This window comes from Lagopus leucura, unplaced genomic scaffold, assembly GCF_019238085.1.
Source record: "Lagopus leucura isolate 7727_CA_CO unplaced genomic scaffold, USGS_WTPT01 Super-Scaffold_100048, whole genome shotgun sequence".
Lineage (NCBI taxonomy): Eukaryota > Metazoa > Chordata > Aves > Galliformes > Phasianidae > Lagopus > Lagopus leucura.
Genome location: NW_024962294.1, coordinates 2,725,177 through 2,863,205, shown reverse-complemented (window position 1 = coordinate 2,863,205; position 138,029 = coordinate 2,725,177). Strand labels below are relative to the sequence as shown.

The 138,029-nt window shown below is 50.4% G+C and overlaps 5 protein-coding genes across 39 annotated transcripts in view; 2 read left to right on the top strand and 3 right to left on the bottom strand.

The window, feature by feature from the left end:
- The window catches only part of LOC122187548 (tRNA selenocysteine 1 associated protein 1), a 15,026-nt gene extending 805 nt beyond the window's left edge, over nt 1-14,221 (bottom strand). The window contains exons 1-10 of one of the 4 annotated variants that reach the window (XM_042885140.1): nt 14,103-14,208; nt 12,658-12,740; nt 12,456-12,553; nt 11,584-11,683; nt 8,865-8,917; nt 7,449-7,580; nt 4,161-4,280; nt 2,626-2,788; nt 2,081-2,114; nt 1-592 (exon numbers count right to left, since the gene is read on the bottom strand). The exon at nt 1-592 is cut by the window's left edge and continues 805 nt beyond it. In XM_042885140.1, coding sequence (XP_042741074.1) covers nt 456-592; nt 2,081-2,114; nt 2,626-2,788; nt 4,161-4,280; nt 7,449-7,580; nt 8,865-8,917; nt 11,584-11,683; nt 12,456-12,541 — 825 coding nt within the window. In that variant the 5' untranslated portion in view covers nt 12,542-12,553; nt 12,658-12,740; nt 14,103-14,208 and the 3' untranslated portion in view covers nt 1-455. Of the gene's footprint in view, nt 593-833; nt 1,018-2,080; nt 2,115-2,625; nt 2,789-4,160; nt 4,281-7,448; nt 7,581-8,864; nt 8,918-11,583; nt 11,684-12,455; nt 12,554-12,657; nt 12,741-13,934; nt 13,995-14,102 lie in introns of those variants that run through there. The other 3 variants (XM_042885141.1, XR_006181343.1, XM_042885138.1) reach the window with 3 other exon arrangements.
- A 12,083-nt stretch (nt 14,222-26,304) lies between these two features.
- LOC122187586 (CCN family member 2-like) lies at nt 26,305-34,358 on the top strand. 2 transcript variants are annotated; one of them, XM_042885230.1, is made up of 5 exons: nt 26,305-26,460; nt 29,334-29,547; nt 31,237-31,488; nt 31,918-32,120; nt 32,485-34,358. In XM_042885230.1, exons 1-5 carry the CDS (start codon nt 26,305-26,307, stop codon nt 32,794-32,796), a joined length of 1,137 nt encoding a protein of 378 aa, XP_042741164.1. In that variant the 3' UTR covers nt 32,797-34,358. The 2 variants fall into 2 exon arrangements, with proteins under 2 accessions (XP_042741164.1, XP_042741165.1); XM_042885231.1 differs by lacking the exon at nt 26,305-26,460 and adding an exon at nt 26,523-28,392.
- A 731-nt stretch (nt 34,359-35,089) lies between these two features.
- On the top strand, nt 35,090-109,071 carry EPB41 (erythrocyte membrane protein band 4.1). 21 transcript variants are annotated; one of them, XM_042885219.1, is made up of 22 exons: nt 56,084-56,101; nt 65,460-65,904; nt 67,950-68,180; nt 70,557-70,661; nt 73,565-73,607; nt 75,042-75,117; nt 75,832-76,050; nt 77,963-78,050; nt 78,179-78,331; nt 78,790-78,887; nt 79,135-79,307; nt 80,133-80,249; nt 81,379-81,510; nt 82,230-82,337; nt 83,779-83,990; nt 86,434-86,496; nt 89,013-89,192; nt 90,889-90,924; nt 103,023-103,151; nt 103,838-103,939; nt 104,429-104,509; nt 106,353-109,071. In XM_042885219.1, the coding sequence occupies exons 2-22, from the start codon at nt 65,467-65,469 to the stop codon at nt 106,383-106,385; spliced, it is 2,817 nt and encodes a 938-aa protein (XP_042741153.1). In that variant the 5' UTR covers nt 56,084-56,101; nt 65,460-65,466; the 3' UTR covers nt 106,386-109,071. The 21 variants fall into 21 exon arrangements, with proteins under 21 accessions (XP_042741162.1, XP_042741149.1, XP_042741157.1 ...); XM_042885217.1 differs by lacking the exon at nt 56,084-56,101 and adding an exon at nt 105,582-105,689; XM_042885218.1 differs by lacking the exons at nt 56,084-56,101; nt 90,889-90,924 and adding an exon at nt 105,582-105,689.
- A 4,273-nt stretch (nt 109,072-113,344) lies between these two features.
- TMEM200B (transmembrane protein 200B) lies at nt 113,345-131,448 on the bottom strand. Of its 6 annotated transcripts, none has more exons than XM_042885195.1 (2): nt 130,829-131,448; nt 113,345-114,885 (listed from the first exon to the last, which is right to left on the bottom strand). In XM_042885195.1, the coding sequence occupies exon 2, from the start codon at nt 114,860-114,862 to the stop codon at nt 113,657-113,659; it is 1,206 nt and encodes a 401-aa protein (XP_042741129.1). In that variant the 5' UTR covers nt 114,863-114,885; nt 130,829-131,448; the 3' UTR covers nt 113,345-113,656. The 6 variants fall into 6 exon arrangements, with proteins under 6 accessions (XP_042741129.1, XP_042741126.1, XP_042741130.1 ...); XM_042885192.1 differs by lacking the exon at nt 130,829-131,448 and adding an exon at nt 128,616-128,691 and having other exon boundaries at nt 113,345-117,559; XM_042885196.1 differs by lacking the exon at nt 130,829-131,448 and adding an exon at nt 120,531-120,615.
- An 811-nt stretch (nt 131,449-132,259) lies between these two features.
- The window catches only part of LOC122187573 (lethal(3)malignant brain tumor-like protein 3), a 43,621-nt gene continuing 37,851 nt past the window's right edge, over nt 132,260-138,029 (bottom strand). For all 6 annotated transcript variants that reach the window (XM_042885188.1, XM_042885186.1, XM_042885189.1 and 3 more), the window contains one exon: nt 132,260-135,775. In XM_042885188.1, the coding sequence (XP_042741122.1) occupies nt 135,647-135,775 (129 nt within the window). In that variant the 3' untranslated portion in view covers nt 132,260-135,646. The remainder of the gene's footprint in view (nt 135,776-138,029) is intronic.

Genomic DNA, 138,029 nt, shown 5'->3' with positions numbered 1-138,029 from the left:
GTGACTCTTTAAAAACCAAACCAAACCAACACGTGGACAAGTGTTGGACCAACTGACTAAAGACAGTTAAATGGGCAGCAAACCAGAAAGGGGGCACGAACCAAAAAGCAATGGGTACTTTTACTTAAAAGACCAACTTCTTTATTGTACGTTGGAGTAGTCCTTCCCCTGTGCCATCCTGATGCAAGTTTATAAATTACAAGTAGTATTAAGAGTTCACTTCAAGACAAAAGGAATAAAACCGCTGCAGTTCTGACTTCCACCACCAACAGAAGTTATCACGGTGCTCCCGCGGCACTCCGGCGTTGCACAGGGAACACCACACTCCTCCTGTACTTCCAGTAACAGACCTGAGTGGAAAGGGGCCACCCCTGACTCCTGCAGGATCCATTTGCAGAGTAACAGAGCACCGGCGGATTCGTCACACAGACGGCACCTCAGCAACGAGGCTATAGCTATAACATGGCTGGGATCTCTGACGAGACAGTGTCCAAAGGCTGCCAATGGCAGTCCATCAAGGCATCATAGAGCTCTTCACTCTGCTCCATAAACTGTTTATTTGCTTCATGGACATCCAAATGAGGTGCTGGATCTAAAGGAGAAAAGGCAAACAAACAGGCTGTGTGTTACATGGGTTGGGAAAGCACCCACAGCCCACAGACACGTCACAATAATGTGCAGCACGTCCCAGATCATCCCCACCACTTCCCCGATGACAACCCGACCACTGCAGCCCTAGCAGATCTTCCAGCAATGGGATAAATCTAACAGCAGACAAGCCCTCCTTTCAGTGCCATTGCCCCAACAGCAGAGCCAACAGAGAGAAGGCATACCTGCACCTCGCAGCCCCGTGTGGCCACTTAAACTGCCAGAGGAGGTGTGCTGGCACCACGGCACGGCGGAGCCGCAGGGGCGCAGGCACACATTCCATTCTGCTCCCTCTGCTTTGGATGGGGATGGCAGCATCTGCTTCTGCAGCCACAGTCACCACAGCTCATCTGCTGGAGCCTCAAACATCTCAAAGCATTGCACAGTTAGTAACGGAAGAAGTGCCAGCGACAGCATTAAGCACGAGTACATCTCCTGTTTTACAGCTGGATGAAGTGTTTGCAAAGCATCCGGGGGCTGCACAGCAACCCGGTGGGATCCACTCTGCTGCTACCAGTGCATGGTGAACAGTTTGCAAAACTTGTGCCAATCGTGGTCCCCAACAGCACAACCACCTCACAGCTATCAGTGCACAGGAAATTTAATCAACAAGAAAAAGATACCCCAGAGATACCCTAATGATAGCACAGGAGTTCCACTTTCTGCATGTTGAAGAAAGGAGAGCCCTTGTGTAATGCTTCAAAAGCCAGCACAGCTTTCTCCTTGACATCACTGCTTACACCCACAGGTTCTGCACAGCACCCATCTGCTTTCTGCTTTCACCACGTGTTCTTTAACTTCTTATTTTTAAGACAGTAAGGAAATACACCATACAGTGCATAATCCACTCAAGACAAAGATTTGGAATCACCAGTATAAAATTAATTTTTTCTTGCATGAACGCTGCTCCTATGTTTATCTATGGCCCCAGTATTGTTTAGTGACCCATTCCACCCAATGCCTGCTATAACAAATACTTTATCAGGACACTCTGATATCATTTCTTTTTAAAATAAGCACCAAGAAGTATGCTGGACTCCACAAAACAACCAGATTCCATGGACAAAACAGAATGCCTACATTGATTTTGTAGCATACCAGAGAACCAAACGAACCCAAAGGACGAAATTCTGTATAGTACAGAAAACAAAGATATGTGATTTCAGGGCAAAGGATATGTGGACATTAAACCACCAATGGTCTCAGTGCTAGTGAAGTCAATTAGTTACAGCCCTGATGAGGGCTGATGACTGGGAGCAGCAAGTGTAAAAGATGCAGCCAGGTGATAGTGAGGAGCAAATGTTATCAGGCTCAGATTTAATCAGAGACAAAGGTGTATTGTACACTGCTTCTAAAGGCCAGCTTGAGAAAGGCTATCTCCAATCAGTACAAAGGAAATGCATGACTTCAATAAAGAATTCAAGAAACATACCTTCCAATGCATCCTCACCAACTTCTTCATATGTCTGTAAGGACAAAGAAACCCTTAGGACAGCAGATAAAAATATTAGAAAAACAAAAACATCAACTGCTGGTTACAACTGTCATACAGTGACTTTTAAATCTGAGTGATTACAACAGCGTTCCTCACACTCAAGCCCTCTGATCCCCTCCTGGCAGGCTCCAGGGTGTGGGTTCCACTCTAAACTTAACACAGAGGCAGCAGTTCTTTAAAGGGCACAGTTTGTGGCTGTCTTGATCTGTTTCAGCCCCTGAAACAAAGCTTATGAAGGATCCTAGAAGCATTCTGCCATGACAACTGTATTTAGAGCCCCGTTGTGCTCACTTGGTCCAAGCAAGAAACCCCTCAAAAGACAAGAGTGCAAGCCAGGTGCTGCTGAGCAGTTCTGCTTCCTCACTAAGGAGCCATGCTGAGACACCAGAGCTTGCTGGCATCAAGCACCCCCACAGCTCTGAAGCTCTCCTGCATTTCTGTGCTGGCAGTCAGAGCAGGGTGAGTTCTCCACGCTGCCCTACCTGCATGGTGCTCTGTGTGTAGCCATACTGGGGGTAGCTGTAGCTGTAGCTGCCTGTGTTCTGGTCGTAGCCCCACTGTGCATAGTAGCTGTGGTACTGCTGGTAATACTGGCTGTAGCTGTAGTTGTACATCTGGCTGTACTCCGCTGGCTTCATGCGGTTACTTAAAAAGAAGGCAGGAATAGGTTACATGTCATGCAGAAAGTTATGAGAAACAGTTTAAGGTATGGTACATCAACAGGCTTTATTCTAACATGCACAATTCAGCCTCTAAAATGCATTCACTCTTGAATGAAGTCACCTTCATCATTTACATACGTATGCAGAAAGAAATAAGTGGTTTATATTCAAACCTCCTTCCCGTATTCATATTCATCTTCATTTACAAACATTGCTTTAATTCTTCATGACTAATTTAGGATCACCTCCTGGCTCTGGAAAGGGAACAGTTTGGGACTACGAGCCTCAGTTTAGAATATCCTGAACCATGATCCATATTTTTGGGTCCTTTTTTCCTTCTGATAAATGAGACAAAGTATTCTGCAGCCTCCAGAGGTAAGATACTGAGTTTTGCTTCTCACTAAGAGTTAAAGACTCAGAGCCTTGCAGAACTGGGGTTTCTTTCAGAAAGAAAGGTCCAAAACCTCTCCCTTCTGCTGCTGCCATAGAAGAGCCTAAGCAACACCTGATTGTCCCCATCCTCACTTCACTGGATGACCTTCAATGCAAATACTTTAAAGAGTTCTTAAGTAAAAAGGACAATGGGTAATTAAAAATTAACCTTAAACAGCGCGCTAACTGAAATCCTCATTCATTGCCATAAAGAGACAGCATTCCCAACAAGCTGGGAATCCCACCTCACCACTGAGATTTGAAATGAGATGACAAATGTTGCTTGAAAATGAGAACACATTATGCACAAAGCTCCACTGAAGATGCAACCAGTGAGAAGCAGGCAGAGGGAAACACCGGTCTGCTCCCCACAGCACAGCCCCTTTTCTCTTCCTCACCCCCCCAAGGTTTCTGAGGTCGCCAACAATCTGCATGTTATTCAAACAGGGAGCAATAACTATTATTCGTATTACCCTAGTGCTACGAGCCCCAAGTCAGAGCAGGATCTCACTGTATCAGGTTCTGAACAAACACAGAAAAAAGAGTTAATCCCTGCCCCAGAAGTTTTATATTTACATTGCAATAAATGAACAAAGTCATTGAGCTTTGCTATCCAGGAGTCAATAAGCAGACTTAGGCTATTTAAACGCAAAGGAACACGTACTTTTCAAATAATCACATTTAAATACTGTGTGTGTTTGTGTATTTAATCAAAAACAGCATAAAATGCTTCGTCTTGGTCTAACAGCATAAATGTTGATGTCTGTGCGTTTGGACAGACATCAGCTTCACCAGATTTGTGTGTATTCCTCTACTTTGTGACGGAAACATCCCGGATGTGCACCCAGAGCTCTGCCTAACACCTAACAGCCCTTGGGATCCCACATGCTGCTGCTCCCCGGTCGGGCTGCTCTCATACTCACACTTTCGGTATAGCCACACTCAAGCGCACCGGTTTGGAGCCCAGCCCCACGGCTCCCTGGCACTCCGTCAGCGCTCTTTTCTGCTCCAGTTCATCGGTGAACTTCACGAAGCCGTAACCTCTGTGGAGATATGGAAGAATTTGGATCAAACAGAAGCAAATAAAGACTCGCTGCTTTTTTTTTCTTTTTTTTTCTTTTTTGGAGTATTGATGGTGAAATCTAAACTGGCTTTGCAAAGCGCAGTAAGTGAAACGCTTCCACTGGGGCTTTTAGTAGAGGTTACACGATTCCCTCTTCCAGTTGCTTTGCTTTCTTTGCTTGAATGCTCAGATCTCAGCTTCAGCAGCACTTGTGAGGGCTGCAGAGAAGTAAGCCAAGCCTTCTGCCAGCAGATCCCAGGGAACTCAAAGTGAGCTGACACAAGACATGTCAAAATGCACGGACAGCAGCAAAGCCTCAAATCTCTACTGGGAGAACACAGGTAATGTGAACAGATGCAACTCAGCACAGGACTGACAAGATAAAGGCATTGCCACTGCGTCTACAGCTGCCCCACATGAAGCACAGCGCTGCTTCTCCATAGGATCAGCTGAGATGTGCTTTTTAATCACGTCCTTTTTCCAACAGGGAAACACCAACTGGACTTTCTGTCACTGCCAACAACCACCCGATCCCATCAGCACTGTCAACAGTGAATGAAAACGAGCTCTTAACACCAGGTTGCTAAAACTTGCTCTGATAGCACAGCTGGAGCATCAGCAGCACTCAGACAGCAAGCCCTCAACTGCAGCACTACAGCACAGCACTCATCAGCCAGACCAGCACCATGAATTCCCTTCCCCCCTCCCTGATCCCGAAAGTCCTTTGCGTGGGCCTGGATGCCGCAGTGAGTCAGAAGCGATGCAACAGCACCCCAGAGGGCAGTGCCAGGATCCCAGCATGGGATGGGCCGCCTCACACAGCACAAAGATCAAAGACTTGGGCTGGGAGGGGAAGAGGAATCCACCTGGGTGACTGAAGGAGGTGCTTGGCTACCCAGGAAAAGAACAAGCCCAGAGCGAGGGTGTAAACGTACAGCATTATTATCTATTCTGTGGGAACAATTAAATGCAAAGTAACACACACAATAGTTTTGAAAGTGTCATCACGAGGCACTCATACCACATCCACACTGGGAGTTATTACAGAGCAGTTGGTGTCCCATAAAATGCAGTATCTTGCACAGCAAGCTATAAATGCAAACCTGAATATTTATTTACGTGTACATCTGTGCATGCACATATGTATGCTCCCCAATAAAGAAGCCCAAGTCAAAGCTCAAGCTTGTCAATATACAAACTGGATAATGAAGCAAGAGCAAAACTCTACATGGGTACAGGTTCTGTTTCAAATCAGTGACCTTAATTCAACTTACCCTCTGTGAAAGCACAGTGGCAAATCAAACCAGTGTAAATCAACACCTGAGTCAGCTATGGTTGTTCACACAACAGTGTGCAAGTTTCTAAGCAGCTACAGAGGCTGCAGCAGCCTTCAGGTGGGAACAGAAGTGAAAGCAGGAATGCTGCCAGCTCTGAATGAGTGGTGGACAAAGTAGAGGGAGGTGTGGGGATAATAGCTGGCTGCAGCAAGGCAGAGGTGATTCTTCCAACATCTCCAGATGCTCAGTTTTTTCATATAAGCGGCTAAACCCGATTTTAATACAGGCAAAAGAAAAAAAGAAAGAACCACATCCACAACAAAACAGCAAAAACCCACCTCCAAACAGAACAAAAACAACAAAAAACCTGAAGGGAAACAAACAAACAAACAAACAAAAAACACCCAAGCACACAAAAAATCCTCCCCAAAAAACATTTTGTTGAAGTCAGAATCTGCCTGGCAGACATTCGGCCCTGTCCCAAAAGTTAAAAGAAGACTCCCAGCCTGCACCCATGGCAGAAAGCAAGGAAGCAGGCACAGCACGACAGCACCAGGCTCCAAACTCTTCTCTTGCTTGGACAGCAGGTGCTGGGAAAAGCCTTGCAGGCTCAGAGCTTCACTGGGCACCTCCACAAACACCAGCATCCATTCCTGTACCACCCTGACACTTGCAGTTGCCTCAGCTTTGAGTAAGTGCCCAGGTCATAAAGAAGCTGGAAGCAACACCCCAGCAGTGCTGGGTGAGGCTGCTGTGCTCTCCCAGCACCCAGCACTCACTGCCCCTTCCCCACATCCCAAGGGAACGCAGGGCACCTTGCCCTGAGGTCTGCACTGAGGAGCTGTGCCCAAAGCCAATGAACATCACCCATCACCTACACTGCAGAGCAGAACAGGAACTGGGGGAGGCCCCAAGGCACAGCTGGTCTCAGGAGAGGTGGCAGTAGCAGCACACTCAACAGCCTGAGTGACTGAGCAGCACTGCAAGAGGTTCAGGTCGGAGATAAGGAAGACTTGGAATGAAAACTTTGTGAGTTAAGCAGCATAACCTCTCCATAGAGAGCCATGCAGCATTGGGACAGGCTGCCCAGACAAGTTACATCATCTCAGCCTGGGAGATTTTCCAGGCTACGCAATTCATCGCTGACCTGAGCTCATGTTGGCAGCAGCTCTGCTCAGAGCAGGAAGTTGGACACAAAACCTCCAGATATTCCTTCAAACCAACAGATCTTAGAGTTGAGAAACCCTTACGTGAGAAAGAGGGAGATCTACAGCCACATTCTACGTCTTGTCACCACATTCTCATAGCTATTGTGTCAGAATATTGTGTTTCATTGAAGCCATGTTCTGTCCTGAAAACAAGGATGCTAGCCAACTGGTCTCTCTCCTAAGAAAATAAGAAAGAATTCATGTTCTCCAATTTAGAAAATGTTTTATTAACATTAAGAACATATTTGACATCTGTTTTTGATGAGACATTTCCAGTAAAGATGAACAAGGTGGCTCCTAACTCCTTGCTAATGAATCATAGCTTTGTTTGCCCTACCCTATTGGAAACAAAAGCCTGCAAAGCTTCCACAGGAATATATATTCAATAGCCCAGGAATATATATTCAACAGCCAACTGCAAAAGCACAGTTCTGTCTGAAACTCCAGTTTTTCCAGGTCATTTTTCAGCTTTTTCACAAGTGCAACACTGCACTGCCAACACACAGAGCACAGCATTGACCCCAACACTGCACACAGCCAGGAACGTTACAATCCTACCAGGTGTGTGTTCTACTAACATCTAAACTATTCTTCTTCCCTTGTTGCACATTTCCTATGCTACAATGTGAAGTTAAAGAAGAGAATGAATAAAAGATGACTTACTTGGATACTCCTGCCTGGTCCAAAACAACTTTTCCACCTCTACATGATGGATAAACTTTAACAAAAAACTCATACAACATGCCATCATCCACGTCAGCAGTCAGGTCTCCCACAAAAAGTGAATATTCTGGACTAAAGAAATCAAAAGAAAACTTCTTAGGCACAAATACACACATGCCCACAAAACGTGTGACGAGCCCAAAAATTTGACCTCAGAGAAAACTGACATTAAAGGACCATTTTTATCAGCCATGCTTTTTTCAGTTAGTTAAGCAGCACAATGAGTCTACGTTATTCTGCTCTGTATTGAAAGATGAGCTCAGTTCTTAGTTCTCAGACATGCTGAACTGGGCACTGTACGTGAATTTCTAATGTCTCAAGAAAGCATCGCTGTCTCATTTATAGGGTTGCTATTTCCTGAATACTGATCTTAAGTTACAATACATGAATTAGATGCTTTGAGGCTAAAAAGTTCAAGTATTTAAGAAGACGCTCCTGACCAACCTGCTGTGCCACACAGAAGGTAAAGCATGAGACTGACAGGTGGTCTGAGTTATCCTCCCTCTGCTAGGCAAGCTGCTGGAGTCAGCAAGGCTGTGTTACCCATCTGCAGTTTGTGACTATTTCCAGAGCAAACAGAACTGCAAGAATGATACAAGACGTAAATCTCATTCTTGGCCCCATCTCTCATGCCCTGATTCTAATCTGAAGTTGTTTTTCTTCTTTTTTTTTTTTTTAATATTAGTAATTACCCAAACTAAAAATACAATTGCTGAGATGTGAGTTAACACAACCCTCCCAGATTGCAGGACTGTGGTTCACACCTACCTGACCACGCCGTGCTGTTGTTTCTCCACCTGTGCAAAGCATTTCTGGGCAGGCGTTCTGACAGCTGCTAAACGGCCCAGCTCCAGAAACTCCACACAGCTGCTGTGCCTCCTGCTGGGCCTTTCGCTGCCCATGCAGAGGGATGGGCTCCTCCTGAAGCCAACTCACAGCCTTGCTCCCTCCCTTTGCTGACTGCTGTGGTACCACAGCCAGTTAAGCCAGGTGCTGTGAAACCACTGCCCGCAACTTCAGGTGCCAAACACAGCCATGGCATACAGCAGTGTTATGATGGGATGCATCCTCAAAGTCCTAACATGCTGCAGCATACCGAATGCTTACAGTGTGCTCCCAGTTTAATGCAATCCATGTTTCTCATTGTGGGATTTAGCTGCCTGGCACTGCCAAGCAAAATGGCACAAGGCTGAGTTGTGTGCATCTCATGAATTCTCTCCTGTCCAATTTGCTAGCTGTACATCTTGTCCAGCAATAATGAACTTGTGGGTTTACGTATTTTGAATACTCTTTGCAAGGCAATTGATAAAGAGACATTAAACAGGCAAAACTAATATTTGAATGTGGGGTGTTTACCTGTTATCGGGCTGTTTTCCATACGTTGCATAATTCAATTTAAATCTCTTTGCCTGAAAAAAGGCAAAAATGAATCCGTACATTCAAATGCTCCCATGTAAATCCATACAATTAGGAAAAATGCAACAAGCTTACTTTAGATATCTATTATTTTTAATACTGGCAGACGTTCAGAGCTGTCAGGCCATTCAGTTCAGGTATCCAGGATATTTTTATTTCACTCCAGTACAGCTACAATAATGAAAAGCAGCAAAGGAGCTGCACCAGGGGGTTTGCTCTGCTTTATTTCAACACTCCACAAAGGCACTGAAAGATGGGCAAACCTCACCCAGTACCAAAACTGTATGTCCTAAAGGAAGACAGGAACGCTGAGGTCCTAACAGCAAGTATTACATGACTTCTCATGTCAAGGTCTCACAGTGAAATGACAGCACACACAGCTGGGTGCTTGATGTTTGTCATTTACCAGGATACTGACAAAGCAAAACCTGCCACACTGAGAGATGGAACCAATCCCTGATTCTGGACGTATGACTGAAAACTTTGCTCTGCATGAAGCTCTCATTTATTTGGGTGGGGAGCAGCTTTTTCTGAAAGATGCCCCTTCTCTTTTTTACACAAGTTTCCCAGGAACTCACATTTGTGCCACTGGAACACCTCACCACATCCTACCGGAGTTCAGCCTTCTGTCCAGCTCACGTGCAGCTCTGACCAGGACCCAAGGAGCCTCAAAATCCCATGGGTCTCAATTCCTCAGGACCCTCACCTGATGCTCAGCACCCAACGACCCACAGCTCACTGCCCAGCGCAGCACTGACTGCTAATTCCTTCCAGAACAGTTCCTTCCAAAACAAGTCTGACAGAGGAAGAAGCAAGGGGCTGCACTCCTTGAACAGAACACTGGTTTCAGAACTCACCCAGACAGTGGGAGAACTAAGCTGGATTCCCTTGCTAGTACGAAGACACAAATGGCTTCAAACCAATCCTTCTGTCTCGCAGCAGACTTCCAAAGCACACATCTCTCTGCACTATGCAGTGGCATAGCATCAAAGAATTCCATTTGGACAAAGAACACAAGCCTACAGTTAGTCCAACACCTAGAGACCAGAACATTTGTTTCACACTGAGGAGAGCCTGGTGTGTTCCCAGGCCTTGTATGATGTATCCTCCTCCCTCAAAAACAGCATAAATAATTAAAGGGAAATAGAGCAAAGACTTAACTCTGGGCTATAATCCTGCTCCTTGCATGCCTGTGTTCACGGGTGTACAGTGGTACTCAGCTGTTTCCATGGACCATTTACAAGCTCAAGTCTCCTAACACAAAATTGAGATCTCACTTTGAAGCACTTCCATCTTTTTGTTGGATCTAGATCTTCACTGCAATACTTTGGGCTTGAAATCACTGAGAAAACTGAGAGTACCTGCACATGTACAGGAGCTGGGGACACGAACTGTCAAAGAGGCACAACAAGAACACCAGGGCTGACAGTTCTTTGACTGATTCACTATGTAAAAATAAACACAGGAGTGAGCCACATTCTGTTTTCTGCAAAGCAGAAACTACATAAATGCAAGAGAGGAGCTGAACCACTGCCTGCTGTGTGCACTGAGTTGGGCTGCCCACGCTGGGTCTCTGTCTGACACCCGTATTCTCTCCATGTATTACATAAGTTGTCCCCCTAAACGACATCCTATTTTGAATTAAACTGTGGATAAAGGCCAGTACTCCCCAAAGCAAACTTCAACTATTACCTTCTTGCAGAAGCTGCTCTCTTTCTCTCTTAGTGACTACAGAAGGCACCTAGGAAGATTGGCTTCTCTTAGTTACAGCCTCTTATTTGCAGAACAGGAGCGTGTTAAACGGGACAAAGACCTCCAAACATCTTATCTATCCCTTTCAATGGGGAACTTCATCCTGTTAGGAAAGCTGACCAACCCAGGGGACTAACTGCACTGAAACAGGCATCAATGCACCTTCATGTATCACACTGTAACAGAGGTGATCTCAGAGTTTCTTTGTCAACCTGCCATCCTCGCTCCTGCAGCCAAACTCTGCGGATACCAGGAGCAGCTGTCAGCCATCCCACTTTCACATACCTCACATTCAAGTCAACACCCTAAAATTAGCTGCTGTGGCAATTCTTCCTCTTCTTCCCATCCACCCAGCTTTGGGGTACCTGCTGTGTGTTGCAGTTATACAGTGGACCAGTTCTTTCCCCACTGTAAATGGGTCTGAGTAACTCTTGTTTGCTAGGGGCTAAGAACCAGGCAGTGTTTAAGGGTCACTTTTGCAAATCAAAGTTACTGAAAATTAAGCTTAAACTTGAAAGCTCACCCTGTGTATACATCACAACACACAAATTGTAACAGATGTACATGGAACTGTAAATGCAGAGAGACAGAAGGACTGTGGTTTGTATATTCAGCCTATTTTTTCCTTGCTCTTCTCTGGTTTCTCATTGCTCCAATTTTGCTCACAGCAGAAAAGCTCAGCAGTAGAAAGCCACACCACAGCACTTCTATACCTGGGCATCACCCAGACCCTCACATAAAAATGAACATTTTCCAATGCTTTTCTTACCAGCATTGTGATCATTAAATCTAAAGAAACCCCCCAGTTTGCTACTTAATTTCTTTGTCACCATTACTCAAAACACAAATTCTTCTCTACTTCTCTCTCACAGCTTTGCTTTTCCACCGACTGATGTGATTTACTCACCGGTGCAGCACCAGGAAGAGGTTTTCCATTGATTTTATGTAAACACTTCTCTGCAGTAGCCAGATCTGCAAATTCTACAAAGCAATAGCCTGCAGGAATTCTGAACACAGACAGAGGACAGGAGAGAAAAAAGATTTCAGACTGAAAACGTTGGAGGAAGAAATATTATATTTTCAGATAACTGGTAGAAAGTTTGCTCCAGTAGCAACACATGGAGGATCTCTTTGTCCAAGTATAAATGTCAGCTACCAAACAGACCCTGGTACAGTAATGCTGGATCTTCACTGATAGCTCCTACTTACCAATAAGTCACGTCAACATAAGAACACAGAAAATACTTTTGCTCACAATTATTCCACTTTCACTGACCATAAATATTCCCACCCAAGTTTGAGAGACTGAAAAAATGAAATGACAACACAAGAACACAAAAATACTTCATCTTGTTTACAGTCACTGATTGCAAATGCACTCCAAAGGTCCCCTTAGGGCTCTTTCTAAGTGAGGCCTCCCACCTCTGCTAGCATCACGTAGCTGTGCTGTTCCAACAATTAACAGACTTGTCACTGAAGCCCCCTGCCCTGAATCTGTATCCCCAGATGGACTGCATGCATGTGCGTGCTGCTCTGAAGGAGTGCTGGAGCACTGCAGGATGGTTCACTGAGAGCAAGGTCAGAGAGTCAGCAACTGTCCTCTCCACTGCTGTCATCAATACGCCCGTATGGTTGGCAGCAATGGTGAAAAGCTGAAAGGGAAAACCGCTCTGATATGGACAGCCCCACCGTGATGCCATGTAAACTGCACACAGTTCAACCCCCCAAAGCACAGCGATGCAGCAGTAGAATTAATTGAGAACAAGTATGAACAGTTACCCTGTCAACCTGTTTCGAATGATTTTTACACTCAGTACAAGCTCTCCCATGGTGGCAAAGGCTCTTGAAACAAAGTTTTCATCCATGTACGGCTCCAGCTACAAAAGCAAAAGCATCAGTTAGATCAGAGCATCCACAAAAAGGAGCATATTTGTGTCAATGTCCCCCTAAGCAGTTAAAACATTATTGAGAAGTATTTTACCCTTGCGCTTCAAAAAGAAGGTTCATTTAAGAGGGTCGATGCCACTCAAAATCAGCAGGCATGCATGAACCAGGCTCAACAGTCTGCAAAGTGGAACCCAAGAGACAGCATGAATTTCAGAGAATGGAGAGCTTCCACAGAAGGACAAAAGCCACTCAGAGACATACAGCAACAAACTGAGCACTCGCTATGCAGGAGCAGGGGGGAAGGTGATGGTAAGCTGCTTCTCTGTAAGCAAACAGAGATCGGGCCAGCAATAACAGCATGTGGGTGCAGCACAGCCCCAGGTGGATGGATGGATGTTGTGCTTCAGCCTCCATCAAGCTGAGGTAGGGGGCTGCTTGATGGAGGCTGAAGCACAAGGAGGAGCAGCCGTGACTGCCTCATATAACCATGGAGTTACACGGGGCAGCACTGGCAGGGAAGACTTCCAGCCCCATCCTGCAGCAAGGCGTGCTGACTGTGCTGCAGTGTGCATGTGAGAAACAGCACTGTGAGTGTTGAGGTGCATGTGGAGTGCTGTGTGCATGAAGGCACTGCAGAGCGGGTGTCAGCGTGGTGTAGTGGCTGAAAAGAATGAAACGGTGCCGCAACTGGGCCTGAATACGTGGTGAAGGTGGTGAGACAGACAGCCCTGCAGTCCCTCTTAAAGCTTGTAGTCATCACCCTACGGTGTTGTCATCGGGAACCAGGTGTCTTCTCCACTTGTGCGTGTGACAGAGCAACCACACACACTGCACTTGTGTGCAAAAGGAGGCAGAGGAGTGCCAAGCAGCAGGAGGCAGCTCTGCACAGGGCAATCCTGTGGTATGTGCGCCCATGAGAGACAGATTCATAAAAGCAACAGGCGACGGCTGCCGGGACAAAAGAAGTAAAGTCCTCGCAGTGGAGAGGCTGCATTTAACCCTCCGTGTGGCTGAGTGTGGAGGCATCGTGAGCGCCAGCCCGAGCGCCTCAGTGCGAGACCGGTTGTGAGCACACAGCTTGCGATCGTGTGAGAGCCCAGGAGCGCCTGGGAGTGGAAGCGTGAGCAGCGAACGCAGGCGGCAGGGGTGTAAACGGCACAGGTGGGACTGCGAGCACAGCCGTACGGGTCTGTGAGTGTGACAGCCCGCGGGGAAGCGCTCAGCTGCGAGCGTGGCAGTCAGCGTGCAACGGTGCGAGCGTGCAAGAGTCACGTGACAGTGCGCGCGTGCAAATGCTCACGTGACGGTCAGTGTGAGAGCGTGAGCGCCGGCGGACCAGCGCGCGTGTCAGCGCGTGTCGGTGTCACTCACAGCACGAGCGTCTCTCGGCTGTTCGGAGCCGCCAGTCACCCCGCAGCGCCCTCAGCCTTCCGGCGCCGGATCCCCCAGCAGCTCCCTCAGCCCCGCCGGTGACCTCAGCCCACACCGCCCCGCTGTCCGTCGCACAACACCCCGCGCGGGTCCCGGCCGGACACTCACGTCCCCCATCCATAGGCTGGCGGCCATACTGCTTTCGCAGAACCGAGGAGGATTCAGCGGGGCCGCGGTTTCGCCTCCCGGCTCGGCTCGGAGCCGACTGACGCCGGGCGCGCGGCCCGCTCCCACCGCCCCGCTGCCCCCGCCGCCTCCTCCGCGGCGCCCGTCGGGCGGAGAGAGCGGCGCCCCCGCCGCCACGGGAGCACGGGGCGGAGACAGCGCCCCCTGCCGGCAGGAGGAGCGAGGGCGGGCTGAGGGATGGGGGGGAGCGGAGCTCTGTGAGGAGGGTTGGGGCTGTTTGGGGGGGGGGGTTGCGGCTGCGGGAGGAGGCGGGGAGCTTTGGGATGAGGGCTTGGGGCTCCAGCGGGAGCGAGAGGATGTGTTGGGGCTCTGTGAGGAGGGTTTGGGTCTCCAGGAGGTGTTTTGGGGCTGTGAGGAAGGTTTACGACTCCATGAGGGCGATTTTGGAGCTCCGGGGGAAAGTTTGAGGCATCTGATCCCACGACATGGGATTGCCTTAAAAATTGTGTGGCTTTTAAAGGAAGCAAAGGATTACTTCATATGACAGCGCACTGGACCTTGCGGTGCAGAAATATGGAAACTCTGAGTATCTCGTAATTTGGTGTAGTGAAGAGGTAACATTGCTTCCACTGTGCTGCCTTTGGGTTCTGACTCGTGGGTTCGGGTGTCGTGTAACCTTCCCTCTTCTCCAGTTTGTTCCGTGGGCTCTTCAATGTCAAGGACGGCAGTTCTTGGAGCAAACAGGGCCCCTTGTTACAGCGGAGCACAGAAATGCACCTGGAGGACGGCGAGCTGCCATCTGCTCAGCATTTCAGTGCCGCCAAACACAGCAGTTCTGTTTGCAGGGCCTTTCTGTGAGCCCTGTACCCCCCGACAGAAACACGGGGCACAGCTGCTAAAGCTGGTTCTGCAGTTACTGCAGCATGCCATAAATCGAGCAGATGATGACAGGGACAACCCCAGCCCTCGGTGCTCTTGCATTTGTGGCTTCTGCATCTCGGCAGATGTTGCTCTGCCGCTTGCAGGCCGTCAGAGGGCAGCAGAAGGCTGCGGGTTGTTGGCTGGAGCTTCTCTATTCTTGCAACTGGGCATCCTTAAGCCTGCTGTGAGCAGCACAGGACAGGAGAGCTCGTCCTCTGAACTCCTCGTGAAGCAACGTGTGAACGTTCACTTAAACCTTGCCCTGGAGCATCGCCATGCTAGAATAACGTGTGAAACCGAGCAGGAATGGAAAGAAATGTTAATCACGCTGTTTTTCCCTGCAGATGAACGTTGACTATCACTGCGTTTTTGCAGGGTGCTGGGAAAATCCTTGATCTTCGTACTGGGTACAGACTGCATTTCTGCCCCCATTCTGCAGTATGGCCAGGATTGAGTAGTCCAGAATATTGCCTCATCAGAAATTAGGAGCGTGTAAGAGTTGTGAGATTAAAAACATGCTTACAGCTACATCTGTTTGCTCCCCTTGGGCATCCTCAGGTCACGTTTCCAAACTCTTTCCTACAATGTTGCAAAATATGGCATAAAATCAAGACAGACAGCAAGACCCACCACTGTTAAACTGTAGGATGAAGTTGTCAAGTGGCACTTTTTGTGCCTAGATGTCACTGGCAACCTGACCTCTTAGGTACTCATCCTCTTTGGAGTCCCTGCTGAGGCTGCCCTTCAGGGTGGTTGTTTTTCCAGCATGGCATTTCATGCACTGCGTAGCACTGAGCTCTGCTTCACTCAACTCAAGAAGCTGTTGCTCATTCTGTCCTTAACTTACAGCTACTCAAAGTGAATCGTTTGTTCTTTGTCACTTGCTGAAGTGAGTCCAGTATCTCTAATAACTCCTTTCCGTTTTTTCCTTCCAGCTGAGTAATAGAGAACTTGCTTTCTTTTTGACTGTCCTGGGATAATCCATGGAGATGGATATTGAGCAATAAAAATGCAGGAGGAAGCCAGGGTCATATGCTTGTGTTGGAGTCGGAGAAGGTAAGAATGTTATATTCTGTCCTATATCCTTGTGACAGAGCAAAAACACTGGAAGGAGAATATTGAAAAACAGTTTGTTCCCCTTAAAAGTTTGTGGATTGTCAAAGAAGGAGCAGCTTGTAACAGAAGGACGTGGGGACTCGTCTGCCTTCTGCGTGGATATCAGCGGCTGAAACATCCTGTCCCCTCTGCTGGCACAGACACACCGTGATATCCTGCTCTGAGAGCTTGATCCTGAAAATTGCTGGGTAAATTCTGATTGCCATTCCCTGTAATCACTGCAGGTATCGTCCTGAGCCCCCAGAGCCCTGGGCAGTGCTGCATTCTGCTTCCCAGCCGGGCACTCCAGCAGTTCAGCTTGTTGAAGGGCCCAATGCCATCGGTCTCACAGCTCCTTCACCTCTCAGGACCTTCAGCTGCGTTTAATGTCCCCTCAGTGCCTCTATAAGTGGTCCCAGCTCTTAAAATTAAAGGGTTTGAGCCTGAGAATCTGGCCTGAGAGACTTTAATTTGGATCTGCTACTTTTAGCTTGAGTTTGAAACTGACTCGCATCGTTTATCAGCCTCTGGTGCTACAATTTACTGTGCTAGAGCTTCCTTTGCTGGGCTCACAGGCTCCAAGTCCATCCTCACCTTTAGGCAACTGCAGCCAATGGGCTGAGATCATGAATGAAGTTGGACAGGGATAGTTAAGGTAATGAAGGAAATTAAAAAAAATACATAAAGCCAAAGCTTGGAATGGCTTCTGAGATTCTGAATGTCCTTTTAGTCATTCAGGAGAAAATATGCAGTGAAATCTGTTCTCCACTCTTGCACAAGATAGCATGTCTTAAGCTTCGTTCAAGCACATTTTTTGTATAAACACAACACAGCTTCAAGTGATAAACAGATCTGGGAGATTTTTTGCCCATCAAATATTTACAAATGATTGTAGGCTTGCATACATCTGCTTTGCAGCCACAGCCACAGCAGCGATTACTGCACGTGCTTGGAGGAGCCACCCTTCACATTAAAACTTCTTCACCATTCTTCACAACTATGGAGAAGCTCCATGAAGCTCCTTCCCACAAAGGCAACGATGCACCTCTGTGGGCAAAGTGTCCGAAATGCATTTTATCCCCATTTGGCTGATTCCTGTATTGCAGTTGGTAACACGAGGTACCATTCCAACAGTATGACTGCGTCAAAACAAGGCACTATCATCTTTGCCAATGCAGACAGGGATAATTAGACCAGTGCTGAAAAGTCATAGGTTTTGGTTGTTGCTTTGGATATAAACCAAGCAATGTGACCATTTTTTGTTCTTGAAAGCATTGTTTCTCAGAAATAAGGCCTCCAGAATTTGAGTTCTTCATTGTGGGAAGCATCCTGAGGCTGGCTGGAGGTGCCGTGTTTAGCCATAGAAACAACAGAATGAAAAATACTGCAGTGTATTTATAGCAAGAAGGATGATTTATGGGGTAACGATGGTTGTAGTGCTTCTAGCTTAGGAACTCTGTATGGAACAGAGTCATTAAATGTTTGGCCTTTAAAAAGAGGGGAAAAAAAAAGAAGCCCACAACAACAACAAAAACCCCAGATGAATAATGGAAAACAAATCCCCTCTCTGGTGAAAAGCCAAACCTGTGTTTTGAAAATCAAATGCTTTTTTTGGGTTAAGCAGTGAAAAAAAACGGACTTGATCTTTGCAGCAGCTTGGATTTATTATTGGAACCAGTTGGCTGTGCCATAGAAGAGAGGAATGTTCTGGTAATTAGAGCAAGAAGCTGGGAGTCAGGAGCAGTAGGGTCTGTTTCTGGCTTAAGCACCAGCATGCTGTGTAGCCCTGGGAAGCATGCTGCCTCGTTTGTACCCTGGCTTTCCCACCTATAAAAGAAATTGTTCAACCTCCCAAATCGTGTGCACTGCTGAGGACCATCCTGCAGCACCCGGCGGTCTGTGCTGCTGCAGAACGGATCCGCACAAGCCTGAGCTTCAAATGCTTTGGAAAAATCCTGCCCTAAACCTTTACAAACCTGATTGCCCGGATTCCTAAATCCACGTGTGGGCCTCTAATTGAACACGGTGTGATTTCCAGAGGTTTGCTGATGAAATAGAACATGATGGGAACGACGTAGCTGTGAAAACAGCGCGATCATGGGACGTTTCCCCCCACCGGGCTCCTGCCATGAGCTTGGCCACTCCTGCAGCCCTCTGAGCCCCAGCAGCAGCGCATGAACCCACAGCCTGCAGGGTTTGTGCCCCATTGCAGCACTCGTGGGGGGCTGCCACGAAGGGGAGGGTGGGAAGTGGTCAGCAGGGCTGCTGTGTGCCATTCTGGGGGTCTCCAGGTGGCGTGAAGCACTGCTTGCTGTGCTGGAGGCAGCTGCTGTAGGGAAGCAGCAGTCAGAATGACTTTGGAGCTCCCCGCAGCTCCCCTAAGGCCCCGGATCTGATGCGGTGCGGCTCTCCCAGAGCTTCAGTTTCTAGACGGCCATCTGTCAGCATCGGGAGCCCTCAGTTTGGATGCTGCCCTGCTCAGTGAGCAGAAGGAACGCCACTGCCTCGGCTGCTGTCCCTCCCCAGGGCAGAGGAAATGTGCACTGACAGGGCAGGAAATTCTCGCCGGCCGCAAGGACCTGGAGCTTCGCCTCCCAGTTTCCTGTGAGCCTTACCCCGGTGTCAGGCCAGATGCTTCCAGATTATTAATAGCGGTAGTTACATTAACAGGTTTGTGTTTTTCTTCTTCTGTCAACGAAATTATTTCTTCATGGAAGACTTTCAGGTTGTTTTTATTCAAAGAGGTCGGGAAGGACCCAATAATTGCAGCACTGCGATCTGTGCAAGCTAACGAGCAGCCAAGCAGGGATTTTGCTTCGTGGAAGGCTCTCGGTCCACACAAACAGGCTCTGAAGTTCCTGTGCAAAACAAATAGCTGCAAACTGGGGCAGGCTCAGCATGGCAGAGGATTTTGTTCCACAGGTATTTCCACGCAGCAGCTGAGCTGCTTCCAGAGTGCAGCCACTTTCTCCATGCTAACGGCTCCAGCCTTTGCATTGCTCCCTTCAAGGGGCCGTGCAAGAAAGTGACCGTTTCCAAAGCACAACCTGTCCTTCTCTGGTGCGCCACATAAGTTGGTGTCGATCAGACCTGATTGGTGTTATTAAGGAGAACAGGCTTCTGCAGAGAGCCCCAGCTTTTTGGAAGCATTATTCGTGGACAAGTGGTCCCCTGTGTTTGTCCCATGCCACAAACTTTCGTCCCATAAAGGAGGAATGGGAACAGGTTCTCTTCCCGGCTGCATTGCTCGTGTAACGCTGCAGATCTCTCAGCTCAAGGAAGTGAATCTTTATTTAGATTAAAACCAGCATTGGTTTACAAGATGTAGAATAGGCTTTGTATGCTGGGTTCCCTGCTGCATTGGTTACCCAGTCACTAGTCAGAAACTGCTGGGTGCTTGGGAGGAGGAGATCGCTCCATTGCAAGCCGTGGTTTGAAATATCTTGGCTCTTGTTGCTGAGGAACGTTATAAATACTGTTCCCAGGACAAACATTCTCCATATCTGAGGGCTAATGAGCCAAACAGCTGCTCTGAGGCTATCCACCTCTGACACCAGTAAACACTAAGCCATGTGAAAAAGATTTTAACGTGCCCAGACACTCCAATATAGAAGTTGTACGTGTGTCTAAAACACAGCGTTCTCACCACTTCCATTTTGCACCTTCAAAAGAAAAAGCTCTTTGCTATCTTTGACACCTGCAACTGTCAGAACAAAACCTGCACAGCCCATGGTGCAAATCCAGCTGCTTTCAGCCCAGTGCACCATGTTTAAGGAAAGGAAGGGAGCACGAAGTGGCACAAGCATCTATCTTAGGAAAGCTTTCTGTAAAGGTCCACCTGCAACATGCTGGAGTATTCACTGATGTCCTCTGGCTGTCTGAACAGCTTCAAGTCCATAACCCCAGTAAACCCATGCATTCTCCTTTTGGGCTTTCCTGACTCTCACCCTTTAAATTCAATGGAATTGCGCCTGATTTACACCCATGTGAGTGGAGCAGAATCACTCCCTTTTCTTCAGCAAAACAAACATTTGTTACTTAGAAAGAAAAACAGCGGAATCTTAAAATGTGATCCAAAGCTGAGCGGAAATTCTCAGTAATGCAGGAATTTGAGTTTGTCCAGTTTGTAAACACAGAACGGGGGGGGGCTGATGATGATGAGCGCCGCGGGGGCCGGGGGGCTGGGGGCTGTAGTTGGGGTTGTTCTGCCATGGGCACAGCATGCAGGGCAGCTGAGAGGGTCCTGGGGGAGTTGTAATGGGAGAGGACTGAGCTCTGGCAATGCAGGTTGTGGTTTATCCACCAGCTAAGCCCTTGGTCAGGCCTAAATCTTGATGCCGATAGCCCCAGATCCTGGAAGAGAGTGAGATCCAGAGCTGAACCAAAGGAAGTTAGGGGTCTAGAGATGCAGACAAACTGTTGGGATCCTTTCTGAAAGCACCCTGGTGGTCTGAGCGCCCAAAGCCTGAGGGTCTCCACTTGTGCAGACCTCGCAGGGCTTCTCTCTGGTCAGCCTTTGCTGAGCTCTCTCCAGATCTCAGGTTCCCACAGCTCCCTCCATGCTCACCAATGCTGGATAGTTTTGTGTGCGTCCCCTCCATAAATTATTTTCAATGCCAATTTCACCTAAGCTGAGCTGCAGAGCTCCCTGAAGCTGTCAGTCAGGTATGGAGAACCCAGTGCAGCTTCCCTCTATCTAGAGACAAGAGATGCACACGCGCATTCACACCACACTACTTGCTCAGCACAGCCCACTGAACTCAACATGAACCCCAGACCCAGCAGTAACCCATGATATTTATGGAGTGAACAACTTCCTGTGAAGGATGTGGAAGAATAATATGGCTCCTGGAGAGCCCTTGCCCTTCCTCGCATTCACTTTTATCTCACGCATGTGATCCTACAATCATTTCACTTAGCTGGGACTGGAAGAGCAGGGTCATATCCTGCCTGCTTTTTCCTCTATAGGAAAGGACAGGAGAAATGCTGTTGCCTTCCTTCCCGAGTTCTGTGGTTCTCTAAGAAAAGGGCAAGCATAAGGTACCTAGGAAGTGTTATTACTACCTTGTACCTGGTCCCTGTAGTCATCTGAAGAGAGAATCTGACAGACAAGAAACACGGGGATGGATGATTGCTGGCTGCTCTGGCCGTAGCTCTGCTGATGCTCTCTGAAACCCAGAGGTTCCTGTTGAGCTCTTACCTGGGGCAGAACAACCCAGGATAGCCCAAAACTGGGAGCCCCTGTCTTCAAAAGCTGTGCAAGGCATGGGTGTCCAGAAGGCCCAGATACGGATGTGTTTCTTTCTTGGGAAATAGAAGGGGCCTGGTTCTGATCTTGTGTTTAGGAGAAAACTGACTTGTGCAGAGCTGGAGAGAGAACAGAGCCATTCTTGTTCGGTAGCTTTGCTCTGCTATGAGCTGAGGGGGATGTTGCTGGAAAGTGCAAAATCCACACTCAGAAAGGAATGCAACCACAACCAAACACAGCTACAACCCTTGCGATGAGGTGGGAATGGCCGTGGCCCAGCCTCACTGAGCAGCCTCAGCTGGGAGACTCCAGCAACAAAACGATCTCGAGGTGCCTTGAGATGCCGCTTTCTGCCTTCCAGCTCTCAGCCAGCTTCCTTGCCAAGCTCACTGTGATGTCCCACATCGCTGCCTCCCTGCTGTGCCACTCACCTTCCTTAGCAGCAACCACAGGGCACGACTTCAGCGGGTGACTCCAGGAGGGAAGACCCCAGACCCCTTCCCACTGCCTCCTTCTCACCCCTGCTGTGCCCCATCACCTGGGAGTCCCAGCACAGACCAAGAACCGTCCCTTCTGTCTGGTAGGTCACTGTGTTGGAGGACTTGGAACAAGCAACAGTTCCTCTGCAGGGAAGGGGTAAGAAGGTCTGCTCTATTTCTCCTTCTCAATGAGCTGCAAAGAGCTTCCGAGCTGTCCAATTAAAACAAGTCTCTGACAAAAATAGGATGAGAGGGAGCTACTTTAAAAACAAAACAATCCTGCACAGCCCTTCCCTTCTCAGGGGCTCCTATGGAAGTGCCAGCTTTAGATCTGCTTTGGGTATTTCTTTCACTGGAAGCCACAGCAGGCAGTGACCTGGCGCTGGCTGGGAGAACATGGCAGTGAGTGAGAGCAGGCTTGCAGGCACCATCACGTCTCCCCTAAAGGCTGATTTTGCTGCAGCCCAAAGAGCAGAAATAAGATTCTGAGTGTGGGAAAGAGCAGAGCAGATGTTGGCACACACAGCACCAGCAGCCAGCCAAGCCCGTGGGAGGCCGTGCAGCAAACATCACTTCAGGCCCTGAGACTCCAAAACAGGGAGGATGGGTTCCTGAGCTCACAGGTCTGAGTCCAGCTCCAGGTCCCTGCAACCTGGACCAGCTCTGTGGTCATGGGAGCCCCTCATCAGGGAGGGCTCTGCTGCTGCTTGCTGCTGTCCCAGCTTCACTCCTCGCGGCTCGGTGTGAAGACCAGCTGCTGATGGAAAGGCACGCAAGCAGTCGCTGCACTGAGCAGGCAGGAAGTTTCAGTGGTGATTCAGGACTTGAGAAGCCTCGCTGATCGCAGCAGTGCTGCTTTAAAGGCTCTTCTCTGTCTCATAACACAGCTGACGTGAAGCATAAAAAGGGTCTTAGGTCTTCATCATGAGCCTGGTTTGTTGGGGTTCCTCCTGACTCAGCCCTGCTTTGGCTCTTCAGATGAGATCCCATTGAAATACACCTAAGGCTTGCAATAATCCCACAAGCTCTTTGCCATAGGTGTTTTTGTAAAGTGAATACCCCAGTGCAAACGTGGGAGCTTGTCTTACTCCTGTTTCTCCACACTGGTGCAGGATAGCAGAACAGCCATAAGCTGGTGCGTTATACTGAGCAGAATTGGAGAAGCTGGAAATAATGGTGTTTGTTTCCTTTGTTCAGGGCAGGACAAGCAGGGCTGGAGGGAGAAACCTCACTGCTCCAGGGGGTCTGCAAAGGGAGAGTGCATTTCACTGCTTTAGCAGGAAGGCAATGGGATGGAGGAGCCTGTGGAGCTGGTTGGTTGTTTCCCTGCATAGCACACCAGGAGCACATGGAGCTCCAACAGTTAATGCCAGAGTTGGGAGCATTTCTGTGGTTTTTGGAGGTGAGGAGTGCCAAGTGACCAAGAGCTGCCCTGGCAGGAGGGCTCCTTTTCCTTACCTCCCTGAGACACAGCCAGGCTCCTCACTTTTCATTCTTGCTATCCCCTTTTTTTGAGGTCGGGGCACCTCAGGCTCAAAGTCGCAATCACTGTAGAATCCCCCCAGATTGTTTTTTATTAACAAAGCCTTTTGACCTAAACAGATTGGCCTATCTCTGCCAGGAAGGCATTACTTTCCAGTCTAATGCACAAGGGAGAACATTGTGAAATGACTGCATAAAGAGGCATTAAAGTAGAGATGATTCGGGGCTATTTGCCTGGTACAGAAATGGAACCATCCACAGCTCGCTCTCTTACCTACCTGTGACTGTCCTCAGGATCAGACTGGAAAAACAAGGGGAGCTCATTCACCTACAGCCTGCTTTCAGTGCCATCTCCGTGCCTCTCTGATCCCAGAATGACGTCGCACTTCTGGGGGTGAAGCGATTTAAACTGTAGAGAAGAAAATCACCAGTTCTGATTATTTCCCTTGGGAGACCAGGATGAGCAGCTTCCAAAATGATGTATGGGAAATCCAAGGAAGATGGGGATGGACAACGTTCCACTGGATGGGAGACGCACCTTTTGGGTGCAAAAGATGAAAGCAGCCTGCTGTGACTGCAGTGCTTCTTGTGAAGCAGAATCGTAGAGGAGAGCAAGATTTCACACAGATTGGGATGAAACAGGGCTGTTCACACACCAGGCAAAGCTGAGATGGAGAGTTTTAGGACTGGCACTCATGGATTCCTTTTGTTAAAGTAATACCTTGGTCCTTGAACCTACATACTGATCCCTAGTGCTGAACAAGCCAGCCTGAACCACAACAAAAAGAGCACCACAGCGACAGACTGAAGTCCTGAATGAAAATGAAAAGTTCCCTGTGAGGATCAGCTCCATAAAGGACCGAGTGCTTCTCAGAGGCGTTCAGCAAAAAGCCTTCTGGATCGAGAAGCTCCCTTACACGAACCTTCCCAACTCCACCTTAAATCCACCCCCACAGATTGAAGCCCTGAAGGTTTCCTTCAGGGTAATGAAGCATGCAGCGAGTTAAGAAGTGGAACAAATCTGAGGAGGTGCCCATTTCACAGGTGGGTGCAGCTTGCTGCTTCCTCCCGGGGCCTTTTCCTCCTGCATCTCCCTGCACACCACGTGCCCCAGCATTCCTGCCCATGGCTCACAGCAGTGGCTCACAGCCGTACCCACGTTTCTCAGGCAGCTCAGACCTCAGGGCTTATTGCATTACCGATTGCACAGCTGTCTGCAGGCTGTTGCAACAGCCCAGGTGCCCCTGGAGGCGTGGAAATCGCTCTCAGCTCTGCATTGCCCACGAGGTCTGCTTATAATTGGAGAGCCATTAAGTGGGATGCTGGGCCCAGGGCACAGACTTCTGCCTCCTGTACCAGCTGAAGAGCTGTCCTCTGCTCACAGTGTGTGTTCCATTCCTTCTGTATCTGGGATCCTTCAAGAGAACAGTGGCAGTGTTTGGGAAGGTTGAGGCTGTGCCACGTTTTTGCTGCTGCCTGCCAGTAGCAGAGCAAACAAGCAGGGCACAGGAGTGTTTATTGCAGGATCTTCTTCCCTAGGTGAGCAAAACCCTCCTGCCTGCCCCTCATCCCTGCAGTGAGTGGATGGAGCTACACGTTAAGCACTGTCTTTTAGAAAGGGCACAAATAAAACGCTGTCATCAGCCCCATTTGGTTTGGGATGCAGCTGTGCTTTATGTCCTTGCTGCGTGAGCAGAGGTGTCTGGTGCTTTATCCCTGCCTCATTTACGAGCTGAAGGAGAATGCCTTGTGAAACGTGAATGGTGAATTTTAGGCAGTGACACAGTTTAAGGTGCCAAGCTTTCCAAAAAGGGAACAAACTTTTGTGTATCCAGCCAGGCTGCCCTCAGTTCTAACTGCTCCAGGGCAAGAGGTCTGTGCCACCTCCATCAAATCTGTGTATGAGGCAGAATCCTCAGCTGTGCCATTACAGGTGGCTGCTGTGAAGATTGTGAGATCCCTCATTTTAGGTAGGAGGAATCTGGAGAGGTTTACACTGTGTTAATGCTTTCCAGCTCCCAGTCCCAAGAAGCTTTCCATGTGCTAATTAATTAAGAGTCGGGTCAGTCTGTCTTCAGCCATGGACAAGCAGCAGCACAGGCTGGTGTTGGGACTGGAGCACGATGCAGGGCTTGGCTGCTAATTGGCATTCCCTGTGCATGGAGGTGAGGAGGGAGGCTTACAGCACACACTGCTGCACAGTCCCTGTCATTTTCTTCATCTCCCATCCAACATCCCAGCACACGCTGTGTGGACCTTACAGCACATCCTGCAGCTGTTCCTTCCTCCTGCTTTATGATGGCCCTAAGTGGCCCAGTATGAAGACCTTTGGGCACTTCTACACCCATTCCTAACCCAGAGGCATGGCTCTGTGTGCTGACGCTGCTCCCTGCAGAGCAGAGCATCGCTGCCCAACTTGCTCCATCCCACCAGCTCACAGTGCCCTCTGCTGCACTCCTTCCCTTCTTCCCAGTAGTAAAAAGTCACTCCCTGAGACAGGAGTGTGTGCTGTCCTGCATCAGTCCTGGGGCGCAGATCAAGTGCAGGCAGGAACTGCTATCCTTTCCAATAACCTTCACCCTGCAGCTTTTCGTTGCTCTGTAAAACAAACAGCTCCTCACTGCAGGAGTGCAGACGTCAGTCTTTGTATCTGTGCTTCTTCAAGTCCTCGGCTCCTGCAGCCAAAAAGGAATGGATGTAAGCAGGGAAAGCCGACCCAGGCTTCATACTTTTGGTGTTAGAGGGAAGAATTAAAAACTAATAATCTTGCTTTGGCTGGGATTTGATTTCCCCACGCGGAACAAAACCAACCTGCAGGCTCGCAGCTGCCAGGGCCACAGGAATCTGTTCGCCTTGCCCGGAATCTGGGCATTCCTCTTGCACCCATCTGGGGCTGCTCTGCACGTTGTCACTCAAGGGCAGGCACGCCCCCTCCGAGAGGCTATTTAAGGAGAAGCTGATGAGCAACTTTCTCCGAAGAGAGACGAGCAATCCCGAAGAAGAAGGCAGTGCGTGGGTCAGCGGGCTGAGTGCCTCCCTTCCCTCACTCGGGATGTCTGGCAGCACAGGGACAGCTGCCCACACTCTGCTTCTTCTGCTCCTTGCCCCTGCCTGGGTATGTATGTATGTACTGCTGATTGCTCTCCGTGTGCTGCAGCTTCTTGCTTCGGTGCATGCGATGCTTTGGGGATGTCTGTCCACCACCGCCTGCCTGGAGCAGTGGGAATGCAGGCAGAGCCCTGTGCACACAGAGCTGCGCTGTGCAGAATGCCTGAGGGTAGCAGAGCTCACTTTGCTGAGCTAAGAGCCAGCCCTGCTTTGGAAGAGGATCAAGAGGTGACATCGCTGGGTTTGCGGCACTGCGAGGACTGGGTCTCACAGCCCACATCATTACCATCATCATCCTCGTGCCCCGAAAATCCACTTGCTCCTGGAGTAGTGACCTGAGGAGGAAGTCGAACCACAGCCCCTGCAGGGCTCTGGGTCTGTTCTGTGTCCAAGAGCACGCACAGAGCAGCTGGTTCTGCTTGGGACGTTTGTGTGCAACACAGCGCTGGTATGAGAGGAAACCCTGCTGCATAATTAATGTGCTTGTTAGCATGCGATCTAATTGCGGTGTCTTTTGGGTCGGTGAAGAAGTTGGGTTGGCTGCTTTGAGTGCCTGTTTGTGTTAATAGGTGCAATAAGCTTCTGATCAGGTTCCATTGCTGCTGGCAGCGCTCACAAGCGTGCTCTGTCCCCCTTCCTGCTGAGCACAGTGCCCTGTGCACCCGGCTGAGATCTGAGGGTTATTTCTGGGCTTTGGAGTGGTTGCTGTTCCTTTCCCTGCCTCAGCATTGGTGCTATCATAGCCATCCTACAAACGATGGCAAACCCTGTCGCTGTGCTGCTCCGTAGTGACCAGGGATGTCATCTTTGTCCTCAAACCTGCTGCCTGGGCAATGGCACTTTGGATGCTCGATGCACACAGCACAGCACCGCAGCTGGCACTGCTGCACCTCGGCCATGCAGGGTGTGCTCAGCTCTGCTGCTCTTTGGGACAAGCTGTGAGGCAGAGCTGCAGCTGTTGGATGGTGCCCCAAGCGCTGCGATGGGAGGAGAGCAGGAATTACCCACAGTAATTGGCTGTTTGCAGTGTGGGAATAGCCGTGTTCTGACTGCTTCATCTTCTGCCAGTCTTGGAGCGTGGAACAGAACCAATTCTGTGCTTACTGAATTAACCCCTGGCTCCCAAAGCAAACAGCCACCCCAGCTCCCAGGCACTCCTTCCCCAGCTCTTTGAGTGCAGGGCTGAGCCCAAGCCTATTGTAAAGGCACTGCCATGCTGGCTCCCTACACTGCAAACTGACCGGGAGCTGCAGAGCTGCTGCAATGCGAGCCCATGTCCCATCCTTACACCTTCAGAGGGTGCAGAGGGAGAGGTTTTGGGTGCATGCAAAGCAGGGAGCACATCTTGCCTCTTTCCCCAGCTCAATGGGAGCTGCCAGCAGAGCTAGGCAGGAGCAGGGAGCATCAGCATGCCAGGTTTGGGCTCTCACTTCCCCAGATCTTCACCTCACTCTGTTATGCTGGTTCTGCTGCTCCTGAAGTTCACAGCAATTCACTCTTAGTGGAAAGAAGAACAAAGCTGTAGTGAATCTGTAGTTGGGATCAGTGATGTTAAAAGGGTGATTTTAAGGACAGACCCTTCAGCAGAGGGGAAGCAAGTGCTGGGCCTATGCAGAACCCCTCTGCAGCTGGGTCCATGGGAGGAAATGCTGCCTTTGTGTTATTAATGGTTGGTAGGGGAGATTTTAATGTGAGTAAGGAGCAGGAGATACAAAAAGCCACGAGTGACTTTGCCTGGCAAAGCAGCAGCCAGGAGACTCAGCACAAATTGGGCCAGGAGGACTGGGTGGGAGAAGGAGCTGGCAGATGGGAAAACCTCTAAAAGATGAGAAGATCACTGCAAACGTGGAAGAGCTGGGGCTTTTGCACATGGATGAGGGAAATGAGTCCGGGGTCTGAGCCTGGCTGTTGTGCTGACAGCAGCTGGATGCATTCTGAGGTGAGTTCTTAAGGAAACAAACAGCACCAACAGTGATTCATGATGGCAAGAAGGAAAACTCAGCTGGCTTTAATTCCCTTGGGTTCTCTGTTGTGCAGAAAGAGGTTGTTTTGGTTTGGTTTGCAGTAGGAGAGATATTTTGGGTGTTTCTTTATATGGCCTGTGGCTGATGCTGTGCTGGAAAAAGCTGTTTGTCATCGTTTCTTTCAGTGCAGCTGAACACAGGCCCTGTGCTAGGAATGCTTTGCCCCTTCTACCATCTCATCCCCCCCATCCACTCATCCATGGTTAAATAACATCTCATGCACGGAAACCAGCAGGACATCGCTGCTGCATTGTCACTGTATTTAATGCTTTACTGCCATTACTGGTAATGAGCAGAGCATCCAAGGAAGCTGTTCACAGGCAGGGCAGTGGGACATAAAGCCATGCTGAGTTCCAGCTGGAGCTCACCAGGTGCCCAGGGTGGCACAGCTCTGTGAAAAGGGGAGGGCAGAGCTGGCCCCTATGGGCAGAACAGGGGCAGCTCCTCAGCCACAGCACTGCTGGCTTTGGCTGCATCCCATGTGTGTGCCCTGCTGCTTTCTTCCCTGGCAGGGGTCTAACGATGCTTTCTTGCAAGCAGTGCTGCGAATCGCTTGCTGCTCGTGATTGCTGTGTTGTTGCCTCCAGAGGGGAGGCTGAGCTGTGTGTGGGGCTCCAGGCTGCTGCCTGTGCTGTCGGTTCTTCGCCTTCTTCCTCTGAGCTCCAGCTGTGTTTATGCAGAAGACAAACCTGGTGCTGGGAGCTGCGTGCGCGGAGCTGTGTGCAGGCGGGGGACGAAGCTCCGTCCCATCTGTTGGCTGTGCAGACGACGGGATGCCCCGAACCAGGCGGATGTTTTCATTCCTCTGGCTGCACTGTGGCACACTCAGTTTCTCTGTGGCTTCTCTGCCCTGCAGGTAGGAGCCCAGGGCTGCACGTACCCGTGTCAGTGTCCTTCCCAGCCCCTGCAGTGTCCTGCTGGCACCAGCCACGTGTTGGACGCCTGCGGCTGCTGCAAGGTGTGCGCCAGGCAGCTGGGTGAGCTGTGCTCCCTGCAGAAACCCTGTGACCACCACAAGGGACTCTACTGTGACTTCTCCAACATCCACAGAGGCAGCGGGATCTGCTTAGGTGAGAGAGCCATGCCTTCTGTCCCTGCGTGCTTTTCTCTTTGTGCCTGCGATGCGGGTGGGAATGCCTGCAGCCCTGCAGGGGAAATATTCACTTCACTGAGAAGCGCTGCTGCACGCAGAGCCTCACCCAACCCTCACTGCCTTGTGCTGGAATTTGGCATTTTGTGCTCCACTGCTTCCCCGCAGGAGGCACGGCGTAATTCTGGCTTTAGCACATGGGTGCAAACAGATGAGCCAATAGTCTGTGTATGCACAGGGCATGAGAGCTGCTGAGCCAGGTAAATGCAAACGCAGACCTGTCCTCTCTCAGTTAGAGCTGGTGCTGCTTTCCAACCTGAATTGAATGGATTGAACACGTAGAAGGTGTTTTCTTCACTCTTTTGAGACACTGTGATAAATTCTCGGCTTAATTTTCCTCCCCTTGGTCGCAGAATCACACAGAATCACAGAACGGCCTGGGTTGGAAGGGACCCCAAGGATGGTGAATCTCCAACCCCCTGCCAACAGGGCCACCAACCTCCGCATTCAATACCAGCCCAGGCTGCCCAGGGCCCCATCCAACCTGGCCTTGAACACCTCCAGGGATGGACGGGGCAATCATCATCTTGAGAACACACAGCAGCCTCCCAGTGCTTTCTGTAGGCACTCATGCTGCTGAGTGATGCTAAATGGGGTCAGTGATACGATAATGTCCAGGGGGTGTAAGATGCATACTGCCCAATTAAGGCTGGAAATGAGATGTTTATAGCAGTAAAATCATTTGGATTGAGGGTAATGAAGTCATTAGGATAGTTTACGTGGGAATGTGGAGAAGTCTCTGTCTCAAAGACTTTATATGAATACTGGACATCTTCCTAAAAGAAAATGCTCTGTAATCACTGTGAGGTGTGGATTTGCAGCACAGATTTTGGAGTGACGGTCCCAGCTCTCTGCTGTGTAGGAAATCAGGCCCATGGTCTGAAGGCCACAGCTCTCCTTCCTGCCTTTAAGTGAGAAGTTGAGATTGTCATGGCGAAAATGGCAGCTGAATGTGGAGCAGAACGTCTCCCAGAATATGAGGGTCTGGGATACGATGTCCTCAGGTGGTGCTTCTGTCCCATCCATTCTGCTGGGAGGTGGGGAATTCCAGAAGTGTTGTGGGTACCCGGATAGGAAGGATGTGATGGGAGCAGGAAGAGCAGAGAGGTGCAAAACTATTTCAGACTGAAATGCTTCAGCCATTTCTCAGTGAAAGCATTCACAAAATGGGCTTTGCCTGTGAAACAGGGGAAAAAAATGGGCTGGTACAAATGTAAGAACGTGTGAGTGCCGTTAACGCTGTTGCTATGGGTTAAATGTTGCTGCCTTTCCTTTTTTGCACCTTTAATTTTGATCGGGAAGGAGTGAAAAGCTCGGAGGAGGCCTGGAGATGAGAGACACAGAGATCAGAGCAAACAAAGAGCTGGAAACGCTGCGGCAGGAAGGAAGATGGTCATCAGAGGGGATGATCACAGCAGAGCCCCGAAGGTCATAAACTCAGCGCATTGTTTTCCTTTTGTAGCCCACCTGGAGACGTGTGGGGAAGCAGCTGCTCTTAGGAGAACGTTGCCTTTTGGTCTCTTAAGAACAGCCAGGAGCAGAGCTCTGTGCAGGACGGGACCTTAGAGCATCGCTGCTGCTCCCACACCTCCTTCTCCTCCTTCCTCAGCTCGCGAGGGTGCAACGTGTGACCTGCTGGGCAAGGTGTATCACAACGGGGAGAGCTTCCAGCCCAGCTGCAAGCTGCAGTGCATCTGCCTGGATGGGGCCATTGGCTGCATCCCGCTGTGCTCAGCCGACCTGCGCCTGCCGTCCCCTGACTGCCCCCACCCACGGAGGGTGAAGATCCACAACAAGTGCTGTGAGGAGTGGGTCTGTGAGGAGGGCGGCCAGGAGGAGCGCTTAGAAACTGTCATGGCAGGTGAGAGATGGGCGGACGGAGCGGTTTGCTGGGGGATGGAGCAGACCCTGACTGCCTGCGGTCGCTTCATTTACAGCTGGTGGCTCTCGCTTGGTGCAGGGGGATGAACTGTGTCCTGCTCAGCATCCTGCGGGGGTGTTGGGTGTTTGCTGGGGCTGGGTGGCCACTGCGGCACCCTCGTGTGAGTTCCTTGCAGGCATCAGGACAGCAGAAGCAAAGCCAGGTCTCAGAGCAGCCTGTAAGAGCTGAAATCGAACCGTCAGAATTACAGAACAGTTTATAGAATTACAAAGATCACAGAAGCGTGGAACCACAGAATGGTTGGGTTGGAAGGGACCTTAAAGACCCCCCAGCTTTGCCTCCCACTGGATCGAGCTGCCCAAGGCCCCATGGGGTACCTGACCTTCGTGTCTCTTCCTCTCGGCTCAGTTTTCAGGGAGGATCCCAAGCCAGAGATGAACAACCTGCAGGAGAACTGCTTGGTGCAGACCACCGAGTGGAGTGCGTGCTCCAAGAGCTGCGGCATGGGCATCTCTGCCCGGGTCACCAACAACAACCCCCAGTGCCACCTGGAAAAGGAGACGCGGCTCTGCATGGTGCGGCCCTGTGACTTCCCCTGGGAGAAAGCCAAGGTAGGGCTCGGCGGAGGGGTGCTTGTATTTAAGGGCTTAGGATTTGCTCTGTGCCTCCAGTCTCTCTCTGTGCCTTCCTGCACAGCGGTGGTTCAGATTGAATATTAGGAAATATTTGTTCTCTGGAAGCGTGGGGGTGCAGTGGCAAGGAACTGCTGGGGTCACCGTCCCTGGAGGTGTTCCAGAACCATGGAGATGTGGCACTGAGGGTTTAGTGGGCATGGTGGGGTGGGTTGGGGTTGGACTTGGTGATCCTAGAGGTCCTTTGCAACCTCAGTGATTCCACGGACGATGCACAGCCCAGGTGAGCTTTGGTCTGACTGTCACATTCTTGTTGACCTGTTTGCTGCTGTTCTCTCCCTAGAAGGGAAAGAAGTGTGTGCGCGCCCCAAAGCCCCGCCAGCGTCTCCTCTTCGAGTTTTCAGGCTGCAGCAGCACCCGTTCCTACAGGCCCAAGTTCTGTGGCAGCTGTGCGGACGGGCGCTGCTGCACCCCATACATCACCAGCACTGCTGAGGTGGAATTCCGCTGCCCCGAGGGGGATTCCTTCCATAGGAAGATGATGTTCATCAAGGCGTGCTCCTGCCACTATGACTGCCCCCGGGACAACGACATCTTCCTGGCCACCTACCATAGGAGGATGATTGGGGACCACGTCAAAACAGACAGGCAGTAGCTCTCTGTGTGCCAGACCCACAGGACAGGGTGAAACGAGGGCTCTGCAATGTTCTCATGGCTGCACTCCGGGGCATCGCCGCCTCTCCCTGCTCTGTGAGGGGCTTCGTTCTTCACCACGGCGCCGTTCGCCTCCTATGGTCCTGGTGGCCTTGTTAATAACAGCGGATGAGGGATCAGCCCCATCTGGCTGACAGCACACATCTGTGCAGAGCTCAGCAGAGGAGCTGGGAGCAAGCTTGAGCAGCCACCTTAATCTGTTCTCCCATAGACTGGCTGGGAGAGTGGACTAAAGCCATTTGGCTCCAGCCTGGCTCCAGAGGGAGCGCAGTGGGCACAGCACCCTGTGCCATTCAGCTGCCACACTGTGCAGCCAGAGAATGGGACAGGGGAAGCTCAGGAGGTCAGAGCCAGCTGGCATTCCCAGCCCATGGCCAGCAGCACGGGGCTCTGATGTGTGCTGCTGCAAAGCGGCTCAGGGAGGAAAGTGCTGAGGCCCCACGCTGAGGTCCCACTGAACCTTTTAATTATGTTTGGTTAATTAGATTCAGCAGGTCAGCAAAAGCTCCCCTCATCCCCATGCCCACCCTTCGCCCTGCCTCATGCTTTCCAACAGCAGCTCTTTGCTCCTGGAGACGCCAGGATGCCCTGTTCTCTGCGCAGCTGAAGGCTGTCTTTTCTTTTTACGGTTAAATTCCTTTTAGCCTCGTTGTGCAGTGAGGATGGCAGCAAAGCCAGAGGCACGAGGAGGCTGTGGGGTGTTATTGCAGGAGCACTGCTCTCCTTCAGAGCCTGAGAGGTTCTTTCAGAGAGGAGAAGACCCAGACAGGTGTAGTTTCCTCCTTCAGACCCAAGGAGCATTTCTGCAGTGGGGCATAGCAAGTCTCCTCACGGTGAAATGACCACGTCCTGCTGTCCCCTCTGCAGTCCCTTCAGAAGCAGCTCTGCAGGAGCTCTGGCTCATGTGCACACAGCGGGGTCAGGAGCTGGAGGAGTAAAGAACTCAAAGCTCCCCAAGGGGAGCAGATCTGCTCTGAAGTTGGGCAATGACAGGGAGCTGGGGTCCCCTGCCTGGGCTGTCCCATGGCACCGAGGATCCAGGACAGCCACTCGTGAGCCCACAAGCCAGCAGGGTTCTCAGCAGCCTCATGCATTTGCTTCTGCTGATTTCAGTAGAAACATGCAGGGAAAGGCCTGACTTCGTGCCTTCCACCCTCCCCACCCTCTCTTTATCCCCACTGCTGCAGCCCAGCAGGATTACGGGCCACGCTACAGTGCTGAGCCCTTCCCTGTCCCCACTCCCATTCCAAAGCAAAGCTGTGGGTCCGGGCCGATCCAAACCCACAGCAGCTGTTCTCCCTTTGCAGCCCTTGATGCATTCCTCCCCCCAGGCTGCAAAACACAGCCCCCATCTCAGCCCCCTCCTGCTCCCATCCTGTGACCCTTCAGCCTGCTGCGTATCATCAGTGCAAACTGAAATAATTGATGCGATGGTTTCTTTTAAAGGCATTTGTACAGGTTTTGTATCCTAACCCCACTCGGGGCGATTCCACCTTGTAGATTCTCCTCTTTGCCCTCCAGCTCAGTTCTGAGCTTTTTTTGTCTTCCGAGCATCAAACTCAGCTGAGGTTGCACTTCACACCAATAAATCTCTATATTTTTTACTGCCTTTGCAGGGCCGGCAGGGAGGGGTTTCCAAGGGCTCCCCGTCCCGCATTGGGGATTGGGGATCCCGTGGGCGCTTTGCAGCCCGGCAGCGCCGAACGCCCGCTTACCGACAAAGGCGGCAGCAGCTGTGCGATAACAGCGCGCAGCACGAGAGGCTCTGCGGCAGCTTAGCGGCTTACGCGGCCCTCACGCAAACAGCCGGGGGCCGTGGGGGGGGTGGGGAGGACCGGCACCGTCCCTCCCGTATCAGCGGCGGCCGCGTGTGCGGTTGCGATAGCCCTGGGTGTGTCCTTATCAGCGCCCGCAGCCCCACCGGCACCGCGGGGTCGTTTGGCAGCGCGGGGTCCGCCGTGCGTGGAGACGGACAGCACAGTGCGTGTATGGGGGTAAGGGGTCCCCGCTCCTTCTATGGCGCGGTGACGTCACGGAGCCAAAAGGCGCGACCCCGAACCCCGCGGGTAGATTTCCCGCCCGCCGCCTCGTGACGTCACGCCCCACCTGCCCGCCCCGCCCACTGCAGCGCCGCCGCCGGCCCCTCCCCCCCCGTAACGCCGTGCCGGTGGGCGTGGCCGGAGCGGAGTGGGCGTGGCCGGTGGCGCGGGGGCGGTGCGCGTGACGTCACAGGGGGCGGGGCCGGCGGCGCAGGTGGAAGCGGCGCGGAGCGACCCGGTGAGAGCGGCGCGTGCGGGTGGTCGCGGCGCGTGCTGCGGGGGGGGCGCGGGCGCTGCGGTCCTGGCTCCCGTTTGTTGCTGTTGCGGGGCTGCTGCGCGCTGCTGCTCGGCGGGTTCTCAGCTGCGGCGCTCGGAGCTGCCGCGCAGTTGGCCCCGTTCTCTGCTCGGGCCGCGGTGTCCGGGCTGCGGGTTGCCCGTTCCGGGCTCGCCGGGGTTCGCTGTTCCCATGCGGTGTATAGTGGGGGCTGCTCCTTGCCGTGTCCCCATCTCTCCCCAGTAGCTGTCCCAGAGGCGTTAGGGCATTGCTCGGCCCGCCGCTCTTCCCCTCCGTCGAAGTCGCTCCCCGTGCCCTCCCAGGCGGTTCCCGAAGGCAGCGGCACAGCCGCCTCCTCCCGTCGCTTCCCGGGCCGCGGTGCCGCTCGGCCCTCAATCCGCGCTGTTCCCGGCCCATCGTTCTCCCCTCGTTGCCGTCCGCTTTCTGCTGATATTGCAAAGGGGACCGAACGTCCCCAGCAGCCCTTCAGTCTCATCCCGTAATTCCCTGTCCGTCCCGGGCTGATCCCATCCGCTCCTCCAAACCGGGGGGTTCTGGTTCCCCGTGTCCCGGTGGGCTCTGAGCCAGAGTTGCAGGGGACGGTCGCTATCTTTAGGTCGGCGTTGCAGTGCAGGGCTGCGCCTTTGGCTCGGCGCGGAAGCTGCCGCCTCGCTGGGGATTGATTTACCCGAGGCTTTTGCTTGGGGAAAATGAACTAAGCGGGCGCTGGGAGGTGGGGGAGCAGCGGGGCCGGATGATGTGAGCAGTCAGAGGGCAGGGGATGTTCAGCAGCGCCTCAAACCTCAATTTCCCTGCAGCGAGGGGCTGCATCGAGGCAAGTGAGGTTTTTACTGGCTGCTCCCCGGAGCCTCCCCAGCCCTGCAGCTCTAATAACGGCACTGATGCATTCCGAGAGCCGGGCTCGGTGCTGCTGCCCTGCATGCCCTCCTTCTGCACGGTAATCGGGTTGGCCGTGGGAGTAACTTGCAACCGTGCCAGAGTTTCAGGTGTCACAGGATTGAGGTTCCCAGCGCTGCTTAATCCCGTAGCCTCTGCCCTACGCGTGCTGTGGGTCTGCAGCCCCTCCGTGCCCAGGTGGGGTTCGGATTGAGGTGTGCAGCCGCTCCCTGAGCCCGCTCAGATGCCTTCCCTGCTCAGCTCCGCAGTCCTTTGCATTTCACACTCAGAGTGGGGCATGATGGGAGCAGAGCGACAGCAAAAAGTTCCTCCGTTGGTTGAGCTGCGTCCTCAGGGCTGTGCTCGAGGTGTTCTCTGTGCTTTGCTTCGCCTCTCCTTTAAGAGCAGCTCCGGGCCTTGAGAGGCTTTGGCATCGCCGAGCTGCAAAGTGCCGCCTCATCTGCAGCGGCGGTGGAGCTGTCTGCAGTGCAGCATCACCTGGCCCCACTGCTGGGGGGTGGGTGAGAGGCAGCCGCCCTCTGGATGGAGTTGGAGCGTTCCTCGCCCGTGTGACAGAGGTTCTGCTCTTTGTTTGCAGCCGTACCCCCTGGTCCTGTTGGAGTGCAGCTCTGTGCTTTGGTGCAGGGCAGCGTTTTGGCTTCTTTCTTTGGGCTGCGGCAGCTGAAGGTTTGGGGTTGGCTCGTGTTTGGTGAGGCTGAGTCAGGCTGGTGCTGCAGCCAGGAGCAGCGCGGGGCCGTGGGGACGGACGGCTGCTCCGTGGCAGTCGGGGTGTTGCACCCGCCGACCATCAGGGCTGTCACCCCGAGCTGGGCTCTGTGGGGGCTGCACGAAGTGGGCTGTGTGCTTCTTTCCACTAGAGGCTGCTGATGAACAGAGGATCGGCGTTCCTTGGCTCTGCCCGAGCAACGGGGTCTGGAGTTCTGAGAGCTGCTCCGCACGCCTGCTCTCCTGCCGACCCGCGGTAACTCTCTGCATTTTGTTAGGTCTCAATTAGGATGCAGAGGGGCTCGGCTGTGTGCGCTGTGTTGGGACACCGATGGCAGCTCCCAGCCCTCTTCCCTGTGGCATTTTCCCAGCTGCTCGTGGCGGGTGCTGAATGTGCCCTGTGCTGTGCGCTGGAGGTGTGTGTGCAGCAAGAACTGCTCGCCCCTCCAGCAGCAAAGCTAGGGGTTGGTTACAGGCTGTAGGGAACAGCTCAGTGCATGGGAGGTGCCATCAGGCAGCAGGTAGGCTCTGCTTGGGGCAGCGGTTTGGTACCTGGTGCTGGGACAGGTTGGAATCCTGGAAAACCTCAAACCTTGGGAAGATGATTAATTGCTGAACAATTACGTGTGAAGTGCGAAGCGCTCTCTGCTGCGTGCTGGGAGCCATGGCGGAAGGTGCCTGGGAAGGAATTTGCACCCAACCTGCAGTGGTGGCTGCCAGCTGGCTCCAGCCCCATGCCACGATGGGCAGGGCAGTGGTTTACATAACACAGGGCTTGCAAAACAAGCTGGAAGGCCTGGAAAATCCTCCTGCTGTTGTCATTACTCCAAGTTGTTGAACTTCCTGGTTGGATCCATGGATCTAATTATTTTATTTGGGGGGGGACAGGGATTGCACTCTGCACGGTGAAAAGAAAAGGGTGTTTTATGGTGTTTAATCCATGCCTGCTCCTGAGATGAAACTGTTTTTGCTGTTCAGAAGAGGTTCTGAGCAGCTGCTCCCTGCTTTATGGGGCTCCTGGTCGATCCAATTAGTGTGGTTTGTCTGCAGCCCCTCCTGCTGCCCTTGGGGAAAAGCCTGGAGAATCAGGCATGTGTGCAGAGCACCAGGAGCAGCACGTGCACCATCTGGGCTCCCACTCCACGTGTGTGCCCAGGAGCACGGAGGGGCAGGTAGAAGAGGCTTTGTGTTGCCTAAGCTTCATGTGAGCCATTCAAAAGGCAGAGCTGTAAAACTGCCTCTCGTTTGTGGCTTTTGGGAGAAGAAGAGGTTTGGAAGGGAGCTTGGATTTGCAGTTGCTGGAGTTTTCTGCCTCCTCCTCAGTGTTTTGGAGGCAGCTGGGAAAACATGCCTGGAGGATGCTGAGCCTTGGGCTTCCTAGAATCACATCATCCAGTTCCAATGCCTGCCATTGGGGCTCACCATTTTAAGATCAAGCCCCAACTCTCCCCCTCTGAAGCATTTTAGGGAGCACGGCCCGTCCTTGCTCTTCCCTTTGCTCATCCTAAAGCCCTTTGCAAACACAAAGTCACTGACATCCTCTGCAGCATTCAATTAAATTAATGAATCCTATTAAAGTGTTCTCTGCTGCTGTTTGTAAATAGGTGACTAAGGAACTTGCATTTCCCTGCAGGTCCTGGGAAAGCCTTGCTGGAGGAGCAAGGAATGAAATCAGCACTTGGTGGTCTGCTGAGCATGTGCTGAGATTTGGCAGCCTGGTAAGCAGCACAACAGGGAGGATGCAGTGATGGTTTTACTGCTTGCCAGGCAGCACCAGCCTTTAAGGGCTTGGATTTCTGTGTCTTCCCTCCAGACATCCTCGTGGATGGGTTCAGCTGCTTGTTGGCATTTCAGAAGTTCAGGGCAGCTTCCTCCCTGCAGGAGGAGTTTGTGTTGAGCAGCTGAGCGCCCGTCCTGAGTCATCCCCATGAATCTGCACAAATTCAGATGCTGACTCTGAAAGCTGTCCCTTAAGAACACCGACTGGAGCCAGGCTGAAGCAGACATGGTTGCTGCATTGCCTGGCTCTGGCAGTTTGCACCTCCCTTCCCCTACAAACTCTGCTCCCTGGCCTTGTGTTGCTTGATATTGGGGCTGTGACTGCAGCTCAGCAAACCGTGGTGGTTGTATCCCAGTGCTGCTCTTCGTGCCACCTGGCAGCACTGGGCTGGATGAAGAAGCTCATTTGCACGGGGCTGTTAATTCTCTGTATGTTTTAATCTCCATGACCATCTGTGTTCTTGCCGGCGCTGGGGAGATGGAAGCTCGTGGGATTTATTCTAGGAGGTGAACACAGAGAGGACTGTTTATTCTGTGTCTGTTGAAAAGTGCCCCGGGTCAAAGCAGGACAGCCTCATTAGCTCTGGGAACGGCTCTCCCTGTGTCTTCAGGCGGGGCTCTGTGTGGCAGCAGCTGTCCTGTAAACAAGCAGGGGGCTTCGTGAATGCTTTCAAGCAAGGCTCTGTGCTGGGCTTGGCTGGTGCTGTGGGCTGGTTTGTGGAGAAGGCATGAGCTAAAGCACCTCTGGCCTTCCGTAGAGCCCAGCCCAGGCTGTCGGCCCTTGGGGTGTGATCAGCGCTCTGCCCTGCTGAGCAGCATGGGTGGAGCTCAGATTTGGGCTTTGGTGAGACCCTGCTCCCCTGGACAGAGGTGCTGCTATGGAGCACCGCACCCAGGACACCAATATTGGGGGGGGGCTGCAGTAGCTTCTCCAATGAGACTTGTGTAGGCTGCTGCTGCTGATGGAGGCTTCTTTGGAAGCAACACCTGAAGTCTTACCCTTCTTGGGTTCTCATGTTTGTGGGCTGGGGCTCTGCAGCTGCTTGCAAGGGCCTTGATTGGGATCAGGGTGGCCGGGGGCTGTGCAGGTCCATGAGAAATGCCCTCCCTGCAGGGCAGAATGGCCTGCGCTCATCCAACCCGGAGGGAGCTGTCTCTGCTCTGTAATTAAGCTCTGTTCTGCTCCTGTTCACCACACTAATGAGTGCTCCGTGGATGTGCTCTTTGCAGCCATGGTGCTCTGGGTCCCGTGTGTGGCTTGGAAGCTGGAGGTGCCTTTCCATGAGAGCTGTCTGCAAAGGGCAACTCCAAACCTCCAGCCATCTTTGTCCCATTGAAGTGAGCTGCGTGGGCTGGGAACCTTTGTCTTTAAAGGCTTTTCTTGGCTGTACTTTAACCGATTGTATCCTTGCATGCTTTGAATTGGTCTGCCAATGTGCACCCTGCCTCTTGCTTTCTTACATGGGGGCGACGCTCCCTGCTGTTCATTTAGGCCCTGGATTGCCCCCAAATGGTCCTTGGATGGAGGTGGTGTCCCAGCCTTCGGCTAAGGCTGCCTTGAAAGGAGAGCTCCTTGTGCCTGATGGCTGAGCTCTGACACCAGCAGATAGGAACCTTGAAATCAATCAGCACTGTACTGAAATTGCCCTGCTCCAGCTCTGAGGGCTCCTGAGCTCAGTGGAAATGACCGCACAGGGATGGTCAGCATGGTGTGGTGGGTGGGATGGACACATCCCAAAGGATGGGAACGAACCTGTGCCCATCCTCTGGTGCAGCTCAGTGTCCCACATGCGCTGCTGTGCGCTTGTGTCAGACCATACCCTGGGCTGAGGACCATTTGGGGGCATTTTGGGGCTCTGCCGTGTGCTCACTAGAGTACACTGCTGGCCTGGCTGTAGCTGAGAGACCCGTTGCTCTCTTGAATCTTTTCATTTAGTTAATGATCCTTTTGTTGAGAGGATTAGGGTTTAGAGGCCTCTGGCAGTGCGTTAATTAAATTAGGTCTATGGGTGTTTTGTTGAGTTTTTAAAGCCCACTAGAGGGCTCAGTTGAAGCCCTTTGGAATTGGGACTGGAGGCGTGCTGTGCCAAGTCCACCCCCCGCCTGATGAAACCTAAAAGAGAAGTTGGAAGTTATGCAAGGCCATAGGAGCAGGGGTTGAGCTCGCTGCTCCTCCAGCCCGGCTGTGCCAGGGGGCACCTGAGCCACGCAGGCAGCCCGCACTGCTGGAGCACGCTGAGCAGGGGGCGGCCGTCTCAGTGCCTTCTGCTTTATCAGCATTAGGTAACCAGCTGATTTATTTTTTTTTCCTTCCCCACTTGGTGTTTACATTTCTAAGAAGTGGCCCAACGTGCCGGGCCGGTTCCACCTGCTGTTCTGAGAAGAGCCAGATGCTGCAGTTCACTTACGCGAACTCTGCGGCGCCGATGGCGTGAAGTGCGAGCGTGAGCGCTTTGTGGCTGCAGGGATATTTGCAGCACGTGTGGGGCTCTTCTTGTGTGTCTGGGGCTGCTTACTGACCGGTGTCTCTTCTCTTTTCTCTCCTATGCACTGCCCTGTGATGGATCCTGGTGCCTGGCCTGCGTGTGCTGCCGTGCTGCCTCATCTCTGGGTAAGTGCTGCTTCAGGGAAAGCTGAAATGAACCCCTCGGGCTTTAATAATGAGCTGGCTTGTTTCTTTCATCTCAAACTCCGGAGTGCTGGTTGTTCAAATAAAGTGGAATTTAGCGTGTGTATTTGTGAATGTTTGAGATACTGAAAGGCATATTGTATAGCAACGTCCAGGCCAGGACTGTGAGCTGGAGTTGTTTGTGTGAGCTCCTGAGCTGACAGCATGTGAAGACTTGGAGGTTGAAATTTTCCCTGGTAGCAGCAAGCAGCTCTCCCTGTTTCTCCCCAAATTCCTCCCAGGAGCCGTTGGTTCTAAATCAGTGCTGTAGTTGTGTGAGAGCCTCCCTGAAGGCTGCAGCTGTGCTGGGTTCCCCGGGGTAGAAATGTAGCTGTGTGCAGCTTTGCAGGGAGCAGCCTGGGGCTCTTCTTGCAGGAAACGCACAGCGAGCTTGGAGAAGTGCACCAGGCACTGATGCTTCCAGCTTATGGCCATGGAGATCCTTCTTTGCGTGGGGGAAAACCCTCTCGGTGCAGTGGGTTCGTGTGGTGCCTCAGCAGAGGTTTCGTGGCAGAGGAAGGCTCTGGGAGCAGATGACTTTATTCTCCACTCAGCATTATTACACAGTGCCTCACGGGAGGGCTGGGGATGAATCAGACCCAAGTAAGAACCTGTTGTTCTTACACAGAACCGAGTGAAGTGCTATCTTTGGAAGCTGCATGACTGTCTCCTGTTCTGAATGAGTGGTTTTTGCTACTGAGTCTCTTAGAGAAGGATAATTAATTAACCAGAGAATCTGCCTTGATCAGAGGTGCCGAGCTGCCATCCAAACCCCAAGCAGTCATTTGAATGCAGGATAAAACCCTTCTGCACAAAAGGTTTAACTGTGAGAAATGCAGGCAGGCAGCGTGCTAGCCAGGGTTTGAAGAAAAATGTAAGCAAAATGCAGTGTATGTGTGTCAGTATTCCTGCTGCTTGGGGTTTTGCCCTGATGGCAGTTGAAACCTGGTGTTAATCTCAGTAAGCAAACAAGGCCAAGCGGTGCCTTGTTCACAGATAAAGGTTCAGTGGATCAGGGATAACCCTGACCTTTACCTCACAGAGAAATCAGGTGGCTCAGGTTGCCTTCCATCCATAAGCCTGGCTTTGCTGCGAGGTGAACACAAAATGCATGGGAGCAGTGGTAAGTCAGTGTCTTCTCCTGGCCTGATAATAGTGTTGGGCAGCAGTGCTGAGAGTACTGCCATCAGCTTCTGGAGGGAGATGTGCTGCAAAGAGCTGGAGGGCAGAAACAGAAAAATGTTGAGTTGCATGAGCAGCAAGAGGAGCCTTTGGCATTTGGGGTCGTGTTCTGGACCTTCAGATACGTTGCTGTCGTTTGAATCCCATCAGGAAATCTTTGGTGAGGTCAGGAGAGGTGTGTGCTGGCAGAAGAATGTTCAGGTTTGTTGTAGAGGTGTGTCCTGCTGCTGGCACTGGTGGTGCTGTGAGCTGGATGCCGTCACCTCAATGTTTACCTGCTCATGAAATCATTTCTCTCTTAATTGACTAAGCTATTTTTCTCCTAGAGAAGGTTGTTGCTGCATGGAGCTGTTGAGCAGCTGTTGTTTTGTAAACTTGGGCCTTCCTGTAATTTGTATTCCAAGTATAACTCAAAGAGGAAGAGCAAATGAGGTCTTTCACTTTTCTGCCTTCCAGTGAGATGTTCTGCTCCAAATCCCTCCTGGCAGTGAGGCAGCAGGGGATGCCTTCTGTTTGTCCCACCCCATCAGAAGAGGTGGTCAGAATGCAGTGCCAAGTTCTAGGGTTGGCTTTGCTAACTGCTTCCACTTCACTGCTTCGAAGGCAATGAAACACTTCTCATTGTAGTGTTTAAAATAGCAGCGCTGCCTTCTGAATTACCATCTAATTAAATGAAAGCAAATAAAAAACAACCCCAACAACAAGAAACCTCAAAGCATGTGAGCCTTCTGTATCCTTTGTTGCATAAGAAAAGCTGTTTTAGTTGACCTAAAAATCAACATTGCAATCCAGCCCTAACAGAGATGCTTTGCTCCAGCTCTGTGGGCAGCGTGCAGCAGTTGCTGCTGTTCTTGGAGAGCCATTCACGCAGTGGCAGCTGCGAGCCCCCTTCAAAGCAGTTATTCCCTTGAGATTTGCTTCCTTCCTACTTGATGGTTGCAGGAACCCTGCTGTGGAGGCAAATAATTAGAAATAAAAGATGGCAGCTTAACGATTATTAGCTCCTTTCTGATGCGGTGTGTGGTGGAAGCGGGACGCAGGGGTGAGATTTGGCTTCCGCAGCTCTTGCTGCATCTCCCACTCGAAAGGTTTGCTGTGTGCACTGTGTTGACTTGCAGCCGTGCCTTTGTGGACCCTCAGAATGTGCCACACAGCTGAGCTGCTTTGTTTGATTCAGTAACAAACCTTTTCTGCAGGGTGATTTTCGGCTGTTAGCTGTGGCGATGGCAGCAGTTGCAGCATTCTTCCTCACCCCTTCCCCTCCTGCTTTTTCATCCGTACCCACAGCTTTCCTCAGGCCTTCTGATTTCCCCTTTCCTCCTGACTCCAGTGTTTGGGTTCTGCCTATAATTCACAGCTGCTTCAGGTTTCCTTCCTAAAACGAGCAGGGAAATACACGACCTTAAAGAAAGCCTCAAAATGCTGTATTTTTAAAGATTCAGGGAAACTGGTGGCGATGTGATGCTACCCTCTGGGATTTTGCCCTATTGATATTAATCTTTTTGAAGCTGGTATCCATGACTGCCATTTTCAGAGGTTAATATACTGCATTTCAACCGAGCTTAGAAGTCTTTCTTTCTTTCTTTCTCTTTCATTTGTGATATGGAAATGTGCACCAATTAATCACTGCGCACCTGCAGAACTGCCTCTCTCAGCAGGCTCTGGCTATGCTGCATTAGGCTGTGGGATCATCTGGAGAGAGGACTCAGGGTGACAAATCTGATCCCGTTAGTAGCTTAAGACAAACCCTGCAAGGTCCAGGGAGGGAGGTGGGGGAGCAGCACTGAGCAGGGTGCTTCAGCTCTTATTTACAGAGAGATGAGGTGGGCTGTGCTCTGCTTACAAGCAGTATTTGCTCCATGGTGAATGTCTTTGGTTGCTCCGGGCAGGTATCCCCCTCTAATGTGCAGGTCCAGCTTCTGTGTGATGTTCTGTTGGTGAGAGCTCTTCTGAGCACCTGGCTGCAGCTTGCTGCTAGGCTGATGTTGCTCTTCCATAAACTCTGATCAAGGAATGGTTGCTTCTCTCTGTCTGCTGAACTCAAACGCTCAGAGCCAAGGGATGCTCTGCCCAGCTTGGGGGAGCAGCAGTGCGGAGTCAAATCTGTGCTTGAACAATCTGTTGTGAAAGCTTCGCCTTACCGTGGGATGAGAAGCTGCAGTGCAAACCACACCTTGCTGGTGTTGTTTAAACTGCCTCTCCTTGCTGCAGTTTGACTTCTCAACCGTGCAAGGAGTAAATCAGCCACTGACATTCTTTGTTTGTGGTCTGGCTCTTCTGTGTCCCTGCCTTAGAGCTGGTCCCTAGGTGGCACTAAGTGTTATTTTTAGGTTTATTTCAACAAAGGCTGCATAGCTGAGCGTGTCCCCTGCTGAAGTGACAGCTGTGTCCCTGGCCAAGCTGGCTGCTCGTGTTTGGTGTACAAGGCTGGCACAGGACTCCTGCTGCCCAAACACCAAGGTTTTTAGCAGCACCTCCTGGAATGATAAGTGATGGATAGGGAGCACGGGCACACTGTGAGCATGCTCCTCTATTTCTGGTCATGTCTTCTTTCCACAAAGGCTGATAGGGAATGAAAAAGTGGTAAATGCTTGAAATGAGGGAGAGCTCACAGCCTGATGGTCAGCGTCTCTTGTCTCTCGTGTGCTGGCTCTTCCCATGACAGCTCCACACCAACTGTCTTTTCCTGAGCACGCACTGGTTGTACTCACAGCACTGCTTGTAATCTGTGCCCTGGGGTTTCTAAGCACTTTCTAGCTCCTTTAAGTGCAGCCACTTGTATGCTTAATACTTCCTACTCAAACTTCACAGGGAAAAGTATTTCCCTCTCAGCGTAGAAACGCTCGCCATATGAAAACTCAATCCTGCAATCTTAAGCTGACCTCCTCTAATCTTTAAATGGGGCATCTTGGCAGAAACATGCTTTGCATGCTGTCTCTAAGCCCTGGAACAAAGCTGACTTTCCAGGGAGCTGTTCCCTGTGCTGGCACACAGCCTGGAGAGAGCCTATGCTCCTCTGCATCTATTTTATTCCTCCTCCTCCTTGGAGCTGGTCTGCTGTGTAGCAAAACACTGTATCAAATGAACATGGGCTTCCTTCAGATCAGTGATGGGGCTTAAAATCACTGGGTTCTGGGACTGGAATTCCTATGTGTAGAGGAAGCAGCCCAGCTTTCCCCTCTGCCCTCCCCATCTCCCCAGAAGGCACCCACATACACCAACCCAGTTCCAAAAATACAGAGTGGCTGGATTCTCATGCCCACAAGAAAGAACATGTGGTTTTAATTCTGCAACGATGGTCTTTAAATGGCACAATTCCTGTGGTTTGAAAAGAATAAAAAGAAAAGAAAAACGCTCCAATAGAGGATCACATAGAAAAGACCAGGAGAAGCAGCTTGGATTGAGCACAGCTTGGCACTTGCTGCCATGCTGCCAAGTGGATTCGCAATAGCAAAGTCGCTAAGGCTGTTTGACTATGGAGTGTGCTGTTTGGCCCTTAAATAACCTGCTCAGCAGTGAGTTGGTTGTTGGTTTTGGAGTGCTGTGGCAGGCTGGAGGAGGTTTATCTCTGCAGCAGTGTTTGGTACGGTGCTGGGTGAGCGTGGACGTCCCAGGCCTCCACCACTGTGCACGTGTGTTGCAGCAAAGTGATGCAGCGTTTGCTCTTTCTTTGCGATTCTGTGAATATTTCTTGATTTTGCAGTTTAGTCTGTTGGAGGAAAATTATTACAGGCTTTTTTTTTTTGGCTGTCTACCACTGAATCAAGATGTGAGCACTGGAGAAACTCAGCATTAGCTTAAGTGCCCCTTCCTCCGAGGTAGATCTTTTATCAGAGCTGTCTTTGCTCTCCGTCACTGTTTGTTTCACAGTAAAACCATGCTTGTGAAGTTGAAGGCAGATTTCCTTTATGCTTCATCCTGGCCCTCTGCTGTCGGCCAGCTCTGCACCGCTGATGGTGACACTGAATCTGGAAGAGGAGCCAAGGGCAGAGGGCCAGCACTGGCACAGCAAAGCCACCTGCTCTCCTCCCACCTTGTTTGCTCTGTGAAATGGCTGCTGCTGCCTTCGAGATGCTCTCCTGCTAGCAAAGTGGCACGGAAGCTGAACATGCCTACTGTGCATGCAATATGTACAGCATACATACCACCAGCTTGCTTAGAACAGTGGTTTATAAATGATCCAGTTGGCCAGCTTCCTTTCTTTGTTTTCCTATGGCTTGGAGCAATCCTGACTATGTTTCTTCATCCTAAATTCTCCTTGCTTTTGGGGAAGGAAGCACCAATGCCAGCACGCCACATCGTTCCTTTGTTTAGACTGGGAATTCCTTACTTAGAGAAGCTCCTTGGGGTATGGAGAGCTATGTGAAGTTTATTATTTGTGCTGATAATGCTCTGAACGCATTGTTCATCAGCAATGGCAAAGTGGGGGCTCTGCGTTAATGCACAAATCCTACCAGCAGGGCATTGGATCACCTTACAAAGGATATTTTTATGAAGAACTTACCTCAGCTGGAGTTAATCTGGTGCCGAGGAGCTCTTAAGATGCTGCAGGCGAACTTAGGGCTGTTTGCTGGTTGTGTGCCCATCGCACAGACACAGTTAGGGTGCTGGGCATCAGTCCTGGTCGGTTTGCACTGAGCAATGCTTGAGGATCAGAGCAGCCCTGCCTCAGAGTTCACACACAAATGCCTCGCGTGGATATAATTCCTTTCCTTAGTCCATATGCAGCGGCTGAATACCAAGAAATCCTGACTTATTAAAGTAATTCCCCATCTCTAAGGGGCTCCTAGAAGCGATTTAAACCAGGGGGGAGTTCTTTAAATATTTGCGATATTGGCACGAGCCAAAATGTTCTTATAGTGAAGAATGTATGAAATTTCCATTGCTTCCTCTGAGATTTCAGAGGTCAGTTTGGGGCTGTGGTGGAAGAAGCCAGCACTTCACAGCACACGTGTTGTCGGTGTTTTTGGTGTAACTCACGTTGCTTTAGGCAACAAAATGATTTTCAGAGCGCCTTTCCCCCCTCACCCCGGCTCTTCTCTCCGTCTCCCTGAGGTAACCCTCTCAGCTCTCTCCTTTAGATGCTGCTCCGCAATCTGGGTCACTGAGGAGGTGGCCGCTTGGGAAATACCGAGGCGAGAACGCCTTTCTGCCCCTTTTCTGCCGTCCCCCGTTGAGACGGAGCCCCTCCCGGCCGTGTGTGTGTGTGTGTGTGTGTGTGTGTGTGTGTGCGTGCAGCCCGGTCCCTGCGGGCCGTAACGCCGCGGGGCTGCGGGGGAACAGGGCGGGCAGCGGCTCGGCGCGCCGCTCTGCTCAGAGCCCTGAGGGGAAAGCGGGAGGGGGGGGGGAAGGGACTCTTCCCCCGCCCTCCCCGACAGCCGCCGTTTCCCTTCCGCCAATAGGAGGGCGGCGCGGCGTCCCGCCCCCTGAGATCTACCAATGGGAACTTACTACAGTGTTGTGGGTGGGGGCGGGACCGGGGGCAGAGCCAGAGTGCGGGCGGGAGGGCGAGAGGAAGGCGGGAGGACGCTGCCGGGAGGCGCGGAGGGGCTCGGAGCGGCGCTGCTCGGATTGCTTGGGTTCGGCTCGGCCCGGCCCCGAGGCAGCAGCGCACCGAGGGCTCTTCGCAGAGCCCCGGTGCGCTGCGCGAGGAGCGGCAGAAGCGGGTGGGTAAGTGCGCGTGCACGCGGGGCCGTGTGCGCGGGTATGGCGCGTCCGGGCGCGCGCCGTTGTTGTGTGGGTTTTTTTTTTTCTTTCTTTTTTTTTTTTTTTTTGGCCGTTTGGGCGCTTCGGTGCATGCGTTGTGTGTGCACGGTTTGCGTGCGTGATGCGTAGCCCGCGTGTACGCGAGGGGTGCGGGCGTGCAAAGGCAGCTGCATGCACGCGCGGTGCGCGCGCGCGGCTGATGCACGCATTGCATGTGCGCGCGTGTCGTGGTGCGCGCGCGCTGTGCGAGCTCTGCTGTGCAAGCTCTGCTGTGCGTGCATGTGTGTGTGCTGGTGCTTGCACCGTGCTTGTGGTCCGTGCACAGTGTGCAGGCTGTGCGTGCATTGCACAGCCTGTGTGTGTGATGGAGCACTGAGTGCTGCGAGGCCGCGGCTCAGCAGGAGGGCGTTTGCTGGAGGGGCTGCCGAGGTGGTTGGCAATGCGATGGAGGTCCCAGCAGTGCACCTGCAGCACAGCGCTGCTGCTGGGTTTTATCCTAGGCGATGCGAGGTTTGTGGTGGGAGCAGTTCGAAGGGCTGGGAGGGAGCTGACGCTGCAGGGAGGTGTGTGATGTGTGCTGTGTGCTGTGTTGCACTCGCTGCCTGCTCCGTGGGTTTGGGGTGGGCTGCATTGAGGGTCCCCCCTAAAGCTTCGTATGCTGAGAGCTGCGCAGCTGGCAGCACGGAGCTCAGTTCTTAAAGGCTGTCCCAGTTCCGGGGCAGATTTTAGTTTCAACTCTTCAGTAATGAACGTCAGATAATCCCTGTGGGACCCCAGGGGAGGAGACCTGCTGGGTGGGAGCTGCAGTCCTGCTGCTCCAGGTTCTGCCCCACGTGGACGTGGAGCTGCTCTTTGTGCCATAACGGCGTTGGCAGCTCGCTGAAGGTTTTCCTGCAGCGTTGTGCTTGTGGCAGTGGGGATGTTCTGCTTTGCAGATGATGCTTTTATGGAACGTTATGTGCAAATGGTGCCAACCTTGAGCACCTCTGGGTGCATCTGTGCTGTGGGTTGGTGTGAATTAAGGCTGTGGGGTCAGTCAGTTTCTGCTGACATGGCAGAGCTGCCCAGTGAAGTCTGTGTTCGGGGGTTCTTGGCAAACATCATCTGCTGCCAAGGTTGAATTTGGGATAAACACAGCACTCCTTACTTTTAAAGCCAGATCAGACTTATCAAGAAGGGAGAAATGTTGAGTATTTTTTGTTTCTTTTTTTTTTTGTTCCTCCTGCATCATTCCAGGTCAGAAGAACAGCAAGAATTGCATTCTGATCTGCTCTCCCAATCACGATGAGCACCAAATCCCTCTTGGCAGTGCAGCAGCATAGATGGGAGCAAAGCTCCTTCCCAGCACCTCCATTGGGGTGGAAGGAGGAGGGAGAGCTCTTCATTGCTCCTCTGTGAGCACCTTGTGCTGCTCCAGCCTAGAAGTGCTTTAAGAGTTACACTCCAGCCTGGCAGTTCTGGATGTGATGTTTGCAATTGACAGCGTTTGATTTGGGGAAAGCAGCAAAACACACCATGTCTGTTCCGATTCTCCATTTGCTGCTTGCTGAGCAAATATTGAAATGGATGCAAAGTGGGGTTGATAGATGCTGTGTTTCTGTGCTGAGCAGCTTCGTTTACAAATTCATTCATTAGCGCTCAAAGCGTGGCGGTGCTGTGCAGCTCGCGGGCATTGAGCCATGGGGTGTCAGCTGCTCTGCTCTGAAGTCAGAGTAGGGATGTGTGGCCTGTGTGTGTGTATGGGGGGGGCTTAGGTGGGAGATGTGTGTGTGCTCTTCGTCTTATAGGGCTCTTCCAGCCTTGGTGATGCTATGATTCTCTGCTCGCTGAATCCTTGTGGGGTTCTGGTAGCAAAGGGCAACGAGGTGGAGCTGTTACAGGCATTGGTTTAATGTGAGGGGTCCTTCATAGGAGTGCTGCAGCAGTGCTATGGGTGTGAATAGCTTCCAGTTCTTCATCACCCTTTGTGCTCTGATACTCACCTCCGAATTTACCGCCTTTTCCCTGGCTGTTCTTCTTCCAGTGCAACTTCTCAGAGCATCCAGAGGTGCCAGCACTGCCCTGCTCTCACCCAGCTCTGTGTTGTCCCACCCTCCCCTATTGCAGCTCCTTGGGAAGCCCCATGCCACGCTTTCTGCATCGAGAGGAGCTCACGGTTGGGGCTCAGCGATGTTTTGCAATGCTTGTTCTGCTCTCCTGGTGCTTGGCTTTCGCTGTAATCCTCTGTAGATTAAGCAGGCAGCTGCACGTAAAGATTTTGCTGTATTCTTCTCATCTGTTGCTCTGTTCTGATCAGTTCTGTGGTTCCTTACGTTGCCAAGAGCTGTAGGATGCGGCATGGCGGGGATTTGTGTCTGTCCATCGGGTGGATTAGGTAGGAATGTCCATGGCTTGCAGTTAATCCAGATTAATATTATTAGTTTCTTTACGCTCAGTCGGTTGTTTACGCCTGTTTGCTGTTTACTTGAAATTTTGCTTTTGTAATTCCTCTGACATTATGTATTAAACCAAAAGATTTTTAATTCTGCACTAAATCCCTTTTTTGTGTGTTTTTAATTTCATTTTTATTTTTCAATGCAGCAGTTCCACAGAGAGGGAAACTGTGTGGGCTTTGGGTGTGAGCAATCGCACTCTTTTGGATTCTGCTGCAGTTCTGATGCACACTCCTGTGCAAACTTGCTGTAGCTGTTGTGTCTGCAGCAAGCACACCTTGCAGCACGTCCCCATTGCCGTCCTGCTGAGCTGCACAGCGTTCTAACTGGTGCTCCCAGGGGGTTTCAGCCCCCCCACAGCCCCTGAGCTCAACGCTTTGCAGAGTTCTCCCTTCCATCTGTCGTTGAGAATGAGTGCTGTGTGATGTCACTGCATCAGCCCAGCTGCCAGCAGGTGCAAACCATGCACTGACCCCCTTCACCATTCCTGCAGCTGCTTCAGGAGAAACCTCTCTGCCTGAAGCCGGGCATGGGCTCAGCACGAGTTACGGTTGCAGCAGAGCGCACCGTGGATGCAGCCTGCAGCCTGGGGCAGGGCTCAGCAGCAGCAGCTTTGATCTAGTTGGCTATTTCTCTGAAAAACACAATTCCTTTGAACACGCGGGTCACCCGTTGTAGGCTGATTATATCCTCCCCTTCCCCGCCCCACGTAATGCGTGTGTGTGAGAGAGATAATTAAAAGCTTTTCGTTAAATAAATGACTAAGCTGCTCACACGGCTGCGTAGCGGAATTGCAGGGTAGAGGCAGAAGATGGTGCAGGGGTGCTCCTCGTGCCTCCATCACCTCCTATGGGTGCAACCCTCAACCTGAGGGTTGGGCATTGCTGGGATGGTAACACAGCTGGGCTGAACCCTGCAGCCTTACTGGGAGTTGTTCTCCTGCAGCCCCCCTGCCTTGCTTGTTGCCTTCCAACTCCCAAACTCATTGAAGGAAGAAGATCTAACATAGCTTGCAAGGGAGCAGCAGGGATTTGTTGCAGTTTGCTTTTGAGCAGCTCTGGAGCAGAGGCGGTGAGCCCCAGAGCTGCTCCAACCCTCAGTCCTCCCTGCTGTTATCTCCAGCTGCCAACTTGAAAGTGTATGAGTGCAGTGAGAACCTGGTGAGAGACACAGGGGATAAACACACCGAGCGCCGTAGCGTAGAACTGGAGTGTGGGCTGCCTGCTGGCAGCTGCAGAAATAGCTTTCAAATCAGAAACGTTTGGGGCTCAGGGAGGTGCCCGGCTGCACACAGAATGAGGGTTCTCAGCTAAAGGTCTGTTGGGTATTTGGTTTCTGTTGGGTGTTTGGTTTTGATGTATCTCCAGTCTGAAGGCTTTGAGGACTTCCACGCTTTCTTGGAGAGGAGGAACAGCTGAGAAGAGGGAAGAGTCCAGGCTCAAATATTGCTCTGCCCTTCATTCCCATGTGCAGCCAGGCCCTGTGCTGCGTTCACATGTGCTGGAAAGGAGCTCTTATAGGTGCTCTGCTTTGCTGAGTTAATGATGAGGATCGGCCGCCTTTGGTCTGCAGGAGTTTCTGACTGATGAGGGAATGGGCACTGGGGAAGGGTCATCTAACAAGGAGGAATAGCAGGAGTGATGGCATGAGCATGGGGAGGGTGTGCTGAGTTCCTCTGCCCACAGCTGCTCCTGATCCCATTTCCAGCATGCGTGTGTCGTTACAGGAGAGCTTTTCTCTGAGGCTGTTGTTATGTGTTTTGTTTCCAGTGTGGCTGCTGCTATTTCCCCCTTGCCCACCTAACTGCTCCCTTCGACAAACGCTTCCTGTGTTTACGTGCAGCTCTATCTGCTCTGTTTGTTCCTGCCTGTGCACTTCCTTTCCCTCGCCCAGGATGTGGCTGAAAAGCGTAGAACAGAATCACTGAGGTTGGGGGAAGACCTTTAGGATCCCCAGCCCATCCCACCGTACCCATAACCACATCCCCACAACCCTGGAGCACCCCAGACACCCAACCTGCCCGTCCCCTGGTGCAACTCGAAGCTATTCTGCTGTTCCATCCATCAGTTGCTGCTGCTCTCCCATATAGCAGCTGTAACACAAACCCCAGCACCTCAAGCAATGATATTTCCCACTGCTGGGGCAACTTTGTTTTCCTGTCTCATTTTGCTCCTGGTGTGAGATGATGTTCCAGGGCACCGATGCAGGGAATGTTCCCCTCCTGCACCCAGGTATGCAGAGCTGCACTCCTGGCTTCACGTTCTGCAGCTGCTGCTGCTCTGTAGCTTATTGAGAAATGATGATGAGCAAGTAGAGATCTTCCCCTTGCAAAGATGTAGTTTATTGAAAAGAGGTCCCACCACGTGATGGATAGAGCAGGAGATGAGCCTGGGATGTGGAATCTGTTAGCATTATATCTGCATGCCTCCAGAGGCAGAGCCACTGCTACGTAGTGATGGTGAGCAATGACTTCAGCCAAGCAAGGAGCCTTGCAATTGAAGTGAAATTTAGTGCTTTGCTGTGATGCCTTTTGTGCAGCCTTATTTCTTTCTCTAATTATATTGTGCTCCCCAGTATGAGAGTCGTCTGATTGCTGCACCAGCCAGCTTTTGTGGTCTGGGTTTGATCTGTGCAGCTCACATTGCAGGAAAGGGAATAGATGTGCAGTGAGCTTAGCTTTTTTTCCCTCCTGTTTTGAGGTGGAGGTGCAGCTCTGTGCCTCTGCAGACCCCAGAAAGCACAGTGGCTCTTGGCATAGAAGCAGATGCAAAAAAGTCTTAACCACGATTTCAGTGTAACAGCCCTGGCTTTGGTCTTTAACGTTGTGAGCAGTGTCGTAAGGAACAGGAGCTGTGCCCCTCTGGTCAGATTTGCTGAAAACCATGGATAGATTTGTACCCATCTTGGAAATGGGTTCACCTTCTGAATCTGGCCGATTTGTGGGCTTTGTGATGGAATTCCTCCTGCGTTGCCCTGATCCAGTGCAGCAGAATCACTCCTTGAGAGCATATTCTGAGACGTGCTGTCACTCATTTAAAGCAGGAAAGCACGAATGTTTTTGTATTCCTTCAGCTGGAAAACACCAGCCCAGCTTTTCTACCAAATTTGGGATTTGGGAAGTGGTGCATAAATGCAGCCAGCTGCTCCTTAGGGCTCAGCACACCCATGAGCTCCAGCTCAGCCACGACCATCTCTGCAGGAGGAAGCATCTGGACAGTGTGTGGCTTTTGTTTGCATTTTTGGGCTGAGCTTGATGCCTCTGTTGCTTTTGCTTTCCCACCCATTACCTGGGTGCAGTCACAGGGTGCTCTTTGGGTGCATGGTTTGCATGCTGCAGCCTGTAGGCATTTGGCAGTGAGTCACAGAGCCCAGGAGGGCACAGGGTTCACGTCCCGTGAACCAGTCAGGGAGAGCCCAGGTCTTTGCACAAGCTTAAAATGAAGGGTTATAACTCCCAAGTGATCTAAATGCATTGGTATTGGTGCTGATAAGCTTGTTCAGCAGCAGGTTCAGAATCAAGGCTTGTAATTTGTTGCTTGTTCAGAAAAGTCTGCCTTCGCCACTCCAAGCAATGAATTGTGTTTCTGAGTGCAAACTGAAAGCCAGTTTGACTTGGAGCAGTGCAGATATTTGGGTTGTAAGTGGCTGGGTTGTCATGCAGGCCGTGAGTCCAAATGGTGCCTGGCACAGCCCTTATGGCTCTGTGTGGCTGCAGTGACCACCTTTGCAATCTGTGTTTATTATGAGCAGGAAGCAGCACGGCTTTTGCCATCTGCATGCCAGGATACCTTCAGTGTTGAATGTTTGCAAACAGGGATGTGTGTGAGATACACCCATGCGATGGCTGGTCTGCTGGCACTGGAGGGTTATGTTTGGGTGGCAGGTTCCTATTTTTCAGCAGGCTGGAAGTTGTTTGTGGTGCTCAGGATGATGTTGTTGTGCTGGAGATGAACTGTGAACAAGCCATTCACTGGGTGAGCACTGATAGGTTTCATCACTGCTCTTTGTATTGAAAACATCATGGAGCAGAAAGGATCTTTCTGCCGTCTCAGTGCTGCACTGAAGCAATGGCAGCTGCACACCCGTGTTCCCCTGTGTCTCTCATGTAGGTGTGCACCTACTGTGCCCAGCTCACACTGCCCTGGGCTCCCTGCTGCAGGTCCCAGCCCTTGTGCCATGCAGCCCTGCAGGGAGATGAACTTCCTTCCCAAAGAGCTCAGGTTTGAGGTGGGTGGGAAGAGCAGAAATGAGTCACAGATGACACAGGCTGGGCAGAGAAGAGCTGTTTACCTTGTCTGTTTTTTCCCCTTTCCTCAAAGATCAAACCTCCTGAGTTTTGTGTTGAAACTGCACCACTCCACCCAAAACAAAATGTGCTGAACGTATATTGAACAAGCAGGTGAGTAGATGGTGGTGATGGAGTGCAGCATTTGCTTTTGGCCTTCAGCTCTTTCGTATGGGTGGCACTGCGGCAGCGTTTCTGCAATAGAAGTCTGCATGTAGAAAGGCAAAAAAAGAGAGCAAAGTTTATAGAATCTTGGCATGCATCTGCCTTGAAAATGTTGCATTTTCTGAAGATCCATCAGAAGAATGCCTGATGTCTGGGTGAGCGTTTAGCCTGAGCAATCCAAGTTGCAGAATACCTCCCATTAGCAGTGCTTGTGGCAGTGGGCACTGTGCTGATGGAGGCTTTGTGCTCAGTCCCAAAACAGCTCCAGCTCCGTGTGGCTCAGGCACTGTGCATCCCTGGCTGGAAAGGAGCTCACTTAGGGCTCTATGTCCCTCCTGTCCCACAGATCTCTGGTTTTGCAGAGGCTCATCTCATCCATGGACTCATTGTAAGGAGCTCCCAACCGTGCTGTGCCGTGATCCGGGGCGCGCTCTGTAATTAATGTAGGCTCTTGAGTGCTGTGTAATTGGGAGCAGTAATTGGATGGGAGCTTAAGAGTAGGAGCACAGTTAAATAAACAGGCTTGGAAGTGCGATGGCAGCAGGTGAGATGCCTGGGAAGGGTGAACCCCATCGGTGCTCACTGTGTGCCACAGCAAGGAGACCAAACAGAGCTGTGCTCAGTGAGGTTTGTAAGCACCTCCCTCCATTAGGGAGAACATAATGAAATATCCTTAAGTGGGAGGTTTAATTGGCTTTGGAGCAGTTTCTGTGGTCACTTCAGCACTGAGCAGTGGTAACCAGCTTGGGTTGCACATGCAGTGCTGAAGTGCAGTCGGTGGGTGCTTCCTAACCAGAGACCACACTGAGGAAAGCTCCGTTTTTCATTCGTGCTTCTTTACTTTTCCCTCTTAAGGCAGCAAAGAAATCCTTCTTACAGCTGCACAGAGCATCCTGCGCCTTGTGTGCATGTTGGTTATTGTCACCTCACTGAACCGCTAACAAGGAACAAGCCACCGTTCACTTTCAGCAGCAGTTTATAAAGAGAACCCGAAGCCATTGCCTATGAGAAAATGCAAAGGAGGAGGCTTAAGGGTGCGTCTGTTGGAGGACAGAGAGGCAGCTTGCACGGGCCATCTGTCTGGTGGAGATGGGTGAGATCACATTCGCTTTTTGCTCCCTTCACCTTTTCGCCCTGGCGTCGTTTGAAGGCTCTTCTCATCGCAGCTCTGTCCCTAACAATGATACCGACAGAGCTTGCAGAAAAGAGGATTTGTGTGGCATTTTGTTCTCTTGTGCTGCGTGAATGTGGATTTCAGCAATATTGTTCTGTGGGCTCCGCTGTCGGCCGTGTGTCTGGTGCAGATGGGGCACGTGGGGCTCTGCCTCCGGTACTGCTGTCAGCTGCACAGGACCAGTAGGTTTCATATCCCCAGTGTGGATGAGAGCGATGTCTGTTCTTCATTTTCTGCTGGGTTTGGTGCTTGATCCATACCTGAGCTGCTCTGGGTCCCTGTAGATCTGTGGCTCTCAGCCGGCAGTGAGGCTTCTGTTGGGCAACAGGCAGTTGCACAACTGGGATTGAAATGTAAAAAAGGGAAAAATAAGCAGAACTTCTCAAACCAAACCTTCAGCGCTGCCTTTGTGTTGTTGGGTGTGTGCACAGGAACGTGCTCACTTTGTGGAGGGGAGGGCTGTTGTGAGACCTGACTTGTAGAATATGTGTCAACAGGATGCCAAATGGACAAGAGGTGAATGCCTTAAGTTGTGCCAGGGCTGGTTCAGGTTGGGTAGCAGGAAAAATTTCTTCTCCATAACAGTGGTAATGCAGTGGCACAGCTGCACAGGGGGTGGTGGAGTCACCGTCCCTGGAGGTGTTCAGAGACCATGGAGATGTGGCGCTGACGGATGTGATTATGGGCATGGTGGGATGGGTTGGGGTTGGACTTGGTGATCTCAAGTCCTTTCCAACCTTACTGATTCAATGAAATGGGCACGCAGGACCAGTAGCCAACCAGAAAGTTTCCACTGACTGTAACCACGATGATTTATTTTGATGGGGAGATACTAAACCTGCTGCAATTCTGTTTGCTTTTGCTTATTTATTTTGTTTGTTTAATATTGCCCCGTTTCAAGAGCTGTGTGCTGTCTACTGCTGTCGTCTCAGCCAGGAGCTTTCCAGTTTCACACCATGGGAGCGGGGAAAACCTCTTTCAACTTCAAAGCTGTGCCCCAGGTTCCCTGGTGCACGCCTGTGGTCTGCCTGCAAATGTCTGCCTTTGCACCGAGGTTCTCTTTAATGCACTCAGGGACACCAGGCTTCTGGTGCAGTGCTTAATGTAAAGTGAAATGGAGAAGCTGGGAAAGTGGGGGAGGGGGGGGGAGAGATGCAGAGGGAATGGGGAAAGCTCAGTGGGGAGACAAAGCAAGGGACTATTAATCGCCTGAGAGAGAAGCAGAGCAGCTGCGCTGGTGCAGGAGGAGAACAGGATGAGTGCAGCTGAATGTGAGGATGGGAGAGGAGTGAGTGCATCTCACAGAGCAGCCTTTGGACTCCTGTGTGGGGGGGGCATTGGGATCAGCAACAGAATTGAGCTTGGCTTGAGACGCAGTCGCTGCAGTGCACTGTTCAGAAATGCAGAGGCCACTGAGGAGTACTGGTGTGGTGCTTAGTGCCTGTGTGTCCTCCTGCTGTGCTGGGTTGTCAAGAGGGGAATTGAACAAGTAAAAAAGCTGCTCGAGAACTGCTCAGATGCAGCAGCAGTGCTGGTATCAGTGCCTGCCCTAGAATCAAAACCCACATTAGGCTCGGTGCTTCCTATACAGCCCCAGCGAGCTCCAAAAGCAGGACAGCAGCAGAAAATGTCAGCAAACAGCCCTGTCATGTGGGTGCAGAATGTGTCTGTAACTCTGCCCCTGCAAATACTGAGCGTGAGCACAGCTTCCTTTTCTGCAGTTCCAAGAAACCAGCATTTACGCACATTTCCTCCATGCAAATGATTGCAACATCTGTGAGCCGGAGGACTGTGCAGGAGGTGAGCAGAGCGGTGCTGTGCAGAGGATGGAGGACGCTTCCAGTGGTCTCCAGCAGTGCAAAGCATCTGCAGTGCCACGCTCTCTTCCTTCACATAGCTTTTTTTTAATCCGTGCTCTCTCTTCCCTCCAAGGTGATATTTAATATCCTGCTTGCTGTTTTGCTGCGGCCAATGAAGCAGTCTGCCTGCTGGAGCCCAGCTGCTGTGTCCCCGTGAGCCATTAGTGCATTAGGGCAGGAGTGGGCACAGTAATTCAAAGCTGGTGAGCACGGGCACCCTGTGGACTCGGCCCTAATGGCTCTGTGGGCAGGCAGAAGGTGTCAGCATCATTATTTTGGTTCAGCAGCAGAAGCCTCGGTAATGGTGTTCGTGCCCTCCTGGAGGATCAAAGGGATTCCTGACAGCTGAGCTGCTGCAGTGAAGTGTGCCTTGTCCAGCTGTAACGGAGCTGCCAAAGTAACGGAGCTGGATGTGAAAATGTCCCTCTATCCCTTGTGTCAGTATTGAGCACACTGCCTGGAAGTGGAGCTTTAGCTCTGCCAACTTAGAGCCGTGCTCTGCTCTGCTGAGCAGACTGACGGTGATTTTTCACTGCTGTGGCCACTGAGTACTTAATACCTGCCAGAAGAACAGGTGATTATTTAATGAAAACTGCATGCAGTTTCTTGGAGCCGTGTTTAAATGTGTCCTGTTAAAGCTGGAAAAGCTGGTTCACATCTTGTGTTGTCAGCAGCACAGAGCAGTGTGGGAAACGACGGCAATTTTGATTCAAAGCCATCGTCAGTGCAAATGGTTGTTTGCAAATGTGTTGCATCAGATGTGTCGATGCATGTAATTAAGGAATGAAAACTGCTGCGTACCCCTAATTAAGAGGATTAAGAGGGAAAGCTGCCTGATTTCACTGCCGGGTGGAAAAACAAACAAACACCATGGTGAAATGACTGCAAGGCCAAGTGTCTGCTCTGGTGGTTCTGCTGCAGCTGTAAACGGTGCCGAAAAGAGAAGCTCTGGGGGGAATGGCAGGGCCGAGCTGTTCTGTAATCTGTGTGTAATTGGCTATTGAGCTCAGAAAAATATCTTTAATGGCTGCTTTGATTTCTGTGAGCGGGGCAGAGGAGCACTGGGATGCTCGAGCTCCAGCTCTTCTCTGCATCACTGAAGAGCTGCGGTGCCTGCTGCCTTGCATTGCATGGAACACTGCAAAATTTGGAAGAGAGAGCACTGGGTGATGGAATCTGCTATGAGATTTATTGGTTCTTGTGGGATGTGGTCTGCAGGTGGAGGGCTGCAAGGGGGGGGTCACGCTGTGCAGGAGGTGTTGAGATGCCAGCAGAACCTCCTGTGCTTTCCAGATTGTGAACTCACCATATGGGGGGTGGGACTTCAGGTCTTGGAGCATCACGAGCCGTACAGGTGGGTGTTGTTGAGGCAGCCCCGAGTTTCTGAGTGTGTGCTGAGGATGTGCAGTGTGTAACACAGCGATGTCGGCACTGTCCTGCTGAAATGGTAGAAGTTTGGGCTCTTTGTGATGCTGTGAGGAGCGTGCAGTGCAGGGTTTGAATGAGAACAGAGATCTCCTGGGCAGCCTGAGTTAGAGGTGGGCAGCCCTGCCTATGGCGAGGGGTTTGGAACTGGGTTGTCTTTAGGGTCGCCCCCAAGCTAAGCTATTCTATGATAAACACAGGCCAAAGAAACCTCATGAATAATGCATGGAAACCCTTCTATTCAGCCACTGGAGATCTCTGCTCATTTCTGTGTAACTGTTGCTTTAGGAGACCAGGATGCTTTTCTATGCTGAGATTTGGGTTCTGGCCCCGTGCAGTGCGTGCCGTGCTCTGCAGGACTGGGTGCTATCTGCAGGCACAGGCGTGGGTGCTGGGTGGGGATGGGTGCTCAGCCCCTCCCTTCCTTGGGCAGATAGGGCTGCAGGGTTAACAGTGCAACAGCTGCTCCCAAGCTGTGCTGGCTGCTTCCACTGCAGGGGATCGGGTGCCTTGCAGACCTGCTGCTGCCTGGGGAGAGCTGCAGAACTCACCCTGTGCTCAGGGCAGGATGGCATTGGTTCTGCTTTGTTGGACTGAAGGAGTCCTGAGAGTCACTCCTGCACAATAGGAAGTGACACTTGTCGTATCCTGACAGTCTGTCTGTTAGCAAGCTGCCGACCTGCTTCTGTCTTGCAGCATTAGGGATAGCATGGAAGCGGACTGATGGTGCTGGCGGCCTCTGCAAGACATCCATCCACTGGCTGCTCAGTTTTTGGTCCATCTCTTCCAAGTTCAAGCGAGTTTCTCTTAACACATCCCAAGCAGGCGGCCTTTCAGGACCCATTGCTGTTGACAGGGCTCGAGCAGCACACACGTGTTTGGTGTTTTCATTTAAATTTCAGTGCTTTGCTGATGAGCAGAGCCTGTGACTTCCTGCATGCTGACGTCCAGCTGCAGCATCTGGGAGGGCTTCTGAGGATATAGGGGAGGGGCTGTGGCTCTGCTCCGTTGTAATGCACTTACTGCTCCATTTAGTCAGGTCATTGTTTAAGCCTGGTCTTCAATTTGACATAAATGATTTGTTTCCAGCAGATGGTAAGCTACTATTTTTTGCCCTCATTTAAATAGGAAAGCTGTACGCTCCCAGAAGATGAAAGAGGGGCACGGTGCTGCTGACATACAGTAGATTATGAGGGCTGGTCTGGTGAGAATTAAATCCGGGCGGTTCCAATGTGCCATCTGCCTTGTGGCTGCTTTCCCTGTGTGCCCAGGCAAATCCCCCCCCATCTCACATTACTGCAGGCATCTCCTTTGTTCAGGACCCAAAGCATCAGCACCAGAAGCTGAGGGATAGGAGATACTCAGTGCTAACCGTGCCTCTAATAAAAGATGTTAGATTTTGCAAAAGCAATTATTTATGGCATGGTTCTTTTTGTCCCTTTGTTGGACCTTTGTTTTCCCTTAGCCTCAGTAGTGGTTCTGTAGAGGTTCTGCTGCTTAAAGTTGTTCCCATTTCTAGGGGTGTTTGTTGAGAGGCATTTGAATTTCTTATTTTGGTTAACCTGCTCAGTCACTGCTGTGCTTTCCTAGTGGTACCAGCAATCATCTGTGGGCTGTGTTACTTCAAACACACGTTCTGCTCATAGCTCTCCTCTTCCATCCCAGAACACACCGTGGTGTGCAGGCAGCGGGCCCTGCAGGGCTGTGTTCACTGTCTGCAGAGATGTGGAGAAAGTGGAGCTGTGTGCTTTCTCCATGCATTGCAAAATGGGAGAGTGCACTTAAACAGAAGTGCTGCTGCTGTTGGATTTCTGTTTTCAGCAGAAGTGTGTCTTGTTGGCATCTCCAAGCTTTGGTGGAGCTGTGGTGCTCAGCGAAGGCTCACATTTTTGGGTGGGAGGGTCAGGCAATGTGTTCTAGCAAAGGGCTGTAGTTATGTGGTGTGTGGCAGCACTGCAGGACGGTTTGTGTTCTCAGAAATGCAGTGCTGCTGGGGCTCTCCTTTTTCTTCTTTAGGTTGTTGGCTGCAGTTGCAATCTCCTCTTACCTGGCCACAGCTTCAAGCTCACGTCTTTCTGCTTGGTTGAAGGCAGTCCACTTCTTTGTGCCTCATGCAAAAAGTGACTCTTAGATTTTTTGGTGGGTGGTGAGAGGAAGAGGAAGAAAGGGGAAAGTTGGTACAAAAGAAAGCCTTATGGGAGGGATGGACCCAAAAGCTGCGTCCATCCTGAGGAATGGCTCTTTTCAACATCTGCAGGAGGAAAGCCCACACTGTGTGGGTTGGAACTGAGGATGGATACCCCCTCTCTGCTCATCAAACACTACCAAGCATCATATAAAAATGTGTATACTAGAAGCAGGATAAGCAATCAGACAACTTACTCCTTGCAAGGCTGGGATTTGTTTTGTTTAAAGGATTTTGGAGAAGAGAAGGAGGGTGAGTGTAGGTTAAAGGAAGCCTGTACTCCCTGCAGTGATGCTTTGGGCCCTTGGGTGGAAGCTGGGCTGTGAGCTGTGAGGGCAGAGGGGTTGGGGCATCTGGGGGGCTGAGGGTCTGATTGCAGGGCTGCTAGGTCCAGAAGACCCGCTGTAACCATGTGCAATGAAGTTTTCTTCTGATTGCTTCCTATTGCTGTAGACTTCCTGTCTGAAGTAGGATGTTCTTAAACGTTGAAATGCTTAAATGCAGATCCACACGTGAACGCTTTGCTGGTGAGGTGTTTACTCAGCAATCTCTAAAGGCAGCATGGGACCATATCTGAATTTTTCTGTGCTTTGTGCATTCCTGTAGCATAAAATGCCCTCCCTCCACTGGACCAGAAACCTCTCTCCAAACCCATCAGTGGCAAGTATGGCAGTTAGTGCAGCTGAGCAGCAGTGCTAAATGCAAAACCAGGAATGAGTCCCTCTGCATCCAGCGTTAGAGAGCTGGAAAACCTGGTAGAACTGCACTGGAGAAACTGTGTAAAACCCACTTCTTGTCTAAATAATGAGCAGCAGAGCAGGAACTGGGCTCTTTGTGTCAGTTCTGCTGTAGATTTCCTGCATGGGAACAAAATGCTGTTGAACAAAGATTGAAGGAATGGGCTCCTGGAGTACTGCGGCCTCTTGGTTGTGTGTCTTGTGAGCTCCATTGCTTTGGGTTGAGAGCTTGAAAGCATTTCTGAGCATAAAACTTGAAAGGCAGACAGGCAGCTGCCAGCCAAGGCAGGGCTCAGCTCTTACAACAAGATGCTCGAGTGCACTCTGTGGGTTAGCAGTGCTGGTGGCTCGCTGCCACGATTCCGTGTTTATTGGGAAGGGCAGGGAAGGGAAGTGCTCCTACGTGCCCATCTCCACATCCCCTGCCCTGGGAGAGGGATTTGGCCGAGGGAAGCTGAGCTCTGACGCCATTCCTGGGGGGCAGAGGAAAGATGTGGAGATGTTTATTGGAGTCAGGCTGGTCCCACCTTCAGACGCTGGGATGAGTGCTGTCTGCAGCGCACAGTGGTGGCTGCTTTGAAATCCAGGCAAGCAAACAGGCTGTTTCCAGAGATGTTAGTGATTAAAAAGAGAAAGCTACATCCACAGGAAGTGTTTGTTTGCAGGCTGTCTTGTTTATCGCCTTGCTGAGGCTTCTCTCCTGCTGTCCCTTACCGTCGCTCCTGATTTCGAGAGCCGTGATTCTGCCTTTTTGTTTTTGAGACAGCAGAGCACTTCAAACGTGTGTTTTGGTAACGGTTCTTACAAATGCATTTATTCAAAATAAACACAGAGGGAAGCAGCAACTAAGCATCCTGTTGGGCAGCAGGTGCTCGGCTGTTTGTTGGGGGCTCAGATAGGGCAGTCCTGCAGCATGGCAGGGAGCTGGCTGAGTGCTGCATCTGTCAGCACCTTTCTGTGCACTGGGACTCCACAGCCTTCTTGAGGAGCCTTTTCTGCCTTAACCTTGCAAAAACAAACTCCTGCAAGACTTCTTTGAACGTTTAACGCTCAGGTCACTCAGCCTTTCCTCACAAAGAAGATGCTCCAGGCTCTTCATCACCTTTGTGGCCCTCCGCTGGACTCCTCATAGGAGATCCCTGTCTTGTTTCAGCTGGGGAGCCCAGAACTGGACACAGTATTCTAAACGTGGCCTCGCCAGGGCAGAGCAGAGGGGAGGGATCGCCTCCCTCAACTTGCTGGCCACACTCTTGAATTTCAATGCATCCCAGGATCCCACTGACCTTCTTGGCCACTGATATCTCGTGGCCAACCTGTTGGCCACCAGCTCACTGCGTGGGCAGCTCTGCATATGGTCTGGTGCTGCAAAACCAGGCTCAAACGAGCCCTGTGGCTCATTCCCAGAGTTGGCTGCTGTGGTTGGGTGAGGGGATGGGATCTGGGGGGTTTCAGAGATCCTTTCCCAAATGCAGCTTAACTCTGGGTTCCACTGCTGCATGATCAGATCCCATGGTTGCATCTCTGCTGCCCGCAGTGCCCAGCAGGCTGCCAGGGGTCCCCTGTGGAAAAGCAGCATTGCTGAACTCAGACATTGTGCATTACTGGGGAAGGAAAGTCAGAGCAGGTCCCTAATGCTGCTTTGTTATAAAGCACAGCTTTAGCAATAACATTAAGCTTTTGCATTAAATGCAAGGTTAGAGAGCTTTGGAAAGCTGGGGAGGCTTTTGTCTTTTAAGCACTCTGTTTATTTTGACAATTAGTTGGAGCTAAATTAAGATTGTTGGCTGCACCGATACGTAGGAAGGTGCCATCTTAACGCGTTCCTTAAGTTTGTGCTCTGTGGCAATGTTTGTGTGCTGAGGTTTGGGCTGGGGGATTGGGAGGCATATTGGATTATATGCTATTTGCTCTGCGTAAGCAGTGGCAATTTATTGCTGCAGATGCATGTGATGCAGTGCACAAAGATTAGTTCTATCCTCTCTAAAGCATGATTATTTTAGGGCCTCTTTATACCTTAAATAGATATTCCCCGCATGTGATTTCCATCTTTTTGTGTCAACAGCCCAGGCTAAAGTTGAAATAAACGTTGCATCAGCTTAATAACACAGCTCTGAAGAAATCTGCTCTCCATTATGGAGATTGTTTGGAAGCATTTTAGTCTTAAATTTTTCAGATGTTTGATGGTGCAACGCAGAGGTCTCATGAATCCCAAAGTGCTCTCAGGCTCTTTGGGTCTGCCTTGTGCTGGGCAGGGTGGTGTTTGTAAGTACAGCTCCGAGCACAGCAGTTGGTCCTATTTTTGCACTCCCCTTTTTAGATCATTTTGAGGTTCTGCAGCCTGTTTCAGGCTCATGTGGATGTGAGGAACACAGGTGGGTATGCAGCTCCTGATCTAACAACGGCTCCTGTTGGCTGGGTGGGCTCTGTGTCAAGCAGCAGATTTTCCCTTCCCATAGCAGCTGGGCAGGGGGATGCTGTGAGTGCTCTGAGCCCCTGTGGGCCGTGTGGGATTTTTGCATGGCTTGGTAGGAGGAAGAACATCTCATCACGTGTGTGTCCTCATCTGCTCCACGTCCAGGCACTGTGCAGGAGGGGAAGGGGACTCATGAAGGAGTGAACCTCGGGACAGCCATGTGGGCTCTGCTTCCCCTTTGCCTTGTTCCCAGATTTTAACCATTCTTGCTTGCCCAGCTGTAGATGTGATGCCAGGGCATTAGCCAACGTTGTCCAAGTGGTGAAGGATGCATGGGCGAGCAGCCATAGAGCTGTTTTCTGTCAAAACAAGCAGAATGAGTTATTTGTTGCCTTAATTTGTAGACTGGAATCAGCAAGGCAGGGCGGTCATGTCCTGTCCCCAGAGGTGTTCAAGGCCAGGTTGGATGGGGCCCTGGGCAGCCTGGGCTGGTATGAAATGTGGAGGTTGGTGGCCCTGTGTGTGGCAGGGGATTGGAGATTCGTTGTCCTTGAGGTCCCTTCCAACCCTGGCCATTCTGTGATTCTGTGTCTGCTTGTGCGTGGAGCCGCTCGGCCCTCCTACCCGCAGTGTTTGACCTCTCACACCTCTCTTACAGCACCACCATGACAACAGAGAAGAGCCCAGCGGCAGACCCCGAAAACTCAGAGCGGCAGCAGGCGAAGGAGGAGGAAGGGGCTGCCAACACACAGAAGCAGGAGGCGTCCCCAGAGCAGGGGTCGGGGCCCAAGCAGAAGGCATCCAACGGCAACACACCCACGGCTGAGGAGCAGGGCCGGAAGGAGCGCCGTGCCTCTGAGGGCCGGGGTCTGTCCCGCCTCTTCTCCTCCTTTCTCAGGAGGCCCAAGTCCCAGGTGTCTGAGGAGGACAGAGACACTGATGTGCCCAAGGAGGGCGGAGGAGACCAGAAGGACTCGGGGGTAGGAGCCAACCCTGACGAGGAGGAGGAGATCCTGGTGAAGGCCCCGATTGCGGCTCCCGAACCGGAGCTGAAGACAGATCCATCTCTTGACCTCCACTCCTTAAGCAGTGCAGAAACGCAGGTAAAGCACTCCGCTCGGCCTGGCAGCGTGTGTGCTTAGGCAGAGTTATAGAACAATTCTTATCCATTGATAGTAAGCTAGAGAAGAAAAACCCCTGGGATGCTGCAAAGTCTCTTTGTCATCTCCATGTATTGCAGAGCTTGCTCCGCTATCAAACCATACTGCCAACCACCTGAGATTGTACTCACTCTTCAAAGCATATCTTAAAACACCCTGCACTGGCTCAGTGCTCTGCTGAGGCGTGGAAATACCCTCAAGAATTTGGGTTTGAATTCATCGTTCTCAGCAGAGCAGTTTCTCATTTGGATGCCCTTGGTGTGTGCAGAATAAAGGCAGGTTAATGGTACAAGGAGGCAACTGCAAGAGAATGTGAACCTGTGGGAGGGTTTCTTGGACTCCAGGAGGTGTAACTGTGGCATTTCAGGTCTTTGTCATCTCTTCAATCTGGGCTGTTGCTGCAGTTGCCAAATACAAGTGTTTTCTATAAAAGCATCATGTAGATAGAGGTTTCTGCACAGCACATGTGCTGATCCCAGCTCCTAGCAGCTAAAGCATGGTAGGAACCGAGGGAGAGATAGCCACAATGAGACATTCACTAAGCAGCAGCTCATTTAGGCTGTCAGTTGGCCTCTCTTACTCCCTGGTGGGATCTTGGGGGGGTATAGCCCTGTGGGCACCAGTCTAGCTGCCTGGAGTTACAGAAAGGCAGGGACCACAGCTCCTGGGACCTCCTAAAGCCCAACCAACCTGTGTGTGTCAATGGAGACAGCAAGTTAATGGTAAAATCTGAACTATGTGCACTGCTGCTGTTGGGTTTTGAGTGGTGTGCAGTGATGTGTGACGTTTGAACTGCAAACTCTGGGTTTTTAGAGACTTTTTGAGAAATGCTGTCTGAGTTGGAATGTTCCCAGCCGTAGGCAGTAGTTGTAAATCCAACTCCTTAAGTTTACAGCGTTGCAAAGAAGGCAGCAGGTAACGTGGTTTTATTTTTCCAAATTCCTGAGCTTGTAAAAAATACAGGATGATCCCTGTTAGAGCTTTGTAATTACCAGGGCTGGGACATGCTGGGCAGCTGGAGGTTTACATTCAGTTTCAGCCCTGAAGTTGCCTTTTTGGGAGGAAATGCATGATTTCTTTCTCTGTTTAACTTCGCTTTGCACGTGAGTGTGCGCAGAGAGCAAACCCACAGCCTTCCTTCAGCAAGCGCCGTTGCAGACGAAGCATTCAGGGCTCTTTTCTTTTTTTTAGTTCTTATTTCAGATTGACGTTGGTGGCTTTTTCAACTGTGACACTCTGCAGATATTTCTGCCGTGAAAGCATTTGTGCGAGGTGCTGCCTGTTTGATAAATGCTGACCGACGGGCATTACGAGCTTTGATTCTCTGCTCCCTATTATCCCAGCCCTGCTGGGACAGAAGTCAGCGGCTTGTGGACGTTATTGAGTTCCTAAATACCACAGCCAGCAGTGCCTGCATGCAGCTGTGCCTAGCTGTGATTTCATGAGAGGCGATGGGCTGAATTAACAGCTCACCACCAGCTCAAACCAGCGTTTGGCTTTCCCTTCCTCTGCCACATTGGGGCACTTCCAGCACTTGTTCGAGCCTGCTGTGGACTCATTTAACCTGCTGAAATGGCTGTTTAAGAAAAAAATCACCACTTCCTTCCTTCTTCTGTTCCCAAACTGTGTTGTTTTCTGCTACTTGAGTGAGTTAAGCTGGCTCCTGAAGTGCTTCAGTGGGCAAAGGGAGAGGTTGTCAGGGCCGAAAGGTGACTTCCCCTTTTGGTGACCTGAAAATTGGCACGATCTAACCTGCCCCAATTTCTCTAATCAACCCCTTTTTGGTTTTTTTTTTTTGCATCATTTATTAAATGAAGAGAATGACTTGAAGCACTGTGCAGATTACCATTGCTCAGTGTGCTTATTGCACTCCTTTGTGGGTTATGCATCTGGGCTGATAACAAACGTTGGGGTGCAGTGCTTGTTTCATGGGCTGGGTTTTTGTTTGCCCCATCTAACTGGCTGTGTGGATGTGCTGGGGTTTTCAGCCTGCGCAGGAGGAGAGGAGGGAAGAGCAGGAATCGGACAGCAAAGACCTCGAGGGCAAGGAAGGAGGTGAAGGGAAGGAGGAGAACGCTGAGGCAGAGCTGAAGCCAGAGGCTGCAGAGCCCAAAGCAGACAAGGATCTGAAAGCTGCCCAGAGATCCATAAGAAGACACAGAAACATGTACTGCAAAGTTGTCTTGCTGGATGACACCATATTTGAGTGTTCTGTGGATGTAAGTACATGCAGAGTTTGTTTCTTCTCTTTTCACTTCTCCAACTACCACCACCACTATTTAATGGGGATCTAATTTGCTGCCAGTGATTTACACAACAGCCTTTACTGCACAGCCATCTTGCTGTAAGCTGCCATAACTTATTCAGTGTGTTGTGAAAATCTCTGCATTTCACCCCAGCAGTTGGTCTTGTTTCTTGTTCTGTGATTTCCAGGCACCTTGTTTTTAAAGGTGGGTGGAAGTTTAGAAGAATGTTACCCCTCTTGCTGCTCATCTTCTCTCTCATTTTCATACCAGACGAGAGTTGGGTTTATTGTGCCGTGTTGGGATTGTCTAAATATCTTCTGCCTCTTTCATCTGAATAAAATGTGTTGTCATGTTAATCTGTGCTTTTCTGTTCACCCACAGTGCCTTTGACTGTCAGGCTGCTGGCCATCTCCCGTAGCTTGGATGTAAAGAAAAACAAGCTGCGTTTAGCTCAGGGTTTGAATATGTTTGCAGTAAACAATTTAAAATTATTATGTTGACTTACAGCACTGCAAAGGGCTTTTATTCTGCTTTATTTTGTGCGTTCTCTCGCTGGGCTGCCTTGCTGTCAGGGCAATAAAAAGCGAGCAGAAATGCCTATTTCAGTATTGAAGTGCTTGCCCAGAATATTAATAATCGGGCACTCACCACACATCCACCAGCTTGTTTTCCTCATCCCACTAGCTAAAAGGTATCTGGGCACAGGGCTTCTTGTGGGAGCGTCACCTCGGGTGATCCTGGGCAAGTAGGTCAGTGCTGGCAGTTTGTGTAACAGCACAGCCGTTGTTGCTGAGCAGGATCAGCACTGAGCCTTGCTGCAGCACTGGGTGTTTGTTGGGGATTTCATGTGTAGCCCCCCAAAAAAGCCAGCTGCTGCCTGCCAGGGTGGTGCTGGCAGCCCCTCTGCTGTGCTGGTCTGGCACAGCCATCCTGCATGTGCACAGCATGGCAGTGGGCTCAGAGCAGCAGAGAGGCAGCGGCTGCTATCGATGAGCAGCTCTTAACTGCACGAGTACCCTTGGCTTCGATGCCAGTATCATCTTATAGAGGGCTGGAGCATCTCTCCTTCGAAGACAGCAGGCTGAGGGAGCTGGGCTTGTTTGGAGAACACTCTGGGGAGACCTCATTGCAGCATTTGGGTACTTAAAGGGAGCTTATAATGAGGGAAGAGACCATTTGCACAGGCAGACAGTGATAGGACAAGGAGAAATGGCTTTTGACTAAAAGAGGGGAGATTTGGCTTAGATGGGAGGATAAATTCTTTATCCACAGGCAGTGGTGCCCTGAGCCTGTGGTGCTCCATCTCTGGAGCTGCTCGGTGCTGGGTTGGATGGGCTCTGCTCAGCCTGAGCTTTTGGGGGGCAGCCAGCCCATGGCAGGGGTTGGGATGGGGGGCTGTAAAGTGCCTTCCAACCCAACCATTCTGCAATTCTAATCTAGAATTTTGAGAATTCAGGTCTTAATTAAGAAGGATTTGCAAAAGTGTAGGCAAAGACCAGCACCAGTGCCTTTATTCAAAGAGAATAAGTGCTTTCAGACGATCCTTCCAGCTGACAGCCATAGAAAGCTTTTAATTCCTACATGTCTTCAAGTGCCAGTTCCTTGAGAAATATCCCAGGCTAACGCATGAAGTGCATTAGCTGTAGAGCTGCAGCGTGTGCTAACAGCCTCACAGGGCTGGAATAAAACACGGCTGTGGGCTTTGATCAATTGCCATGCAAATATGGCTAAAAGGAGAGATGCCAGCACAAGTGATGCATTAGTAAAGCTTATTTGGCGTCACTGGAACTGCACTTCTTTTACCAAACCCTCCAATAGAATTCGCTGCTTTTGGTTACCATAGTTTTGTGCCTTTAGGGATGTTTTTCTTCATGCTTTGGACTAAAAGGGTATCAGTTCCTAGGGCCAGCTCATTCACATCACTTCTGCAGGATTTTGGAAAAAGAAAAGAAGAAGGAGTAGATGGAGATACTCAGAGAGTATTTCTGGAGGCAAGAAGTTGAGTGCTGAGCAGCTTTCAGTGTATAAGGCAAAAATAGGGAAGCTAGGTTTAATCAGCAGATGGGGTTGGGGAAATGGCTGTGGAAATGATGGCCTTTTGTTCTGAGCCCCTGGGTCTTTCATGAAGCTGCTGGGCCTCCAAAGGGGGGCTGTCATGGAGGGCTGCAGCAGCTTCATGTCTCACATTGGCTGTCGTTTAATCAGCACTTGGTTAATCAGCACTGAGAACCTGATTTCAAGCTAGTTGACGGTTTTCACCTTTCTTTGTAGTGTCTACTGCTTGATTCTGTTGCTGTTCTGCAGACAAAAAGCAGCCTATCCTCTGGAATCTCTTCTGTGTCTTTGCAGAAACATGCCAAGGGGCAGGATCTACTTAAGAAAGTCTGTGACCACCTTAATCTCCTGGAAGAAGACTATTTTGGTTTGGCCATATGGGACATGCCAACCTCTAGGGTAAGAAGATGCTCTTTTATGGGTGGATTCAGCTCTGTGCAAAGCTGTCCTCCGTGGAGATGGCGATGCATAAGTTGCTGATGCTCTTCTTAAAACTACTTTTGATCTCCTCACTGAGAAAGGACTAAAAGGGCTTTTTGTATTGCGACTTGAAGGGGAGGTTAGCTCCCTTAGGTGATGTGAGATGGACCTGAATGCTGACACGCTGCAGGGGCACTTCAGTCCTTGAGCCTGTGTTCATGGAAGGCACACAGCTGTCAGCAGGAGAACCACTGCTATGCTTTGGGCACGGAGGAGTCATTGCATGGAGGTTTACTTAAAGTAGGGGCTGTGGTGCTCAGGGAGGCTTTGGGTTTGCTTTCCTGTTCCTCTGACTCGTGACTCCCCTTCCTCTTGTTTCAGTAACAAATCCTGGGCTTTGAATTCATGCTGGATTTATTTTACCCATGGTGTCCTCCTCCTCCAGAGCAGTGCCAGCAAATGTAGCCGTTCTTACTAACGAGTGGTTCAGTGCATTCTTTGAACAATAACACTGAGCTGTGCTGGTAGCTTTATCACCTTTGTGATGGGAACACGGGCAGGGAAGTGGGAGTGAATCAAGGCTTAAAATGTGCAGCGGGTGAGCTTGTAGCAGCTGCTGGCTCCCAGCACAGATTCAGCTTCTGCTACCTACGTGCCAGCCTAAAACACAGCCTTGGTGGTGCCTGAGAGGATTCCTGGCTAAGATTTGAGGCTTGGGATCTTTATGTTTGTTTTTTTAATTGTTTCAGTATATTTCCAGCAGGAAGTCACAAATCCCTAAAAGCTGTTAGGAGTTTCAGCAGCAGAGTGTATGTATGTCCCTTTTCCATGAGTATTGTGCCTTTGAAAAGGGAAAACATGGCTGGGTTACGGAGCACCAGCTGCTGCCTTGGCACTGCTGTCAGCATTTGGTGGGTTTGAATTGAGGCCTTTTCATACCAAAAATTCTTACTCAAATGGTTTTGGTTTAAGGTCTCTGGTTGGTTGGACCAGAGCAGTGCCTTATCTTTTAAACCCCTGGTTACACTTTAACTTGAGCAATTACTCAAACTCTGTTTGATGAAGCTAGCCAAAAGCGTTCCACATTGAAAACAAGGGGCCGCTTTTATGTCCTTCAGACCAGTTTTGTCAGTCCACACTCTGGCTGCTCCCTTGCTTCACCTATAGCTTCCATGTTGGGCCACTTTCCAACGGCCACAGGATATATTTGTTGTTAAAGGACTAAATAATTGAAAGTGTGTATTTTTGATACGCAGGCGAAACAAAGCTCTGTTTGTGCCACAGGCAGCAAGCTGCCCTGCTGGCTTTGGGTGCTGCCTGACCTGAGCTCAGGGGTTTTTTAACCATAGAGACAGAAAACAGATAGCTGTGTCAGATCAGTGTGTCAGGGCTGAGAGTGCAGGAAGGTAAAGTTGCTGTAGTGCAGAGGAAGCTGCTCTCTTGAAGCCTGGTTTGTCCTGATGGGGGACCTGGCACCAGGTGACTGATTCACTGCTAGAACTGATCTCAATGGGAAGTCTGGAGCTGTGCTTCTTCACCTCCTGGCAACTTGCAGAGCAGCAGGGAGATGCAGGCCTCTGATCAAGGGCAGTCAGAAGGCCGTGTGCAGGGTCTCCCATACATAGGCAAGAAACCTTCCTGGTGATGGATATTTTCAGAGTAGGAATTACAGAGGGTACAGGTGGACAGGGCACTGCTTAGCACCAAAGCAGCCCCAATGCCAGTGTATACATAGGGGTGCTCTGCTTAAAACAGCAGGTGTAAAGAGAAAACAAGTGCAGGAGCAGCATGCCTATTTCTCAGATGGATTTCCTATCCCTAGCTTAGGTTAGGGAGGCCAGCATGTAAAAGGGTAAGATTACACATAGGCATTGCTGTCTCCCTGCCACAAAGCTAACAGTCTTTCTAGTCAAGAGAAATTGCTGCAGGGGGTTGCAGTGTGTCGTTCTTGCACCTCAGGAGATCCAGATGTGCAAATCTTCCTCAGTCCTCAGCACTGCAAAGAGCCAGGAGTGCTGGGAGCTGCTCCCACTGTGCTTGGCAAAAGCAGGAGTGTTGTTCTGAGCCTTCTGTTGCACCATCATCCCACAAAACCCCAAATTACTGGGGGGGGGAAGGATATATTTCTAAATTTGTAGCTGAGATAATTACTAGAAACTTGAGTCATACTTTAAAGAGACTGAGTTTATGTCACGTTTTCCAGCTGCTGGATGTTTTCTCTCCCATTTTAGTGATTAGGTCATTAAAGAACACAGCTAATAATAGAAGGTCTTTCCATCTTTGTTCTCAGGAGGGTAAGTATGCAGATAAGGGGCATAACAAGAAGGCAGACACACAGTTTGTCTGTTTCCAAAGGTCTTTGAGGAAAAATGTGTTGCACAAGGGCTCCCCTTGGCAGGGCTTGCCTGAGACCATACCTGCTGGGATGCGGTTGCAGCCTTTTCTAATATGCTGCTTTTAAAAAAGACAGTGAAAATAGGATCTGACAGTGCAGGATGTGCTGTGCTGAGTTCCCTCAGATGCTGCTGCCGTGTTTTCGGGAGCCAGCATAAATTCATTCATTTAAACCCTTTTCTGTAAAGGCTGCCTGCATGGTGTAGGCTGCTCATCAGCTGTGTGTGCTGAGCCTCTGAGGTGATGGGGTCATCTCACAGGAGACAGAACAGCTTCATATTGGAAACTGTTCATTCATATTCGTTGTCGGATTGGAAATTCACATGCTGAGGCTTCAGGCTGGAGTAAAACTTCTGAAACATGCTCTCCATCTTCAGTTTCCATGGTTGCAGCCGTGCCTGGTTTTTGCTGTGCTGTTCATGACTTGCAGTTTGCTGTGGTGTTTCTGTAACGTCTGTTATATTGTGAATGCTTTTATTCCCTTACAGACGTGGCTGGATCCTACCAAAGAAATAAAAAAACAAGTTCATGGTAAGTGGATGGGATTTATCAGGTGGCTGTGTGTTATCCTCTCCCCTTCCTTGCACACGTGTGGCTTTGGCGTGTGGCCCTGAGTGCTGGGCAGGTGCTTGGGCAGGATCAGCACGAGTTCAAGCCATCTGTGCTTTCTTTCTCTTCTTCTTAAGTATTTAGTTATGCTCTACATGGAGGAAAAGTGTCATTTCCTTGCGAAAACATAGCTTGGAGTGTGTTTGCCCTGTGCAAGCCATGCTCTCCTTACTACTACTAAATAGGGTGGAGAGGGAGATGTCAACAGTTGCCACGTAAAATCTAAGAGGCGGCTGTTGGAGCTGAGCCCAACTGCGTGCTGGAGTGAAGCAATGTGGGCTCCAAGGTGGTTTTAGGGTCCAAATAGGGATACTGGAATGATAAACAAGGCCTCAAGCAGGATCAGCACAAATGCCACGTGCTTTCTGAAAGGTTTTAAGCTCTTCTAGCGCCCAGTTCATTCAAGATGAGGGCAGTGTCAAAGTTAAGTAAACTTGTGAGGCTTTTGTTTTCTTTCAGGGGCAGCATAGGGTGTGACTGCTTCACGAGTAAACGCTGTTCTGTGGGTGTGCTTGGGGGGCACAGAATGAATTGTATCACTGCATGACTGAGGTTTTCATCTATCTTAGCAAGTTAGCAGCAAGCACGTATTGCAGCAAAGTGTTTTTTGGAACTACGGTGCTAAAAGGCACAGGAGAAGGGAATTCCAGGGTTGCTCTGGGTTGTGATCAGGAGATGCATTGCGTGTGCATTGGGCTGCACACACAGGTGACCTGCTCAGCTGTGTCACTGAGCCAGGCAGGCTAATTGTACCACAAGTAATGCCACTTCTCAACACAATTACAGGGGTCCTCGCTGTAATGTGTGCAGCAGTGCTGTTTGCAGCAAGCTTTATTGCCACAGCTGGCTCTTGAGTTGTAAAGCTCTTCTTGCCTTGGTGCTTGCTGCTCCTTCCAGATTGATGCCTGTGCTGTGTTGAAGTGTGCTCTGCCCACATGGCCGCAGCACATGAGGCTGCTGAGTGAATTAGCACATCTGCTCCTTATGAGACATTTGAAAATTGGATTGAGTGATGAAGCACTAATTCATTAACCTACAGCACGTCTGACCTCTCTTCATGAATCTGTTTTTTTTTTTTATCAGTGAAGTATTTGAGTAATTTAGCCTCTTGGGATCGAATTTAATTGTTTTTTTCCACCAGTTGTGGCATCTTTCACATGTATTCATCTGCCCTGCTTTGTTTTCTCTTGTGTGTATCGTAGCTCTTGTAAATGGGATTGTATCTTTTGCCATCTGCCTCAGCAGCAGTGAGCTGTGTGAGCAGCAGTATGGAGCTCATGTTTGGGTCCGATAGCTGGCTGTTGCAAAGCTCTTCTGCTGGGTTCATTTTTCTAAAACTTCTCTTTGTATTTTCAGGAGGCCCCTGGGATTTTACTTTCAATGTCAAGTTTTATCCTCCGGATCCTGCTCAGCTGACAGAGGATATAACGAGGTGAGTGCCCCATTCATCTTGCTAGCAGAAAGCTTGCTGAGCAGTGCTGGGAGCACCTTCAGGAAGCTGCTGGAATCAGATTAGCAGTGGATGGATGGATGCCCCATCCCTGGAGGTGTTCAAGACCAGGTTGGATGGAGCCCTGGGCAGGCTGCTCTTGTACCAGATCTGGAGGTTGGTGGCCCTGCCTGTGGCAGAGGTTGGAACTTAGTGATCCTTAGAGTGCCTTCCAACCCAAGCCATTCTGTGATTATAAGATCCCATGGTCCTCTGAAACAGAAGTTTCTAATACTGAAGCATCGCTCCATCCTTGAGGACATCCTGAAGAACTGTTTGGGGGGGTTCTGTTTGTTTGGATTGGATGTTTGTGTGTCTGGGAATGCTTCCTCCCTTCACCAAAGTGCGCGTGCTGATAGCAGTGTCTTTACAGTCATGTTTTTGTATGGGAAAATGCACTTTTCTTTTAAAAGAAACTTTTCTGATGATAGAAAGCATCCTCTGTTCTTTTCCCGGAGTGGAGGTGGCCTGAAATCCTCTTGTCTTCCAGCTGTGGAGTGCTGTGACGATCATCCCATAATTAAAAATACACATGAGAAAAAACACTCTGCTTAATTCATAGTGCTGCCAAATAATGACTTGGTTCAGTGCTCTGGAGCAGATTTCCTCGGGTCTCTGCGGTCTCTGTAAATAGCATTGGTTTTTTTTCTGCCAAAGGTATTACTTGTGTCTTCAGCTTCGACAAGACATCATCTCAGGGCGGCTGCCTTGTTCCTTTGCCACTTTGGCTCTGCTGGGTTCCTACACAGTGCAGTCTGAGCTGGGTGACTACGATCCTGACCTACACAGCACAGATTACATCACTGAATTCAAACTGGCTCCAAACCAGACCAAAGAGCTTGAAGAGAAGGTTGTGGAACTTCATAAAACGTACAGGTAAAGAGCACTGGCACCTAAGAACTGGCTTTTTAGATTGCTCTTTTTTGACACGTGCCTCATATGAGTGCTCCTTTTCAACAATATCGCTGTAAAAGTGGGTTTTATTTCATATAAAAGCACAGATTTCGTTGCTGTAACCTTGTTGTTTCTCTTTTCATGTGTTTGTTTTTGGATTTACACAAGTTTTGGGCCGTGATCTGGTTGGAACAGATCCCAGGTCGTTATGTATGTGCTGTAGTCTGCAGCATGCTTGGAGTTTTCTGCTGCCACACATAACAAGTAATGTGTTATGGTGTGGAATCATTCCAGTTAATGCTTGAGGGACAAAAATGCATTATGCTGTCATCGTGTCCACAAATGCATAGTGACCGGGCAGATGTGTGTTGTTCTGGTGGGGCTGGAGGGCTCTGATGTCCGATCTGAGGGTCACAGTGGCAGACCCTCCTCCTCATCTCATCTTGACCTTATTTTCGTAGATGCTCTCAAGTGCTTTGGTTGCAAAATCTCCATGGAGCGGTGTGCTCCCAGGGGGGTGACATGGAGAGCATCCATAGCTGCACAGTTCCAGTGATACTTTTGGATTTTTGAGGGGAAAAAGCCCATAAAAGTGCTCCAAGGTACCAAGGTGTTGTGGAGGTGTTGCACTAGCAGCCCTCTGAGCTGTGGGAAGCTGCTGGCTTTGATGCACTGATGGTTGAGAGCAGAGCACATGGAAACCAATAACCAAAGTGCAGCCATGGGGGTGGGCATAGGGCCCTGGCTATCACCAGAGCCATGATGAATGCCTCACTCAACCATGCAAATCAATACTTGATCTTGATTCCCCTCCATTTGCTCTAAGAGGAAAGAGGGACAATAAGTACTGGGCCACTGATAGGCTTCATGACTGGGAGTCAAAGGCCGTCGGCTGCGCCAGAAGCAGCAGATCACATTGCTGAATTATTCATGCCTTTGTTACAAGATTACTTGGCTGTGTGGGACATAGATTTGTTTTAAATGCACTCGTGTGTGCAGTAGGAAGTATGTAATATGTGTGCATCTCATCTCTGGTCCGTGTTCTGTGAACTGTCAGAGGGTTTCCAGTGGAAAAGCTCCATCTCTCACTGCTTTATTTGGAGAGCAAAGGTGTGGGTTGGAAACAGTCACTGCTCTCAGGTCCTGTGCAGGACACTGTCCTTGCAGTGCTCTTTGTCCTACACACTACTACCATTTACATTGCACAATGCATGGATGTGTGTGCTCAGCAAGAAAGACATCAGAGCTGTGAACAAAATGAACAAAATGGAGTGTTTGCAACTGAATACTCTTCCAGCTGAGCTGCTGAATGTACCTTGCTCCACTGAAACTTATTAACAGGGGCACTTCAGTAACGTTGATAATAGCCTCCATTATCAGGATGTTGCTGTTAAGCAAAGTTCTGTTGTGTTGCCTTTCCTGCAGATGGTACCATCTGTTCCCAGAAAATGTCTCATTCATCTCGTCTGCCCCATCAGGAATATCTGCCACGTGGTTTCAGCTGTCCTCAAACAATGCTGGGTTTGGGAAGGTCTCAGGCCGTGTGCTCACCATGCACAGTACCTGTCACTCCTTGCCTTCAGCTGAATTGGAGCGTTCTCCACCTCGAGTTTTGAACCCTGTGCCACACTTTTTTCACAGATCAATTACTTTCTAGTCTGGTGTCAGTAGCGCTCAACTGAAGAACGATGCTTCTGTTTTATGAGGGTGTCTCAGAATGCAAACTTGTGCATTCAGAGCAACTTAGTAGTTCATCATCTGGGCACAGAGTTGGTTGTGCTCAAAGCAGAAGATCTAACAAGTAAATGGTTGTAAATGGTTTTGTAAGATCTAATGTGTCTCCTCATAAAAGCAGCATTTATGGAAATGCCAAACCCTTTCTCTCTTTCTCCAGATCCATGACTCCAGCCCAAGCAGACCTGGAATTCCTTGAGAATGCAAAGAAGCTGTCTATGTATGGAGTTGACCTTCACCACGCCAAGGTGAGAATCAGTGGGAGGTGTGGTGATTAATTAAGAGCTTCAGGGAAAGACTAAAGGAGTAATTTGGAGGACACCCTGGAACCCAGTACAGCTCTGACTCTGGTCTCTGCTTAAATGTACTTTCTCAGGACTTGGAAGGGGTGGATATCACTCTGGGAGTCTGTTCCAGTGGCCTTCTTGTTTACAAAGATAAGCTGAGAATCAACCGCTTCCCTTGGCCCAAAGTCCTGAAGATTTCCTACAAACGCAGCAGCTTCTTTATTAAGATTCGCCCAGGGGAGGTATGTTATGGCTCCTTGGGGGGGTTTTGTTAAATTAGCTTCTAATATCTTTGGGAAGGAAGCGAGCTTCCTACTGAGTTGGCATTTTATACCCTTGTGCTTCTGATATTGGCTTGACCCTAAGTTCAGCTCTTCAAGCAGAGCCCAGTGACCTTGCTGAAGTGCTGAGAGAGACAAGGAAAACTTTAGTGTGTCATCCAGCACCACCTCCTGGCACAGTCTGGTATTCTCACATCCAGGCTGAAAGCAATTCACAGCTGAAATTGTTCGAGAGCCTCCTCCTTTTCTGGAAATGTGGCAAAATATGGGGCAGATGGTTACTGTTCTCACACCTGAGCTCCTCCTGCACATCCGTGGAGTGAGCTTAGTGCTCCTGGGCAGGGCAGGTAGATGGGCTGGAGCTGCACTTCTGTAACAGTTGCTTCTTGCCAAACCTAAATCACTTATGTTTCCAACAGCAAGAGCAGTATGAAAGTACAATTGGATTCAAGCTACCAAGTTACCGGGCAGCAAAGAAGCTGTGGAAAGTATGTGTTGAACATCACACATTTTTCAGGTGAGTTTCCTAAATGATAGGCTCCCTTTGACTGATTAATGCTGAAGATGAGGGGCTGAAGATGAGCACACCTTCAGCATTCCTTAGGTTCCAACAAAAATCAGAGTGAAACGATTGCAGGGAAATGAAATGCTTATATTGCAGTACATTTCCATGCAGCTTCCGTGCGAGGTTTTCTTTCTCATGTAGATGTGTGTCGCTTCCTGGATCCAGAGTCGTGCTTTGAACTTGCATGTCTGCTTTCCAGGCTGACTTCCACTGAGGCCATCCCCAAGAGCAGATTCCTGGCTCTGGGCTCCAAGTTCCGTTACAGTGGGCGGACGCAGGCGCAGACCAGGCAGGCGAGTGCCATGATTGACAGACCTGCACCCCAGTTTGAGCGCACAGCGAGCAAGAGAGCCTCCAGGAGCCTCGATGGAGGTTAGTGGGCAGCTCTGCTTTGTGCCCCTGCAGCATCCTGCCTGGGTTCAGCTCGTTGGCTGTGTCTGATTTTGCTTTGATTTGGTGAGCTTAGGGTTTTGATCCCTTTGAAAACTTCTGAGTATTCCCTGAATGCTATTAGAATTTGCTTCTTTGTGAAAAAGCAACTTATTTAACTTCTCACTTCAATGCAAGACCTGGGTGTAAAAGATAAACCCTACAGCAGTGTCACCAAGAACTGACTGTCAAAAACCAACTGTGGGTGTTGGTGCTGAAGGCTCCTTGCAAAGTTCTGGTGTAACCACATTCAGCCTCAGGACATATTCCTTTTGGGAGATGAAGAATTGTAGGATGTTGGTGTATTACAGGGTGGGGTTGAAACTAGATGGTCATTATGATCCTTTTCAACCTAGGCCATTCTATGATTCTGTGTTTATTTAATGTAGATTCTTAAGTTACATTGCTTTCCTTGAGGGGGAGAGATATGCCACTAGTGCTTGAATCTTGGTCAGTGTCTGCTAAGGGGATGGTAATACTGAAGTTTGTGGCACATCCATCAGAAGGGCTCTTTCCTGGCGATTTTAAAAGGTCCTGATAACAGCAGACAGAGCACGAGAGGTGAAGTGTGAAAAGGGGAGTGGTGAGAGTCCTGGATCTGAGTCAGTGGGTGCTTGTAAAATTAGGACTCCAGCTGCAGTGCTGTAACCCAGTGTCAGGGCATGGAAAGAGCATCCTGTGAACGTAACGCTTCCATCCCCATTGAGGTCTGCTGCCTTTTTCCATCTGCTGTGTGGGCAGTTGTTAACATGTGCACCATTTCTTCAGCTAAACGTGCGACTCAAAAAGTTGAGTTCAGAGCCGTAGAGGAAGAGAAGCAGGAGGAGGTGGTGGTGGTTGAGGTTCCCGAACCAAAACCCGTGGATCAGTTCCGAGAGAAGCCAGGTATAGCTGTGGTGGCTACAACTCTCTGCAGTGCGTTTGCTGTCCTTTCCCCACTCAGATGCCTTTACATGCTTGTTCCTGACAGCTCTGACCAGTTTCACTGAGCCTGGCGGCTTGCTTTCTTGCTTCTTTTCAAGGAGAGTTTTGCAGATGGAGGACAGGCAGCCTGGAGGAGCCCCAGTTCTCATTCAGTTCCTGCTTTGCACCCCGCTAGGCAGCAACCTGGGGAGGTGGGGAAGCAGGCAGGATGGCTGGCACTTCAGAACTGTCTCCTTATTAAATTTGGGTGTGTTTTAAAATATGGATTAGAAAACTCTCCAAGTTCTTTTCCTGTGGTCATCATACTTTTTATAAAGCTTCTGGAAGACTTCATTCATGGAACAGCTTGCAGTTTTTTTTGAGCCTGTTTTGGTGGTGTGAGGAATGCCTTGCATTTTAGTACATGGAGCCTAGATTTCTCTTTATTGCTAATAAATATTAACATCCTCTTACGTATATTTAAATACTACTGATGATGGCAGCAGTGGTGATGTCAGATGTTGACTTTCTTCTTCACTTAAATAGGCAGTGCTTGCAGTACATTACGACTGAGCATAATTCATATGCATTGTGTGCTGTTCCATTTCCCTTCTTCTACCGTGCATTTCTACAGTGAGTGCTTGACATCACTCCTTTTCAGGTCTGAAATCCAGCTCAAGGTTTCACAAAGTGACGTGGCAGATTTCCCCCCCTGTTGCTATCTCCCCTCTGTTCCTGCAGTCAGCACAGCGCTCTGCTATAAGAGCAGAAGATGGAGTTAGCATGTAGCACAGCAGGATGGATGATGGATGTTCTTACAGAGTGCTCGAGAATAGTTTTCATGTCTCCCCCAAAGTGCTGTCGATGGGAAAGAACCCAAAGAGCTGATTAGTTTTGGTTTTAACTCTTCCCCAGTATCCTGTTGGGACTGTCAGATCTAGAAGGACTGACAGGCAGCTGCAGCGTGGAAAATCATTGCTGAGTGATGTTGGTTTAGAAACTCTGCTGTTCTGAGGCTGCCTTGGCGAGGAACCTGCACTCCCTGTCTCTGTGCTGCCGTGTGCCCGTGGGTGCCCAAATGCTCCATTAATGCATGCAAACCTCTTTCTAGCCAAGCACGCGCTTGAAAGTTTTGAAATGAAACCCATTGCAGAGGAGGAAGAGGAGGAGGAGGAGAAGGTAGAGGTGGCTCAGGTTCCCATTGCTGAGCCAAAGCTGCCGGACCTGGTGCAGCAGCAGTCAGGTATCGCCACGGCTGTGCATGGCACCTCAGGTGCCCACTGCAGTCACCTGTGCTGGGGATGCTGGGTTGCAGTGGTGCTGCAGGGCAGGCTGCCTTGTTTGCAGTGGTGTTCATCGCTGGTGAAATCACCGCCAGCTTTGCCAGCGTGTTGCTGTGTGAGTGGAGTGCCTTGACGTGGCTTGGCTGTGTGCTGCTGCAGTGGAACTAATGCCAGCTGGGTGTGACAGCCTTCTAACACTTCTGTGCCGCTGTGCCTTTCTGTAGGATTAGTTTCTGTGGGCAGTGTGCCGTGCCTCAGACCTGGAGGTGTTCTCTGGGCCCGTGGAGGTCACCTCTCCCTCTTCTTGACACTTTTGCTCCCAGTAGATACCGTCTGCTTGGCCAAGGTGGTGATGATTGCTGTTTTAAACCTTGGATTTTGGAGGAGCATTTTTGATTGCGTTTAAATCTAGAATAGTATATCAAAATAGTTAAAAGGTCATTAATTGAGCAAACCTGAAATACCACAGTTCAGGATGGAATGCAGCCTCATCACTGAGAGGCAGAGGAAGAGCTCAGTGTCTTTTTGTCATTTTTTGCTGTGTGTCCTGGAGCTCTGAGGCACTGTGCGAGGAGCACCAGTCCTTAAGGAGAGCTGGCCTTGTAGCTTTACAGGTGGCACTGCTTCCTTTTCTGTTTAATCTTTGAGGTGGCATTTAACACACGCGTAACTTTTTTAGCCACACATGCCTCTGGCACTGTTGAGATAAGCCCAGTAGAAGAAGAGGAGGAGGAGGAAGAAAAATTGGTGGTGATGGGAGAGCTAAAGCCAGCCCTGAAGGAGCCAGGTACGACTGTGACAGCTTTTTCCCCCCTGCCTGCCATGTCACAACCCCACATACAACTCCTCGGGCAGCTGTCACCGCTTCTGAGGCATCAGTGCCACCCTGGAGCAGATGTACTCCTGGAAGGACAGCAGCATGCCTGACTCACTGCTGTGCTGGAGGGTGGGAGGGAGAATGCAGACAGCAGTGGTAATTGGGGGGCTCTAGTGTGGGTTTCAGTGAGACCTGTGTCAAGGACTCCAACGTAAAGATATCACCTCAGTGATCAAGGTCTTCCTTTTTTGCCCATCTGCCTTCTGTGTTGCTGACCCGTGGATACTCTATTCCATACACTTTTTGGGCACACATGAAATGCTGTTTAGCTCCTCGCTGAATGGTGTGATGTGAATTCTCACTGAGGAGCCACTTAAAACTGCATTCCTTCTTGAATTCCAGAAATATGGTGTCTTTGATTAGCTGGGTGGGCTCGGAAGAAATCCATGCAATGTGACTCCTCCTGACCACCTGTATATGATGTTTTTAGTGAAATAGCAATCAAAAGGCAACACTGGGAGAGCTAAATAGTTTGTTGTGCCTGTAGATAAAGACCATGAATTAACTGGGGCTTGCTTTGTTGCACAGCATTAGCTTTTGAATGTTTGTGGAAGTTTCGGGCTTACAGAGCTCAGGGGTTGTCTGGGAAGTCAGAACTCAAAGGAAGAAGCAGGCAGTTGTTTTTGTGCACACGTAGTGCTTTTATTTCAGGCTCATCCTCTCAAAAGACGATTTTTTTTCCAAGCATGTTATTCATTTGTGCACTTGCACGGAGTTGGAGATGCTGGATATCTCCTTGCAGCCGTGCCTTGTGCTGCAGCAGGAGATACCCATCTCAGCACACTGCGTGAGTCTGCTTTGGAAGCCACCTGAAAGTTGCTGTGAAGTTTTATTGTGAAGTGCTTGTTGGGGTATTTCCTTTTTATTCTTCTTTGCATTGCTGAAGACATCAGGGCTTTGTGGGAAAACTTTGGTTCCTCTTCCAGAAACCACCCATTTCTGATTGAGGGCGTGCAAAGGAGATCCAGAATTCACCACAGCTCTAAGTGTTGCTATTTTAAAGGTTGTGTTCTGATGGAGTTCTGTATGAAGGACCCAGAAATCAATGGCACAATGTCAAAAACAGATTAGCCTTTCTGCTGTGGCTTCTCTGCGGAGTGCAAGCTTGCTTTTTGTAAGCCATCTCTTGTGGGATTTTCTTTTTATTTTGTTCCAACCATCAGGAAAACAATCTCGACTTCCCCATACTAAATGCAAAAGCTGCTTTGCTCGACATCTTGATTTCTTCTTCCCTTTTTGCCTCCTTCTCCCTCCTCCCTTACAACTACGGCGCTGTAATTTGGAAACCCTTTGTGTGGAGCTGTGGAAGTGCTGCCCGCTCTGACCCTTGTGCTGCCTGTCTGTCCCTCAGCTGTGGCAGTGATAACACCTGAGAGGAGCCCCCGGCCCACCTCTGCTCCTGCCATCGCCCAGAGCCACGTGGCTGAGGCAGCCCCAGCTAAGCCTGATGCCAAGGAAGCCCTCGCTGCATCAAAAGTAGAAAAGGAAGCACTGAAAGCTGAGGCGAAGCGTGAGGAGGTCCTCCCAGAGAGAGCCAAAGCAGAGCAAGCTGAGGCATCTAAGGTATGTTAGTCCACATCACTTGGGGAGAGAGTGGTGCCAGGCTGGAGCTGTGGCCCTGGGCATCTTCCCTTCCTGGGCAACGGGTGGGAGGGAGCAGTAGGACCTGGATAGCAGGGAAATGCCGGCCCTGACCACAGTGCAAGGAGGGGGTGGCCAGGTGGAGGCAGAAGGGCTGGCTGGTGGGAGCTCTGGTGCAACTAAACACAGCGGGCAACTAAACGCATTTAAAAAGTCAGCAAGAATTGCACACAAACAGATATTTGAGTTTGTGTTAACTTGAATTCGGGGCTCACTCTTTGCTAAGCTCTATCTGCTGTTTCCTGATAGGGCAGGTGAGCAGTTCTGGTGCAATTAGTGACCCGGATATGGTCCACAGCCCAATACCTGAATGCACGTGCTCTTAATTTGTATACTTCCTTTGGATGTTTCTAAAAACCAGACTGAAATTCTAGTAGTGAACGGTGCTGTTCAGACCTTGGGGGCATTTATTGTTTAAATGGAGGTTTTTTCAAGAATATTCACACTCTCCACAGATGTCTGAGGCTTCTGCTGGTGTTGATGTGATAAAGATATTAATGGGTTGGTATTTTAAGTCAAAATAATGTGTGAAAATGTCGTTCATAGCAGAGTGTCCTTAACATTCTGCAAATCCCTGAAAGCTCACAGTGATGCAGCATTGGTGCACGCCTTGAGTCACCATTTCCATGTCAGCCCGAATGTTTAGTTGCTCCCAGCTGTTCCTGGAGCCAATTTTTGGTGTGACATGGGATGTGTGTGGTCTGGTGTGCACAACAGACGTGAGACCTGTGGTCTCATCTGACACATTCACCAGAGATCATGGTCAGTTACACCTGGGAGGTGGAGGTGCAGAAAGAACGGTTGAGCAGTAAATTTCTTGACCTGGATAATAATTTCTAAATGAAAATAGCAAAGGAAATCTTCAGGAGGGTGTATTTGAGAATCACTCTTCTTGTTACACCACTCAGGCCCAATAGCTTTAAAGTGAGGATCAGTAAATTTTATTTATTCCATTACACTTATTGCAGATTTGTTGGCTTGTTTGTTTGTTATTGTGGTTTTTTTTTCCCCCTAAATGCTTAAATATTCCTTTTTTTTCCCCTTTAAACGTAGTTGTGGGGGGAAATGGTGGATTTGAAGACATCAAATGTGCCGTTTCTCACACGTAGAACACCTTCTCACACTTCTTTTAACACCAACTGATGCTTTCACCTTCAGAGTATTCAGCATCCCAGTTTCCCTGAAGTGCTTTCCTTACAACATTAAGACAATCTGGGCTCTCTGCTCATGTAAATACCCTAATTTGAGATATTAGGTCCCTTTTTATGGGTAGGTCTCTTCTTACTGGCTGTGCAAACACAATACCACAGCGTCCCACCTGTGCTCATGTGAACGTGTTGCTTTTGGTCATGATTTCATGGGAAGATCCAGTGAAAACATGGGCTGACAAGTATAATCCAGCAGGAAGGCAGCCTGCAGCAGCACTAGAGAGCACTATTGCAAATGCACATGACTCTCAAGCTGAAAGAATGACCTGAAATGAACTAACAGACTGCAAGAGAGCTGCAGTGTCATTAACTCCTTGTGGAAGGCTGCATCTTGGTTTTTGCATGTGCATTTCAAAACCAGCGTTTCAAAACCAACCTGATGCAGCTGTGTTTGGAAACTAAATTGTCTCTCGAGAAAAAGGCTACTAACAAGAAATGTTTTTACCCATTTATTTCTTAAATGTAGGTGAGGAAAACGCACATTGAGGTCACAGCACCCACTACGGCTGGTGACCGACCCCAGGTTTGTGCCACTATCTCAGTTAGGACCCTCACTGTTTTTTATGGCTACACGGTGAGGTTTGACGCAGTGAAATGAACCAACCATTTTTGTGGTTTTGTTTTTCTCCCTTCTTATCACGGCCCAAACAGAAGCAGCCTGCAGAAAAAGAGGAAGAGCTGATAAGAATGAGGAAGGTCAGCCGTTTTACGCTTTCACAAAACAAATTTGCTGTATCACTCACGCATACTTGACCTGTTTAAAAAGACAGTGCTCCAATTCCTTCATGTGCTTTGGGTTGGGTTTTCATTTTCTTTTTTTTTTTTCTAAACCAGAGCTGTCACACACTTGATTTGGAAGCGTGGTGGCTGAAATGACCCACGTTGAATGTCACAGAGGCACCACCAAGCAAAGCAAAAGCCAATGAAACCCTGGGAGCTGTCTCTTTAAAGCACTCATTGCACTCATTGCATTTTCCCATCCCCATGAGCCAGACCTTCCATTCACTGGTGGTGACTGTGGCCCATCCCTCACCGGCGCAGCGCTGCGCTCCACTCACTAACTTTTTAATTTGCCAATTTGTCGATCCTGCAAGAACAACCTTTTAATTTTTTGTGCTTTTCTTTTTTTTGTTCCCCCTTTTCTTTCATTTTCACAGAAGAGATCAAAGAGACTAGATGGTGAAAACATTTATATCAGGCATAGCAATTTAATGTTGGAGGTTTGTATGAACTCAAAGCTTTTTTCAGTTGCGTTTGCCTAGATCTGTGTTCTGTGCTCAACTTTTTCTTCCTCTTCTGCTGCTGCCTTTCTTTTTGCATGCTACTGCATGAAATGTTTTTTTTTAAGTACGCTTTTGCATGTTGACAGTAAACATGACGATGTGCAGGCATTCTTCCTTCTACCCCTTCTGACTTTCATTCTCTCATACTCCCCAGGATATATGATTGGCAGAGCCATGTGCTCAGCCTGCTCTGTTCTTGGACCACGGCACACATTGTGGGGGGAGGCTCCTCTATGAGTTCCTGGTAGCTGGAAATAAATTAATTCTGGTGGGTGAGGGCAGCCCAGTGGAATCAAGGAAACACATCCTGGCACAGCCTGCATTGCAGTCCATCCCCTCGGGGCTGGCGGTGACCCATGGCAATGGATGCCCATCCATCCATCCATCCTTCCATCCATTCCCGTTGGCTCTGGGAGCCCTTCCCTTGGCTTCACCCAGCACAATCTCAGAACAGAACGTGCCAATCATATATTTACCCTTACACCATGTTACAGAAGACTTTGTGGCTTCTGATATTCTGTTCCTGTGTTATGTGTTTCTACTCCAACTTGCAGCACCAGCAGCTGGTAGTAGGGTTTTCCTCTTGGTATCTCTTGAAAGCAAAGTGTACTAACTGCCTTCTCCTAATCTGAATTTTAAAAGTTTTGCAGCTTTTGGGGATTTTCTTTCTTCTTTTTTTTTTTTTCTTTTTTAAATGACTGCTACAATTTAAGCTTTTGGACATGAGCGCCCATGGGCAGAGTTTGGCCACCACTGCGAGGACAGTGCCTTGTCACTTCCTTTAGACCAATTGAGCAGCTCCTCCTCCCCAACTTGAAGCACAGCTCTTACCCACACCCTGCTTCCAAACAGCTTTTTCCTGTTCATGAGGGACCAGGCTCTGCTCCCCCCACCCTCCCGCTGGTTCTGTTGCAGGTGCTCCAGTGGCTCAACCCCTCTGCTCCTCTTTACTCCGTGTGCGTGGCAAAGCTGGTGGTTTCTAGCAGACCTCACAACTGCTGGCACAGAAATGCTCCAGGAGCTGCTGTTTAATTGCACTGAGCTGCTCAGTGCTCAGTGCTCCATATGCTGCTCTCTGCGGACTTAGAAAAAGGCAGAACGTGAGGGAAAGCTTGGTGGTCATAGCATGTTCCTTAAGGTGTTTCAAGAGCAGCTGTGATCTCCTGGGTAGCTCTGTAGCTGCAGCCTCTCTGCAGGCTCAGATCAACTCTTAGGAGTGGCAGCAGGGATTTGGGTGCTCTTTCTCTCTTCTCCAAGCCAGTGGCAGCCATAGGGCTGCTGACCCCATGCCCAGATGCAGTTTGCATGGAGTCCTCAGCCTGCCTCTCTGTGCCACTTCCCATAAGCAAATGCTGTGCTTTATGTGGGACTGATGGCAGAGCTTTTATTTCCCCAGAACTGTGCCAAAAAGAGCAAATTTACTCATTGGGTGTTGGGGACCTGTCACACTGCGTGCTGCAGGATGCAGGTAGCAGAGTGGGACGTCTTCCTCTGGGGAGGTGTTTGCTTCAGGAAGTGCTTGCTTTCCCATCTTCTTAGGTCTATGGCTGCCAACTCAAAGCATAAAAGGAGTGAATTTTGCCAATGATGCTTTTCCTGACCTTACTTTCTCCTTCTCTATAGAGTGAGGCTTGCTGTTTTCTGGCACTGTCCAGAAAAGTCGTTTGGCTTAAGCCTATTTTATGCAAAAGCTTTGTGTTAAACTAACTGTTTGCTTGCAAGGGGAGGCTATTTCTAAACGTATTAGTTGAACAGAGCTGACTTGCCTCAAAGTCTGTTCATTTATGCTGTAAACTGGCATTGCAGAGAAGAAATCTGGCCCTTTCCAGATTAATAATCTAAGCAGGAGTTTCCTGCTTGATCCAGCATGAAGTAAATGCTCAGTTAAGTTTTAGAGGTCTGCATCTCATCTTCAGCTCTGAAGTCTAAAGCTCCTATGGTGGCTCCTGGAGGGAGGAAATGAGATGAGAGGAAAAAAAGATAATGGGGTATTCTGGAACCAAAGATAACTTTTGTTAAGACAACAGAGAATAGGTATAAAGAGAAGAAATGAAACTGTAGAGAGGCCTTCTTAACTACCCTTATATCCTTGAACATTCAGACTAGCAGAGGGAAAAGAAAGCAAATTCAAAAGCATGAAAGAACCCAAGCAAACTTAGACTTGCAATTTGAAAGCCCCATGTGCAGCAAGGCCATGAGGTGACACCTCAGCAGTCACAGCTGGAGATGAGCTGATGGCAGGTTTGGGTCCTGCAGGAGACACTGCGTGGTTCTGAGTGTGGTTTGCTCAATGCAAGGCCAGAAAGAAGGGAGAGGTACATTCACAGTGTGAGCACCACTGATGGAAGTTGGCAACAACTCTGCTGAGTGCAGCTTTGCTTTGTGGCAGCATAGGCAAACTGCAGGTTGCCCGTCTCCGTGTCTCTTCATTTATTCTGTCTTTCCGCCACTAGGATCTAGATAAGACCCAAGAAGAAATAAAGAAGCATCACGCCAACATCAGCGAGCTGAAGAAGAACTTCATGGAGTCTGTCCCCGAGCCTCGCCCGAGTGAATGGGACAAACGTTTGTCCACTCACTCCCCGTTCCGAACGCTCAATGTCAACGGGCAGATTCCATCGGGAGCGGATGGAGTGAGTACCTGGGGTCAGGAGGGTGCCCAGCAACTGCCCTGCCAGCCCAGTTAAGCCCCAGCTGCCCCTGGGTTGGGTGCCCTCAGTGCGACTGTTAGATGGGCTCTGCGAGAATCAGTGCTTTTCTTTTAGTGCCCTAAAACTGTGGGTTTTTATTTAGCTGGGTGAAGGAATGTGGGTGTTGTTCACCTGGTTTTGGTACTGCGTTTCGTAGTGCTGACAGTGCACTTCACGTGGCTGCTTTGGGGTTTGGTTTATTCTTAGTACCAAAGAATGCATCTCCCCAAAATATTAAACAAACAAAAAACCAACTACCCAACAACCCAGCCCTAAATCGAAAGAAGTTGTCGCTATGGAGATAGTATTGCAGGAATCCAGTGGACAAACACTAGCATGGCATCAATTGCAGATGTCACTGCAGTCCCCATTTAATCCAGTCCCTGGGTTTAGTGTCACACTGGGCTCTGCTAGTGCATGTAGGTGTGCTGTGGTGAGAGCAGGGCTGTCTGAGACGGCGGCCTCTGTCCTTGCAGAAGCTGTGTCTGCACATTGGGGGCTGCAGGCATTCCGAATCTCCCTGCTCATTCCCTCAAAAAAAAGGGACTTTTTAGAGAAACCGAGGTGGAGCAGCAATGTCTGCCAGCTTGTTTCTCCTTTGATAATGGACAGCTTCTCCCTTTGTATTAATGCTGGCACTGTCTGGCTCAGATTTGAAGCTTGTGAGTGAAACTGGTCATCAGTCCCTTCAGCAACGAATGAGATTTTCATTAAAAGTGAAGAAGTTGAATGCTGGCTGCAGTGAAGGCAGCCACAGAATCTCTCCTGGCTTAACCTCAGCTTCTGCCCTTCCTGCCCACTGCTCTGCAGAGAGACTTCTGGTGGCTTTTCATGCCATTGCAAGGCTGGTGGTACTCCATAAACAGAAGTAATTCTGCAATGGGTGGAGGGTTATCAGCAGAAGCACAGGGCTTCACTGGACAGAAGTTCACTGCAGGGTCATCAAAGCACGAACAAAGGCCAGTGCAGGGCTTTTTTCCTGTTAGAAAAGCAAAACAAGCCCACCAAAACGAGTCTGTTGTCGTGCTTGGAATTACCCTGTTTAAGGCATGGATGAGGTTTACACTTTGGTTGCTGTCTCTTAGTGTAAATTCTGCAGGAGTTTGCAGAGCACAGCAGAGCTCAGCCTGCTGCTTCGTGCAGGTGGAATAGAGCAGGGGCCCTGCAGCTCAGGAGCTGCAGTGCAGAAATGCAATTCTTAGTTACTCAGAAATTATTTTGTGGTGGCTGCACTTGGAGTGCGTGGGGAGCTGCTGTGCACAGCAACTGGGGGGTGTGCATTTACCCACTGAAGGCTGCAGTGGTCCACAGTGATGTGAAGATTGGTGTCAGCTCTTGATTTGCATTTCTGGAAATTCATTTTAGTTTGCATTCTGCTGTGGATTTCTAGAAATGCATCTTTGCACATACAGAGAAGGCACCTCCTGGGGCTGTGTTTCACTTGATCTGCACATCAGTGTGAAAAGCTCGGGGATGGTGAACATAATGCAGATAATTCATAATGCAGAGTAGCCCTGTTTCGTGGTGGTATCTTTAACCCCGAGGTGGTGGCAAAAGGATATGACTCTGCCAGGGGCTGTTTTTTGCTCTTCTCATATTGCTGCAAGACAACTGAACCTTACGTGCTTTGTGTGTCCAGGTAAAGAAAGTCACTGTCCTATCTTCTGAGAGACAGGTTGGTTGGTGGGCTCGAGGTAAAGCTGCTGTTCTGATACGTGCTTCTGAAACAGAATTCTGCTATCGCAATGGCACCAAGCAAAAACTCAACAGCAGCTGCTAAATAGCATTTTTCTTTTGGCTACGTGAAGTAGATTCATAACTCACAACACCCAGAGGACTTTGTGCACCGCTGCAGCTTTTGCAGCTTGCGGTTTGCTTGCGTTGGTGCATGGCTGGTTGGAAAGAGCTGCATGAGCGATGTGACGGTGTATTCGGAGAGAAAAGCAATGATGAAAGTTTAACTGTACCCTGTTCTTTTCATGTTGTCTTTCTTTCCGTTTTTCTTTTGATGATCATGTTACTCTTGCATTTTATCCTTTTTTTTTGCTGCCCAGTCTCCCAGCTACTTTCTCCCTGATACTCATCACTTAGGGGTGTGCAAAGAGCCGGTCCCCAAATACCACACTGATCAGAGGAGGCTGGCTCAGCTGAGGGAGCTCAGAGCCAAGTTCTTCCTTTCATAGCCTCACCATGGCTGAGCAGAAGGGATGGAGAGCTGCCTGGATGGGTCACAGCAGCATTCCCACAGTCCTATTTACTTCAGTGAACACACCAGAGCCCTTGCATGATCCTGTGTGACGATTGACTCCTTCTGTTTTACATTCTTGAGAATCCAGGAGCAAAAGTACTGAAATGCAGAGCAAAGTTTAAGGAGTTTGGAACCGTTCCACGCTCAGCATTTCTGAGGTGTAAAGATTTTTCACTTCTTCCAGCAGAATTTTCAAAGCGATGGAAATTTTGATACCGTTGTCTGAATTTTAAAGAAAAAAAAAAACCAAAAAGTTTTCTATCTGCACTGAAGTATAAATGCTCTCCGTTATTTAACAGATGCTATTTTTAAGGGCACTGTAGAATAGGGAATTGTACAAAGTGTGGTCTTTGTCTGCACCGTTTCTATTTGTAATGCCACAAAAGCAGACTGTTGTCCTGGACCGCTCCAATTCCAAACACATTGTAACAGGCTTTGACCTTGCACTTTTCTTGGAAGGCAGGCACAGAACACACGTGGATCATGACTCAGAGACCCACAAGCTCTGTCAGCTAGAGCTGTGCTTTGTAGCTCGGCCAGGGGTGTGAGCTGAGCTCCCTGGGGCTCTGCTTTCATAGCAGTGCATTTCCACGCTGACATTTGGACTGGCCAAACGCTTTGCACACCTCCAAGTATCGTTTTGGGCACTTCCCATCTGTCATTTTTGTTCATCTCTCTCTGTCTTTCTTGATCTTCTACCACGAAAGCAGACACAGGAACGTCCTCTGTTAGTGCAGGATGAAGACAAACTAAAAAAGCAGCAGATCCCTACTGAGACAACATTTCCCCAGCAAGCAAGCGAAGAAACTCTTCCAAAGGTTTCTATTCCGATTCCTGAAGAGCATAAATCACTCAAAAAGTGCCAGCTGTACTCTAGAATTTTTCCATCTCCACGTATCCCCTTTATGATGTCTTTTCTTGTGGTGGTAGCACTGACTGTTTGGTGGCTGCTGTTTCTCTGAGTGGGAACAGGGTCATGCAGAAACCTCAAGACCAAAGCTCCTGAATCTCTTGGCCGTGGCATCAGCTGCATCCTCCTTGTCCTGGGCTCTGATCTGCGCAGCTCGTTGCCCCTGGGGGGGGCACCCTGTGACATTTGCTTTAATCCTGCTGTTCTCTGTGTGGCTGTGATCTGGGGCCTGGCAGGAGTGGTAATGGATTGCCGTGGATGTCGGGATGCCTTGGAAATACGTGTTCCCAATTGCAGATGCTTGGGCTGCAAGAGGGCAGGCTGTGTGGCAGGAGGTCTCCCTCCATGCAGCCACTGCTGAAGATTTGCTGTTAGGCTTGTTTCGAACATAAGGTGTTCGCAAGCAGGACGTCTGACGGTGATCCAGAAACCCAAAGAGGCTTTTCAGCAACCCACTGAATCTAATCCATAACCACTCCTTCTCCAGGAAACTAAGTCTGGCATTGAGATAAGTAGCGTTGATCATCAGTGCTGCTGTTACTGTTAACTTAGAGACAGGGACAGGCAGCTTCTCATTCTCCCAGTGGGAAGCCCTTGGCAAAGCATCACAGCTTCCATCTTGTGCCCGTATTCTCATTTCAAAGCAACTGCATCGTTTTGCAGGAGAAAATGCATTAGAAGGAAATATTTATTGTAAGCATAGGTCGATTATTTTTCTCTCTCTGGTGGTCTTGGTATGCCCCAGCTGTGTTCTTTTTAATTTGTGTTGAACTAACTGTAGCATGTTTGCTTAAGTGACAGGAATGGGAAAACCCACTGTTACACGCGTCGCCTTTGGTAGCATGTTGATGTTCCAACTCTTCCATTTACCTGAACTGTGATAAGACCACTGTGCTCAAGCCATAGCTCCAATGTTAAAGCCATCTATTGTTTTGACTTCTCTAACAACAACAAAAGAAACCCGTTGCATGCTGCTTGTTGTTTATTGCCTACCTGTGTGATTGTCTGGGTGATGCTCCTATTTATCCAAGTTAACTCAATAATGAACGTGGTCGAGCTGTGTAGGATGGGCAGAACCAGGTCTGCAAGCTGGAGGGAGGATGGGGCTTTGTGTCCACGGGGTTTCTTTGTGTACATAGTAATTCTGTGAGTGAACTGAGCCACCTGCTTCTCCTTCAGCAGCAATATGCTTTCTGTTGCTTTCTGTGTAGTGTTGGTGTAGGAAGAGTTACTTCTGAGAACAGCCTCCAGTGCCATCAGTGTTGGCAGCTGCTCCAACAGCGTAGAAGAGAAAGGAGGACGACTCTATCACAGGGGCCAAAATATGTGACTATATATAAATACCTGTATTTATAACCCTTCATAGATCCGTATCTGTGCGAGCAGTGTTATTTAAGAAGTTAGCAAATGTGCTTACAGGAAAAAAGTGCAAGGCAAACTAGGTATGTACACAACTTGGCATGTGCTGGCTCATCCTAAGGATCCCTGTGTGTGTAGAGGCTGAGGCTCCCTAAATGCTGTCTCAGAAATGTAGGTTACGAGTGAAACCCTCCATCTGATCTCCTGGAATCCTTCTGATCTGTCTGCTCTCTTGTAACACGCTCCTATTAGTTCACCAGTTTGTGCCTTTAGGACTTAAGTTTTCTGCTGAATTCCTTGGAAAGTATTCTTCCCGTTACAATACACTGCCTTTAATACACAGTCTTCCTCTTTCAGCAGTAGGGATGGCAGATGGAAATCTGTTCAGGTGTACCACAGCCCGAAGGAGAGCTGTCAGCCCCAAGGAGGACAGCTGAAATTCAGGGGCACTGTGTTAAGTGGGCCTTGGAGAGGAGAGGTGGGAGAGCCTGGACATGGAGTGCTCCTGCATTGCAGAAGGTGATGGAGGGAAGAAGCTTTCCAAAAAGCTCTCTGAAACTGGAGCATGAATAACGAGATGTGGGAAGCATTGATCATCCACAGCAAGAAGGGACAGGGAATGTTTTGTTCTTCCTCTGTGTGTTCTGTCCATTTTTCATGGAGAAGAATTAACCACACACCTCCTGCTTCCTTCCAAAAGCCGTTGCTTGGAGTAGCAGCCACTGAGAGCTGCTTGGGTTGTTGCCCACTGTCTTTCTGAACTGATGATAAATAGTCTGAAGCCGTAGCAGTGGCTTTTGGTTGCTGTCTGTCTGCCATTTCCAAAGGACCCGAAGTCTGAAAGCTTTGCCTGGTGCAGTGTTTGAACTCCAGAGTGCTGAGAGATGCCCTCTGTTGGCCATTGCAGCTCAGTTCTTTAATTAAGATGATTTTTCTCTCTCTCACACTTTGTTGCTGAACCTTGAGATATGGCTGGATGTTATCAGCACAAAAAACAACTCCTTAAACTGTACGTTCAGAGAATGCTCAGCTACGTTCATTGGAGTTTATTGAACAGTTATCATTGAAGAGCTTAAAGAAACTGAACCGATGCTTTGTATTTCTAGGGCAGTGCAGGGGCCAGTTGTCTGTATTCATTCAGGTGGATATGGTCTTTTGTGGCAGGGAAGGATGGGAGCTTATCAAGAGCAGAAACACCCCCTGGCTGATGCTGAGGTGTGTTTTGGGAATGTCTGCAGTCCATTGGGCTCCAGTTTGCTCTTCCAGCCACTTCTTCCTCTTCTCTGTTTGCTTGTATGGCAGATGGAGCTACAGCAGTGCCCTGAAGCAACCTGCCAGGGTCTTGTTTTCGTGTGTTACGTGTATGGTGTGCATTGTGCTGTGCTGGGTGATTCCTGCTCTCGCTGCATTTGCTGGATGCCCGTTTGAGGCATGGCACTGCAGGAGGCCTGCAGGGCTCTGGACCATCTGGCTTAGTGCAAGGGCAGAGGTCTCAGGTTTTCATTAAGGAACTTACGTGTACTGAGCTCACTTCTTCCTCAGGAACAAACATGCTGCAAAGTACTGACAGCCCATGTGATTCTTACTTCCAAAAGGAAGCTGCAGATATCTGCAGGTAACCTCATCCCTGTTTGCATGGGAAATGCTGATTCTTCAGGATGAGGTGCTGCAGAAAGTGACGTCTCAGTGACTCTGACACGCCAGAAACATGGCTGCCATGGCACTGCCAGCAGTGTTGCTGTTCAATAGACTTTCCCAGTGCTGTGCAGCCTGCCTTGCTGCAATGGGACTCATTGGTGCTCACATGTGGGTCCCAGTGGCTGCACTAAGGGACCAGCTGAGCTTCAGCCCCTTTGTCTTGTTCCATCCTGGAGCTGGTGGTTTGCTCTGTGCTGACTTTCTGAGTCTTACCCTGATATCAGCTTTTCTGATCTCTGGATAAAAGGCAGAATAGTTTCTTGGGCTTTCATGCTTTAGCATGGAGTGGCCATGTTTTCTTTTCCATTACGAGAAGGGACAGCTGGTATTGTCTGTACCTCCTGCTGTGTGCTGCTTTGCCCAGTGGGTTAATGGACAACGAACTGAGGGTTCTCTATGAGAAGATGTGTTGGGACTTGGAGTTAAGGATAGGAGCAGTTTCCCTTCCAGTTTATAAAGCAACTGGCAAGGACCCTACGGGGCAGCTGCTCAGTATTTCCTCCAGTCCTGGAATAAAGGGGAGAGGTTGGTTTCCTTGGCATTCCTCCTTTGTAGGAATGAGGTCAGACTGCCCTTGCCATATCTGTACCTTGGGGTTCCTCAGGAAGTTTCTAGATGAAGCATCTTTCAGTTTGCTTAAGTGTTGGTGATTCATCGCTCTGAGATGATTCCCCTGTTTCACTGGGTTTTCTTTTCACTGGCTGTGAGCTGATGGTGCCAGCTGAGGTAGGATGCCTTCCAGAAAAGTGTATCCCAAAGCAGGGGGGTTACTGATTCATTTGGAAATGTTAGATCTCTGCTTACTCGTGCTGGTGACGTGGGAGACCCCGATGTGGTGCTTTCTCATGTGTCCCTGTTGGCATCTCTTGGTTTATAACACTGGAGGGAAGGGCTGCAGGCTCTGGGTAAAGGCTGCCTGTCCTTGGGGCAGTGATTTGTGCCCCTCTGACCTTCTAGCAGTGGTACATGGTAGCGTTGGATCAGTTTGTGGGGACTGAGATTACTTTCTTTTTAACTACAATGCTCTCTTTTGGAACACTTTTTTGGCTTTGTATTTTTTCTCAGATTTTTCTTTGTAAATATGTACATTTATCATTAATAAATATTATTGCAAATCAGATTCTACTTTCCACTGCTTATTAACACCAAAAGGCCTGTGCTGAGACTCTGAGGTAACCCTCACTATTGCCAAGCACCAGCAGCCCCTGCACCAAGCAAGCTCATGCAGTGGGATCCAGGTGTGGGTCCATGAGCTGTGCCCAGTTGCAGCTGCACACATCTGATGCAGCTTCATGCTGCTGTGCAGAGGGGCACGAGGGCTGTTGCTGCTAGCTATGCATGCTTGCAGAGTGGCCAGAGTAATTTTATTTGGGGTTAAATCCAGCATGATGCAGAATAACTTTGTTTGGAGAGGAGCCACAAGCTTCAGCCCTCTTGAAAATATGTAATGTGTCTCCAAAACGTCTCACTTCTGAGTCTGAAAGATAGGTCCAGTCGTTTGCTGGAAACCTTTGGAGTGCAGAAGCATCACAGGTCGTGTGTCACTGCTCTGCCCCTCCAGCACCTTCACTGCTCTGCTCTGAGGTGAGGATTGTGTTGCACCATTGCTGTGGCTGTGGACTCCCTGGGCTGGCACAGTGCATCTCTGGGAGTCTTTCCCCTGATGTTGTGTTAATTTGAGGAGAAAAACGTTCCCTTCTTTTTCTGTAAGTGAAGCAGCCACATTTGTAACGAACCAGCATCGTTCTGCTTGGCAGTGTAAGCCTTCACTTGGCTTCCAGCTGTGTCCATGGCCAGAGGTCACGCAGTCATTTTAACGTTACCTCCCAGCTTGTGCTCTGTGAGGTTATTTCCTTTTGGAGAAATTTGGCTTGTGCTCTGTCAGTGAGCCCAGTGTCAGAACAGGGCCTGGGCACAGCAGATGGAGCAGGCAAAGTGCAGCAGCACAGAGCTGATATGTGTTGGTCATAAACCCTGACAGTATCCACCTTCTGTCTTCTGCTGCTGCTAAACTGAATCTAATGCAGTGTTTGTATTGCCACACGTGGCTTTCTTTTTTTTCTTTTTTTTTTTGCTGCAGAGGAGACTTGAAATAAGAAATGCACAGCAGTGAAGAGGAGCTGGAGCCTGAAGGAGATGGGGGGGAGCAGAGTGTGGGGGGAGGAAATGCTTTTGGAGCCATCTCCCTCAGCAGCCTGAGATTGGTAACGCAGTGCTGATCTCAGGCTTGTTTCACGTTGCAGGGTTGATGCAGTGCATTGGAAGTGGCTGCTGTGTGTCTGGTAACACCTTGGGATTCTGCTTCACAACAGCAATTTGATCTTTTTCTTCAGCTTAAAGCATGCTGTGTATTTTCTTGCTCTGCCTTTCACTTGGGTCAAATTCTCTTTCCCCTTTCTGTTGTCTGACCAGAGCATTGTGATCACAGCAATGGCAGAAAAAAACAGTGGTCCAAAAACTGAAATCCATAGGGAATGGCAGTCACTTTCACATGCCAAGCTTTTCTGAACAGCTTCTAAACTTTCTACGTTCTGTCTTTAAGGCAAAGCAGTTCTGTAAGATGCAGGAGGTATTGTAAGAGAAGGATGTCTTGTTTTCTGCTTAATACTGTTTACTCATAGCGCTTTGACAGCTGTGGGATTGACCATTCACCATTTGATCTGGGAGTTCTTCCTGGTGAGTGTGGTTCTCTGCAAAAGCACCATTATCTGCTCGTGCCTCTGTAGCCATCACCCACACCAGTGGCCTGCGTGCATCTGTTTGGGGATAACCTAATAACAAGCACCTGGTAACTGCTGCAGTGCCAGGGTGAGCAGGGAGGTGATGAAACAGGTGCTGGGACTGAGAGCATGAAATGTTGTTACGGGGAGTTAGCAGACACTGCTAAATTGTTTCTTCATGCAGGAGTTTTTTCCAGTAGAGGAAAGGTGCAGACAGCAAAGAGCGCTTATCCCAGGCAGTGCAAGGATGGCTGCTATACGTGGCTGTGTCCTGAGCCAGAACTGCAGGTCCTCTGACAAACACAGGCAAGAAGAACACTTCAGAAATAATCCTTTCTGCCTCTGGTGTCAAAGCCTGTTATTAATTTATCCCCAGTCTGAGTTACTCTGTGTCACTTCTTACACTGCGGCTTTCAGAATCATCTCTGTCCTCCGTTTCTGCCAACGTCGGGTGTGCAGAGGTCTGTATTCAGCAGGGTGACGTTTCAGCTGCGTCCGTGTGTGCCTGAATTTGTTTCTTCTGGGGCACTGCATCCCTCCTTGTGTCTTCTTTATGCTGTGCATGGCTGCAAGCACTCCATGTAACAGGGTTGGAGCAGTCTGTGGGGGTTGGAGCAGTCTGTGGGGCTCTGTGAGAATGTGCAAATCAGAGCCCTCAAAGTAGGAATGCTTTTGCATTTGCAAAGTGAAGCAAAATCATGATAAGATCAGAGTGTGTAACAGATGGCCAAATTCCGAGTGAGGTGGATTGCTGGGTTTGGTTTGGTATGAAGGTAATGTTTTCTTGCCTACATGCAAACTTCATTTATAAGCACAGGAACAAACATCGTCATATTGGAAAAAATTGTGCACAAATAGATAATTATGTGTAGAAAGAGGGAGCTCCTAATTAGCCTGGCTTCTTGATGGCCCAGGAAGGCAAGAATAAAAGAACTTCTGTTTAGTTGATCTTATCAGGATTTCAGTCTGCATGTCTGTAGCTGCGCTGTGCTCTGTTGCAGATGTGTGTGGCCACACCATGCAGATCATTGCAGCTTTTCTGCCCTCCTGTGCTTTTCACTATGCGAGATGCTTCTAAAATGCAAATGGTTTTTCTGGATGTGAAAGGGAGCAGTGGAGTTGTGCTTGTTGTGTGCAGCTGCTTGTCTCTTCAGTCGGTCTGTGTTTGTGTGGCTGCTTGATCTGCTTTGTTTTAACTGTGGATTGCATTCCTCCTTTTGGCTGACCGGGTGCCCTGGCTGCTATGGAAGGAATCTTGCTTCTAAGGCACTTCCCATTAAAATCCAGAAGATGCACTGCATCATCTCAAGATGCTGCGATTATTTTGCAAGCTTTGAAATGTAAAATTAGGATGTCAGCGTATGAATCCAGGTTTTAAAGCAAGATTAAGTAATTAGCATTCAAATCTGCTAACCTAAGATTGTATTCTGTTTTGTGAAGCATTGCAGTATAATATCTTCTGTTACACAGCATGAGGATGGGGCCTTTAAAGGTCCCCTTCAACTCAAATGATGAGAAAGTGATTCTGTGATCTGTACCTTCTGGAAAAGCACGTACAGAAGAGGTTTGTAATCAGAAACAGCACTTCCACATTTATGCAGCCTGATCTGCCCATCACAGCACTGATCACCATCACTTCTCTCCTGTTAAGTGGATTTCCCTTAGCAGTAACCCAAGAACTTAACAGAAGCCCAAGAGGCTGGAAATGGGAATGGACAGAATCTTACAGGTAATCTGTCTGTTCCATAAAGAAGCTGGGCACTGAAAAACACCTGAGAGGAATGGGAGAAGAATCCTTTCTGGGAGTTCTACTAAATAAGCTTCTATTTGTTCTACACAAAGCAGTTTTGCTTCTTAAAATACTACTGAGCTGTGCCATTAGATGATGTCAGTCAGGCTGAAAGCTTCTGATGGATCACAGATGCATTGTACCAAATAACCCACGGCCTTCAGACGTCACTTTTAAGTGCAAGTTACAGTTTGCTGGTTGCCCAGAGAGTCTTTGTAACAGAAAGTGATGCAATGCTTTCTGTTCATCTCCATGCCATCACCAAAATTAGAATTAAAGGTGGCAACAGTGGACGAGCCACACTTGAATGAAGATGTAATCACTGTTGTTGGATATAGAGATATATGCCTGTTTTTATAGCTTACAGAAGTCATCTGTGAGGCTGTCAGTTATGGGTAAGAAGTAGCAGTAGCATTGATTTCAGTGGCATCTCATTCTTTTTTTCTCCTTGTTGCCTGATGCTCAATGGGGCACATGTCTCAAATCGTACTTGCAGATTATTCTGCCTTTCCTCAAAGGCATCCTAGCACGTCCACAAGAGGAACACCATTTCTGGGGCATGGCTGGGTTGCAGCCATCGCTGGCACTGATGATGCTCTCCTAGGCATAAGTGTGTATAATCACTTGGGCATTTGGAAAAACAGCCCATTTGTGCTACAGCTCTGTTTTGCTCATGTTGTAACTCTTGTCTTTTTGTCACTGTTGCTTTCCTGCTGGCTAGAGGGCTCCTGGAGAGAAGACCTAGTTGGGAACTTGCTAATGAGCTGAATGGAAGGCAGAGCAGCACCAGCTTTAGCCAGCTTCTCTGGCTTCTGACAGTCTCCTGAAATATCCCAGGTGCCATAGATGTGCTTGCTTGCTCCTTGGAGGGCTGCATTGCTTTATTCTGTTCTTCTCAACTGCACGCCATCACCGATGCCAGTGATGCTGTACCTGCAGGAGGTTTAGCTATTGCAAAGGTTTCTGTTATCCCAGAGGCCAGCAGCAAACTGGTTGCAGGGAGGTGCATTCCCAGGTGCTAGGAGCCCAGCAAAGCACGGGCTCTGCACACTGGTGATGCATGATCCTTCTGGTTTTTATTCCCTTAAACTCCATGTGCACATTTAAACAGCGTAAAATATTGCAAGGAGTTAAAAGCAGAATTGATGCATGGCTGCAGTGTTGCTGGTGGTTTTGTCTGTGTGCAGAGGTCTCCACTTGGTACATTGAAATTATTCCTGTTTCCAAACTGGGCAAAGAGTGCGAAGCGGTGGCTCTTCATTTAATTTTGTTTTAATGTTAATGCATTACACCATCATTGCATGGATTGCTGACCTACCAGGAGGCCTGTGTCAGTGAGTCCATCACATTTCAAAGGTTTTCAAGCTCTTAAATGTTCAGAATCCACTGCTGCTGCACTCACTGATGGAGATGCTGTAAGAGACCAATGTTTTGCTTCATGCCTTCCTGTTCTTCCTAACCCTCTTTCTCTCTCTCTCTTTTTCTCTCTGGCCTTTTTGTGTATCCCTTTCTTTGTAGAATATGAATGACTTTCTCTGCAGAGAGGATGTGGCTGAAGAGCCAAAGTGGAAAAGTGTTAACCCTGGCTTTGAATGGGAGGGCCCAAAGCAGTCGGTAGCTTTTAGCGAGACCCCAGTGCCGCTCACCTGCGAGCCTCCTCCACGTGGTGCATCCCCCGCCAGCAGCCAGGACCACGAGGAGGAGCTGAGCCGTGCCCAGGGCCTGTGTGCAGCTGCGGAAGAGCTGGTGGCTGGCTCTGAGCTGCCTGAGCCCTCCGCAGACCCTGCTGCCCCTCTGCTGCAGCCCCAGGGAAGAGCGGAGGTGGCGGAGGCCGGCGAAGACAGCTTGGTGGCAGAGCTGGATGGCAAATGTCACGGCTCGAGCAGTGCGAGCGAGCTGCCCGTGGTCATTCGCTGCTTCCAGGTAGCCCTGCTCTCCCCTCACCTCCCTGATTGGCTTGGGAGTGGAACCCCAAACACTGCAGCAAGCAGGTGCTCCAGACCCACGAGGAGGAGTTGTGCTTCCTCGGCTTGGGCGCTGTCTTGGCGCTGAGGACCCGGTCGTGCGCCAGCCCCTCTCAATTGATCTCTGCACTAAACACAAGCTGTGCTTCAGCACAACGCCATTTGCCTTTCTGCAATGAAAGTGTCCTCTGACATCCCCAAAAGAGGAGCATTTAGGCTTAAGGTTTTTGCCATCTCCTGGACTGCAAGGCTGAGCCTTAGTGCAGCACAGCGAATTGGATGCGTTGTCAAGCGTGCTTCCATGAGACGTAGGCACTGACATCCTTTTCTCCTCCCCACCTTGAGAGGCATTTTTGCCTGCTTCAGTGTTCCTGAACGTGAATTGCTTCCATTCCAATAGATGTCTGCTTCCCCTCTAACAACTGGTGGCAGCGGTCAGATTTGGGACTGCAAACAGCCGTGGAGTGATGGGGGCAAACACTGCGGGGCTGAACTAACTCTCCTTTGGGATGATTATCATCAGGTGGCGGACAGCTGATTTCTTTCTTCCCCGTTTCTCTTCCAAGATGCCACATTTCTGTTTTGTCTGACATTGATTTAATAAAAGTTGAAGGTCTAGGATGAGATGAGGGTTTTTAATGAAATGTTCCACTTGTCGTCAGGATGAAACTTCTCAGCTGTGAGCAAGTCTCCATTTGTCCAGGGGCTGTGTTAATCGTATCGGTAAACGAGGGTCATCTCTTACTGGCAGCTGGCCGGGGAGCTTCTAGTAATTAGAAAGTTCATAATCAGGTGAGATGTTCCTTGTGGCGTGGTGACACTGCTTGGAGCCTCACTGCCTTTGTTGGGCTGAGTTGGTGCCATGGTATCCGGGGACGTGGAGGATTTCTGTCTGTTAAACCCTTACATGGAGCTTTGACTTGTTGAGAAGTGTGTTGGAGCAGAGGCTTAGCAGTGGAGGTTCCAGGCTGACCTTGCTTCCCACAGAGCTTTTATCAGATCAGTGTCAGAACATTTGCAGACCACAGTTGTGATGTGGAAATACTGAAGGGCATTGACTGAGCTCTTTCACACCTGTCTCACAGCCACCCCTAGTGAAGACACAGACTGTCACCATCTCAGACGTGTCCAATGCTGTCAAAAGTGAAATTCCAACAAAAGAAGTTCCCATTGTTCACACGGAGACGAAGACCATCACCTACGAAGCTGCACAGGTAAGGTGTGTTCTGATTAATTTTCCAGGAGCTTAATTAAACCCATCCTAACGTGCAGCTCCTTGGGGTGATCCTGCAGCACCACCTGGTGCTGCCTGCCTTCCTCTGAAAACAGCTGAGCCACAGCACGGGTTATGGTCAATACTTGGAGGCATGCAGTGATTTTGGAGTAGCAGCATTTTTAGCATCCCTGCAGAATAATTACCTTCTCAAGATGTGCAATTCCTTTTCAAGATGTGCATGCAAACAGAATTTATCTTCAGCTCTGGGATGCAGATCAGGCTGTGCACATTTGGCTGGAGCTGGCTTTTTTTTTGTGCAGCGGCTGGCTTGGCTTGGTTCCCCCTGTTCTCTTTGCTGTTTACACCTCTTCAGAACTCTATAAACGTTTTTGGAAACATTTGAAGATTCTCCTTTAGTCCTCAGTACTGAAACAGGTGTTGAGGTGATGGATCTGTATGTTTCCAGTGCTGGGGTTTTGTGCTGAGACTCCTGGGATCCACAAAGTCCTTGTTGTGCAGCTGAGAGTCCTTCAGCCAGCTGCAGAGGGGTCACTTCATCTCTTAATTCCTGCTTCTGCTTCTGAGGTGGGATTTGTACTCAGATTGCAGCCTGCTCTGTGGACGTGGAGCCCGTTTCCATCACTGCTGACAGAGGCTGATGGTGTTTGTTTTTGTCTCCCACAGACAGATGGTGGCAATGGAGATTTGGACCCTGGCATCCTGCTCACTGCTCAGACCATCACATCAGAGACCACCAGCAGCACCACCACCACACAGATCACCAAGGTAATGAGATGAAGCAGTGACAACAGAAACAACAAAGTAAAGCAACAACACAATAAAGAGATGGGCAAAATTGAATAGCAGAAAGAAAAAAAAAAGCTTACATTCCTGTTCCTTTCCAAAAAAAAATTGAGACTAACACCTGAAACAAAGCTTGGGGGTCCCAGAACTGCCTGTGCTGTATTAAAACTGTAGATGATGTATTCCATGGAGTCGGGTCAGGATGTTGGCTGTAGCTGTCCTGTGAGACAACAGGAGAGAAATGCACTGTGAGTCAAAGCTCTTCATTGGCACAGTTACAAGAAAAGATCACTGGATGCTTGACAGTGTTTGTCTATGAGCAGTGGCAGTTTTCCTCTTTGATTTTGATACGCTGGTATGACAGCAGTACTTGGTAATCCTATTTTTGGATGCCATCTTTAGGCAGGCAGCCCCGGTGCACTCGAATGCCTTTTTGCTTCTCAGCTAACAGCAGTTTTCCCTTTGTGGCAGACTGTGAAAGGTGGCATTTCAGAGACACGGATTGAGAAGAGGATTGTCATCACAGGAGATGCAGACGTGGACCATGACCAGGTAGGAGTCTGGATGCAGTTCAGAAGAGCTTCTCAGCATTGGCACAGGCTGCAGCCATGCTGTCTTTCTGAAGATAATTTAAACAGAAAATAACCTACGGATTGTTTTCTGGGTAAAAATAAAGCTCTAAAGCTGATTTTAATAATAAATTCCTTTTTGACAGTAGGCAGTTTCATAACTGGGACAGCAAAGCTTAATTCTGCTATGAAACTGGTATTGGCAGCAGGGTTTTGATAGAATTGCTTTGGAAAATTGCGATTTAAGAAAAATCTGCAAGAAAATGAAAGAAGTTTTCTGTGGTATCTGGATGATCTGCATTAATTTTCTCAAACCTTACAAGAGAGATTGCTGCAGTGCAGTGCCAGAAGTTGTTTCGTAGCTCTCAGCACCACTGGAGAAGAGATGCCTGCATTAAATCTCACAGGCTTTATATGAGAGCCTTTCTGATGAGTCAGCCTCACTGGCCTGCAGCTCGTGTTGGAAGTGATGGTTTTGTCATCAGAGAATCATACGTTAAATTTAATTTTAGTTGCAGCTATCACGGGCCTGGAAAACACTTGTACAGCAAGAACTAGTTAGTTAATTCTGACAGCAGATGTCTGAGAATGTCTGCAACTTGCTAGTCACGCTTGCTGGAAGAATAAACAGAGTTTGCTTAATTGCTCCTATCCGTCTTCTAACAGGGGCAGCTGGGAGATGTGATGTGTTCTTAGAAAGCCATCTTGCCTTTAACAAATAGCCCAGTGCCACTGAAAGCTGTGCTCTGCCCAGCTCCCAGAGACGTGTGCATTTGCTGTGCCTGGGGCTCGTGGCCAAGCAGTGTGAACAGATCCAAGGAGGCCTAATGATTCCAGCACCTTGTGCTCCTGTTGGGATCGGGAGCCTTCAGGACATGAGAATTCTCTGCTTGGTGTAAGGTGCACCATTGATTCCTGCCTTGCCTTTAAACCACGCTTCCTTCCAAACTGCAGGCAGAAGGCTTTGCTTTCCTTTCTTTCTGCCCAGAGTTAGAAATAGGCTCTTGTTACCTCGAGCTCCCCCTGGCCCTTGTCTGAGATGTGCTCTCTTGCAGGTCCTAGCTCAGGCTATAAAGGCAGCAAAGGAGCAGCACCCGGACATGTCGGTGACCAAAGTGGTTGTGCACCAGGAGACTGAGATTGCAGAGGAGTAGCAGGGCTGAGTAAGTAGGGAGACCACGTGCCATAAAGGACAGAGCTGTTCCTCTTCAGGGCAGGCAGCTGATGTCAGTGCAAGGGATGTTCGGCTCAGCATGGTCAGAATGTAAGGAAAATTACTGCTGTTCACCAAGCAGTCCTGCTCAGACTGTTCCTGTTGAATCTTTTAAGGCTGGTGCAGCAGTCACAAACACAGACTTATTCTGAAGTGGAAGTGAGCCCCCCAAAAAGGTGTAAAAGAAGCGAGATGGGTGATGGGGCTGCTCTGTCATACCTCTCATCCCCAGCTCCTCGAGAGCATGCTGAACTGCAGGTTCCACAGATCCCTGCCTCTGTCATCGCTGGGCAGTGGGCTCCTGCTGCTCCTGACCTGCCTGAAGCATCCCTTCTTTGGTGGCTCTTGGAATTGGTGCTTTGGGGACAGGCACAGGGCATTGCTGGGACAGGTGCCCAGCAGTGCAGAGCTCAGGCTCACCCACAGCACTGCCAGCAGCTCGTCTCATCTCTCTGTGACTTACAAACAGATGACTGTCAATATCACAGAATCACAGAATTGTAGGGGTTGGAAGGGACCTCCAGAGATCATCGAGTCCAACCCCCCTGCCAAAGCAGGTTCCCTGCACCAGGTGATATTCAATATTCATAGCTTACCCTGTTTCTCTTTCTAGGAAGTGTTCTTTCCAGATGATACCAGGAAATAAAACGGAGCAGAACTACAAAACAACTACCTGGAGCACAGAGACCTCAGAGCTACACGACTTTATCCTCACAGACTGAACATTCATATCACTTAGCAGGATTTACGCTTCAGCATTTTACTTGGGATTGTCCAGAATGCACTGGATCCTATTGGATATAGTTTGTTGGTTGTTTTTTATATATATATATACATATATATATATATAGTGACAAACAGTATGCCATATTTCTAACTGTACTAAATATTTTTACAGGTTTTCAGTTTTGCATTCCCTCTCACAGCTTCTTCAGATGCAGGCTCAGACACAACCCGCAGGGCTCTTAGGGTTGCTTGGTGGGTTTTTCTTGGTAGTTTTGTTGTTGTTGCTGTTGTTGTTGTTTTAAAGTCTCATTCCCTCAGCCTGGCTAGGCATCATGGAGGTACAGCCACGTCAGAGCTTATCCTGACTGCAGGATTTGTACACACCTTCAGAAAGCAGTGGGTCCTTCTGAGCCACTTGAAAAGGTCAGACTTGAGTCTGTGCAGCATTTCCAATTAATTACCTCTGTTTGTAGCTGTAGGCAGTGTGAGACTCCTGCAAAACACCCAGGCACAGAGCAGGGCTTCTACCTTCACCGTGAGCTGCAAAGAACCATTCAGGTTGGGAATCTCAGATCACCATCCCAGCCCCCCCATGCCCACCCAGCCCTCATCCTTTGGACTTTCCTCACCTTTGGGTGTTGGACCCCCAATGTCTGAACGCAGGAGGGTGGTGTGGTGTAACACAGGCACACATCCTCGTGGTTGGCTAGCTTAAGGAATACTGGAAGTTGCTTCGAGTACCTTATACTGTGAATTCCAGAGCTTTGAGAGGACTGTGGCAGATACTTCCCCTCCTTCCATGCATCCCTGCTGAGTGCTCCCTGCCTGGTTGTGTTTTCTAGATGTCATTCAATTGAAAAGCCCTTAGAAGTGTGCATTTAGTACATTTGGACTCTGGATGCTGTTAAGATGGTCTTATGCAGCATTCACAGAACTGATTTTTTTTTCTGTGTCATAGGTTTTCACTTGTTGGTGTTCTGAATTTTTAAATGAGGTTTTTCCCCTGTTGTGGGTTGTTTTTGTTTTTTTTCCCCCCTCCTGGTGCTATTTAAAGCTGAACACGTTACCCACATATCAGGGCAAGGTGTTGCATCCTGCTTTCATTTAACTTAAAATCCTATAGCCAGTCCTTCCCCAGGTCCACAGGCTGCATTGGGAGAGGGAACCTTGGGAGGTGTCACACTGCTGGTTGCAATAAAGCCAATTGTGGAAAGCAGTGCAGCACTCTGGGGGTGCTGCCTCCCCTCCTGCATGCTGGGGAAGGATCTGTCCTTCGTGGCTGCCTTGCTGGAACGAAACACCAGGGCTCTTATCTGCATCTTTGGGCCGAGCTTACAGACCACATAAGAAAATATCTTCAAAATATATATTTAAAGAGAAAGAAAGAAAGAAAAGCACACAATGTGAAGTTTGTTTGTGGAAGCCTCAGCCCCCTCACTGCCATTCCCAAAGCCTTGGCCATCCCCACTCAGTGGATGTGATCCAGGTCTCACTGCTGGTCCCTCCATTGGCTCCCAGTGCTGAGCTCCATGGGGATGCTGTCGCCATGCCCTGGTTTCTCCTTCCAGCATTTAAACACGAAAAAATCAAGCTGTGTATACTCTGCCTAACGCTTGTGAGCAGTAAGACTTGGAAGATGCAATTTTCTATTATTTTTTATTTAGTGTAGTGTGGCACATAAGTAGCTGAAGGCGTGGAGTGCTCTGCTGCCGCCCCCCAGTCAAGGAAGGAGGAAAATGGCAATAAAAACCCCCTGCTCTCTGCTCTTTTAAACTTGAATGATTTGTTTCTGAAGTCACTGGAGTTAGCTGAGGCTGCAGGGACAGCAAACAGCCCTCAGACTGCATTGTGACTCCGTGTCACTTCTCCCATTCAGGTGTCGTTAAGCTGTCAGTATTGATCAGAGCCCACGCTGAGAACACTGGGGCTGCTGGATGTTGCTGTGAGCCTCATGGATGGCTGAGCTGCAGCCTCCCCTCCGGCTGCTCCAGGGCTCCCTGCCCTCCTGGAGCATCCTGTGCTGCCCATTAGCTCACACCTTCCTACATCCACCTGAGCAGCCCCCTGCAGCACAGCCCTTCCATAACGCAGCATCTCTGCTCCCTGTCCCTTTTCCAGGAGCTGAGTTCTTTGCTCCCGCCTTGTCAGCCAGGAGCTGGGTGCACATTAAGAGAATTTCAGAGCTTTACAGTGGCGAATTGAGCACTTAGAGGCACTCAGCACTCACAAGAGTTGAGGGGAGCACCATGCAAAGCTGGGCGACCTGCAGTCGTGAGAGGCGTTACCCAAGAGGCTGCACGAGTGTGCACGAGCACAGCTGCAAATGCCAATGCTAAGAGGTCACAGAATAGATAGCTATTTTTTTGTTCCTATTTTTTTTTTTTCTATTTTTTTCCTGCATTTTAGGTGGTTCTTTTCAAGCTGTTCATCCTCACGCTTCCCCTCTTTTCACCTCTCTCTTTCCTCGAGCGCTTCAGACAAGACAGAGTTCCTCCCCATGGTGAGAGCTCTTGCTGGGGTGGCTTTGGGCAGCAAAGTGCTGCTGGGCACCAGGCAGCTCCTGCCTGTGGGGTTGAAGGCAGCAGCAGGCAGCACTGCTCTGTGCAGCACTGCTGTGTGCATTGCTCTGTGCAGCACTGCTGTGTGCATTGTTTTGTGCATTGCTCTGTGCAGCACTGCTGTGTGCATTGCTGTGTGCATTGCTCTGTGCACTGCTCTGTGCACTGCTCTGTGCACTGCTCTGTGCACTGCTCTGTGCATTGCTGTGTGCATTGCTCTGTGCAGCACTGCTCCAGCTGGCAGCCCCGGTGTGCATCCTGCACCCCTTCCTGCACCAGGTTGTTAAAGCTCGCTGTGTCAGGGACAAAGCAACTAAGGTCTATTTTTATGAATGTTCCCAGCTCTTCCCACTCCACAAATTCACCCAGAGACTGTCTTGATTGTATAATAGACATTATATGGAAGCTATTTATATATGAATGAATGTTTTTATAGAAGGAGCGGAGCTCGTGACCCGTGCTCATCCATTAAACCTGGCTCCAGTCAGCGAACAGCCATTTCTGGGGTGTTACCCACGGACTGTCTGATTTCTGGTTTAAAGAACTGTGGTTTGCCGATTTCCTAATTGTACAATTGCCTGAAGAGGTGGTGGTGCCCTGACCTTAGAGATTAAACTTGTAAAAAAACACACAAAAAAAGTTAGTTGAGATATGAAGGAGCTTTGTAAAGTCTTTAAGGCAATGGTGAATTGTCTAGGCTAGCTGTTTACACCCTTCTTTATAAAAATAGAGACTTATTGGCAGATCTTTATAGATTGACTAGTGATGGGAGCTGTTATTTTGGACTTTCATAGTAAATCAAAGGGAAAGTTGCCGTAGCCTTTAGACAGACCTAAGTGTTGGTATTGCTTCTTGTATTGCATTTTTCAATAAATTTTCAAACAAAACCACATCCCTGCCTCCCAAGCCGTTTCCTTGCCAGCTCTCTCCCAGCACCGTTTCCTGCAGTTCCCTCCATGCCCTCTGCAGCCCCGGGTTGGGATGGGATCCCCGCAGCAGAGCCTGAGCGCCCAGCTTCCCCCACAGCATCCCATGAACAGGTGAGCGCTTCTGCAGAGCGACCGCTGCCAAACAGGAATGGCTGTGACCAAACAGAGCAGAGATGTTGTCTGACACCGCTTTTAGCTGCTTTTGTTTGGCAGGGGAAGCATCCATCCCATCCACAGCGTCCTTAAGAGCAGCAGGAATGCCAACAGGAGTGCTGACACGGCGCGCTTGGCGGTGCTGCAGGGGGGCTGGGGGCCAATTGGCTCCCGAACCGCTCTGTGCTTTCAGTTGCAACCCGCTGCGGGCAGAACTTAAAAGAGGGCCATAGAAATCAGCCACAAACAGTTGGGAAACGGCCGCTGCTGGAGCTGCTGCTTCCATCGGTCCTCAGCGCGGTGCGACCGACCCAGCGCAAAGATGAAGCTGCAAAGCGCATCGGGTCGCTGAGCCAGCGCTGCCCCGGGCTCTGAGGTTTGTCCAACCCCATTAGGATCACTGTGTGCGCCAGCGAGCCCCAAACGCTCCTTAAATAACCCTGCCCTGGGGTTGGGGAGGGCTGCTGAGGTCCCCAGTGCACGGCCCAGGCAGAACCCTGTCCCTGCAGGAGCAGCCCTGTGCCATAGAGGGAAATGGAGAAGGGTCAGAAACACGAGTTTGGGGCAGAAAGAGCAAAACTTGGCACGACGTTCAGCTGGTGAGGTGAGGAGTTGGCCCTGCATCCTTTTAACCCCTGCCTCAGTTTCCCCCCATGCAGAGCCTGCCTGCAAGGGAAATAAGAACAGGCAAAGAAACACCATGGAAATGTAAAGGAATTCCAATAAAAAGGAAATCCCCCAAACCCAAAGGAAAACCAGCGATCCCAAAGCACACCTCCTGAAGGCCCCACACCCAGGCTGTGTCTCACAGCTCCCATCCATTTAGAGGAGCCAAAGCCACTGCTCCCCCATTCCCACCCTTTTCCTGATCCCACTTGGAGCAGAACGTTCCCATCCGCATCCTATGGGGATATTTTTAGGCTGTTGATGCCATTCTGGGAGCCAGAACGTAGCTGCTGTGGGCAGGGTCAGTGCTGTCACTTGTGACACCCAGCACCCACAGCCCCTCTCCCTGCCCAGGAGGCACGAGGGGCACTGGGGCAGCCCTGCACCCCAACCCCTGCATCCCAGTGATGGGGATGGGGCTGGAGACTCCCCCCTACTGCATCAGCCCCACTGAGATCTGTGGGCTCCATGCACTGTAGCATCAGCACCTAAGGGTGCTGCAGCTCCAGTGCCCCAGCACCAGCAGAGTGCTTTCCTTTGCATAGACTTTAAATCTTCGGGGGGTGGGAGAGAAACAGACACGACTGCAGGCAGCATCACAGCTATGAGTTTGCTCAGTGCAGGGTGGGAAATGCTGCAAATGAGCCCAGGGCTGAGCAGCTGGAAACCCTCTGCAAAATAGCAGATTCCCTCCATCTCTTTTCCATACCTTGTTATTATATATATATGTATTTTTATTTTTCATTTTTTGCCCCAGCTTAAGGCATTGCATTACAGCTGCACGGCACTGAGGTGCTTTTGGGCTGCTTGAACTTTGTGGTGGGATGGAAGCACCGCCGCAGCCGTGCTACTTCCAACGCTGTGTCCCAGGGCAGCAGCAGAGCTGGGGGATGTATGGGTGCACACAAAGGAGAAGTTACTTTTGATCTCAAATAGCCTCCGGGTGCATTCCTGCCCCGGGAGCCCTTTGGTGGCTTTCTGGCTGGTTGGGTTATGTGCTCACTGAGCGCTGCATCACCTGGAGGTTAAGCAGGAAGCCAACCGCAGCCCGTCTGCTTGCTGGGCTGCTTTGTAGCAAAGTGGAGGCAAAAGAGCATGAAGCAGACACTGAAAAGAAACATACAATGCCAAATTTCCCAAGAGGGAAAGAAAAAGAAGCCCTGACTGCTCTAAAATCAGTGCTTTGAGCCTCGTAGGCGTTCACCTGCCTATTCCCAGCCCTGGTGCCGTGTGCCACCACTGCTAATCAGGGTGGAGATGCAAGCTGGTGGTGAGCCATGGCAGCTCCTGCCCTCCCTCTGTCCCCAGCACCAGCACAGCTCTGCTCGAGGACAGAAGGGGCTTTGGCAGTGACAGTGTGGTGTGTTTGTGCCAGAGCACATGGCTGCCAAATCAAAATGTTCTGCAGAATGGTTCGGGCTGAAAAAAGACATTGTCCTGCAGCTTCCAAGGTCCAAAACTCTGTGCTTGTTTCGTGGGGATGGGAACAAAAGAGAAAACAAAACCATTTCACGCAGCAAAGACATATTTCAGCAGCTGACACTCAGCCCCACACCACAACTTTGCTCTTGGGATAGGAGAGGCAGGGATCCAGCCCGTGCAGCAAAGCCATGCTGCTGTGCCTCCCGGGTCGCTGGCAAGAGCAGCAGCTCTGAGTGAGGATCCACTGCAGCCTGCAGAGGAGCTGGGAGGTTTGGGGACGTCCAGCTGCTGCTGCTGGAAAGAATTTGGGGAGGGAGGGCCCTGCTGAGCACCGGAGCAGCAGCAGGGTCAGGCATGGACCGCAGTGCTGCAAAACAACCTTCTCTGGTTTGTCCTCATGGAAACAACGTGATGCCACTCAGCAGCTCCCATCCTGCAGCCAAACAGCACCAAGTAACACAAGAGCAGCCAGCAGCACCATAAAACCAGAGCCAGCCCTTTCCTCTCCCCCACTGCATCCTCCTGTTGCTTGCATCCAAACAAAACTATCATCTCCACCCCCAAACCAGCTTCGGAAACAATTACACTCCAGGAACTTTTCCATTTTGTTGCTTGAACTTTGCAGCTGCCCAGGCAGCGTGAAGCGGGCAGCAGCACCAACATCTGCAGCTCTCTGAGCTCCTTTTGCATCCCCCTGAGCTCACCACCTCTCTGCACACACACAGCAGCAGGGCACACAGCATTCCTGCTGCCATACCTGCACAGAGGGGCTGTGAAGGAGCTGAGCCCCATTGCAGGCAGTTGGACCCCATATGGCACAAACCCCACAGGACCAGCGCAATGAACACCTCTGCTTTCAGGACAGCAGCATCCACGCTTCCTCCCTTGGCATTCCCTATGGGAAACTGAGTCCTCTGAGCACAGAGGCTGAAGGTACGAGGGATGAGATGGGTCTGTACCCAGGTTTGAGGCAATTTCAGGGAAAGCAGAGGTTTGGTGGGGCTGGTGATCGGCTCCAGTGAAGTGGTGCTGTTTGTGCAGGAAAAGCTCCCCCTGTCCACCTTCCTCACACGCTTTCCCACACTGCCCAGAGCCCAGAGTGGTGGAGATGCCCCACTCCCACCCTGAGTATGAGACAAGGGAGCACTGCGTGGCATCAAGGTAACATTTAATGGCCCTGTCAGGCTCTGCTCAAGCAAATTTCCCTTTGGTTGGGCAAAGGGACCCATCTGTGCTTTGCTCACCCCGACCCCATGCCATGGTCCACCGCGGGTCTACAAGTGAGGGCTCCTCCAGGAAGGCTGCCAGCAGAAGGGCTTTGTAAGACTGAGAGCATCCCAGGGAAGGTGGTGAGGAAGAGGAGGCAGGCGAGGAGGAGCAAAAGTCCCAACCTGGGAGCCCTCCCCAGGCTCGGGGATCTCTCAGCATCAGGAGTCTGCTTCAAACCCTGAACCCCGGGGCCGTCAGACCCGCGAGCCCCCCTCCATGCCCACCACCCAGGAGCTGGGCCGGGGCTCAGCATGGTGTGGTGTCCCTCTGGTCTCCAGTAGCCGGTCCAAGGATTCTCCCCAGTTCTCCAGTTTGGCATAAGCCACCGCGTTGACGTGATCGAGCCGGGGCCAACTCCGGTTTTTACGGTCCTTGATGGGAGCCACCAGCAGCACCCCTGGCCGGCCCAGGTCCAGGGACTTGGAGTGCCCCGGGTTGTGGGGCTGAGCGTCGGGGCTCGCATGCACCGTGGGGCCACCATCCTCCACGTTGATGACAACGTGGCCGCCGTGGTTCTCCAGGCCCTGAGCTGCGATGCTGCCGCCGCTGGGGGACAGCAGGGCACAGGAGGGCGCCAGGCCTTCGGCGGGGAGCTGGGCTCCCTCTGTCATCCCATTGGCTGCCCGTGAGGCTGCATCCAGCAAGCGGTTGTTGAGCTTGATGATGGGCAACGCCAAGGCCCCGACGGTGGCGGAGAGCCCAAGGTTTGCCTCCGAGTGGAGGCTGAGGAGGGAGGCTGCCGGCGATGCACCCGGGCACTGCATGAGCTCAGCTGTGGTCTGCAGCCTGTTGGGGCCAAAGCCATCAGCCCACTTGCTGCCCAAGGACAGGTCCACTTCATAGCAGCCCTCCAAGCACTCAGGGCTGGCTTTGGGTACCAGCCGGGTGTCCTCATCCTTGGGGCTGGTCTCCTTGGGGAGATCCGTGGCCATGCAGTAGAGGCCTTTCTGCATCAGCATGCGGGTCTCCATGTCCCTGTTCTCGTAGAGCATGGTGTTGGCACAGATGAAGATGAAGAGCCCGATGCCCATGATGACAGGGCCGATCAGCTTCAGCTTCTCATTGTGGGGCGCGGGACGCCCAGCAACCACCTCCCTCCTCATGTCCCCCGCTGTGCTGGCGTTCCTCGCTCCAGCCCCAGCACCTCCATGCCCCCGGTGGGGCCAGTAGCCCACCACGGCAATGGTCATGCCTACCAAGACCACCGAGATGCCCACCATGACGAAGGCTCCCGATGGTGAGCGCATGCGAAGCTGTCCCTTCACCGCCACCTCCGGCAGTGACTTCCGTCGCAGCCTTCGGCCTCGGCGCCGCGGTGGGGCAGGGGGGGCTGACGGCTTTGTGCCCCCCACCGTCGGCTCCCGCATGGGGCCATTGGGTTCGGTGCTCTCGGCAGTCATCGTCGATGCCTTGGCTGCTCTTCCTGCAGGGAGAAAGGTGTTACGAGCTTCACGTGGTGATCTGGGGGTCCGGGTGTGTGGGATGGAGGGGATGCGAGGACAGTGGGACCACATTGGGAGCATGGGGATGGTGAGAACACAAGGATCATAAGGACGTTGGGACGAAAAGGACACTGGCAGCATGGGGATGCTGAGAACCTGGGGACCAGAGACAACAGGGGTGTTGGGAACATGAGAAGAAAAGGGACATTGGGAGCATGGGGACACCGGGAGGATGGGGACCGCAGGGACGCTCAGCCCACAGGCTGTGCCAAGCCAGAGTCCAGCAGTTTTGATCTCCTATCTCACTGCCCGCTTTCCTCTGCTTCTTTCTCCCTCCCTGCTCAGGATCTTGGTGGTGGTAGAAAAGCTGAGGGCTCCTTCAGAGCCACCAAAGCCCTACAAAGCTCAAGCTGTGCAGGGCAGCCACGATCCTGCTGCGTCCCATGGGGCACCAGCACACAGATGAGAGAAAATGAGCCACCCGTGTCTCCTGCAACCGGGTGGCAGCAGGCAGCTCTGCCTGGTGGCACGGAGAGCAAGGGGCTCTTTATTCATGGGGAAACTGAGGCACGGAGACGGGAGGCTGTAGAATGGCTTTCAACAAGCTGTCAGAACTCCAAATGCGCTCCAAAGGTGACACAGCAGCAGAGGGAAGCTGTGCATCACACAAAGCAGCCCGACAGCACCGTGATGAGAAGCCAAAAGTAAAACTGATTGGGAACACAGTGGCACAGGGCAGGGGGGGGAGGTGGGCAGTCTCATTTACTCCTTGAGATGAATGAAGTGGCAAGAGCCAGCAAACAGCATCACCAACGGGAGGAGAAAAACAAAACACGAGGGCTTTTTCCAACCTTAATCATCTTAAGGTGCGATTAGCATCCCGAGGAAGGAATTAAAGATATGAGTTTCAGGATGACAGTGCGTTCCCAGCATGAGGCCTGTCAAGCTGTGACCATTTCAATGGGAGAGATTTAAAGGGGGGGAAAAAAAAGCCCCAAACAAAACAAAACAACAAAAACCAAAGCCAACCTACAGCTGACAGCTGAGTGAGATCTCAGTGTTTCTTTGGAACCAGCTGGTAATCCCACGTCACGAGGCAGAAAGCAAAACAGACACTGATATGGAGGAGACAAAATGCAACGGTCACCCAAAAGGAAAAGTGAGCCGTGCTTCTTGCAGCTCTGAGCGCTCTTGTTTAGGTTCCCTCCTGAGTTTTGTTGCTTACGGCCCTAAATTCGACCTCTCAAATGTTACATTAAACCCTTCAAACACTTTGCAGGCATCTTAGGGATCAAACGACAGCAAAAAAAACCCTAAACCCAGAGCCAGGCAAAAGCTGCAGGTCCCTGCCCAGCTCCTGCCATGGCCGAGAAACAGCTCCAAATTTTGGCACTGAGCCCTTTATACCAAATTCCTTCACTATCTCCCTTACCACCCCCCCCTCCCCTCCCCTTGCATCCCTTTAAGGTACCACCGTGGGGCCAGGATGCTCTTCCCACGATTTCCCATCGGAAATGGCTGTCAGCCAAAGCACGGGCTGGCGGACGCCTGGCACACAACGAGGCACAAGCACGGCCTGCTCCGGGTGCTGCCCAATCCCTGGAGGCAGGCTCCTCGTTGGAAGCCCCCGTTTATCCCTCTGCCTCCCCCCCCCGGAGTCACTGCCCTTTATCTCTGTGCCACCCAACAGCTGCCCGCATCCAGAAGTTGCAGCATCGCTGGAGATGGTTGTTCCCAGAGTTCAAAACCATTACTTTTATTAATAGAATCCCCAAGGTTATATAAGCTCAAAGGGGGGAGGGGGGGAATATGTGGAGGGGGAACATAAAAATTCAGCCTTGCCATCAAATTCAGGAGCTGGCAGACACCGACGCGCCCGCAGTCGTGTCAATGCAGCGGAGGCAGCTGAGCCAGGCAAAGTTTGGGTGCAGCAATGGGGGTCGTGGTGGCACCGCCGGGGGGAGCACAGCCTGGGGATGTGGGGCAGCTCCACTCCCTGCCACCTCATCCACCCCCCTTGGCCAAACCTGCCTGGTGCTGAGGGCTCCGGTTTCCTCGGGGAGAGGTATAGAAATGTAAATGCCTTTAGCATCGTCGCGGAGCGCTGCCAGGTTCGAAGTTAAGCTTCCAATCCCAGCAACGAGGCTGTCGTGAAAATAAACGCAAATCTTTTTCTAATCCACCTCACCGCGAAGGCGCTTCGCCGTCCTCCCACCCCGATCCTCTGCTCCCTCCTTTGCGTGGAGATGCTTTGAAAATTGGGCACCCAACTGCAGTGCATCCGATGCACAGACAATAAGGGACGGCCCCTGGAGGACCTGGGAGCCCCGGGATGCTCTGCCTTGAAACGACGCTGTCCGTGTGAATTTGCAGCATTCCACAGTCTATCAAAAGTCATATTTAGTCCTCAAACCTCCCTCTGGACAAGGGGTGTGCAAAAGGGGATGGCAGTGTGCATACAATCAGCATCACCCCCAGCTCCTGGGAATGCACCACGGACCCTCAGCAGATGGGGAAGGTACAACCTGTGCCTTCATGGGGAGGAGAGATGCTGCTGCCTTTTGCAGGTGGGAGACATCAGGATCTGCCAAGCATCGCATCTGTCCTTTCTCTGTGGTCCTTCCTGGAGGCTGGCAGGCACAGCCCAGGTGTTCCCTATGGGCGTGAAGAGGGATGGAAGGGGCCCAGGTGGGAGCAGAAGCTCAGGAAATCACTAACAAACTGAAAATGCATCATTTTCCCATTTCTTTTTTAGAAACACTGTGGCACTTCCAGCTCCTGACTTCTGCAACTTTAATGCTGCTTTCCTGATTTGCAGGAGCCGATGTTGAAACCCATCACCCCATCACCCAGAAAAGCCCATTTAAAGGCTGCTGGGATGGATGAGATCTCCAACACACCCCAACGACTGCAGGGAGAGTTTGCCACCGCTCTGAGCCTCCCCGGGACCCTGAGCATCCTCTGTGGGCACAGCAGGGCCATCCTCCCAGAGCCTGCACCGCACTGCTGGCCACGTGCCGCAATGAAAACAGCTCAGATCACTTCTCAGCTCCTGTGGTCCCAATGCCTGATGAGGCTGAGCTCCCCTCAAAGGCCCTCTGTGCAGAAAGGGGCAGCAGGGCGGCGCAGACCCATGGGTGCAGGGATGCACAGCACAGCCCAGAGGCTTCCCACCCAGCAGTGGAAGTGAGGAGAGAGCAATCTGCTCTGAGAAACGATGGTTAAAAACAACGCACATCAGCATAACCTCGACCCCAGCACTGGGATCTGCCCTCCTCCCATCCTCACCTCCCTCCCAGCTCCCATTGACAGCCCTCGTCGTGGCTGCTGTGCCTGAGCAGCACCTGCAGGTCCCAGAGCATTGCAGGGCCCCAGCCTCTGCTGGTTCCTCACCTCCAGCTGTCTCGAGGCAGAGCTGCTCTCCAGCAAAGCACCCCAGCTCTTCTGCTCCCAATTGCCAACTGTCTTTTTTTATTCCAGCAGTCCTGGTTTGATGAACTCGCTCCCAGCCTGGCTACACCCCACAGCCACATCCCTCCCACTTCCCTGTTCTTCTTCCTCCAAATCTCTCTCCTTAGCTACACAGGTGTCCAGACAGCAGCAAAAAGATCAAAAGCAGCCCTGCATCTTTCTGGGGCTCTCTGAGCAGCAGAAATCCCTCCTCAGCCCCCAGCCCCACTCACCATCCCACCAGCACGAAGTCTCCCTCCTGTGAGTAAATCTCTACACCCTGCCCACACATCCCCAGCACGGTGACAAAATCCAGCTCCCCATCTCCAGCTGTTGCTGGGGCCACCTATTAATCAATCATCATTAATTAAGCTTCCCTGTGGAAGCTTTCTGTGATAATCACAGCTTGGAGTGAAGGTCCCAGCTCCAGCCCTGGGCTGGGGTCCCACCTTTAGGCGACCTCCTGATGTGCTGTCAGGACTCACAGCCCCCAGACGTGGCCATTCCCCCTCTGCCCATGGCCCAGAGGTGACAGTTCATCGGTTCCCAATGTCCCTGCAGGCACTGTGGTCACCAATGACACTTGGAAACAGAACATGGGACGGCAGTGAGCGGACACACAGCTCTGTCCTCTTACCCATCCCAACCCCTTCACCTCGACTTCCCTCCCTGCTCCCAAAACGGGGCCATCTGCTCCATCCCTCCTTACCCTTAAGGCGAAGAAAGTGCGTGGAAACATCCCACGGATCACTAATTACCAGAGCTCGCCTTACCCAGATTTACTCTGCTAATTAGACTGATCTCCACAGCGGGGAAATGAGCGGCAGCCAACCGGAGCGAGGCGATGCTGTGGGGTGGATGGGCACCGTGCTCAGGGCAGGCCTGGGAAGGGACTCAGACCCGTTGTGTAACGAGGCAACGAAGGGCGAATTCCGTGCGACCCCTCCGAGCCGATGCTGAAATCAGGACATCTGCATTGCTCAACTTTTTGATAGGAACCAGATGCGAATAATTAGTAAATCCAAATTCGAGATCACGCAGGCGTCTAAATTTAAAACGGGGAACGGATTTCTAATGTCAGCTTTTTGCTACCTTGGAGGGGGAGGAGGCGTGGGGAGCTCAGGGGTTTCCTGGGAGAATTCCTGCCTGTGTGAAGCAGTGCAGGGTAGCAGGGTGCAGGAGAAGGGACGGCAGCCAGGCGCCTCGCACATCAGCCCAGAGAAGAGGAAGGGAATCCCCCAGCTCTGCGTCTCACACGGACAAATTCAAATTCAAACTCAGAATTTGGCTCCTTTCCTTTTGTTCCTCCAACAATCCCTGCCAAAGTGGAGGCGGGGAGGGATGCGGGGGCTGCCAGGAGCTCAGTGCTCTCAGGCACGCTGTGAGGGGTCCGGCAGGGCACATCCCAGGGATCCCTGACATGCAGAGCAGCGCTGGCAGTCGGCGTTCCCAATGTATTCCCAGCTGGGATCGCTCTTCCCTCCAGCATCTGAATGCTCACATCTTCTCCGCTCTGTGCCCTGCTTTACTTTGCTCTGCCCTGCGGCCACGAATGCAAAGCTTCTGCTCATGAGCAGGAACTCAAACCTACTTGGGAGCAGAGGTGTGGGTCCACACTGCGCTGCTGCTGCAGAAAGGCCCTCCTGATCCTCACCACCAGGAGATCCACGGTTCATTTCCACCCGTGGCTCCTCTCCGGAGTGCCTAAATCAATTCCTGTGTATTTGCTCTGCGACCACTCCTCGGGTCGACCCTCAGCGAGGAGAGGCTGCAAAAAGTACTGCAGTTTGGCTACACCAGCACCGATCCTTCCCTGGTCTTGGATCCCGGCTGTGCACGGCTGTGTGCCTGTGGATGTGTGCACACGCGTGGATGTGCAAGCGTGAGCGGCGTGCACGTGAATAGGTGCATGTAGATGAGTGCATGTGGATCTGCGCGTGTGTGCCGTGCATCTGCTTTCGCTCCAAGCTCCCGGCTCCGACCTTCGTGCACACACGCACACGAGTGCGTGCAAACGCGTGTCCGTGGGAGCCCCGCGTGTGCGCACAGCGGTACAGCGCGAGCCCGGGGCTGATGTTCGTCCCTAAGTCCGAGCTCACAGCGCTGCCCCGACCCCGCTCTCCCTCCCATCTCCGGATCCGCTCCGCTCCCGTCCCGCTCCGATCCCCGCACTCACCGGCGGTCGCCTCCCGCCGGGGCCGCTTCCCCCGGGCCGCCGAGCTCTGGAGGTCGGGGCCATGGAGGGGCTGCGGAGCGGCGCGCCTCCCTTCGCTCCGGCTCGGCTCGGCTCGGCTCGGGGCGGCAGCGCGTCCCGCCCGGCGCCGGTTCCCCTCCCCGCCCTCCGCCCGCGGCCCCGCGGGGAGGCGGAGCGCGGGGCCCGGAGCATCGCCAGGGAGGAGGAGGAGGAGGAGGAGGGCGGAGGGAAGAGCGAGAAGAAGCCGTGCCCCGACCCAGCCGGAGGGGAACGAAAAGTTGCGGCCGCTTCGCGCAGCGCCGTTGCGGCACAGAGGGGATTTCGCGACCCCCGTCCAGCAGCGCGGACCCCAGGTCCGCAGGATGGGAGCCAAAGAAGAGCGAGTCCCCGGGAAGGAGCCCCTCGTCCTGCTCGCATCCCATCAGATGCACAACGTCCCGGCCCTGTCGGGTCTGCCTGCGCCGGGCATTGGGTCTACAGCAGCTGGACCCTGTGCTTCACGCTTTGCTTTCTCCCTTCCAACCACGCAGTTGCGGAGCGCATCTGTTGGAATAAAAGCACCGCTCGAAGTTCACTTTCCAGCCACCCCCCTGCAGGCACTGCTTGAAGCCACGCACCCGACGTCACTCACGCACAGCAACACCGCACACAACCAGTGCCACAGAGATTCAGCTCCCTTCTGCTCCGGTGCCATTTGCATTTGTCAGGGTTTAATGCAAACGTACCCAACTCGCACTCCCCTTCTTCACCATGGTTGGGATAAAACTAAGAGCATCAAACGAGATCCCTGCTTAGTCCACAAAACACGGCTCCACAGTGTGCCACCAGCAGTATCCCACAGCCTGTGAACAATGCAAACTGCATCCACGTGGTTTTGTTGCATTGCCCAGCAAAAGGTTTTAGAGTTCAGGACATGCACCCATCTTCTGCAGAGGAACATCACCCAGGGACCCAGCGACAAAGAAAGGGAACCCGCAGCCTGGGCTGTGCTGCAGGGCTGCTGATGTCCTTCCCAGCCCTGCTGTGATGCTCAGGTGAAGCAGCACCGGAGAAACTGGAGCAGGGAGGGCTGGGATGCGGCTGCAGCTGCAAGTTCACAGGTGTCCCACTGAGCTGGGGAGCTCATCCTGCACCCCACTACTGCAGCATCCCAGGGAGGATTACAGCCTGTTCTCCCTTTCCTATCACAGGAAAATATCCGGGCTCTCCTTGATCCAGGAGAAATTAATGCTTTTGAGCAAAATTTGACTTCCATCCTCAGCTGCCAGGTGGAGCCAGCCAAGGAACTGGAGCTGGAAGCGATGAGAGCTCAGCTCCAGGAGCACGAGCTGACAGAAAGGCACTGAGCTCCATCCCTCCCAACTGGAGCACTGGAGCCTGCTCCATTGCAATATTCCAAATCCAGATCACCTCCTGACACCCCAAGTGTCACTGACACCATGAACATGACCGAGGATGGGGGAAGCTGGCACAGAGGACATTGCGAGGTGTTTCCCTTGTCCCAACACCTCCTCCTTCTCACTGAAAGTGAGACAACACCCGTAGGAGTGGAGAGAAGAGGAAAAAGTAATGCAGAGAGGGCAAAGGGGCACCAGGAATAGAGAAGAAGGATCTCAGGGAGGAGTTCACTGTGGAGTGGGAGATGAGCAGGACCAGAGCTTGGAGCACTGCTACAGAAACGGGGAGGAACAGCACAAAGACAATAAGAAAAGTAAGCCAATGTTACTGTCTGAGAGGGGAAATAAAACCTAGATCTCATGGTAATCGGGCACCTCGCTCTTGATACAGGAGAATGGGGAAGGGAACTGCAGCCTTTTTTCAGGTGCTGGGGGCTGGTGGTCCTGGCACAGCATCCTGGCTCTGTGCTGCCTCGGTTGGGCACAGGAACCGAATGGCCAGAGGAAGGAGAAGGAGACAGAGACTGATCACAGCCAGGATCTTAGATCAGAGAGAAGGAATGTTGTTATGGAGAGGCTGAGAGCTCAGGGTGGGATGACTCATGCTGGAGAACATACAGCTGTTGGAGAGGGATCTGGCACCAAGCACTGAGGCTGCAGAGCCCTCCCTGAGAGCAAAGAGGGGAGAGAGGAACTGGGGCTGTTCATTGCTCCCTGCCTCAATGGATGGGATGGGATGGGATGGGATGGGATGGGATGGGATGGGATGGGGACAGCACCTCTGCACAGCACAGCAGCACCCATACCATGGCCAAGGCCAGGCTTGGAGCCACGAGGACGCACTGAGCACAATGTGGACACACTGAGCAAAGGGGAAACTGAGGCACAGAGAGATGCACTCCCTGCTGGTTGGCTGCGAAAAGCAGAACATGGCTGGTGATGGGCAGTACTCACTGCTGCAGCCCTGCCTGTGGATCTGCATGCCACATTTTGGGGGGAGGCAGGGAATTCCATGGCTGGAAGCCTGGGGGAGAATCCAGACTCCTATCTGCTACCAGGGTGGGATTCTGTGACCGTGGGGAGACCTGGGGAAGGCACTGGGAGCAACTCCAAGGCAGAGGAAGGAACCTGGGCCTTCCCAAAGCCCTTCCAGATGTATTCTGTGGTACACACCTGCAAACACAGTGCTGGATTCCGAGTGCATGGGGATAAGAACTGCACCATCAGCTACAGAGGTGGCTCCATTTATATGGGGGTTACAGCCATTCTGATGGCTGCAAATGCAAACAGGCACACAAACCCCTACCCTGTGCTCTGCAAATACAGTCTCGTTATCTTTGTGTCTCTGGAAAACAAATTACCTCCAATTTTTCAGCAAGAACTTGGAAAAGTCCGAAGATCTGAGCCCTGGAAATGCCATCGTTTCACATATAAGAAAATTGGTGTATCTTTGAAGGTTAAAAAAGTCCACCAAATTTACAAAACAATCAGAGCCAATTCAATGCATTCCCAAGCTTTAACTCCAGGCCTCAGCTCCCTGTGATTTACAACACTGTTTTGCCAACGCTGCCCCACGCTGCCCTGTGTTCTCACCCCCAGTGGTACCACACAGTGCTGATTTATGGGCTCCCTGCTCCACTGCCATGTAAAGCAATGCTGCCCATTGCAGCACTCCATCCCGTGCACAGCTCTGGGAATGGTTTCCTTCCTCCCAAACACCCAAACAACTTCAGGCACAGCGTGGTTCTGCTGAGCTTTACGCAGCTAAAGGTTCGCAAGAGCACAGCCAGGTGCTGTGCTGGAATTATTTATGAGGGAGAACACAGTGGTTGCATTTACACGCCTGCTGTCCCAGTGCTGGGGCTGTGCATCGCTTTGGCTGCTGGCTCACATGGGATGCAGGCACAGCTCCCAGTATAGGAGGGAACAACGCAGAGAAAATCATCCCCAGCCCCTCTCCCTCCCAAAGTGCACATGGGGGCAGACGGAGGTTTCGGAGAAGCGCCCAACTTCTCAGCAAACTCATCAGAACGTTTTGGTTTGGCATTTAGGTTATGTTCTAAATTACCAAGCATTAGCGCTTGCTAATGTCGAGGTAAGGAAAATAAAAGCCAAAGCAAAGTGCTTCAGCTGAAGCTGGGATGGAATATTTCACAGAAAGGCAATATTCGGAGATTGCCGCTTCATTTAGAAACGAGCCATAACTGCTCCAGCTCCACGCAGCCGTTGTGGGAAGACAATTGTCATTTCCATTCGTCTCCTCCTCCCTCAGACGCCGCAGGGTCGGCCTCGGCTCTGGTGTGTTGGCAGCTGGGATGGGTGCAGCACAGCAGGGAGGATGCAGAGAGCTGCCCAGCGCTGCAGGGGACCCCAAAGCTGCACCGCCGCCTCCTTCTGTGCTCTGCAGTTGTTGTCGCAGTGAGGTCAGAGGATGCTGAGCTGTGTCTCAGTGCTGACCCTGCCTTCATCCCCTCCTCGACCCATCGGCCACATCTCAGCATCTCTCCGATGTCCCTACACAACATTCCAGGGCACAGGCAGGGATTTGTGGCCCCAGGGTTGGGCAGGAATTGGGCAAAAGCGCATGAAAAAGACACAAACAGCTCCTGATGTCCTTCTGCTGTTCCAAAGGGCCAGTTGTGGGGATGGAAATCTAGAAACCTATTTCCAGGAAACAGTTGGGCTCCGGCATCTCCCCGTGCCTGACCTTGGCAGCAGATGGTGGGCAGGGAGCGGGGCGTGCTGCTGCACGAGGATGGAGCTGTTGGAGCTAATGTGTGGGAAGTGGCCATTAATAAATCAGCAGCAACTTCACAGCCATCAGAGCCTGAAATCCTCCGGGACCGAATATGGAGCAGTGGGATTTCAGGGTGATTTATTCTTGGGTTGAGGTAGGGATCGTTTGATGCTGCTACCTACAAACTCAGAAACCTCATCCCTGTGCACTCTGGGGCAGGAATGTGGGAGCCCATCCTTTCCACGGCACATCCATCAACCATACAGCTCTCAGGAGCAGAGCAAGAAGAGGAGGCATGGGAAGGAGCAGCCAGCAGAAACCACCCTATAACTGAGACGTCTCTCCCTCAAAGCATCCAGCCCAGCCTCAGTAATCCCAAATCCTTGGTATTAGGGATTTTAATCTCACATTTTATCATGTCCTTTCTTGCCAGGGGGCTGAAATTAAACGGGAAGCAGGGAAGGGCTGAGCTTCGGCTGCTTTAATCGGTTCTCGCTGGCGGATGACAGGGAAGGAAGGAGGAAGAGGTGGAAGCTCCATCACTGCTCTCCTTGCAGGGATGCAGCATCAAGAGAAGGAAGAGGGCAGGGGAGGAGCGGAGCCAGCGAGCGGCTGCATGGGGCTGTGCCAGAGAACGGGCGGAGGAGAGATTTGTTTCCATGATGCAAGCAGAGGGAGAGCAGCCGAGGCAGGACATGGGAAGAGCAGGGCTGGAGGCTTCTTTGGTGCCTCATGCTGCTGAGGGAATCTCTGCTGGGGGCTGTGAGCAGGGCCGGGTCCTCCCCCATCCCAGGATGCAAAACCCCTCTTCCCTCTTTCCCTGTCGCTGTTTCTGGATGTTCCTTCTTGCTGCAGAACGCAGATATCTCACCACTGAGCCACCTTGCTGGTCAGCCCTGCATCCTCACAATGCCACTCTCAAACAGAGCTGCCCTGGCTGATAAATGCACGTATGGAATTCTTATGGGCTGAATGAAGAACTCTTAATTGCACTTCCCTGCCACAGATGTGATGAGAGTCTGTACTGCAACCTCAGCAGAAATATCTATCAGCAACAGGCACGTACCTTCAATACACCATTTCCTAGATGAAACCAGGGACAACAGTCAAAGCACAAAACCAGAAGCTGCAATCAATGCTTTTCCTTCCTATCAAGCCTCAACTTGAGCCATTTTTATCCAGAAAAGCAACACAGGAGCTGCACGGGCAGCGCCTGATGGAGGTCCCTGGGCTGCTGTGGGACACCAGCACTGCCAGCTTGCAGGGAGCACCACACTGAGCAGAGAGATGGATTTTGGAAGAGCTGCACACGCTTAGAGAGTAATGCAATCTGCCTGCCACCTCACACAGCTCAGATGAACAGAGCTGGCAGCCACAGCTCAGCCAGGTACGAGAGCCAAAGCACTGCTCCAAGAGTCCCAGGATGGTGACAGCCCGCATAAAGGCGATGACAGCCGTGAGAGGCACCGTCACCAATCCCTCTGGAGATGCTGGTTTGGGGAATGGAGATGTTTTGTGGTCACCTGAAGGCTGAGCAGAGGAGGGGCAGCAGCACAGAGCTGAGCAGGCTGTTGGAAATGAGCCTAAACTTGGGGGGGGGTCCTGGAAAAAAAAAAAAAGGGACAACTTCCACGTGTGCAACCTGACATTGTTTCCTCTCGAGTAAGTTTTCAGTTAGGGCCTGGCTAATGGAAAATCCTGTAATAATTATGTCGGCGTTGTGGTGTGATGGAAAATACTGTAATGAGATTAGGCACGCACCGGGCTGCTCTGCTGCAGCACAGCCACGAGCACAGCTCCCCCATCCCCTCCTCAGCCCTCAGCAGCAGTTTGGGGCTTGGGAACCTTCCCCAGAGCCCCTCATGGTGTGAGCACACACTGGGGCCCTTCCCCCCCATGGTAAACTGAGGGCTGGAGGGAATTAAGCACGGCTCTCCAACCACAGCTCCCAGGGGCAGCTCTCCACACTGATCATTTTCAGCTTTGCCATCGCCATCGGTGACTTCTCCCAGAGATATTTATGGTTCTGCCCGTGTTGATTCCCATGTCCCACTGAATATTGCATGTGCTGCCATTCCCCAAGGCCTGATAGTCTGAAGAACGCCGATGCTTTGCAAGAGCTGCTGAGCAGCACCTCTTCTCCTCCCCACCATGACTCTACGTGTGCATTTACCACTGATCATATTTGCAGGCACACTCGAGTGTGATCATTAGCTGAAAGGTGTCAAGGAGTCAACCTGGGTGGTAGAAGCATCTCTGGAAGCTGTAGTGAAGGAAGAGCAGCATCGTCCCTGCTGATGGAGCACATCCAGAGCAATGCTTCTCCACGTCCTCCATTCAGGAGATCTCAACCATGAGAAGATGGAAGCAATGATGGGGGACTGAAAAGAGGGTAAAAAGTCAAGAAATGGGGAGGAGAGATGCAGATCCAAAGGGGAGGTGGGGAATCCATGCAATGAGAGCAGTGACTCCTGGGAAGAAATGCTCCAATAACAAGAGGGATCTCCAGCTCTGAGCTGTTCGCCTTACAGAAGTGATATGAAGTCTAGGATGATTTTCTGTTGAAGAAATAAATCAATAGGCTCAAGAAGACTGGGTTTCTTCCATGGCAGCAGTGCAAGCTCTTCTGGCATGAACTGCTGCAAAATGGGTTTCCTACCATCCCTGAGTGGTCCAGAAGGAGCGGACAATCTGATGAGCAAAGAGGTTCAACACCACATTAAGCAGAAAACTTGGATCAGCGCTTGGAGCAGCAGGGCCTGGATAACAATCAGGGGAATTGTTACAATTAGGGGAGGGGGGGCCACGCAGGAGAGAAACTTGCTAATGGGCATCAGAGCAATTACACGTGCAGCTCTAATAGGCATGGAAATAATTAACATTCTGCCCAGGGCTCAAGCAGTGATTCCACGAGTCCTGGTGAACCTGAGCCCCCATTTGGGTGTGGGGGTTGGGTATGGAAGCAGAAAGCAATGGCTTTTGGTGGGAGCAGGCTCAGGACACAGCTCTTATCCTTATCAGCAGCTGGTGCTCCATGCAGCAGACAGCTCTATGCCTGCATCCATTCGAATGGCACTCACCATCCCCACAGAGCACTCTCCCCCAAGAAAGGCTCAGAACATCAGGCTCTTAAGTCCCCCAAAGCCCTTTGTGGGATGTTGTCTATCGCCACCTCTTGAAACTGGACAGGAGCCCCATGAGATGGGGCAGGAGCCCTTATGGACCAAAGGGATTTGGCTGTGCCTTGGGAGGATGCTGCTGGGAGGCAGCAGGAGTGAAGATGCCGCTTCTGTGCCTCTACAGCGCTCACCCCACAGGATCAACGAGGCTTTGTTTTCTTTATCCCTTCCAGCAATTCATCAATTTTACTGCTAAACAATGCCACCTCTTTGAAGGGGAGGTATCCTATTCTAAATCTCTCTGGGGCGGAAGCAGCAGATGATCTTAACCAGACGTGGCTGCTTAAAGGAATGCAGATGCTACTACCCTGGCGGAGCTCTGCTGGGTCCCAAGGCACCCCAAGCATCCCCCCCACCCCCCCCACTGCTAATTTACCCCCACCCCAATATTCTGCCGGCCCTACAGATGCCACCACGCCCCCCCCCCCCCAGCTCCTCTGGTTGCTTCAGCAGAGATCCCACAGGCCCACCCATGGATGCAGAGCTGATGGGAGGTGAGGGTCGCACACACCCAGCTCCAGCTGCACCCATGGGCATTGGGAACCACAGCCTCTGGATGAGAGAAAATGCTGAGGAGTGGCTCCTGCTGCACTGAGAGCCTCCAGCCTGCCGGAGATTCAGTTCTTATTTGGTAGATTTTTTAGCACACTGGTACATTACACTCCTCCTGGTAACCACTACAACTCTGTGCATACAACCAGGGCTGCTTTTATCACCTTCTGTGCAACCAAAAGCTCTCTAATTTCTCCCTCACCTCAAAGAAAACAGCTCCATCACCAGAAGCTCCAACCTCATGAAGATTTTCCACGTGTTCTGGATGCAGAAGCATCACGCTGGGCGCATCACTCTGGGTGCTTTGTGTCACTGTCTGTAACTAGATGTGAACAAGCACTGGCTTCAGGGCAAGAGGAAAGCTTGGGCTGCTCTGGAGTGGAGATAATTGTGCAAGATTAAAACACAGAGCTTGCTCCCTGCCCTGCTTACATAAAGTCCTCATGCACATTTTATAAGAGGAACTGCCTGGATATAAAACACGTCTCGCACTAAAACTGACAGCATAGAACAGAGCTCTGACCCAAAGCCAACGTGCTCTGTAACTGAAGGCGTCATCAGTCCTTTTCCCATCACCCAGATCACCGTGGAGCCCCAAGAATGGTGCAGAAAGCTCCAACAATGGCCATGTTATATAAAGGAGGAGTTGAGTGCCACATCCTTGGGCACCCATTGGCACCCATCATCACCTGAGGCTGCAGTCTGTTGCTCCAAACAGGAGCAGAGCTGCCCCTCCAGTGCAAGGGGAGGCAGGAACCTCTGGTTCCCCCCAAGATCCCCTCCTCTGCTGCTGAGCTCCAGCCTCTCTTTAGGTGCATTCTTTCTGCACGTGGTGCACAGTGCAAGCCAAAGGAAAAATAAATCTGTTTCATGGAGGGAGAAAGGAAAAAAAACAAAACAAAACAAAACGAAAAGAAGCTTCTAATTTTGTGCTGCCTCTTAAATGAAGATGCTTGGGGCATTCTGCATTGAAAACAGAGAGCAAGGCCCTCCCCAGCCAGCGGGCAGCAGCAGAGATGTGAGCAGAGATGTGCTTCGAAGAGGGGGTTTACATCAGAGCCTCTCCTCTGGTCTTTTTCAATCCCACCCCTAAGAGAGAGGAGTCTGAGGCAGTGTGAAAACCATCCAGGGAGACTCATTGAATAGTTGTGTGGTCCTGCTTGGTAACACAGAAACACAGCACAGCTTCCTGTGCTCCTGTCAGAGATAACACAAGGCAGAGCACATCCCTGTGTGCCCATGGAGAGGTGGAAATGCTGCTCGGGGCTGCAGGAACAGCTGGCACTTTGCACATGGGGTAACCTCTGTAATCAGTGATGCTGCAAAAGGGCACAGCACCAAAAAACATCGGTCTGAGCCCAGCAGTGGCATGAAATTGGGTTTGGAGACACACAGCCTGAACAGGAGCTGCTCAGGTCTGCAGGGGATGGGGAGCTCCTGGTGGTGCATTGAAACCCTCTGTGCAGAAGTCCTCAGCACAATGCCCAATGGTTGGAAATGCTCCAGCAGCAAACGTGTGCATCTCCAAACAGGAAAAAATATCTTGCTTACATGAGCAGTGTCTGGAGGGTCAACTATGTGCAGAGAAGAAAGAACTGGGGGGAAATTAGTAAGCTAACGATGCACATGGCAGCAAGGATGTGAAAAAATATTAGGGGAAGTGACATGCAAAGCCAATAAACAACAGAGCCAGCAAACATGCGGGGAAGGACCAGTGGCCAAATGAGGAAGGAGTGCAGGAATGCAGAGCAGAGAGCTGCTTTGGGTTGAGGGGCTTGAATCCACCCAGCTCTATGGGCATGAGTGGGAAGAGCTGGTGCTCTCAAATAAGCAATACAGGCAACTCCAACACGAGTTAGAGTCTATTCAATGCAATCAATGCCAGAAGTGAGCAGCTCACATCACTCACACCTTACACCACCGATCCGCTGCTGCCCTGCTTTGCCTCATCCCACCACAAACAGCAGCAGAACCCAGCCCAGTGGCACTGATGCTCATGGCTCAATTTGGAGCAAACAGCCCTGGCACCTGCTGCACGAGAGGTTAAAGCCACCTACATGGGAGGGAGCCAACCTGGCATTGCAAAGGCTGCACACTACATCAGACAGGACGCCTGCTCAGAGCACAAACCCTGTAAGGGAGGCAGAGGAGCAGGACTCACACACAGCGTGCAGGAACTGTGCTGTGCAGAGCTCAGGTCAGTAGGATGCTCCTTTTCCCCACTGCTGGCTCAACGCACATCAGCCACGTTTGCTCCTTTGCAAATGTTAACACCGGCATAACAAGGAAGGAGCAGCTCAAAGGGAAACTCCCAACAACTCACCGACACAGCACAGACTGCAGGTCACACCTTCCCCTATGGGAAAACAGTGCACTTCCAGCAGAGAGATGACAAGTGAAGGTTCCAGGACTTACCTTGCTGCAGAGCTGGGCATCACAGAGCTCCTCCCGGGGCAGGGCTGTGCCAGGAGGGCAGAGGCAGGCTGAGCTGCCCACCAGCATATGCAGACAGTGTGGAAATGCACTCAGTCACAGCTGCAGGGCACAGGGCAGCTAGGAGGGGTGCTGGGCTCAAAGGGCTGCATGGCGCTGATGAGAGAAGGGCAGCACATCCCTTTTCAGGGCAGCTGTCTTCAATTTACAGCCAGGAGACACCTCGAAACCTTCCCATGGATGCTCAGATCCCACGAGGGCAGGGGCTGCCTGCAGGACAACTCCAGCATCCAGAGAACAAACAGGTTTGGCTGCCCAAAGAGAAACATGGCTCAGAACAAAAAAGTCCACGTCTGACCGAGCACAACAACCTGCAAACATGATCAGCCATGGGGGTGGTTAATGCACATTGCTCTGTTAAGACTTCCCCATCAAAATATTGGTTAAAAAAAAGCAACCCTTCAGCTTCCATGGAGGAATTCAGGTATCAAAAGCAATGAGACAGACAAGCACGCATTCCAGCAGAACCCAAGGGTGACTAACAGAGTTTGGAGAAGCAAAACTCAGCGTTACTGAGCACACAACAAACATCCAAGCTAAGAAGACTGGGAACCCGGTAACAAAAAAAAAAAAAAAAAAAAAAAAAAAAAAAAAAAAAAAAAAAAAAAAAAAGAAGAAAACTTGGAAAGGAAAAGCAGTGAGAGCAAATGTTTACCCTGATGAAGGATAGTTTAGAAATTATGGCTGGACGCCAGCTCTCCAATATTTTTAGTTTGGAAAGGTCTGCTAATCTCAGGCTGCAGCGCTGTGGGTCCGTATCCTCAGCTCCTTCTGCTGTTGGTTCAGTGGGGCACCAAGAACCATCACTGCATCAGGGCTGCTCTGCACAAAGCTGTCTTGACCATCAGGGTGAAGGCTTCCACCACCTGATTTGGGGGGCAGGAAACCAGCCAACAGCACAGCAATTTGCAATTAGTCAGCTAATTGCAATTAAAGCAGACATCAACAAGCGGGCAAGTTAACCACCGAGGATATGGGACAGCAGGAAGGTGGAAGAGGCAAAAAGCCCCCAAAGGTTTAACATTGATTCATACTGATAACAACTTGCTAATTTTAGTGAAGCAGTCGGGGTTGGGAGCAGCTTTAGGATAGCAGAGTCCTGGGATGGTTTGCAACAGAAAACCGTGAGGGATTAAAATATTGTCAGCACAGGACAGGAAGGAATTTGGGGATTAGGCACAGCCTCAGCTGTGATGCTGGCCAAGGCTGCGTGCAAATCAAGGAGAGCACAGATGCAGCGCTTTGCTCTGCCTGTTAAAGAGATGAGAGATGGAAACCTCTGCGTTTTGGGAGGAGGAGGAGAAGGGGCAGGAGCAGAACCCAGCCCAGAGCTCAGGAAGAACAAGTCAGCTCTGAACTTATATTAATTTTATTCTCATTTCCAGGAGAAAGCAGTGGTGGAGTGCAGCATCACAGCTAGTGGCGGAAAGCTCAAGTATTTGTTTGCTTTAATGCAGGCAAACGTTTCTGAGGCTGAATGGAGACGACGGGTGTGCGCCTCCTTCCCTGTGCACATTTCCAGTTCAAGTAATAGGAATCTCAAAAATAAGCTCTTAGCACATGACAGAGAGAATGTCAGAAACTCTAAAGCTTTCTGTGGCATAAATCCCCACACAAGGCATGAAAGTAGCAGGCAGGAAATCTTCCACAGCTGAACTCGCTTCTCCCCTGGGTTGAGAATCTTTCCTTTGGTCGGAGAACTCTGTGATGAGCAGAGCTGAGCATTTCTGTCCGACTTTAATGCGTTACCCAGAGCTGAAATCTGCTCCTCCTGATTACACGGGGGATCACAAGAAAAGATTTTAACAGCGCAGTTAACAGCAGAAAAAAGGAGAACCGTTTGGCCATCGTGGATCTCCGAAACACACTCAGGAAATAAGATCTGTTTCCACTGAGACAGCAGAGCTCTCGATTGCACTGCTGGGCCTTGGGAAGCTGTCACAGCCCTGGGTGGCTTTAAGTAATGCACTTCCAAGTGACTGCTGGGTTCAGCTGGGACAGCAGCAGGCTTGTGCTTTGCAGGCTGAGAGCCTCCTCAACCAGGTTGGCGTTAACCAGTTTCAGCTTCGTGCGACACAGAGCTACAATTTTTGGCTTGCTGCTTCAAAGTGCATGTTTCAAATTAGACAACAAGGCATTATGCAATCAAAGGCATCTGCAGACCCCTTGCTTAGGCACAGAGCGTGATCAGGGCTGAGAAAAGGCAGAGCCTGGCTACAGAACCAAGCTGCTGGGCCGCACATGAAAGCAGAGCTCCCTGATGCAAGCGAGATGCCAACAGCAGTCACTGAGTTCCTAAGGCAAGGAGCAAAGCTGGGGCTCAAAGAGGACTTGTTTTGGTTTTTCTTAGTCTTGTAAGAATTAGGGAATCTTCTGTGTGCCCATGAAGATACTGGAAATCTTTTTGTCGCTGCAGTACTGTGAAGTTGTCTGATTTTATGAGAATCCAGCTATATTTGGAAAGAGACCCAGCAATAGATGAGTGCACATTCTTGCTTGCTCTGCAAAGACAATTACTGGATTACAAAAAAAAAGCCCCAAGAAGCACACATTCCTCCTTCTTCTATCCCTAAAAGGTTTCCTCCTTCAGAGCACTACTACTGCTGTCACTGAACAAACTCCAAGTACACATTTTCATCCTTGATCCAGCTGGCTTGGAAGCCTCTAGGATTTCAGATCTCTCTTCTGTTTGAGTAATTTCAGTGACTAGAATCTCACTGCTTGCTTCACCAATTCTCTTCATCCTCTGTCTATATATAGTAAAGGAGATGAAATAATATTACATTTAGTTTTATTGCTGGAAGCAATCTGCTGTCCCTCAATGCAGTCTCCCAAAGGAAGGAGGCGAAACAGAAGATTCAGCAGGACGTGCTGACTGCAAACAAGAACAAGGTAGAACTGCACACATTCCAGCTGGCTGGCTGCTCCAGAAGAGGAAAACAGAGCACAGAAGGGCTGAGGTTATTTAGCCAGGAACACAACAGGCCAGCTAACAATCCTCTGCTCCAGCTGTCACAAAACAGCTCTGCTTTGCCTGGAAGGTGAGCTGTGTCAGAGCCCAGGATTTGCCACTCAAGGCTTCACAGAGATCTGGGATGCACGGAGTGGGACAAAGGAATGGGACTCTGCTGAACACTGCACCATAAATTCATTTAAATCAATTGATGTCATCTCATCCCTGTCGCTGCATTAAAATATAAGGCTCCCTGCAGTTGCATGGCTGATACTGAATGTTTCAGCTACTAAATACCCCAGCACTCCTGTGTCTTTGCAGTGGAAAGCTAAAAATCCTTAATGTTTTATAGAAAAACAGAAGGTATGAAGATGAATTGCTCTAAATGCGACTAATCCAAATGCATTCAGCAGTGTGGATTCTGCTCTATTTACAGGTTTTAAGGAACTTACTACCTTAAGAATGTTATGAGGACCTTCTCAGGAGCTGGGAAGGACATGGAGAGATCAGGGACTGCTGCATGTTCATAGAAGCACACTCAGGATTCCAGCACAGCAAAAATACCAGCACACCCCTCTGCCACGTAAGCACGGGTTGCCACCTGCACATGCAGGAACAGAGCCACAAGCTTTGCTTTCTCCCTGACACAGACCAGCAAATCTCTTTTGAGAAGCAGTTCTCAGCTTGCTTTGCTGGCTGTTCAGACTGATCCCCCTCCAGGCAAACCTGCCCTTGTTGCTCTTCCCATCTCACTGCCAGAGATGCTGAGGATCAATGTCCACCTGGAGGCTGAATATGCTGAAGTGTTCACAGGTTTTGAATAGGCCTGAAAATGAAATTGTTTCTAGGAACTCTGTGTGCACCTGTATGCATACGCTGTCCACTGTGGGGTTTTCAGCTCCCATTCCTAGCATTTGGTTAGCTGTGAAGGCAGCTTGGACAAACTCATCCCACCACCAGGTGCTGCTGACTGCGTTATTTTGCCATAAGATGATCACAGTCCAGACAGCAGTTGCCCAAAAGCACTGATGGGAGAAATACAGATAGAATATTTGTGTCCTGTGGGAGATAACTGCAGGAGAGATCTTTGCCTACCCAAAATCTATCCAAACAGGGCCTTCCTCCAACTGCCTGACAGCACAAATGACAACGGGTTGCTTGTTATCAGAGCCACCACTGATGGAAAACTCTTTGCCCACGGTGCACTTGAGTTGTGGTGGAAGCAGCCCAGGAGCCAACAAGGGGTTCAGAACAACCTCGTATCAGCATGAGAAACTGGAACTTCAAAATCAACGTGGGAAGGTGAGCTCCCGAATCACAGCACTGAAGGATACAGATGAGCTGCTCTGAAGCTCACCCATTTTCTTACTGTCTCCTCTTCAGAGCTTTCATACATACATCTGTTAAACATGCTGGTAATAACTCAGTCTCTGTCAGGCACTCTCATGGGACACAGCAGACTCTGTATTCATATCTGTCCTCTTGCTATTGCAGCTCCACCACTGTTACCCTGGATTCCCCTTATAACCGGAGGTTTCTTCTAGATCTCAAAAAGAGATTGATATATCAAAACCAAATTCAATTACAAAATATAATAACCTCTTCTTGGAAGTGAAGCTGCCCCATATTCCAGACTGTGGCAGGATTTTTATGTCCTAAAAATATTTTTTAATAAGTTCTACTTAAAATATATCTGAGTCGCAGCCTGCCTCATGGGCACGCTGTAATGCTCTCAGTGAAGATCTGCTCCCTGTCAGTTCCTCCTGGGCTCGAGGGAAGGGCTCTTCTCACTCTTCTTCTGCAGACTTGAGCATGAGAATGGCATTGTAGACCTTCAGGGCAGGACCCAGCTTGATATTGAGTATTTTAACCAAGTCATTCTGGTTCAGGAGCAGGAAGGCCTCACCATCTATCTGCTAGAGGTGTAAAAACACAACAGAAGATCAAAATTACAATCGAGAAATAAGCAGGATTCTTACTCCTGGTTTTCAGTTAAATAATGCACTGAGGAATGAAAATACAGACACAGCCCTGAGGATGGAAACCTTACTCCTCCCTCTAGTTTTGGCACCCACACCAGCCTGCGATTCCCAAGCATGCTGCCCTTCCCAGGGGTCTCAGGCCTTCCCCTGAAGCCTGGAAAGTCAGAATGTGGACAAAACTCACTGGAAAATAATGAGGATGAGGCTCATCCACTTGGCTTTCTATTCACTATAAGGATACTTACCCTAAAAAGCCAACAACTGTCAAAAATCCCGCAGCCTAGTCCCAATGTGTGGCAGAAGATTAGATCAGGAAATGCAAGCCTTCAGGAGGCAGCTATCCAAGAATTAATACATTACACTCATCTACAGCAATTAGAAGCACCACATCACCATCTCCTAGCACACTCATTACATAATGTCATTGCACAGCTTCTCAGACTCCTGTTAAGCAGCTCAAGGTGAAGTGTGAAGCTTTGCTGCTTCTTTGGTCAGCTATGCTAGAAACTTTGCAAGATGAGAAGAACTGGGCAGATGTGAGCATCTGGCTGCTCTCAGAACCAGCATTCTGCCCACAGAGTCTCACTTAAAGGAGGAGCAGAGGCTATTATGAAATAGCTCTCAATGGCACTAAATGGGCTTGTTCAGAACAAGGTAAAGGAGATGGTGTGTTATATAAAACAGGGCACAATAAAGCCATGGAATCTGTCTGGATTTACACACATACTCTTCTAATCCGTCAGCAAGGAGACATCCAATCAGATTCAAAGCAAGCAATCTAAAACTGTATTAGCTTGTGAAAATAAGTGGAGCTCTTGGTAGCAGAGAGTAACAAAGAATGATTTGAAGAAGAGGTTAAAAATGTATTTTGGTTCACAAAAGCATCCACAGAGACAACGGATATAATTAATATAAACCCCAAATGCTGCAGAGAAGAAGCCAAAGATTAATGGACCCAGACAAACAGTACATGTCTAAGTTATTCCATTAAAGTGCATTTACAGAGACTGACAGCATCTCCTCCTCTCACTTGATGCTCACCAGCACAGTGGACAATGCCAGACACTGGGCCTAACCAGAACAACAACCCTTCTGTCCCTGCACTTCTCCTAACTGGAATTCTTCTCAATGTCAACAACTGGCAGAAAAGGACACGCTTTATAAAAACATGTATGTTGGACAAACACAGCAATGAGGCAAAGAGCTGGGAGACAGGAATTCCCCTCTGTAACCCTACGGAGGCTGCTGAGCAAGTAAAGTTCTTTTACTTCCCAGTCTGCACACTGGAAATGACAGCAAGGCTTCCAGCACAGCCAGCCACATTTCACTGAATCCTACCTGTAAGCTGCCTAGAGTCACCACTGCTGCAAGGCCTGTGGTAAAAACAGCTTGAAATAAATGGACTGCTGCTTAAACTAAAGAAAGAGAAGGAGAAAACTGGAGCACACTGCTGAAAAACAATCTAACGCTTTAAAGTGCTTTTGAGTCCAATATTATCATTACATTTCACTTTCCTTGCATCGCCTCAACGATGTTTGTTTTAAACAGACCTTCCCTGAGCTGGTCCTAGAAATGAGTGCAGTATCACTGCCTGTGGTTTTTGTTCCATCTTATTTGGATGGTTTTTCAAATTCTGTGCACAATTTGTTCTCTTCATTTGTAACGTAAGCAGGAACTCATCCTCCTCCCTCCTGCCAACAGGAGTCTGCAAGGGATTTATTTCTCCTGAACGAAGAGCACTCAAAGGCCTGATTACAGTAATGGACAACCCTGGTGAAGCCCAGCAGTGCTGTCGCTCACACCTGAATTTTGGCCAGAGCCAAACTGCTAAAAGGGTTTTAAATTTACACTGACAGTTTAGTTCCAGCACAAACCTGAAAAACAATCCAAGCCTCTCTTGTTTGGCACAGAGAACCACGCTTTGAGACTGCAGAAGATATTAAAATAGAACATGGCTGTGCTGCTCTCTGAACTAGAAAACAGCCACCGTGTTCAGGATCCATTTCAATTATTACTAGAAGAAACAAAACAAATGGTAAATGGTTGGATCCATAGTAGACTTACACCTCACCAAGCCCTCACCTCTGAACTCATCTTTGCTAGAAATTAGGAAGTATCTTTTACACCCAGCTATGCTGAAGGACTGCTTTACTGGGAGAAATGTCATCATTCCCACTGTATTCAATTA

What these genes read in the sequence shown, in the direction of transcription:
- LOC122187586 (XM_042885230.1), top strand. Translation starts at nt 26,305, where the DNA reads ATGAGCAACTTTCTCCGAAGAGAGACGAGCAATCCCGAAGAAGAAGGC. An exon ending in AGGCAGCGGGATCTGCTTAG is followed by an intron (nt 29,548 to 31,236) that starts GTGAGAGAGCCA and finishes CTCCTTCCTCAG; the next exon opens with CTCGCGAGGGTGCAACGTGT. An exon ending in CTTAGAAACTGTCATGGCAG is followed by an intron (nt 31,489 to 31,917) that starts GTGAGAGATGGG and finishes CTCTCGGCTCAG; the next exon opens with TTTTCAGGGAGGATCCCAAG.
- EPB41 (XM_042885215.1), top strand. Translation starts at nt 65,467, where the DNA reads ATGACAACAGAGAAGAGCCCAGCGGCAGACCCCGAAAACTCAGAGCGG. An exon ending in CTGACAGAGGATATAACGAG is followed by an intron (nt 75,118 to 75,831) that starts GTGAGTGCCCCA and finishes TTTCTGCCAAAG; the next exon opens with GTATTACTTGTGTCTTCAGC. An exon ending in TTCCATCGGGAGCGGATGGA is followed by an intron (nt 89,193 to 90,888) that starts GTGAGTACCTGG and finishes TTGTGTGTCCAG; the next exon opens with GTAAAGAAAGTCACTGTCCT.
- TMEM200B (XM_042885192.1), bottom strand. Translation starts at nt 115,045, where the DNA reads ATGCTGCCAGTGTCCTTTTCGTCCCAACGTCCTTATGATCCTTGTGTT.